The following is a 123,887-nucleotide window of genomic DNA, read 5'->3' as shown; positions in this document are numbered from 1 at the left end:
CTTAGACTAATGCGCCAAACAGCGTCACCATCAGCGACTCGTAAGGCACCCCATTGCCCCTTGTCAATCACATTCCTTTAAGGTGCCATATCTCGACGAGCCGGCCAGTGTTCCTTCAATGGTAGCAAATCAACCTGAGCATTGTACCCATGTCCTCACATAAAACACCCCCTCCTTCCCCCCTCAAGCCCCCTGCTACCCTAAGCATCCTGCCATCAGGTTTCCCTGGCAACTGTTGCCGCTGCGACAGCCCTTATCACAGTGTCTTGATTTGGGTTTCGAATGCTAAATAGATGGTAGCAGACGGTATAGAATTTCATCCATCTTAAAAGATTTTTTGCCCTTTCTGCCAGGACATTCACATCATAATGCTTCTCATTAATGTATTTGATTTGTTTACACCAGCAACTATATTTCTTTCACTTTATGTTACTGAAACATGCAATTTACATGCCTCCATCTCCTATGCATTTAATTTGCATAGGCCCCACACCGCTGCTAAATGCATTTATGCACCCTACACTTGTGATTAACACTCATACCCTGCATCAGTCATTAACATATTCCTTTCCCAGCACAGGGGATCCATATTCCCCTCACAAGTTATTTACATATTCATTTGCCTCTGTGTGTGCAAATAACAGAGAAATTATCATGTGGGCATGCTTGTGGGTATGAGTGTGGTGTGTGTGTGTCAGTTTTGTGTATATCAGCGGTTGAAAGCAAGGACTGTTAAAAAAGCTATTTACCCCTTATTCCTCAGATACTGCGTGCCCTGCCTATTGCCTCTAGTAGCTCATCACTTTGGAAAGCATTGTGTAGCCCCTATAGCTCCTGTGAAGTGGCACAAACCAGACGCCATGTTATTGAGGCTCGGTGTTAGAGAGAGCAGTGGTTGAGCTGGAGACACACAGTCACAGTGCTGCAGTGTCTGAGTCACAGAGCACTGAACACACTCCCAACACTCTAATGGAAATGCTGTGTTTACTGTGCAGGAAGGGACCCTTTCAGGAAATAGGTACCAAAAAAAATTTAGAAAAAAAAAACAAAAACAGAATATGTGTATGTGTGTGTGGAAGTGTTCAGGCATAATTTGGGGTGTGGGGCTCCAGATTCTAAAATGCCTGGTATGCTGTTGTATAAGAAATGAGGACATTTGAAGTGGTATGCCATTCATGACAGTAGATGGTATACCACTGTTGATGCAATACTGTTCTATGTGTATGCGTGTGTTCAGGTGGGCTTATGATAGCTAGGTTGTGTAAGGAGGGGAAGAGGGAGGAGGGGCGGTCAGACCTCCATTTTAAATCCCTAGTTTAAACCAGCTCTGTCTGTCTCCTTCTGCTTCAGGCTACTTTTATGATCCTCTCACTGACACTTAAAGTAAAAACAGGAATTTTTTCACTTAAGCAGCTCCCCCTTCTCTCTCTGCATATTAGGATAAACTCAACTTATGAAAGCCCTGTTTAATCAGGCCTCCCCCTTTTTAGCAGAACATTAGCAGCTTCCTTTAGCTCTTTGTCAACCTGCCACAACAAGTTGAGGGTCAAGGGTCTAGTCTAGTGGTAGCTTTTGTTTTTCTCTCATCTTTAGCCAGCTAATCAAGGTTCCCATTTTGGGTTGTGCCATTTGTTTTTATTGTTTTGCCCTGGCTCCGCTAATATGCAAGTAACACCTGTTGTTGAAGCTTAAGTGATTTTTAATGTGCGTTTTCAGTGGCTGTATTTATGGTTAATCGCCTTGACAGTGATGTGACTTTTAGTCATAATCTTAACGATGCACATGAAGTGATTTGGGGGCTGCTCTCTTGTGGTGGGTGAGGCTTGTGTAATCATAGATATGAGGCTTTCCAGGTTCAATCCTGCTCATTGTGGCCAGCCAACCCAGTCTCCCAGAAACTATGCTCCTATATAACTAATTCACAAATCCAATTATGTTTTGTTATAAATACAATGCTGTCTGCATTACATTTTTCTATAAACATAATCAGTGCCTTGATTTTGTTGGAAGGAAATATAATTTCTCATTGCTATTGCTCAATAGATGGCTGAGCTGCTAGATAAACAAAATTTGTGACTTTTCCACCAGAGTCTGATGTTGCGTCCTGCATCTTATAGGTGTTTAGGCTTAGGCAATAACAGTATTTTAGTTATTATAGAAGATCATGGTTTGGTATGTTAAAAATTTACATCGCTAGATTTTTTAATTACATCTTTATCTTTTGCATATTCACCCAACCCCAGGTATCTTTCCCTAATGTAACTAAATCTTCTCAGTTCGTGTCCTGATCCCAAAAGCATACTATTAACACAACCAGCAAATACTTTAAATCAAGGCTGTGGATCTTTTGGTGCAAAACAAAGGATCTATGTTGTCAATTTCAATATATGTTCATGGTGAACATTTTGCCACTTGGAAATTATGTCAATTAGCATAATTTAAGTATTTTGTTGAAATAAAATATATTGTTTGCAACATTGTATTTGTAACAAAATGTATTTGCAGGTGCTATTTTGTTATGTTCAGCAGTGTTAGACACCGTGGCCACGCTCGTGTCAGTCCCTGAGGGCAGCGTTGCACACATGTTAACCTCAGTACTACAAGCCCACTGTGAGCTCCACACTACTTAATTTCTTCTCTGTCATCCCCTTTAAAAATAGCAATGAAATGACAGCAGAGCCCGATGCATTATTGATACACATGGTGTCAATGATGCATGTGCTTAGACACGAATGTTAATTTTCACCCCCATTCAGAGGCCAAAAGCATCAAACAGCTGAAACGTATCTGCATGGGTACTACTATTATTTTCATGCAGCCATCAGGAGAGACTGGAGAACAACACGTGGATGTGGAGGCTTGTCTCCTCACATGATGGCTGCTGAGATTCTGTTAAGTGCAGAAGTGTTTTGTGTGCCACTGTGTCACAGAGCCACCCCCCCCAACCCCCCCTCTCTCTTTGCTTTGCTGTGCTTCAGCTGTGGGATGTTTGGCTGTCAGGGACTGGTTTCATCACCATCACACTGGTGTACGGCCGATTTGATGGCACCAGTTTTTAGATGCCTGGGTCATTCTGTTCAGACACGTCATGAAAAAATCAAAGTTTTTTTTTTCCCCCCTTTTTTTTCTTTGCGATGTTACTTTGGCTCGAGCTTGAGATGAGATGTGCACAGACGTTTGTGTGTGTCATCACTGTGAAAACCCTGCCCTGCAGCCATTTATCAAACCTGACCACATGCACAAGCTTCTGCACATGTAAAAATCACCCTCACACACACACCGTCACCACCACACACACAAATGCACACACTCACTGACACTGACTGACTGAGTGATTTATTGATTGAGGTCAGGCTTTCTTAAACAATTTGCAGTTGAGTGCAATGGAGGTTAACGCAAACCTCTCAACCACAGCCATTGTGCTTCAGTTCATGCATGTGTGCTTTATATCCTGTGAAGGTGTCCTTAATTTGAGAATTGCTGGAACATTAGCACATAGCGTAATATCCTTGTTGCCTTGGAAACTGTGCTGTTGGTCACAAGATGTCCGTTTTGGTAGTCTTGTGAGCTTTAAAATATGTGGACAAGGGGACTTGTCATTGTGTGAGGGCTGTGACGTGATGGCGATGAGTGGTGTCTCATCCCAGATGACTATCTCCTCTGTATCACTCTGCTGTGGGTCAGCAGTCCTGTGAGCCGCAGTTCAGAAGAAATCTCAGAAAAATCCACAGTCACTGTAACAGTAAAATGGGACATGCTCACAGCCCATGTAATTGTAATGTACCAATTAATGAGAACGGTAAAGCCAGAGCAATGCTTAACACAGAGCTTCTCATGAAAGGATTATAAAGGAATATGTCAGTGCTGTCATGTGAATACCTCACTTCAGTTTTGAACATCTTTCTAAGCTCTACAGCCCTTTGTGAAACCCTTTCAAATCTCTTTGGAGTAAACTAAAATAAACATGGCATGGCAGGTTCAAAAGAAGACTGTTTTTCTTAGATCCTGAAAAGCTGACATTTTGGGCAATGCAAGGTTTCCAACAAGCAGAGGCCATTTTGCACTTTCAAAATACCGACTTGTGTTTTGAGAGCAGACCAGGATGTTGCAGCTTGTGTTGGGATTTGGGAAAGCTTTGGAGCATTCTGGAGTAACTTTATGTCCTGGTGTGCTGTGGGAAATTCCCCTTTTATGGTTTTGTATATTGTGTGCAGACTCAGATGCTTGTATTGGAATGTCCTGAACCATCCTTAACTATTAAAGGATGTGCTGACCCAGCAGCTGTGTTACTCTCAGAGGAGAGGCTCACAGTTAAGTTTCCAAACACACATTCCCTCCCATCCACAGAAGCCCAGCTCCCCAGATTTACTGTTTATGGGCACCTTGGCTCGGCATCATAATCATGCTCTGCTGTGTCTGATGTTTGTTTGAAGCTGGGTGGGGGCCATAAAGTACATAGCAATCCTTTGAAGTGTAAATTCAGGTCTGGTTCAAGCAATATGGAGGGCAGTGATGAGATAGTGACAGCCATATGGATATAAGCTGGTGTTTTGATAATGGAGCCGTCTAACCCTGAAGGTGACAAAGGCTCCGAAGGATGTACAGTAAGGTCAAACGCAGAACCAACATCAACAGCAAAGGTCAGCGGTCGCCTGTTTCCACAGAGGTGAAGCTGGAGCAGAAATCAGCCGTGACCCAAATAAGCTCCCCTCTCTGAGCTTTGAGTCAAGCCCGCCACAGTGAAAGAACCTTTAAAAAGCAAAAAACAGTTGTAAACAGTCATCAATATGAAATAAACTTTTACTGGAGATATTGATTTTCCTTTACCCTTTTTTTCTCCACCTCCACATGTCAGCCAGTGAGGCATGCTGCTTTTCTCATTGGTGCTGATTTATTTATCCAGTCTGGCTCTTAGTACCCTCTTTTCATGTCTGCTCTCATTTCTGCTCACAGTCTTTGTGACACCAACCTCACAAGTTATATTTTTACCCCTGATGCTCACGATTGGCTGCGAGCGACACGGAGCAGGCAGGATGGCGGCCTCCGTTGTTCTCATGCTGTAGTGTTTCCGTACAGCCCATCTTGACTGTGCCACGTTACAAGGCTCAGCCAGCAATGGAGCCCACTTACCACACACAACAGCCTCTGTCGCCTCGGGCCTCCCCACCCTCTGAGCCCAAAGGAAATAGAGTGACAAGGGAGGACAGGGCAGACAGAAATAGAGAAAGAGAAAAGGAGAGTTAGATTGAAAAGAGATGAGGATGACAGGAGGAATAAAGGGTGACACTGGGAGACATCCTGTCACTCTATATTCCCATCTATGTAAGTTTTAGTGTACATGTGTGAGCATTTTTACATGTGTGTAAAATGACATACACGCACAGAGGCCCTTTGTGTTTCATGTGTGTGCTTGTGCACTGTCTGCATGTGTGGCATAAGTATGCATATTTATGCATACATCCAAGTGGGTTGTGTGCGGACTTTTGTGCACTCCAGTGCGCACGGTATCCATGTTTGTGTATCTGTGTGCGGCAGAGATAAAGACATGAAGAAGGAAGGGCCGCTGTGGTGCTTATATGTCACCCAGCGCCGGAGGGAAAATGACTCTTCTCTGTCCCCGACCCAGGGGAAGCAGAGGAGGAGCACGGCTGACTTCTCCTGCTTCTCTGCCTTTTTTTTTCACCCTCTCCTTCAGAAATGTAGCTAAAGCCTCAGTCACAGCCTCTCCTCTCTGAGTCACACACACATACAAACATACACAAACACACACATATTCTTGTATACTTGCTCACGGGAGTACGTCTCGCATTATCCCCCTTTTCCTCCTCTCGTGCTTCTCATCCCCTTAACCCTCCTGTTCCCCTCCTCCGCTCTTCTCTATCTACCTCATGCTTCCTGTGTCACCCCTCCCACTGCCATTTTTCACTCCCCTGCAGCTAGATGTCAACTTGTGATTCTGTATTAACCCCTTGAGCCACACAAACACATACATACACATACACACTCTCCCACGCTCCCCAGTTAGCCCCTCCACCACTCCAATCCTCTCTCAGGAAAATGGAAAACAAACCCAACAACAAACTAAAGCTCCTCAAATTTCCTTCCCTCTGTTCAATTAAACATGGCCTCCATCTGCTTCTTTGTTTCACTACGGCTTTTCTTCTGCAATATTGACTATGGTTGTTCTTGTGATTGTTTCTTAAGACTGTGTTTTAACCTGTTATAACCACAGTTGTGCATATTAACACTGGAGGAACATGTCAGGGGTGTGTGTGTGTGTGTGTGTGCGTGTGTGCGTGTTAGTGTTGCAGAGAGTGTGTGTATGCATGGAGGAGGGTGGATTTGTTCTGCTTCAAGGTTCTGTGCCAAATCTTTTTCAGAACATTCAATCTCTGTTCATGTGCCATACTGAGAAATTTATGAAATAAAAATAACGTTTTTGCACAAAATACAAAGTGAGATTGTGGTGCTTATTTATGACTGTAGCTCTATTAACTTAAAACAGAAAACAAGTGGAAGACTACACGTGTCAAATTGGTAGAGCACAACAGCAACAAACAGTGTTCATGTGCCGGTTACTTTTCCTGTAAGTCTGTGTGAACGAATTTATCTGAATTCCTAATATTTATTTTCTTCTGTGTCACTGTGAGAGACTCCTCATCTTTCCTTCATTTCAGCCGACATGAGTTTTTCTCAGCATGCCTCAGCTGTGTTATACAGTGTGTTAGATTGTGTGTATTTGGAAGGTATTGTGTCAGTGCGTTAAAGCTGATTTGACACTGACGCTGTGGACCGACTGGCTGCAGGGTATGTATCGTGACCTGAATGGCTGCCCTATGCCTGCACCCCCACCACGTCTGCCTGTATGTGTGTGTCACTGTGTTCATGTGGGCGCATCCGTCTGTGTGTAAACGTACAGTATGTGTGCGACGCGTGAGATGTTTAGCCTGCGGCGGACACTTAGCTCACACAGGCTGGGGGTTTGCCAAGAGGTCAGCTTCTGAATTCTTCTGACTCAGGGTTGCAGTTATTGGTGTATCGTGTTTGTGCACAGCGATAGGTGGTGCATGATTGATTTTCTAGGATGAGTTAACATTCTTAATGGTCATATTCATTTGAGACATTAATAGGTTTGTTAAACTATATGAACATCACAGCCCTATAGTTTACCGCCTGTTGCGTGTTAAAGTGCCTTTCTAAATACCTCTAAACATTTCTGCATACTTGCTCACAGCTGTGCACAACAACTTTACTGTAATTGAGCCTTTGCCCTGACAAGCAGGCCACAGTGTCCTTATTGGTACAATGTAAAGTATTATAAACGTCTAGGCCTAAGTTGTGTTCAATAATATAATCAAGAATGAAACATAATCAATGATGCTCAACCAGAGCTGCAGACCTGTGACTCAGTCCATTTAGACGCAAGTACAGTGAAAAGAAAAAAAAAACAGAGTTTCAGAAAATCTAGATTTACATTTAGAAGAGTCGACCTCTTAAAATGTGTGTGGACTCAAGTCAGATATTCATATGAGTCTTTAGAATATGTGAAAAATAAAAATAAAATAAGGCAATCCTTGCAAGGTGTCATATTGTGAATGCTGAAATATGATATTTATATAGTGAAAAGTCTAAACAGCTTTTAAAAAGGATTACTTCACTTTCAGAAATTATACAATATGTTTAAATTGTTGATGTATTAAGCAGTGTGTGTTTTATCTGTTTTTTAAATTCAGTTTTGTATTACACATATAATTGATTCATTTACTACGTGAATTCGACTATTGCCCTTTAAAGAGCTTTTCCATCTAACCCAGGAAGCATGCATTTTTCTTTTTAAAGCTGGTAATCTAGCAACTTAGCTTTTTCCCCACCAAATTCTGTAATCAGATTGTTGTAATCCAGTTACACATGTATTACTCCTCCAGCCTGTGCGTGGGTGTGTGCATGAGAAACAGCAGCAAAAATAAAAAAAATAATAAATAAAAGAGAGACAGAGAAAGAACAAAACAAAACTGCTAACAAAAATTGCCCTGTTTTGCATGATGGCTGCAGAACAGTCCATATAAAAGCATGGAGGCTTGAAATGCAGGAATATCAAGTGTAATTTGTACTATAATTTTAAAAAAAGTCTCACATATTTTCTGTATGGTTGCATGCATTTCAGTGCATGGTAGAGGGTTATCTCTAAGTTGAAATACAAGTTCTATTTGTAAGGGAGTCATGCGTTAGAAAGTCAAAATGCTGATGCGACACTACATCCCTTCGCATATATGCTATCCAGGGTGCAGTCCATGGTCGCACTGAATAGATTATGGAAAACCACCTAGCAATTCTCATTTTCGCCCTACCAACACTAGTATGTACATGACTCAAAGGGTTGTGCAGCAAGCACATATTTAAGATCGGAGTAGACTGCATGAACCCCAAGGCAATTTATATGTGACAAAACAGTGGAGTTAAACCATGAAACTCAATCAGAAGGCTGTGTTTCTCTCATACCTCTAGCTTAGTCAAACTACTTGAGATTGAAGGTGTAGGGAAATGCTTGGAAAAATAACAGCTCATAAAAATATAAAGATTGAGACATGAGAATGAAATGTAAGGGGGGGGTTGTGATGAGCTGCAGACAAGTTTTTTTTTTGTTTGTGTGCGTGTGTGTGTGTGGGGTGGGGGTGGGGGGGGTTGCTTCCCCTTTTCATGAAAAGGCCAATTCTTGCAGTTGGCTGGAATCTAAGTGATTTCTCCCCTGCTTCTCCCCTTCTGGGACCTGTCGCATGCCACTCTCCTCCTCTCTGCCATTTGTCTCTGGTTTTCTGCTTTGGCGCTCCCGCTGCGTTGGCGATGTCATCGTCAGTATGGTGATCTTGGAGGTGAGCTGAGCTACGGTGCGGCTACGTCTGGAGGTCAAGGCTAACATTAGTCCTGGATATGAAGGTCAGAGCCGGAAAAACGTGCCTCTGTCTTCCTTAATTCAGTCTTGCGTGATGAACGGTCCATGTCACCCTTCTGCAGCCCCCACCCCACTCTTTCCCCACATCACCACTCTCCTGCTCTGCAATGATACAGTTGTAAAGTGTAACCTTGGAGACAGGGGCTAATCATCCATCCCATAGCCACCCTTTCAATCCTTCTCCTTCCACATCATCACCTTGCTGTCTCTTTAGACCTCTCCTCCTTGCCTTCACCTCCTACCTTCTCTCTGCTTCTCACTGCAACAGGCTATTTGTGTACTTTCATGGGGTTTACAGTATTTTCTTAATTATCTGCCTACCACTTTACCCCACCCCTATCCACTTCTCTCTTTGTTTGTCCTGTGGAAGGACGTTTGTTTTCCTGTGGGGGTAGAGGGGAATCGACATCGAGAGATGAGTTATTGATTAGAAAGCAGGTTGCAGGGGAGAGGTAATGCGACTCAGAGAGCAAGAGAGAGAGAGCGAGAGAGAGCGAGAGAGAGAGAGAGAGAGAGTGAAGACAGGATGACACCTTCAACCTATGACACATACTGCATATTGTTTCAAACTCAGCATACCCACACATGCCAACGTGCAACCTGGCATGTACATGTTTTTACATAAACATACAAATAAAGGTGGCAATTTATCACAGTTGTATGTATTAAAATGTGAGTGACACTATATACTGACATACATATTCACGGTTACATAACTGCATTAGCCTCATAGCATAATTGCTTAAGTCATGTTTTTGGCCAAATTGTAATATCTGCATAACTTTACTCTCCTAACACAGCTTCTTTATTTTATGCAGATATCACAATTTGGCCAAAAATATGACTTTGACAATTATGCTATGAGGCTAATGATATGTAAGTAGCATTTGGGCGTTTCATTAGTTATAATAAAGCACTTACTAGCGCCTTATTCTAAGAGAACATGTTAGACAACTACTACAGTCTCTCAATAACCTCCTAATTAGTGGTTATTGATGATAAATAAGGTTGTTTTCGTACATCTAATATATTTTGCTCAGAACTACCACCCTAAAAAAGCTTAGACTGAGCAAACCTTATTAAGATCAGAATTTGTGTTCAACAGTGTCCTTACTTACTTTGACTAAGTAGTAATTAGGAGGTTACTAAGGGAAAACGGTTAGTTATTGGCCTATTAGTTGTAGAATATTGTGATGCATTAACAGGCATCAGAAGGCTTCATAATAACTAATAAAGAGACAGCGCTTTTAATATGTATGTTCTAATCAGAATATGTGTACCTTAATATAAAATGTTACCAAATCTTTACATCTTTAAGTCTCTATAAATTTATAACTAGTGGTTATAAATTATGTGATTGTGCTGATTGGATGTCAGCTCTTAAAATGAAGCTAGCTTTTTGGAATACCGCTAACTGGGCTTTCTATGATTGTTTATTGGATTTGGCAACCTGGAAATAATGGCAGCTGTTGTGTAAATTTTGGCAAATTTCACTTAAACTATTCCCCAGAGCCTTTTGTGAATAGATTAGAGTAGACAAATGGGCCCTGCAGATGCTTAGTCTAGTTTTGTTTTAGATGTGCAATGCATGTTCAGGATCATGTTCATGTGCTCAGCAGTAGAGATGCGAGTAGACCTGTAATTTGGTGCTCAACTGGAAGTCAAAATCCAGTGCTTCTGACTATCATCATCATATAAACCTCTTTCCATAATTTTGTCCGACTTGTAGCTGCCAGACTCAATCTATTTGCAGTAGATTTTTTCCGCACGAAAACCTTGCCGTGAAAATGGAGGTCACAACATTCTGAATGACTTAACACAGGCTGCACATGTTGGTGAAATTCAAAACAAAATTCTACATTTCAATACCTTAATGCCAATGCAAAGGAAATTAAATTTCTCTCTGACGGTGAGACGCTTTAACACACGATTCTATAAATAAAACCACACATACTTTGAGCCGCATCACATGCAAGGACAGATATGACACAAGCAGATTTATAATTTGACAGAGCAGAGAATATGTTTTCCACAGAACAGGTTAAAAAAAAATCCTGCAAAAAGCACAAGATGTAATTTATACCCTGGGACACTATTTCATGCACAGTTATCCATGAAGAGATGTCTTTTTTCCCTCGGAGCAAGCATATGTTCTGTCAGACACCGGTGGAGGCATCAACGTAACACCAGTCCACCAGCCAACATGTGTGAGAGTGTGCAGTAAAAACAGCTCTTTAAGTGGGTGCCAAAGCCTCTTCTGTGTTGCACAGTTTTGCACCATGTTGACTTGTGATATGATGCTATCACAGTCTCCAGTCTGGACCCAGTAATGGGCTCACGTCCATGCATCAGTTTCCATCGTCAAATCCTGACATCCGACAGGACTCTGACAAAGGAGATGAGAGTGTTTTAGCTGGTTGGATTGCAGGCTGTTATCGTGGATAATTATCTCTGATATTCAGCATTCCAGACTAGAGCTGAACAACCGGGAGACAATCTCTACAAACAAACACGATGCGATTATGAATGCATTACCATCCAACAGACAGGCAATCAACACGCAATAAGTTGTCACACCACCCTGCAGAATTAAGAGTCCTCTCAGGTTTCTTACACATTGAAGATGATTGACATGCAAACAGCAGCTGCTTAGATGGAGTGCAGTCCGTCCCGCCTCACCCCTCCCTACCTCAGCCCCAACATGCTTTCAGTCTGTCTATTGGTTACATAAAGGTGCTGTGTTTTTCTGAATTGACTAGAGGGTGCACATCAAAACTCAACTGTGCATCTAGAGTGGGGGAGGTGCATTTTGTAACCGTAACCCATTTCAGAATAATGGGAAACATAATTTACAGTTACTAATCTCAGTGTTGGTGATAATAAATGGAGTATCTCTCTTTCTCATAAAAAGCTTGCACATGGAAATTGAGTGCGTCACTGTCATTGTGTCTAAGTTCCATTCAATTAAAACATTGACCATTGTTACCCTGCATGCCGAAGGTGAACAGGGTGTAATTTCAGTGCAAAAATTAATAATATGATACCCTGGAAATCCTTAATTGGTTAGGCTATGAATTAATGAAATAGAGAGTACGCACTATTTAGCCTGGCAAAGTTACACAGTTAATACAAACATTTTTTCCTGTGACCAAGTTAAAAACATTTCAGTTTTTTTGACAAGACTTTCATTACACTGTAAAAAATGACTGTAGAATTAACACCAAAAAGTTGTAAAATTGCAGCATAAAAAACTGTAAGTGACAATACAATGCAAAGTTGTTTATTTGAAAAGATTTTTGTGTTAACAATTGAATCAAATATAGCTGTAGTTTTTACAGAAAGAGTATGTGAACAAAACCAGATTGGTATGTAGAAATGATGCATTTCTATTGTTTTTAGAAAATAAAACTGTAAATTGAAATACAGTGTGGTGCTGTTTAAACTGCAAGACCATAATGTTGAAATAATGGCTTATTTACTTATATATATATATATATATATATATATATATATATATATATATATATATATATATATATATATATATATATATTTATAAAAAAGTAAACATTTAACAATGTAACATTTTAAATTTGTAAATGAATGGGTTGGTAGAGTTGGTAGAGCAGCTCGTCCAATAACCAAAGGGTTGGTGGTTCGAATCCTGGCTCTGACTGTCCATGTGACAATGTGTACATGGAAGACACTGAACCCTAAACTGGTCCCAGTTGGACCTGGTGGATTTGGAAAGAGCTTTGGACACTGTGAAGGTGGAGAAAATGTGCTAAATAAGTGCAGTCCATTTTCCAGTTAAATCTACAGGTTTAAAACGTTAAATCTACATGTTACGCCGTAAATATGTTTACAGTTGGATGTGTTTTTACAGAATTGTTCTGGAAACCACAGCTGCCAGTTTTTTCCTGTAAAAACAACAAGATTTTTTTTTACAGTGTATGAAACTGGAACTATACAGGAACACGGAGACTCAGTGAGCTTTTTTTTGTAAGATATAGCAAGCTGTTCATTTTAATGACTTCAAGGTCTTTTTTAAGTGACCTACAGTTCGGCATTACTCTTGAACTCCCTGGGCTTGACTTTCTGGCGTTTTGAGCCGCTGACTCTGCTCTGCTGTGCACTTCTTTGAATACAGGTCAGATAGACAGTTTAACTTTGCGTTTACTGTTGATATCTGTTAAAATGGTGAATGTGAAGCATTTGTGTTCATGTGGCTTTGTAACGGTTAACACCTGGAACATACCGCTGACCTCACCTGTGCTGGCCATTGTATCACTTGGCGATTTTTACTTCGATGCCCACAGGCTGTGTGAGGCAGCACAGGCACCGCTGCTGCAGCACTCATCTAGAGAACAGGACAGATGCCTATTTTTCACGCTTGAGGTAAGCAGCTAATGGAAAAAACAGACAGAGAAAGGATCTGTTGATAGTCAAATTAACATCATATCATCAGAATTTTACTTAACTGACATTTGTCACTATAATTTTAGTGTCTGGACTATATCTGAATGAAAGTCATGAAAACAATTCTGTGTTCACTCTCTCACTTTGAGCAAATATGTGACTGATTGAGCCCTTCACTTTTCTTATAAAGTAAATTAAAAATGGGATGAAATCACACTGATGACCAAGGACAAAGGGAAACTCCACGTGTAAAGTATGATTGACAGTAACCGTTGCACCATGTAACTTGGTACTAAGGTGGACGCACAAGCAGCACCTATAGTGCAATGAGGTAGACGTCACATAGGTGAGGTAGACACTCCACAAACTTCTGCCAGTCTGAGGGGTGTGCATCCCTCCAAACAATCTAATCAGTGCACATTGCTCTAAGCAACCTAAGTCTGCCATGAGTGGCTACAACCAGACCACGTAAAGGTGGGTGACCATATTGTCGAAAGATAATACACTGCAGTGCTGCAAATTAAACAATATTGTCGTTATGAAATCAAAAAGGCTAACATTCCTGTTAATAAATGTTGACCACAATCAGTCCTGAGTATTGAACAGTGGTTTACATTAAATGTGTGTTTAGTTGAATTCTTAAGTTTAATCACATATTAGTTAGTATTAGTATTAGTCAGTATTCATTAGGATTCCTTTGTGTCAATTGAGTTCTTAGGATAGGTCACTTCTTGCCCAGATAGCAAAATTATTATGGCTTAAATCTGGCCCAAAACTGGCATGCCATTTTGGCAAAGTTCTGGGCGGATGTATGGGCCCTAAATGGCCCAAAATAGGCAAGCCAAAATCAAACCAGAAGGAAACCAAAATTCACCCAAAACTAATTGTGGACTTCCAAAATATAGCCATAATTGTCCCAGAAAAGCCCCAAATCCCCATAATCCAGCCAAAAAGTAACCAAAACTGACCCAAAGAGAGGCCAAAAGGAGGTCAAAATTCACCCAAAATTTGTGTTGTTCATGCTTTTAAAACAAAGTGGGTTTTCTTCTGGGTAGAAATTCCTGCTCATTGTGCAGTGTTTTGGCTTTACAGAAATATGCCAAAACACAACCAAAACGCATCCATATATGGAATGAGATGTTGCCGCTCTTTAGTCAATCTTCTTGCTTGCCATAAACATGCCATACCTTCCTTATACTTGATCCCGCTCTTTGCCCAGTCTTTTGGTTAAGCAGACATATGCCAGAACTCAGACATATACTGCTGGTGCCTCCATATCTATTATGGAAAACCTTAGCCATACCACAGTTAAGCCTGAAGGTTTTCATAATGCCAAAAGAAAGCCAAAAATTCCAAATGTATGCCATAATACTGCCAAAATATTTGCTATCTGGGTGGTCACATACTAAACTGACAGATTCATGATCCAAGGACTTAGGTTTTTACCTTAGGCACACTTTTAAATACACATGCTCACAGACGATCATAAACAACAACAGATAAGAGGTAATATGGGGTTTTACATGGAGGTATCACGTCTGCCTGACTTTAGAGTCAGATGACGCCAGTCCACTTTCTGTGTCCCAGCTCACCTAGCACAAGGGGGTCAGCCCATAGTTTGAAGATCAGCTTACAAGGATTATAAAAGTGATGTCCATTGGAATGTCTGGATCCATTTCCCTGCCTGGGGTGTGGATCCTCAGCTGAGTTATACTTTGTTTGTGATCAGATCAAGTCAGAAATAAATGTATAAAAATGAGACCAAAAAGAATCCGGACTTATTCTTGGAGCTTCCAACAAAAGAACACGTTAACAGTTTTTAGGACTTTTCAGTTTTTTCCACCTAATTTAAAACAATTGTTAGAAATGTGGAAAAACTACTCAAATTATATACCGAGTGACATTGGTCTGATGAAGACATTAACATAGTTTCATTACTCATTACGTTTTACCAGAATAAACACTAAGCTGTGACCTATTTCATTTCGAGATGAACTTTCCCAACTCTATGCGCATGCAGCCTTTGCACATGTAAATTTCTACTGCTGCCACCAATCCCTCCCTTCCTTATGCTGCAGCACTAAATGATTCAAGTAGTCGCAGTAATGACTTGAGGCGAGGAGGGCAATGGTTGAGGTGAATCTCTCTCTCTCTCGCTCTCTCTCTCTCTCTCCCTTTCTAAGTCTCATCAGCACCATCAATCCATCGATTATCTACAGAGGAGCACTGACAGGCAGCAGCCACTGCGGTCCTGCAGGATTGGCTTGTGTGCGTGTGTTGGCGTGCAAGTGCGAACAACAGATAGGGACAGCAGACACGGGGGCAGAGCCTGCAGTCGAGCACACCTATGAGAGAGACTGCGAGAACCTTATTTACTCTACTACCTGGTTTATTAAGTCAACCCCCTCAGTCAGGCTCCGATGCAGCTGCCTGCCCGCCTGCCCCCTCAACTCAGTTGCGTCCTCCGCTGCTGCTGTCGCTGTGTGCTAAGTTGTCAGGCTTTAGCATCATTTGTGCCCTGCAGTTGAACACTACAATAAAAACACCTACTTGTGAACATGACCATGCAGCAGCACACCACCTCTAAGCCACATTGTGCGCTCCGGACCTGTTTGCGCATGGACCCGTGGTGCCTAATGAGACAACATTATTTATAGTCCTGTGTGACAGCAGTGGCCTCACCATTAGACTGATAATGAGTCACTGGGATATTGATGGATGCTTGTCTATATTGGTATTCTCCAAGGAACCGGTGCCACTTCTCTGGGTTGCCGTGGATACCAACGTTGCCTGCTAAATGACCCAATAATAATAATGATAACAATGACAGCACTATGTCGAGATTGAGTTTTAAAACCACAGGGAGAAGGATGCAGGCCAGAGAGAGAGAGAGAGAGTAATGAGGATGGTACGGGAGTGATACAAATGAAAAGAGGGAAGTAAATGTGAAGGTGGGGGGCGAGGGTGAGGGTGGAGTGGGGAGGGGGTTGTCAGCAGTTTAGTTTGGGTGGAGGGTGTGGAGGGGGAAAACACACAATCGATGATCAGTGAAGTAGCATTAGCATTGTTCACACATCCCCAGCCTCCTTACCCCCCCCAACCCCTCCACCCAAACATCCCCACCTCCACACCACCCCTTCCTCTTGCGGCCTCTCATTCTTTCTTGCTGCAGCGTTGCCATGGCGACCAAGAAATGTGGGAATACCTCTGTCCTTCAGAGAGAGAGAGAGTAAAAGAGAAGGAAGAGATGGAATAAGACAAAAGGGCACAAGTGAGGAAGGAAGAAAGGAAGAGAGAAAGAAAGGATAGAAGGAAGAATGGCAAAAGTGGGGGACAAGATGCAGGGGGAGAAAAGGTGTAGGGGAGCAGACGTAGCTCACTGGCTGAGCACACATTAAAAGCCTTGTTTAGCCCTTGAAGGAGCAGCTAAAGTATGAAACATGGTGATCTTACACACTCGTGTACACACATAAACAAATGTGCGTCAGAGTCGGCACCTGCTAATGCATTCAGCTCCCTTCGCTTGCTCCACTTCCATGAAAGAGAGTTAGTGGAAAGTGTTTTGACTGGGTTTGTGTGCACGAAAACACACACGGACATTGTAACTCACGCTCTTGTCTCCCATTCTTTCTAACACACACACACAGTCATGATTATGGTCATCCACATGTTAATCAGTTACTTGCCAGGCTCCAATGTATTTACCTGCTCTGTGTGTTGTGAGGCCATGGTTACTATGACAACCCATCCTGACTGAAAAAGTCTCAGCGCCTTTTGCTTTCCATTGCGTAGCATGTTTCCCTCACCTTGTTTACCTTAAATTTTTGCCCATTCAAGTGCATTAGCACAGCTAGAGGAGTAGCCACCCCCTCTCCCCCTCTCCCCCTCACTTCCTCCCCACTCCCCCACTCTGATGCTGCTCCTGTCGTGCCTTTCTCCCGCATTGCTCTCACCTTCCTGCCAACCTGCTGCAAAGATCCTCCTCAAATTCATTTTATTGGCAGCTAGCATTTCCATGGAAACATCTCGAAACCATGGCAACTATTTGAACAGAGCCAAACGCTTTCAGAACTGCTGCACTCATCCCCTTGCTCTACCTCTTTTCTCCCTCTCCCTCATGCTATCTTTATTCTCTCCTTTTTCTCCTCTTAAGCGTAGACCATATTGTCCCTGTCAATCTGCATACATGTGTACCTATGAAGGTCTTAAACTATGTGATAGGGTCAATAGCAAACTTTTTATACAATCGAACTCGCTGTGTCTATACTTCATTGCACACATGCATGGATTTGAGCTATGATAGGTTTTAGCCATCTGGTTGTGTGATCCGATTGTCTTCGACACATGCATGTGTGTGTTTCTGTGCATGTCTGCATCCTCTGCTTGCACACTCTCTGCAAGAACTAAACATGATTATGGATGAGTGCCTAATGCATAAGCCTCCTCTCCTACTCCACTACTTACCTTGAGCTTGTCCTCTCAAGTGTTTCAGCATCATGCTTGTCTGTCACACTGCTGCCTCCTCCCCCGGGCTGCAACCTGATGATGTGAACTGGAGTAAGACTGAACTGCATGGGTGATCAGTCACAGCAGCTCACTCCTGGCAAGATTTGGAACAGCTACAGATACAGTGGTGGATTTCACAAACTTGCAGCCAGATGACCTCCAAAAATGTAAAACTAGGCTTTATTTTACAGCCTCATTTGGTAAAGTCTGTTCCAAAATCTTGGAAACTCTATGGAATTGCACCCAAGTTTTGAAAGGTGTTGTGAAATATGTTTACATTTGTAAAATAAATTATATAAACAAGATTTATGAATCTGCCAGTGCAATGTACTAAGTCAGGACAAGTCAACCGCATGTAATTATTCATTTCATTCATTTATCTTCATTTTACTGTAGCCTGCTTGTAGCTTGTAGCTTTACTTGAACTACATTTTTTTAAATAGAATAGAATAGAATAGAATTATAAGAGACAACTCTCTGGTGGTGCGTAGTGCAAAAGTTTAAAGAAGAAAAGAAGTGTAGATATATATACAGTATAAAAACAGGCATGTCACCAACCAAGAAAACAGTAGAGCTAAGTATATATTGCACTGTGACCCTGGCTGAACACTATGACATATATTAAATATATGTCCTTTGTGAGGCATTGTCATTGCAGTGTGTTCAGTACACTATGAGTACCTCTGGGCATTGTTGAGTATTTAACTACTGAAACTACAAGCAATTTGGGTACATAAAAAAGAAGTTTTCCTTATTATTTTATTGCTATTACTTACTATTTCTAGCTTTGCTGCTGTGATTGAACCTCTTTAAATAGGTGTATCCCCATTTTCTTCCAGCCTGATGTCTGTGGAGGCTTGCCCAGGCATATAGTGTAATAGTCAGCCATCACCACACACATGACCTTTGTGTAGTGCATGTGCAAAAGGGCAGGCGTTACTCAGTGCTCACACAGTGACAACTTAATCGGAAATAAACCTCCTGAATCTGAGCCTGAGGGAGAAGCACTTTGGCCATGTTAACCAACCATGTGACAAAACATACATTTCTATCTCTGGGCTGTGTGAGAATAAATTCCTTTCACACAGTAAAGAGGTCAAGCTCAAACATAAGAACACACATAAACATGAATGTGTTTGTAAAGTTAGCCACACTGAATAATGCTTCTCAACAAGTAACTGAATTTGGTAAATATTAACATAATTGAGTGGCATTTTCTGTTGGCATGTGATTTTGCCGCGTTATATTTTATTCATATCACACCATGTTTACAAAGTAGTCTGAACTACATTTTCTAAGTGGTGTTAACTAAAGTAGATTTCTCCATAGGATATTTTTTTCTTCCAAGCAGTTGGCAGGATGCAATGCTTCCTGACACTGGCTATATTAATTTCATATGGATTATCTTATATGATTCATGGATAGTTCGTCAAAACCTACTGGCTACTGCTGTTTAGCAAACTTTGCATTATTTTAAAACCTAGAGACGTACCATGCATCATATATTTTCCAAAAGAAACTGCATTCATTATGTTGTTGAGAGATTAAATTTCAAACTGAGAGGCACATAAAGATTATCATGGACTATCAGTTCAAACAAATTTACAGCCTCATTTGCCAGCTCAGATGAGGTAGAAGTCGATATGTTGGCTAAGAACATAGATGGTATAGACCTCATAAAAATTCACTGTAGCATTGTATCTAATTATGCGGCTTCAATTTCCAAAAGTGAAAGTTTGCATTTACCAGAAGGAATCACAGCTTGACTGCTTGACTGGACGCTGTGTCTACAGTGAGCTGGATGAGACTTATCATCAGAAAGCTATTAAAAGTTGTTTATTTTCATGAGGTAGATATCAGAGTAGTTGCGTTAACACGAGAGCTTTGGATGTGACAGTACCGTCTGAAAAAGAGATGTGAAAAAACACAAGTACAACGGTGCTTTGTGTTACTTTTCTTGTGTGCCAAAGAGAGAAGAGAAGAGAAAAAAAAGTGCCTTAACTGTGAAATTTAATCTGTCCTATTTTAGATCCATCAGTAATAATTGATATCTCGCCACAGCTCTGATGTGTCAGCAGGCTTTGATTTTATCTAAAAGATCTAATTGTAAGACTGTGGTCATACAAGCTCAGGAAAACTAATAACATCACTCTCAACATGAAACTGGGCAGATAAAATAATTTCCATCCTTAATGATAAAGGACGAAGTGCAGATATGTGGAGTCATTTCTGCATCTTTTTAGTGATAAGCTGCCCTTATTGTCCTCTTCAAAGAAAAGCTTGAAAAATATATAAAGCATTAATCACCACTGAGCTTGAATCATGAAAATCTTCGTCTCGTGTTTAGCTTGTCTTTTTTCACCTTTCCTTTTTTTATGTGCCATAGCTTGTCTTCTGCTTGTGATTTTTCCAACCTCAGATTCCTTAATGTAAGGCATTTCATTTTTCTTTAGCAAGTAAAGTGGAATTAGTGTAATTGTTTTAATGAAAAGACCTCAAGGCATTTTTTTTTCTTTCTCCTGTAATAGCAGATGAGTCCCTCTCACCTAAAGCGCAAGGCTGTCTCCAAAATAAGAGAAGAAGCAGAAAAGAAAAATCACAGTAACAGCAGAAAAATAGGAAATAGAAGGGAGGAGAGCAACAAAAACAATACCCTAAAATAATAATAGTATTACTAAACATATTGCAGATGAAAGCAGCAGCCTTATACACAAGTCTATTCCCCAAAGACCTGCTCAGGATTTGCTCAGTGGGGAAAAAAAACAATTACAGTACCATGAAATGAATAAAAGGTATATTCAGTTATCTGAGTCCTTTGAAGATGAGTGAGAACGAGTAAGCAAATCTAATTCAACAGCAAGGGTCTCCTGCTGCAGCAGAGTCTATAAGGGAGGTGGTGGCGGGGTGGGGTGGGGTGGGGTGGGGGGACTCCTAAAGTGCAGAGATTAGTTGGTGGTACTGCTGGTTTCTCTTTTTTCTCCAGGGAGTGTGGGTGTATATGTGTGTGTTTGCGTGGATGGGGTCATAGCATGCAGCGATCTGGTCTGTGACAAACTGTAGAGATAAACTTCAACAGTTACAGGATTCCTGGGCGTTAATGATGAGGAGCCAGCTGAGGTGAGGACATTATGATCAAACACATGCAGAGAGAACAAAATGAACACATTCAGGGGGTTGGCAAAATAACCGAAAGCACCTAACAATATGTGAATATCAAGCAGCTAATAAGGAGGACAACCAAACAGCTAAGAACGCACAAATCCAGCCACCCCTTGTGTGCTTTCATGCTGTTCCTGCTCTGTGTCAGCTGAGATGTTAGATTTTCTTTCAAGAGGAAAAGCCTTTATTTCTATGTGGGATGACAAAGGTAAAGTTCTTGTAATAATGGCCCTGTAACAGCAGTAATAGTAGTAATTTTGTTGTTGTTCATGAATTCCCGTTCAGAATTTGCTATTTCCCATAGAAACAAGAGTCCTCTGGAAAAAAACAATAATCAACTCCCTTTTTAGCAAGAGCTGATTTGAATTATTTTGTGAGAGACCTCCAGCTTGTCCTCTCTGAACTCCATCAATGAAGTGGGTGGTGTTAGTTCTACAGTAAGACAAGGTACCCCTGTTGTCATGGGAAAGAATCAGAGTCTAAAACAAAGGTTCTGAGCTTTTATGGACTGAAATCCAACCCAAGATAAATTTCCAAAGATAGAAATGTGTCTATGATGTGCAATAACAATATGCATTTCAGTACATTTACCAAGTGCAGGCATGTATTTAGATAATGGGTGCATCTATGAAACTGGTCCTAAAAACGGGACATGGGGGCTAAAAATTCAAACCAGATGTAGACTAATGTTATGAAGCAAGTTTGGAAGCACTTAGGGTCTATTTTAAAAATAAATACTTGCTGAGATAAGAGAGGAATTATTTTTCAGATAAAACATATTTTTATGTTATTTTATATTATATTTAATACAAAAATCTGCATGTAACACGGTCAAAAGGACACAAAAATTACACACTACTATTTTTTTTTTAAATATCTCCTTATTCTCTCACAGGTACATTTTGGGAATTGAACTAATTACGTAAGGCAGAGTGTTTCACAAAAATGGCCACTGTTGCAAAATCATTTGCAATTTCTATGCATTTAAATGGGCAGGTTCTGCATGTAATGCAAGTGGACACGATGGGTTACATACAAAACCTGGAATGAGACTGGGATTCATGAAAAACCCACGTCTGGAGTGGAAAAAATGCTAGGATCATCAAATTTAACATAGTGTCTTTATTTATAGCACTATATAAGACCATTTCAAGTGATGTTTTCAAAATAAAACGCACTGACACCTAGGTAGTTTTTCATGTCCCAATTTTGGTCCTGTTTTTGGCTCAAATATTTTATTAAAAATTCATTAATATTGGGACAGCTCAGAGCAAGAGTATAATTTGCATTCATCTGAGGTCATTATTCGGTACATCCTGGGGGGAAATATGTCTAAATTGCTCTTTTATTATTGGGCCTAAAAAGCTGGTACCAAAATGTACCCAGTTTCATAGAAGCACCCATGTACAGTTGTGTGTATACAGCAGCATCTTGTGTGTCGTAGGTAAATTATGATTGAGCAGTGTTTGTACCTGAGGCTGCATCTGCCATTTGAAATGGCCTCATAATCCTTGGCTGTTACATGACAGTGCAGATCAGTCTTCAAACACAATATCAGTATGTGACTGACAGTAGTTAATATTACAGATCCAGTTGATGAGACACCGGACCAGACTTAGACCTAACCCTTCTGCTTTAACCAGGATTCTTCTGGATTTACCGCTGTCCTCACATTTAGATATTTTCTTTAAAAACTCATATATTTTTACTTTTCAAAGTACACATTGATCTTGGATGGTCACTGGGCCTCTTTGATGTGTTTCCCCTTGTGATAAATCAAGCGGCAGCATAAAGAACACTATGACGTCTAGTGACAAGATGTTATTTCAGGAAGGACACTTAAGTTGGATCTAACCATGGAATGACTTACATTTGTGTTTGGTGGTGACTCTGGAATATCTGAGATCACAAACACCCCTAGAGATTCACAAGTCTGAATTAATATATCATATTTGTATTTTAACAAAAACACCCACAGTATATGCACAAGAATATTTTTTGCTTAATTCAGGATGATATTGGGGAGGTGGAGAAGATGACTTTTCATTGATGCGTTGGCCAATGTGAAGGGGAGAGCAGGACACACTGGAAGAATGGATGCATTTGTGAAGCACAGATTTGGACAGGCAGATGTTTTAGGGGCTTGCGACCAGTTCTGACCTCTGTTCCTTTCTGATCAACGACAAAGCTCAATATCAGGCAGGACATTCACATTTTTATATTATGATTTATATGGAAAGGTGTACATTTGTATTTGGCAGTGACTCAGACAGTTCCTGAGATCTCACAGAACCCACAAACACGTGCTCCTGAGCAGATGAACAATGGAAATATCCCATATGTTCTATGAGACTATGTGTGATGACATGTGTGTCAGATTCCCCTTGAATTCATACAAATGCACTTGACCCACTGTCAAGATGCAGAAACATCAGCTGTCATCAGAAGGTTGCATGCAAACAGAACATCTGGCTAGGTGCTGTAGTGACTTAATACAAAGGTAATATATTATGTCCAATGACCAGCCACACAGCGACTGGCTGACTGGTGACTGTCCCATTCCCCTTGAATTAACTCAAGCATGCATGACCTTCTCTATCGAGGGAAATAGACTCATCTTCCTGAGAATAAAAATTAATTTGCTCTGGCAGATCAGTCTGGCGCTGCTCTCATTCAAACTGAGTTGCACTGAACATGGAATTGAGTAGAGCCAATCACAAGCATTGATCTGTTATGGGGCGGGTCACATTTGGTTTCATACGATGACAGGCTGCCACCTGTTGCTCTGACTGGCTGTAGGGCCATCCTATACATAGAAACCAAAATGAACAGAGAGGGCACAGACTAATTCTTATTTAAGAATTATTTTGGCAATGCCAGGGTGAACCTTCTCAGTCATGTGCAAGAAATCAATGCTGCTGAATGCAAGTAAAAAAAAAAAAACATCTTCCCAAGTCTCCACTATTGGATAAAAATAGGTGTGTGATTAGCTCTGACCTCTGCACGTACCTGAACTGTTGTGAAGCTGAAGTCAACCAAATATACATAGAAATAGCAATAAAATAAGAAGAAAAACAAGAATGGCAGCGTGTGAATTGAAGTATGGGTAAATGTTCTAATCCTTAAACTGAATGTAGAAACTAGTAGGCACAATCCTTGTTGCTCTTGGATTAAGTGATATAAATCCATATCAGTTTTAGGATATACTTGCATGTAATAGGTGTTTTGAAATCCCATTGTTGATAAGTCAGGATTGGCCTTCCCTCTGATTCAGAAGATCATTAGAAGTCAATAAGTTTTTGCTGGAGGAGTGAATTGAGATCTTTCTTTCTTTTTTACTGTGTAGTATTCATCCTGTTATTGGTTATGATAACTCTTTGTCTTTATCAGTGCTGTTTATCAGTGGTTTGACATATGTTTTTATGATTTTTTTTTGACTGTTGTTCCTTTCTCACTACGCAGATGGATTTTACATACACAATCTGGGGCATTTGTGTGCCAACACATTAAACACCCACACACATATGCATGTGTATGTACCCACACATGTTACTAATTCCAACCTTCTGGTGATTATATTAATTCCACACAACGGTATTCTCACCACCACATGGCAACATAAAACTTTACACATTCCTACACCCAACCCTATCACTGAGGGGACAGCTCTTATTTTCCCAGCAGCCTTTCTCAGTCTTATTTTGTGATATGCAGTTTTGACAAAAATCTAATTCAGCAGCAATTTCATTAAAGTGAGGGCAATCAGTGTAGTGGGCATGGCTTTAGGAGCCATCTTTAGACTGTACTTGGGAAATAGTAAGTTGTATCACAGTGGAACAGGCATGTTTTTATTGTAGTAGAAACTGGACTTTGACAGTATCATTTTCATGGAGTGTTTAATTTGGTAACCTTGTCTACTTAGTTCCTCACCTCCAACAGTGTTATAAACACTGCACAAGTTTGCAGCCAACTGAAGAAATTCTTGTGTCTAAAACTGTTCCAAATAATTCACTGCAAAATGGAGCATAAGATCAACAGGATGTTGGTGTAGCATCAGTAATGATAGTCTACTCCTCATAGAATTGGACAAATTCTGAGGAAAATGGATGATTATAATTTTAATAATCTAAATATTTTAATAGCCCAGTCTATGTTCAAGCAATTTATTCTTGACTTAAAAACCTAAAAACTTTGCTGATGCTCACCATTCCAGTGTAAATTTGAGACCTACTCAACGCTTTATGAGTCATTTTTGGTGAGTTTTCTTCAGCTGTCTTTTTCAGTCAGCCACATGCAGTCATGAAGTTGTCATTATTGTGAAATGTGAGGGCAGCTCTCTCCTTTAACGCCTCCACCCCCCAGATACATTGTGCTCATTATATGGGTTGTGAGTTCAGGGAGGGTTTCGGCTCTTTAATCAATGAAAACGATGACACAGGGCATAAGTCACACTGGTATTCAATACAGCATGCCATGGCAACAATAAAAAAAAACACTACATGATGAAGACAAAGTCTGTGTGGGTATGTGCGGTGTGAACTCTAACATACAGGAGTCTGAATATAGGCTGAAATAGGTGGAAAGCCATAACCTGCATTGCAAATAAAACAGGTGGATGGTCCTATATATAATATGTGTGTGTTCTCCCTCTGTTTCATTTAGTTCTTATACTGTAATTACACGGATGAGACTCACTGCAGGGCTCTTTCCCTTCAGTGCCATTCCTCTCTCTCTTTCTCTCTCTCTCTATATCTTCCCCTCTCACTCAAAGTCTGTGATTTCATGTATAATTACTTGCATAATTATAGTTCCCTCCATCCTACTGTTTCGGGAGGTCTGTTTCTGTCTCTCTGGTATCTCTTGTCTCCTTTTTTCCAGAACACACACATTCATATACACAGACACGCTCGTACTTACAGCTTCTTCCTCTCCTCGCCTAGTGGTAAGACTTGTCTTGTCACTCTCTTTTGTCTCTCGTTCATCTGAGGCAGGCCTGTTCTAATATTGGAATGACAGCAGAGCAGATACAGTGTGCATGAAGAGGATGCTGGTTTACTTCTGGGCTGCCATTGCTTCCTCATTAATTATTCATTCAGGCATCACAAACTTAAAGAGCCTTAAGGTGTGTCACAGAGAACGAGGGGAAAACAAAATGCTCTATTATTATTATTTTAATTTTTTTTTTTTTTTTCAAACTTACAACTTAAATCTTCTGGCTGTTATGTGTGAAAAGGGGAAACATTCACAAACAACAACAGCGGCGCTGCAAACCTGCACCTTCTCATGTTTCAAAAGTTTCTTAAGGCTTGTGGATGATGCCAGTAGATACAATTAGTTTGATTGCTTAGCAACTGAACATCACTTTTGAGACAGAGAGCAGAGGGTAAAGCTCAGGTGGAGAATCGAGGTTACACGCTGTTTTTTTTTTGTTTTTTTTTTTCTGAAGATTCTGTTTTTTTCCCAAAACTTCCATGCAAAGTAGCATGCGGTGTATCTTCAGTGCTGCTTTCATGTGTCAATCAGGAGACTAACACACCATGTTGTGTCTCAGGTTAACTGACAATAAGATTATATCAACACCACACACATAATCCACAACCACACATACACACTTGCAGAGTCATTTACTGCTCGACAGGGTTCAAAATTTAAGCTTTGTGCTGCACTGCAGGTCTACTGTGCAACCAATCGTGGCCTACTTTCAGGTAACTGGAGGATTTTCCCTGCTTTATCTGGGCATTTGTGCTCTCACACCATTTCATACTTGTCTCTAAATACATGCTGCTATGTAAAGGAAGCAATGCAATCTATTGTACCTAGAAGTGCAGAATGTTTCAGGGTGAGCAGGGTGAGTGCCAAAAGTTTGGATTAGGCTGGCATCTGTTCCAAGTCTCCAAGTTTTGTAGCTTGTGTCGGTGATGCATGAGTATTGTAATACTTCTTAATAACCTGCCACTTTTGACTACACTGCAGACCCTAATGATGGTCACTTTTGGTCTTTGTCACTGTGCTCTTACCCCCTCTGCTGGAGAGACATGAGACCAGGACCTGATGCAGTCGGTGGTGGGACAGGCCAGGAGAGAAAAGCACCTTCACCTTTCCACTGTGGTGTGATGGATTTACTGTGACCACCAACCAACTCACCTTTGCTTTAAAAACCCTCCTCCCATATTTTTCTTTTGTCTGATGATCTGATGAAGTTAAAGGTGCATGTTAGGGTGTCCAAGGGTCACTTGGGACATCGGTCTGGGTTGTATCGGTGAGCCTTTCATTTGGTTTGCGAGGCAAGCCGTGGCGGCCTCTCCCTGCAGAGACTGTGCTGTGTTTGTTTTGCGGGTGTGTAAATTAGCGGTAATTCGTTTGCTCAGTAATGACGTGGGAGAGCTAATTAGGGCAGTGTTGATGGGTGCATTAATTAGTCTCTAGTGTGTGATGCTAATGAGACCCTGATTCGGAGTGTGTGTTTGTGTTTGCATGTGCATGAGTGTAAGCCATGTATCTGTAGAGGCCCACCACCATAGGTCACGCCATGAGGAGTGTAGTATGAGAGCATGTGGGAGTGGGTGTGTCTGGGAGAAAACACGTGTGTCATCCATCGTATGTGAGTACGCAGTAGGTCCGTATCTGTGCATAAGAATCCCTTTTATCCTGGTGGGTCCAGTCATGCCTGGCTGAACAGTGATCCCTCCATTCAACCATCACTGCCAGCGGGACCGTGCTCGCACATCTCACACCTAACACCACAGGCAGAGGTGTGCAGCCAGTCTGTCACACTGTGGTGCTTTCACTGCTACAGCTGCATATCACAATCATAAATTCATCCCAACCTATAAAAACATCACAGACATAAACAGACAACACAGGGAGCCGTAATGAATGAAAGGCTGTTTTATAAGTGTGTTCAGTGACAGGTCCACTTCACAGATAAGAAGGATCCATCTGCTGTGGTCACAATGGGGCAGTGTTACTACGCTATTCTGTGGCTTCTCTCAGTCAGGATTTGACAAGTTGGCGGCTAGCTGCGAGAATTTATGGCATATTACTTATGTGGCATTCGTCATAGCAGCGGTGAAAGGCAAGCATGCAGGAGGACTGGCTTTAGAGCCTCACCAGTGATCTATTCTAATCATATTTATTCATGACTATTCCGTTATACATAATCCATTACTATTCCTGTTGAACAGTATCCTCTGCTGTTTTCACGCTGTCACTCATTTCTTCTCTGCTTTCTCTTGTACAACTAGGAAAAAAAAAAAAAAACAGAGAAATTTAAATCAGCATGAGAGCCCAGTAGATCATCCTGTTTAAAGAAACTATATCACTTGGAGTCAAATGTGGCTCAGAAACTTTCGCTGACAAATACAGTGAGGTGATTTATATTTAGCGCAGGCAGTGAGAGTCTTCACTTAAGTTTCACACCAAGAGATCAGTCAAACGGGTATAAGGAGATGGAGATTTGTCGTGCTGAGCTTTATTGAAGTCTGTCAGAGAACAACTTGGCCTGACCTAGGCTGCACCCTCACTCACTGCTTTGGAGCTATTGGTGTTATGGCAGTGGTTTCCAACCTTTTTTGGCTCGTGACCCCATTTTAACATCACAAATTTCTGGCGACCCCACACATTCAAAACAGATACCTTTTTTTTTTGCTAAAATTAATTTGTTTTTGATCATCTAATAGTTTGCTATACTATGTTACAAATAAATGTTAATTTTAGGCAACATTTAGTCTATATAATGTATATTATTATGGATGGAGGCAGTAAAGCCAGGTGTAGATTACTGCACAAAGTGAGAATTTAATTTTCCTTGGTCAGGATATGTAGAGTCAGTCCAGCTTGGATTTACAAGGCTGACATTTAATGCTGAACAAACAGTAACTCAAACTATGAATAATGAAAGAGCTGCAGCGTCTGAAACCGACCACAATGAACATTTGACAGATAAACAGAACCACAGTGCTGCAGTTTCAGACTCACAGTTTGTCTTTTATATATTGTGATTGTCTCTCTCAACTCACCATATATTTATTTATTAGTAAGTTTTTTTTTTATTCTTTTTTTTTATTTTTATCAATCACTAGAAATTTCAGGCGACCCCATTTGAATTCCAGGCGACCCCACATGGGGTCCCGACCCCAAGGTTGAAAAACACTGTGTTATGGGAATCCAGAATCAGGCTGCAAACATACCTCGAACCTCCAGCTTGCACTCCACCTCATCCTGCCCCAGATCATTGATAGCCCTGCAGGTGTATCTGCCCCCATCGAACAAGCCCGGCTTCCGGATGTTAAGGGTCAACACTCCCTGGTTGTTCTGCATCAGGAATTTGGGGTCTTCACCAATGATCATATTGTTCTTCATCCAAATGATCTTCGGCTAATGAGTAAGAAGCAAAATTAAATGGGATGCAAGAGATAGGTGGAGGAGGGAACATATAAACCGAGTGAGGGAGGAGAAGAGGAGAGCAGAGGGAGGAGGCATGGGAGAAGGAGGTAAATTTAGGTCAACACTTTGGCTTGACAAATTTTTACACATTTGGTAGAATAAGTAAAAAAAAAAAAAAAAAAAAAAAAAAAAAAAACCTGTTCAAAAATATTTCTGCTCCACCTCTTGTTCTAGCATCAGACATAAAAATACACTCGTGGTGCACAGGCATCAAAATCTTCTCTGACTGTTCTACACTCGCTGTTTGACATTCAGACTTGTACACTCGCTCTAAAAAGCACAAAACAAAAACATCATACCTTTCTTCTTAGCTATCAGGGCAAACACAGGGAAAGTGTCTGCATCACAGGCAGAGCTATAGTACTGGTTCCACATAAAAACGTACATTAGTGATTTTAGTGATGAGACATATATTCACATATTTATACATAGCCCGGCCTAAAAAACAAGTCCCTACCAGGATTCAACTGAGCTAACAGTGAAGAGGTTTCCGTTGGATAATTATTGCAGTGATCAATATGTTTCGACTGGAAATAAGTTCTTAAACCTTAACTGATGCATTGAGTTACTTCTCATTTATTAAACATCCATCGGTCTTGAAAGAGCATAAAGACTGAAGTGTGTTTCAGTGGAAAAAGGTCATGTGGTCTGATGGTTTCAGACTGGCCCTGTTCCAGATCCACACAGATTGGGCACCACAGAAGCCAGACCTTAATCCAAATGAGATTTTTTGAGATGTGACGAAGAAGACTTTAAGTAATGGTCTGACTCTCCCATCATCAATACAATCTTGGGCAAAAAGTATGGAAATAAATAAATAAATGTTTTAGCATTGAATTATAAAGCTGTGTATTTTATGACTTTTTACCTGTATCTATTCTTGTAACGCCAAACGAATCATATTTAATACATGAGATTTGAAGCCCTCTACATGGCCAGAGTGATAATTTCTTTCTTGAAAAACCTGATGTATACAATTAGATACATGCAATACACAGATAATCCACCAGGGGGAGGCATTTGTTCACCAGAGGCCTTTCCAGTGACACTACAAGACTGTCACTAATGAGGAAGGAGGCAGAACTTTATTTAGAAATTTAGAAAAGGAATTACCAATTTGTTTGACATGTTTGTGTCATATTATACTTTTGTTTGTTCAAAAATAATAATATTTGAGCACTGAGACCTAATGTATCAAATATGATACAAAATTGAAACTCATACATGGAAACTGATATTTGAAAAAAAAATTGGGGGTTGTTCAGAAGGACCAATGAAGGCTCCACTTTCAAAGAACTGGAATTTTCTGTCAATGATTTAATGGTTCAGGCTTTACAGGGTTAAATTTCTTCATATTTATGGGTCAAGAAATTCATGAGAAAACAGCAAAACAATCTCAAATTATAGGAGATCTTATATTTTCTATTTATCCTTTAAAACATGACAGAGCCACTGCAATATTATTAAACAAATGAGTATCTCTTTGATTAAGAAAGAGAAAGAATTAAGAATGAAACAACTCTGCTTGGTCTAATAAAAAAAATATATCTTAATGGTGGAGTAAGCTATTTTCGGTGCTTCTATGAAACTGATCCCTAAAAACAGGACATGGGGGCTAAAAATTCAAACTAGATGTAAACTAATGTTATGAAGCAAGTTTGGAAGCACTTTGGGTCTATTTTAAAAATAAATATTTAATGAGATAAAAGAGAAACCATTTTTCAGATGAAACGTATTTTTATTTTATTTTTTTTTATATTATTTTTTTAAAATACAAAAATCCGCATGTAACATGGTAAAAAGGACACAAAAATTACGTGCTACTATTTTTTGGAATATCTTTTTATCCTCTCAAAGGTACATTTTGGGAATCAAACTAATTATACAAGGCAGAGTGTTTCACAAAAATGACCGCTGTTACAAAATCAGTCATGATTTATTTGTGTTTAAATGGGCAGGTTCCATGTGTAACGTGAGTGGATGATGGGTTACACGCGGAACCTGGAATGAGACTGACATTCATGAAAACCCACATGTCTGGATAAGAAAAGCCATAAGGATCATTGAATTTAACACAGTGTCTTTATTAGTAGTCTATATAAGACCATTTCAAGCCATGTTTTCAGATCTAATTCACTGACACTTAGGTAGCTTTTCATGTCACAATTTTGGTCCTATTTTTGGCCCCAATATTTCACTAAAAATTCATTAATTTTGGGATGGTTCAGAACAAGAGTATAATTGTTTTTGCATTTATCTGAGGTCATCATTAGGTACATCCTGGAGGGAAATATGTCTAAATTTCTCTTTTATTATTGGGTCTAAAAAGCTGGTACCAGTGCCAGGTACCAAAGTGTACCCAGTTTCATAGAAGCACCCAAATACCTTTTGTTTCAACTCTGCTAACCTCTCTGTAAATGCTCCAAATGCTCTTTAATCCAAATATCAACAATCTTCTTTTAGAGTCATTTGGAGTTACTTCTCTCAGTTTTTTATTTCCCAGTCCTGACCAAAGTCAAACATCTTGTCTTTTAGTTCATGGACCAACAACCCCACAAATGTAAATGAAATCTAAGTATGTTTTCAGATATATTGATGAGTAAAGGAAGGAAAAAATAGACAAAAATGAGGAATGAAAAGACAATCCCTGAGGTAGAGAGATCCAAATACTGATATGGTAAAAAAAAAAATCATAAAACATCTAAACTATTGCACTTGATGAACATTAAATACCTTAGGATATCCACGGACGGCACAGCTGATTGCAGCAGCGTAACCCGCCACCACACTCCTGTCCACCAGAGGCGCTGTGAATTTGGGGGAACAGTTCATGTCTTTCTCTTTGTAGGGCGCAGGGTTGTAAGCCAAACCTTGACAGAAGGAAAGTTCATTAATTCAACTCACATATTAGAATTTGGCTTGTTTTTGGCACAAAGGATTGCCATGGGATTGTGTTTTCAGGAAACATAATCCACTGAAACACTTAATTGAGAGACTTTAGAAAAGCACGCTTTGGGATTTTTGGAGCGTCTTCAATTCTCAGCACATCTTTAAATAGTAAGCTGTAATTTTTGCAAATCACTTTTGTCTCATTAGGAGAGCAGGTGGGTATTATGATCAATAATTTTATAGGCCAGACTGCTGCATTCGACACAAAAGAAACTGGTTGGTTAGCAGCCAAATATGTGGTAGAGTAAACAAACACAACACCACAAAAACAGTAACAGCATTTGGCTGGTGGCAGGTGTTAATTTCCCAGCCTAGTTGTTTTAATAAACAGTGGGCAGTATTAAATAATTTAAAAAATATTATTTAACACTCTTTCTGTTTAGCATAATCGGTGTGAATTAATTTTCCTTTAATTATGTTACATTAAGTATTTCTGAAGGGCTATTGTGTTCTACAGTTACAAAATTGTATTACAGTTATTGCACCAGAGTATTTGGTCATTGTTTGCATCTGCAATCCTAATTCCCATTAATATACTTTCCTCTTTTTAGCAGAGCTCGCTTTGCAGTATATACCATGATGCTCTATTTATGTTTTAACTGATAACAATATAGCCTCCAGCTCAGCATGCATTAGATGTTCCTTGGCATCAAAAGTAATACTATCACATTACAGTCTGTGGTGCTCTGCGGGGACTTCATTACCTGTTTTGATAATGACTGCTGTGTTCTTGCTGATGCCAGCATCGTTGCTGAGGCCACAGATGTTTTCGCTAAATACTCTAAAGGAATACTCGTTTCCCATGACCAGGTCAGACACAGTGCAGCTGGGCCTGCGGTTGTGTTCATAGACCGTGAACCACTCCTGATGCGAGAGAGACAGAGAAAAGCACAAGTTCAAAACAGACTCAGACAGACAAATTAAAGGAAAAACTAGGTGACAATGCTCCCATCTATAGGACACGAGGGGTCACTGAATGCATTGATGATGGGAGTCGTGTGTTCTGCCTTTTACGGCTACCAGGCCTTAACGCGAGTGCATTTTGGATCATTATTTCAGACAGCGCTCACTTAATGTTGTATAAAGTAGTGGAAAGTCCCACTTGAGTAGAAGTTCAGGTACCCTACCAAACAATTACTTTTGGTAGAAGTTCAAGTCACCATCTGAAATGATACTCAAGTTAAAGTCTTTAAGTATCTAGTATTTACTGGACTTAAAGGTGGGGTAGGAGATCTTAGAAAAACGGTTCGAGCAAGCTGCATTTTGAAAATAGTCAATTCAAAAGTCCAACCCCCTTTCTTCAGACATCCCACGAAGCCACACCTCCAGAGTACTGGCACGCACAGTGCTTGTTCCTGAGGGTTCACGAGCGCTGAACAGCAACAATTTGCTCCGGCTCCGGCCTCTGAGAATGCACAATTCTTGCACAAAGAAGGGTATGCGCAGAGGGGGGAGGGGGGAGTTTGATAGACATATCACCATTTGATTGGATGCTTAACCCTTTCATGCACGAATTATGAGAACCTTAATCAAGATTTTTTTTCCCTGAGTGTTTTCATTTCTCTTTAATCATGAAAAAAACAATGTGATTGAAAATTTTCTTATGAAAAATAAATTAAAATAAATTTTTAAAAAAATTAAAGAATGTTAAAAAAAAATACATTTAAAAACCAAAAAATAATAATAATCGAAAAAAAAAATTCTCCTGAACCTATTTTTCATGAAGTTGTAAAAATGTCCTTTCAGCTGGACACCATGCGTTTAATTTTTGAAGTGAAGAAACATGTATTTACTGATAAATTACGTGAAAACTATAACTATTACGCTCAGAGGAGATCTGCACAATGTTACCAATTGATGTCAGAAAAGATGTAATGTAATGTGTGAAAACTTTAATAAAGATATGTACAAAAAAACTAAACAACAAAATCCATGAATATACAAGAGAACAGCTGTAGAACAGCTGTCCACTGGAGTGACCAGCATGCATGAAAGGGTTAAAATGGTTTGATGGTGTTTTTTCAGTCCTGTCTGTTCCACAGGTGACTACATTTTGTAATTTTTGTGTTAGAGCATTTAATTAATTGGTTGTAATTGGGGTGTGAAGGGGATTTTAAGCAATATAGTATAAAACGCTCCAGGGAAACATCTCGCACCCCACCTTTAAGTATGTCAAGTAATCTACAATTAAATGTAATCAAGTAATGAAAACAAAAGTCCATCAAATCCATCCAAGTCAAATGTGAATGCGCAACGTGAATTTGTTAGAAAATTTCATAAACAAGCACCAACAGGAAAGCAGATGTGGACATGGCAGAAGAAGTTTCAAGAGGAGGGCTGTTTGTGTCGGAAAAAAGAACTCCACTACTGACTTGATGTGTGCCGCGTCACAAGCAGCGCACACATTGAACATTTGTAATAACTTTGGAACATTATAAAATTATAATCCCCCAGAATTTTTTGTTTGAAATTTGTAGAATAAAACCTTTTATGTCCAAAATAAATCCTATTAAGTATCATTTCTCCTGACAATGTAGTCACTCTGATATGGACATCTCAAATGACGACAATTTTTTTGGGACACCCTGTACTTTGAACTGCCAGATATTATCAATCAATCAATCCATCCATCCATCCATCCATCCATCCATCCATCCATCCATCCATCCATCCACTACAGTTTACAGAATAGTAGAATCAGTTCCATAATTATAAAAATGAACTTTGACTGGAGAGACAAAATACCCTCTTCACAGCCGCTGTTACTTCAGATTTGCAGACCTTCAACAAGGCTGCCCTGTTCACACCTCCATGCATGCAGTACCTTGGTCTTCTTGTCAGCCTTCTGAATGGTGTATCCGATTATCTCGCAGTTTCCATCATCTTTGGGCGGCTTCCACTCCAGCGCAGCGTTAAAGCCCCAGACGTCTGTGACTGTGACAGCAATAGGAGGACCAGGCATGTCTATCAGAGGAGACAGAGTCAGTACGGAGTTAGAGGATTTCTCCCGGAATGTGGGGCAAGGAAAGCTTATTAGATAGTAATGAGCAGGAAAGGAAATACAGCACCTCAAAGTTATTACAGTTTTGAAATGTTGAATGTTTTAGTTAAGTTTTATAAATACAGTTTTACTTTCTTTTTACCTCCGCCAAGGAGCTTATGTTTTTGTCGCCGTTGGTTTGTCTCTTTGTCTGTCTGTTTGTGTGCAGAATAGCTCAAACAGTTATAGACGGATTTGGATGAAAATTTCAGGAAATGTTGATACTGGCACAAGGAACAATGATTAAATTTTGGTGGTGATCGGGGGTATGGGGAGGTGGGGGGGCCACGGGGGCCCTCTGATCAGCCTTGGCAGAGGTCTGCGCTCTTCGAGTGTTTCTAGTTATTTTTAATTTAGGGATTTTCAGTGTGATTATTTTCAGGTGTTATAAAGGAAGCTTTCATTTATAGAAGAATGCACGGCATCAAATATGATCTCTAAAGAAATCACTGTTTATTAAAGGTCCCATAATGTGCAGGGTATTTTTTGTATTCTTTTGCACCCTAAGAATAACATTTGTTTAGTTCAAAACAAAACTAAACACAAAAAAACTAATATAAACACATTGCCTATTTTATTTAGTTTTGTTTTCATTTTTCTTCCAGTCAGAAATAATTTTTCACTGCTAGTTTCACTTTTACTCCTAGTGTTTTATTAGCTATATAACCCTGAGTAAGGGAGAGCAGTGAAAAAAAACAAAAAAAAACAGTACATTGCATTATCTCCTCCAGCATTTGTAGATATGTAGACATGCTGGAAGAGGCAGAGAGAAAAAAGAAAAAAAGAGATTGATAAACAGATATGGAGCTGGGGATTCCCGAGGAGAGAGAGAGAAATCAACACTTGCGGTGATAGAGATTTGGCAAAGATTGACAGATTAACAGAGCAAAAGACAAAGGTTCAATGAAAAGCAGTGATAGCAGCATACATTATGAGAAAAACGGTTTTGGCATAGAACTGACAAACTGAGAAATAGTGTGCTTTGCCTGCCTGGATTACAGAGCAGAAGAATGCACTGTGTTTATCATCGATCCTTCTGTGTGGCCTGTGCTACACAGAGTGCAGTACAGAAATATTGTACCACATAGTAATGTATTTGTCATTAATCTTGTTCTGTGCGCTCTCCTCTGTGGAATACAGTACAAACAGTGAGCAGAGCTACTGTTTCTGCCTGTTAATCCTTCCTGTTCTGTCTCGTCCTGAAACAGTATGGTGACAGATCAGCTGAGGAGGGCTGATCAGAGGAGCTGCAGCCTCTCATTAGCTCAACTTTCTCAGCGGAGGAAGTGACAGAATAGCCCTCAAAATCCAAGCTTAATCCCAGTGTACATACAAATAATCCCAGCAGAGCCCTGCCAAATAATCCACCCAGCCCCCTGACCCAGAGAGACGAGCTGTAAGATGAGGAATGAGCTGGCGGCCACAGTGGCACTGCAGGAGCCAGGATTATATGAGAGAGAGGAATCAGTGCTTTGATGATTTCCCACTTTGAGTCACAGATCCCTACAAGTATGAAATTAGGAATTATCATCAAATTTCTGAAAACATCTGTGACATGTCACAGATTTGGGCTCAAACCGTCATCCCCTTCCAAACAGGTTATTAACCATCTACCTTATGAAGTATGAAGCCTGCACAGCGCTGTAATCTTAATGAGGGAACATGCAACAGAGGTGCTCACACACTCCTACATGAGTCGTGGTACTGACCGACAATTTGGATCTCTATGTCAGCGCTGTCCGACATGTTCTCAATCTGAACGTGAAGTGTGTACTTTCCAGAGTGGGCTCTCTCTGCAGAGCGGATGAAGAGGATGGAGTCCACCTCACTGGTACGAGTTCCCACTGTTTTGTCATCCAGGGGAACACCATCTTTAAACCAGGTCACAATAGGACGAGGCTTCCCCTGCAGGTACAGAGATGGCAAGAAATTACAATAAAAAAAAGAATATTTCCTAAAAACCTTTTTCCTAAAAATCAGCTCCGCTGCTGTGACCACGCAGCCAAAATAGCTAGAGTGCAAACCACATGGGTACACATGCCCTGAACTGAGTCCTCAATTTAATTCCTGGCCGGTCATTTCCTGCTTGTCATTCTTTAACCTCATTTCCCATTTGTCTTCACTGTGACTGTCAAATAAAAGCAAAAAATACCAGCCAAATAAATAAATCATAAACTGTTATTTAAGTTTTAATTACCAGGGATTACAAGGAAGGGCCTGTGCAATTTAATCATAAGAGCAACAGATGAGCTATTAGGCCCCACCAAGGTTCTAATAGTTTTAGATTTTTCATTATAGTTTAGTTTTATTTAGTTTTGACTTTTTTTTCTCTAATTCAGTTCATTTTAATTTGTTTTTAGAGCAGGTTTGCTAGTTTTTATTAGTTTTCATTTTTTTCTAAATGCTTAGTTTTAGTTTAGTTTCAGGTTTTTTTAAATATCTTTTCCCTTCTTCTCTGTCGTCGTATTCAAATAAATCCCAGACAGGACTCTGCTGCTTTCTCCCAACTTTAGTCTCCATGTTTCCAGGTAGAGTGGGGACCAGAAGACGACTGGAAACCACAAGTGACGGACCGTTAAATATCATATGGTGCCACCAGCTAAAATTGCTTGAGGGAAATAAATTGCTTTCGTATCAATCCGACATTGACAAAGATGAAAACGAAGGGAATTTTATCCATAATTTTTTTATCTGTTTTAGTTAGTTTTGTAAACACACAATACAGTTTCAGTTAGTTATCGTTTTTTGTTCTTTAAATTATAGTTTTTATTTATTTCAGTTAATGAATATGTTTTTTTTCAATTCTAGTTTTTGTCATTTCGTTAGTTTTTGTAATAACCTTGGACCCCACCCAGTATGGTCAAACTGCCTAAGACAAAACTAAGAAATGATGCAGCAGGTTGTTGAAAATACCTCATATGCAGATATCAGCAATCATTGGAGTACAGGGTGTCCCAAAAAATTTGACATCATTTCATCACCGAATAATTTGTTTAAAATTTGTTATTGCTCAAAAAAGTGTCGTCATTTTTATTGTTCTGCTTTTAGGAATAAACATGCCGTTTACTGCAACAGAAAAGGCGTTCTGTTTATTGAAATACACCCAAACTCAGTTAAATGTGAATGTGCAACGTGAAATTGTTAGAAAATTTTATAAACAAGCACCAACAGGAAAGCAGATTTGGACATGGCATAAGAAGTTTTGAGAGGAATTCTGTTTGTGTTGGAAAAAAGGACTCCACTACTGACTTGATGTGTGCCGCGTCACAAGCGGCGCACACATTGAACATTTGTAATAACTTTGGAACATTATAAAATTACCATCCCCCAGAATTTTTCGTTTGAAATTTGTAGAATAAAACCTTTTATGTCCAAAATAAATCCTATTAAGTATCATTTCTCCTGACAATGTAGTCACTCTGATATGGACATCTCAAATGACGACAATTTTTTTGGGACACCCTGTACTTTGAACCACCAGATATTATCAATCAATCAATCAATCAATCAATCAATCAATCAATCAATCAATCAGTTTTTATTTATTTATTTATTTTTAAATTTTATCGTGTTTGTGTTTATTTGTTTGCTTTTTAGTGTGGACCATGAGTCTGTGATAAAGCCTATCTATCTATCTATCTATCTATCTATCTATCTATCTATCTATCTATCTATCTATCTATCTATCTATCTATCTATCTATCTATCTATCTATCTATCTATCTATCTATCTATCTATCTATCTATCTATCTATCTATCTATCTAATCAACCACTCCATCCATCCATCAAATGTTATTTAAATAACATAAGAAAGTTACCTGATGACACTTTACATTTAGAGTTGGTCAAACCACACTCTTATCATATATAGGCAAATCTGATATTTTCTTAATAACTTATAAATATGTTAAATATGAATTTATTTGACATTTATGTTTCATATTGCTTAAACTGCATGGTAACCATTTGAAATTCCCTTTTTTGTGTTTAGAACTGATATGTTGAAGTAATAATTTAGCAAATATCAATCAGTTTACATCTAAATACCAACACATTTTATGTACTCGTGTGGGAGTTTTTTTTTTTTTTTTTTTTAGAACGTTAGCTGGAAAGAACAGGGCCGCTGGATAAAAAAACATCTTGAGAATGTATCTAATGTGCTTGGCTGTAAATGTTTTTGGGCTCCCCTATCTGTGCATTAGTTACATCACATATTCCATCTGTGTAAAAACAGCCATTCAAACAAACTTTGTCCAGATCTTGGATGAGATGACAGAACTGTGCATGCTCTTCTCTCCCACGAGAACATCATGTAGCCACATCCTCTGTCTCAGAACAGGCTTTTCATCTCCTTCTTCAAAAGCAAGTACAGCTATGGTTCACTTTTAACTTGTCTATTTGTATTTATAACAGCTGCTTCCCCTTTGCTTCTTCTGGTTAACTCCTCTTCACCAATGCCATGAATGCAAGCTGCTGTCAAATGCTGTAACGCTCTACGTTCCCTTTGAGATCTTACTGTCTCGGTTACTAGCAAAGTTTACTGATCTTATTTGCATTTCAGGAGAAGAAAGACTGTAGCCACAGGAATATTTTAAGCATTTATTTGGTTACTTTCACTAACTGACACACAGTTGACCCCTTTGATTTTATGTAGGCCATGGGGTGGATTTTTGTTTGTAGGCTTTTTTCCAAACTCTGCTGCTTTGCAACTGTCTCTTTTTAACTTTTAAAAGCTTTAGAGTCCGATACTGCTGTGAATACCAGGTTAATGTAAGTGCAACATAGTACTCTTTAAGCACCTTGTGTTGTCAGAGATGCTGAACTGATTCTTCTATGCTCAACCCAGGGCTTTGCCAGACATGGACTAACCTGGAAGGGAATGACCAAGTTCACCTTCTCGCCCACAAGACTGATTAGTTTGGTTCTCAGATGCCGAGGCAGGCGGATCTTTGGATTCTCTGAGAGGTGCACACACAGGAGACAGAGATAGAACAGATCAGTAGCCTTTGTGGAAGAGTGGGTGGTGTGGGGGAGTGTGCATATATTAATTGTACAGCATGTACAGTCAGTACATTACGTGAACGTTTTTGTGTTACATGAATTGAATGTACATTATATGAACATTTTTGTATGTGTACACAACTTAGAAAATGAACACAGTATGTACCAGAAAGGTAAATTATAAGGTCATGACGATACAGCAGGGAATTTCTCCGTATTAAATGCTTGTGGTTCAGGTTTACAGTGATTTTAGAAGCAGGCTTCGTAATAAGATGCTATTCTGTGTATCTACTAGTAATGTCCTTATACCTAACATCCCACTGGGCTTCACCCATAAAGACCGAGTGGGACTTTTGTGGTCGTTCCCAAATTAATATTTTTCCCTATTTAACTTTTCTTAAGGGATTTATCACCATTGGAAGGAATGGTACTTTGTATTTTGTGAATTTTCAGTAAAAATCAAGTATTTTGTTATATTTAATTTACTGATCATGTAGATGTTTATAAAAGCTCAAATTAAAATTGAAAGTTATTATATCAGAAACTGAGAAATCTGAAGAAAAACTGACTTTTTCAGCAAAACACACCATTAACTGAACATAAAATACGTGTCTCCATCCACTGTCATTGATCCAACTCTATGGGTTTTACTGGAAAATCATGTTGTAGAAGATGAAGGTGTTTCCACGGTAACTACAGAGTCTCTGAACATTCAAATGGGTCGTATCTGATGACCACGAAAAGATTTTACATCAGTTATTTATATGCGTTGATAGGATTAATGGATCTACAGTTATTATACGATGTAGATCAGGGCTGTCAAACTCATTTTAGTTCAGTTCCACATTCAGCTAAATTAGATCTGAAATAGGCCGAACTGGTAAAATAATAACATAATAATATATAAATAATGTCAACTCCAAACTTTTCTCTATGTTTTAGAGTAAAAAAAAAAAAGTAAAATTAAACAATGAAAATGTTTACAACTACAAACCATCCTTTCAAACAATGTGAATAACATGAACAAACTGAAACAATAAGTGTAATTTTAACAATATTCTGCTTCAGTTTATCATTTACACATGTACATTATAACTTACAGATCACAGTGGATCTACAACCACACAAAACATTCAGTAACAGGCAGAATATTGTTAAAATTGCACTTGCTTCTCTTAAAACATTTCAGGTTGTTCATATTTGTTCAGGTTATTCACATTTTTTGTGAAACTCTACTTTGTTTTAGTGTAAATATATGAAAATATTTACATTTACTAAGAGAAAAAAAATTGGAGTGGTGAGTTTTTATAAATTATTATAATAGTATTTGACTGATCTGACCCATTTGAGATTGAACTGGTCTGAATGTGGAACCTGAACTAAAAGGATTGTTAATATGTAAGTGTAATTTTGGCATTTCACAAATTCATCCCAGGGGCCGGCCTGGACCCTTTGGTGGGCCAGATTTGGCCCCCGGGCCGCATGTTTGACGCCTGTGATTTAGATCATCGACAGTGGATGTTTGGGTCTTTATGGGTTAAATATTTGGATCAGATTAATGTGTTTATCACTGTATTAACATCTCTACTCAATATGTATCTTTAACCCTTTCATGCATGAATTATGAGAACCTTAATTGAGATTTTTTTCTTGAGTGTTTTTATTCCTGTTTAGGCATAAAAAAAAACAATGCAATTGATTTTTTTTTTTTTTTTTTTCAAATGAACTGGTTTTTCATGGAGTTACAAAAACATCCACTCAGCTGGACACCATACATTTAATTTTCGAAGCAAAGAAACATGTATTTAAAGCCCATCATAAGATAGTCATATACAGTGTGAAAACTATTCATTCATTCATATACATGAAAGAGTTAATGTATAAAATGACACAGAACAATGGTAAAATACGTCTCTTACCCATGATCTCTCTGATAGTGACGCCCTGTGCGAGCGTGGCGGGGGGGCTGCGTCCAGCCATGTTGACGCACACAACTCTGAACAGCATCTTCTCCCCTGCAGGGAGCTCCTTCACCCTGAACTGGTTCTTTTCCACAGGTTGCTGATTAGCCTGCACCCACTGATCACCTGAGGAATGAATGGAGACCATGTAGCCCAGCATGGGACGATAGACAGAGAGAGAAGGAGCAAGCAGGGAAAATGATCAGCAAACCAGAAACAATGCAAACATCTCAACATAATGGCTATAATAACAACTGATAGATCCTTAATTATAGATCACTGATTAACTCCTTGTAAGACCAACATTTTCGCTGTGAGAGTTTTTCCTAAAAGTAGGTATCATGCTGGTACACTGCAAAAATCAAAATCTTACCAAGTGTATTTTTTTCATTTCTCTTATCTATTCTTCTGTATTTTTATTTATGTATTTATTTATTTATTTAGTTTTTTTTTTATTTATTTATTTATTTATTTTTTACAGTTGTTCTATGTCTTTTAATTTATTCTTGTATATTACTCTGTTATTTTGGTTTTTAAGTAAAGTCTTTACAGAGCACTTTTCACAGAGTCACAAAGTGCTTTACAGTGCAAAATACAAATAAACAGTACAAATAAAATACAATTAAAATACCAGTAAAACACAATGTAATACAATTAAAAAAAAAAAAAAAAAAAAAAACACTGTTAAAATATGATAAATACATAAAACTTACTTACTTTCTAACTTGACTTATTTTTCTGTACAGCACTTTGGTCCACTGTGGTTGTTTTAAAGTGCTTTACAAATAAAGTTGGATTGGATTGGATTTCTCATCAACATATCTCATCATTTTAAGAAATCTTACCAAGATCATTTTCACTTGTTCCATTGGCAGATTTTTTGCTTTGAATTAAGCAAAAAAATCTTGAAGAAAAAAAAAATAAAAATCTGCCAATGGAACAAGTGAAATTTCTTGAAATAAGATTTTCCAGATCTATTGTATAAAAATAAGTTCTCATATCACACTTACAAGTTACTCTTTACTCTTTAAGTGTCATGAGATATTTTGACTAGAAATGAGAAAAATACATGTGGTAAGACTTTGATTTTTCCAGTGTATTCCCTCCCAGAGTGTACATGCTTCTTCTCATATCCTTATCTTGTAGCTAAAAAGACAATTCATGGCTTTTCTTTCACAAAAGAGGAAAAAAAACCTAGTGTGAGTGACTGTTCCCATAATGGTAATACTTACATCCTTAGGACACATGGGGTCACTAAATGGTTTCATGAGTATAAAAAATGATATGAGTCAGAGGAGTGAAAGAGTCATTATTCATCAAGCCTCAAGTAAGTCTCACATCTGAGCCACGGAGTCTCACGTCAAGCTGCAAGTCACGGTTATTAAATTGTAAACAAGTAACTGTGCATGCTCAAATCAAATACTGTAGAGTACAACAAACTGCCTTTTATTGTGCTTACTGGGTATTTTATTATATTGTGCCTTTATCATTTGCAAACACACACATATAAACATTGAATGAAGTAATACACTGCTGATTCTGCAAATGACTTAGAACTGTCCTCTTTGAGCCATATGTTTTGGATGTAATTATCACTTTTTTAATTGATAACAGCGGTCTTTAAAATAAAAAATGAAAATGCAGAGTAACATCATGAATTTCTGCAACAAAGTAGATGTGCACTGATAAAAGCCGTTTTCCTTTTGCACTAACTGAATCTGCACCTAGCTGCTGATTCATAGTACATCCATGAACAGGAAAATTATTATTATTATTGTTGTTATTATTATTATTATTATTATTATTATTATTATTATTATTATTATTATTATTATTTTAATATGTTAACTTTTTTTTTCCCTTTATGTTTCTTTTGCAGATGAACAAAGAAATAACATTACCCCAGTCTTGGCAGAAAAGTATACATCCACACTTTAGAAAATATATACTTAAAAATAATTACCATAAAATTGAAGATTTTCTAGGTAAATAGGAATAGTAATAAAATAAATAAATGAAATAGAATAAAATAACAATTATAAAATTATAAAATCAGACCATAGTAGTGTAAAACTGTCGCACAGAATAAGAAATCAAGTCATACAAAGATGTGGTTTTTCAAGAAACCCATATATGGACCCCATAAACAGGCAAAATTCGTATCCTCCTTTTTAACAATATATGTTAGCTTTTCCAAAACAAGACGAATACTAACTAATAAATGATTAAATTTTGGTGGTGATTAGGGGGGGGACTGATCTGCCTTGGAGCAGGTCTGCGCTCTCTGAGTACCTTTTTAGTATTTTGATGTTTCTGCCAACAGAAAGTACATATTGCGTGTTATTTTTTTTTTTCCTTATTTTATTTTTTTTCAAAATACAACTTGGTGAAATTACTTCAGTGTGTATATAAGTCCTTTTTGAACATTTTGAGCACATGTCAACAATACCGTACATACAATACACAATAATGATAACTGTGATAATTTTGGTCACAATAACAGTGATATGAAATTTTCATATTGTTACATCTCTACACTGTTTTTTTTTTCCTTTAACCCTTTCATGCACGAATTATGAGAACCTTAATCAAAATTTTTTCCCGAGTGTTTTTATTCCTCTTTACGCATGAAAAAACACAATGCGATTGAACAATTTCTTCTGAAAAATAAATACAAAGTAAATAAATAAAATAAAAATAATTCAAAAAAATTCAAAAATACATAAAAAATAATAATAATGAAAAACAAAAATTCTTATGAACCTATTTTTCATTAAGTTGCAAAACTGTCCACTCTGCTGGACACCATAATTTTTGACGCACAGAAACATGTATTTACTGATAAACTGTGTGAAAACTATGGGGAGGGCTTGTGCTTCTGGGGTTTATGCTCAGGAGAGATCTACATAATGTTACCAATTCATGTCAGAAAAGATATGTAGTGTCTTAAAACTTTAATAAAGATATGTGTAAAAAAAAAAAAAAAAAAAAAAAGAAAACAACGAAAAGAACAACAACAAAATCCATGAATATACAAGAGAACAGCTATAGAATAGCTGTCCACTGTAGTGACCAGTATGCATGAAAGGGTTAATTAGCTTATGTATATAGTATAAACAAACAGAGACTGCCTTTTTATGACTGTATATACATTTTCACATACTTACTTCCTTCTTTGCAGTACTCAATGATGTACCCATCGATGCCACCGGCTCCAATTTTCTCTGGAGGACGCCACTTGAGCGCACAGGTAGTGTCTGTCACATCATCCACCGTGAGACAAGTGGGCTCACTGGTGGGGGCTGAGAGAGACATGAGCTAATTAATACGTTAATACCCAGTGTAAATGGGATGGGAGGCAGGTTAAGCTGCCTCAAAATGAGCGTCGTGTGAAAAGCCTCTGTTAATTAACCATTCTGCTGATGACAAATGGCAACGCACCAATGGGCATGAAGGGCTTTGAGTTTCCACTGGGCTGAGAGATGCCAATGCTGTTAACGGCAAACACTCTCATCTCATAAAGTACACCTTCAATCATCTTCTTAGCTTCATATGTGGTGGACTCATAAACATCAAAGTTGAGCTTGGTCCATCTGGACGAGCCAACCTTCTTCCTCTCCATCAGATAGCCTGACGGAAACAGAATGGAAATAATGCGAAGACGTTAAAAATGTGATTCGGATGAGAGTTTGTAAACAGTGCGATGTGATAAACAGTGAAATTTTCAACTGCTGTTTCCTCCAGGGAGGCAGGCATCAGATGCAGGAGTACCTTTAACAGGAACTCCGCCGTCAAATGAAGGGGCGTCCCATGTGACTGTGGCGTTGTCCTCGCCAACTGATGTGCATTTGACATTCTCAGGAGGGTCGGGCACATCTGGAGAGGCAGGTTACAGTTGGAAATTGAAAAGAAAAAAAGATGCGAGAGATGTGAGAAGGTATTTGTGCATAGGTTGAGGATGTGTTGTTGTCGGCAGCAAAACAGATGTAGATACAGATGTATGTTTCAGATGTTTTTTTTTTTTTTTTTTTTCCATAGTTTATCTGGTTTGACAGCGCTTCCCCTTTGCTGTTTATGGTTAACCCAGTGGTTTCCACCCTTTTTTGGCTCCTGACCCCATTTTAACATCACAAATTTCTGGCGACCCCAGACATTCAAAACGGAGACAATTTTATTTGCTAAAATTAATTTTAATGTAAACTTTTATTAGTAAATTTTAATTTTTTCAACATTTTTTTATCCATTACTAGAAATTTCAGGCGATCCCATTTGAATTCCAGGCGACCCTAAGGTTGAAAAACACTGCATTAACTGCTCCCAGTCCCCTTTTTAAGTTGTGTGGTACAGTCTGTTCTTTCTCCAACTGATAAAATCTTGCACCACAAACATCTGACACCAGTGTTCAAAGGGTTAAACTGAAATGAGGAGGAAAGAGGGTCTTATTTAGAGGCTCACCTGGAGTGTATATCCACCAGCTGCACCAAAGTTTGCACTGTAACAGGCGACCCCATTTGAATTCCAGGTGACCCCACGACGGGTCCCGACCCCAAGGTTGAAAAACCCTGCATTAACCTCTCTTCACCAGTGTCATGAATGCAAGCTGCTGTTAAATGCTGTAATGCTCTGTGTTCCCTTTGAGATCTTATAAAGTTTACTGACATTATTTGCATCTCAGGGGAAGAGATATTATAGCCACAGGAATATTTTAAGCATTTATTTGGTCACTTTTACTTCTTTACGGGTTTGATTAAATTCACATCAAGCTCAAGCACAGATATTTATATTTATAGACATAAAATTGTTTTTCTTCTTCTTTACTGCCAACCAACTTTGCAGTCGAAGCAAAAAAGTAATTCTGAGGCAAGGATGGTAAACTTAAGGGACTGCATTCAAAGTGGTCAGGCATATCTGGATCACTTACATATTGATAGCAGTGATTTACATTAAATATTGATGATTACAATAGATAATTTATGGTATGTTGTATGTTTAGTGGTGTGTAAATTGGATGATGTGTATGTGCATGAATGTATGTATGACTGCAACCCTGTCTAAAGCTTGTTCATTTTACTTCTGCCAGTCTAGATTTAAAAAAAACAAAACAAAACAAAAAAACAAGTAATGCAAGTAAAACTATCATAGTGCCAACCACTTGTATATCTTTTGGACATGTGTAAAAATGCAAATGTTTTGGAACCGTGTTGTTCAGACAATGGAGGTCATTTTGAATTGTAAAATTCCATTGGACCCCCAGACTCTCTACCTGGGTCTAATACCTGATGGCGTAATTAAAAGAGAAGATGCTTACTTATTTAAAATATTAATTCTTGTCTGCACAAGGAATTGGTTAAAAAGTGACTCTCTTCGACCACAGCAATGGCTGGACATTATAGAGGAAATATATACTATGGAAAATTAACATTTCAGCTGAGGATTAAGGTGGGAACTTTTAAGCAAAGATGGGAGAAATGGACCAGATTCAAGGACACTAGTTCTTGGTACCAGATCTGATCTGGAAAAGCAGACGAGTGCATAAGGAACAGCATCCCCCCCTTGTTGCATTGTTGTTTTTTTTTTGTTTTTTTTTTTTGTTACTGCACTATAAAAGTTAAAAATTAAAATACAAGGTAAAAAAAAAAACTATCATGGCAAGTATCACTATCAAAAATTGGCAGCAAAATGTAGGTTATAGACTGTTAATTTATGAAAAATACGTCAGTGTGGCCTATTTTTGCTCATTCTGTGGCAGTGGTTTATGACCAAACTGCGGCACAAGATCGCCTAGTTCTCTGTCAGCCAGAAAAAGTGGAATCAGAATAATAAAGGAGAAGGAAATTAGCCGTGGAAAAGACATGAAGCATGAGAATCCACTGACCCACAATCTTGACAAAGAGCTCAGCCTTGTCCTCTCCAGCAGGATTGGTCACAGTGATTGTGTAGGGGCCCTCATCTGATCTCTCTGCACCTTCAAGAACAAGGCTGCACAGGGTCTTCCTCATATCCACACGGACCCTTCCTTCAGTCGCAGACAGTACCTACCAGAGAGTGTGGGACAGAGCAGGAGAGTCAAACACAACAAAAGACATTGTTAAGACAATAGCGTTGCATGATGACTGCACCGCTGTCAGCAGGTGATTCAACCTTCCCACTCTGGTTCATGTTTCATTCTTTTGTATTCTACAGTCAGGTTTCTACGCTTGATGCACAAAGGCAAAAAAAAATCTGATTTGTGTGAGTTTGTATGAGGTAAATGGTGAGAATCCTCTCTTTTCTCCCTCACATTGTCTTCTTTCATCCAGCACACAGTGGGGGCCGGTTCTCCTGTGATCTCCACGTCAAGGCGAACTTTGTTTCCAGCCACCACAATAATGGTGTTCTTATTGCCGAGGCTCGTGTCCAGGTGGATTTTAGGAGGATCTTTCATCAACAAAATGGGAAAAAGTGTGCATTAAGGTTAGAAAAATAACATTTTTAATGTACACTCTTTGAAGGTCTGGTAGATAACAATATGTGATGATAGAAAACATCTTAAATGTGATCATTTTTATGCAGGTGTCATATTTATCAGGGTTGAATCGTTCACTGAGTGTTAAAGATAAGCATTCCTATTGGGTACCTTGTCAAAGCCTTTACCTTACATCACCTTTTTTATTTTGTTATGTTGCTCCAAATTCATACAGTACATTTTCAAAGAAAGAGAACACATGTCAATATCTGAGTTCATGATCTGACCCCAAACTAAAGGAAGCTGGTTTTTAAAGAGCTGTGGCCTTCTGGTAATGTGTGTTAGTTCACAGTCAAATTAGATTACAGGTTCAATAACGCAGTTTTAGAAAATTCTTATTATTTTTTTATCCGAGTAAACAGGCTAAAAATAGGGGATAGACGAGTTTGCCCCTCATTTTTTTGTTTTCAGTGTGTCATATCAGCATCTCAAATGTAACAGTGATTACATTTTTATATCTTTTACTTCATCCTCCTTTTTAATATCAAGTACATCTTGAACTAAGAGGGGTGACATTTATAGCTGAAGACCTGCATCATACCATCCCACTGGAAAAAGAGTTAAAATAGCAGATACACACAGTGTTTCCATCACTGCTGACCAGAGGAAGTGTATTCATTATTGAAAATATATTCAGTCACTTCTTACTGCAAACTGACATCACTGTTTAGAATATGATTTCTTATAGTTTTTACAGATTGACAGTTTTCCTGCCTGACTATTGCATAATGTTAAAAAAATCCTCATTGTCTTGCTGATATCCAATTTCAGGTAAGTTTTGGGCATATATAAGTTTCCAAACACTGTCATAAAATTCATTGGGAAATGCAGGATAATAAGCAATGTATTACAGTAAGACAATAAAAACAGATTCTACAAAAACTCTCACTTACCTTGTCGGGGAACATAGTCAATCTTGATTTCTGAGGGGAAAAAAAACATAAATCAGATGTGTTGAAGTTTTGACTAGATGACTTTATATTAAATAGCAACATTCTTCATATTTTTTGGTTTGAGTGTTACCCTTACCCAAGAAATTGAGTTTTGCTGAGATAGACAATGCATGGCCATCAGGAACAAAAGAATAATCTCCAGCATCCCCAGGCTTCACGTCATCAATCGTCAACTTGTGAATCCTGGGGACATGTTACCAGATGTTACCAAGGAGACAACACTCGTTGTGACCCATAATTATGCAAAAATTGTTGCCCTAGCAACGTACTCTATGAGGCAATATCACAGAGCGAGAAACATACTAAATGGTTTTCACCTTGTGTGACCGCTGTCGCCTTGGCATATCTCCTGCCGTAGGCGCCTCTGATGGAGGGATTACAGAGAGAAACCCCAGACCCCCAGGGCATTTATGTGTGTACGTGTGTGTTAAGATGTTAGAGCTCTACAGATTGCAGCCTATCCAAAAAGTGGGTCAAACAACTGACAAAACCCTTTGGTAATAGTTTGCCAAGCCCTGCAGCAGACAGTTCTCATTGTGAGAGCTATATGATTTTGTGAATCTGCACGTGTGTGTGTGTTTGTGTGTGTACCTGTGCAAGATGGTTGGGATGGAGAACTCACACAACAGCTTTCTGACAATAATACCTCACCAGTCTCACATAATACCTTCCAATGTGCGTCATTTTTATGCGATCGCTGGCCTGGACCTCTACACCATCCTTAAACCATTTCCCCGTCACTTTTTCATCAGACACTTCACACTTGAATACAGCCTGTTCAGCAGCCTTCAGCGTCAGGTCAGCTATGCTCTGCAGAACCTCCAGCTCCTTTTCTGAGGTAAAGAGATCAGCATGCACCGGTTCAGGGGAGGATTTTTTCTTTTCATTTGATTTCAACATAGATATGTTTACGATATACATTTACATGGACAATACAGTCTGCTTTAAGGAGTGTCGCATTGCCAATGAACTTCATAACTCCAGTATAAATTAGAAATACACTGGTATAGTATCAAGCATGCAAAGCTAGAGGAACTGCACTGTATTCATTTTTAGGTTGGTTGCACCAGATATTAAACTATTCACTGCAATATTTTTCTTTTTTTTTTTTTTTTGAAAACAGTCTTCCTTTTTCTACATGGGACAAATACAGCCAAGAAATACAGTCAAGAAAGAGAGTGAAGATAGCACAAAACAAAAGATCTTCAACCATGAAAGATACAATAAGTTGCAAGATACCTAAAAGAGAGATTACTTCTGTCAGTGGATGTGATGAACATATTAAATGTACAGAGCAGTCCCCGCAAGTTTAACATCATTAACCTCTTAATTCTTTGTTGAAAACTGTTTTCTAGGAATCTTTTTCTATTTACATATTAATAATTTGCATTTTGTCAAATGACCAAAAATGCAAAGCTTCTAGTTAAAAAGGAGAGTACAGATAAGCAGTCAAAATATAATAAGAAATTAGCTGTTCTTTGTGGTAATTAATTTCAACTATTCATAATTTGGACATGGAATGATATATTCATTGTAGAGATACCAGATTTTGGTGATATTGCACAGCCTTATGAATAACAGTTAGAATAACACACACTGAACCAGTACAATAATGATATGTTCCATGATGATGTCATGGTGCACTTTATGTAGGCAGTTTATTTACCAATTACGCTGCAGTATCATGTTTACATGAACCTGGGGTGATGCAATTATGACAGGACTGTCCATTTAGTTGCACTATGCACAGCCTCCATCTGAGGATGAAGGACAGACATTTTCATTCACACCCTAATCAATTAAGCAGTCCCGTCTGGCTCATAAGTCTGCAACAACTGAGACATCCTGATTTCAGGAGGGTAAGCCGAGACCCAATCATCAATTTTGGAGGTGTAAAAGAAAATTACTGTGACAAATCATGTGATGAACTACTGAAACAAGGGATTAATAAAGTAATATTAATTATGACATGAGTGATGACTAATTTATTGCTTTTTATGCTTGTCAGAATGAAAAACATCATCATGAGCTGATGTGTGAATTTTATTTAAATTTGTAACGGAGGAGCAATGAAATATGAATATACTTGTTTGTAACCTTTAAATAACAGCTGATGGTCTGTGAGTTACTGCCCGTGCTGTTAGTATTAAATGTCCTGGCATGGGAGCGTTGGGATCTATTCACACTTGAAATCACTTTTGATTGCATTTTTCAGGTTCGTTTCCAAGTTTTGCAGTTTATCTATGATGGCTGCTTCCTCAAAAAGCACACATCAAACATGGAGCTAACGCAAAGTTTTTAATTGAATAACTGAACGCTGATATGAGTAGACACGTTACCTTCAACCTCCAGCTCTGCCTTGGACTCTCCACCCGTGGTAAAAGCGTAGTACATTCCAACATCCTCCTTGGTGGCTTCATTAATGATCAACATGTGTTTTTTCCCGTCCTTTTTGAACCTGTACTTTGAACCCGCCGTATCTCTGTTAATCTCAACTCCATCCTTCATCCTAAAAAACACATACACGCAGAGTCTGTAACCCTTTCATGTATTAATTGTGAAAACCCTTGTCAAGATTTTTTTCTTCAGTGTTTTTATTCCTCCTTAGGCATGAAAAAAACAATGCAATCCAGTTTTTTTTTCTGTGGAATTACAAAAATACCCATGCATTTAATTTTTGAAGTAAAGAAACACGTGTTTAAAACCCAATATCAGAGAGGGATATGAAAACAATGAAATAAAAAACATGTTTAATGCTGCAAATCTGATGTCTTCTCACATTTTATCATATTCTAATGCTATTAATTCCTCACTTCATCGAAATAATGTGCAAAAAAAAAACCTTCTTGTCTAACAAATAACAACTGATTTACACTCAAACATGTGAGTGCAGATCAGGTTCATCAAGAACAGCAAAGTTACAGTGATGGTATGAATGTCAGGATACGAGATGATGCGTAAGTGTCCACTGTGTTGGCTGATATGGAGCTAAAACAACTAAACCCATGAATATACAAGAGAACAGCTGGAGAATAACTGTCCACTGGAGTGACTTATGCATGAAAGGGTTAATGACACTTTAACAGACATATATGTAATGTTCAACATGTTTAACACAGCATTGCAAGGCTTATTTCTCAGAAAATTCTGTCATAAAATGTTGATAAATGTTGACAAATTTAGACAGAGATATTATAAGATATAGTATGTGCTGATGGAAATATGACCTCATGACAGATCCACTGATTATTTCACACCTCCAGTGGAATATCCACTCACCATTTGACATTCGCTCCCTCCTCTGACACTTCCACCTCAAAATCAACCCTCTCACCCACCACAGTGTGAACGTCATCCAGCAGCTTGGTGATGGTGACCGGGGGCTCTGGAAACAAAGAAATCTCTGAGTCAAACCATATTAGAAATAACACAAGGTTATGTGTCATTAAAAACCAGTACTATTGTATTCTCTAAACCAGCTACTGTTCACTATGCATTTTTTAATAACTGGACTGATACCAATTGTGAGCATCAGTGGAGGAGAAAAGGGTATTTATGGGCCCACTTGTGCATATTCCACATATCGCTAACCTCATAGCATAATTGCCCAAGTCATATACACTATTTGGACGTGTTAAATTCAGGTGTTTCTTTTCTAACAGGGGTCTGGGATACAAAACAATAATGACAAATGACATAATATAGTTTTATATTGGGATAAATATCATCACATTGGTTAGTTTTGTTTAAATTGTTATCTTTGCTTCCAAAACACCTCAGAGATGGTTTTTACTGAATTCAGCATGTCCCAATACTTTTGTCCACGTAGTGACTGTGTTTTAGGAACATGTAGATTTTCTCAAGAGATATTTGCCTGAAACTTTTTTTTTTTTCACAACTATGGTTTTAAATGTTCCACCTCTTAACTTTTAACATATTTTTTGTGCTCTGACTGTCAATAATAATTTTCTACCACAACTAACATCTACTTTCTTCACATGTCACTGAGGTAGAAAAATCTCCCATTAAACTTTAAGGAAATACTGATGTTTTGTTAACTATATGGACAAAAATATAGGGACACATCATGTCTACAGCTGTAAGATGTCCTGTTCATGTTGATATGAGGTAAAAACATCAATATTAATAACACTGGGTTACAAAAAAATGTTTTTTTGCAAGTTGTCTAGGTTTTTTCAACTGAATTAGGACCATTTTGCACCGCTAAATCCAAAAATGACATCTGTTTTTCTCAATCAGGTCAGGTTTTTTTTTTGCTAATTTGATTTGGAAAAATTTGATCTTCTCACAAAATTGATTACATTTTTGTGACTTTATCAGGTGATTTTTTTATATAGTTCTCACCCAAAATAGGTTTTAAGAGAAAAAAAAAATCATTTGATCACTTGATTCCTGTTAGGTACAATGGTGTATTCACCGCAGATGTAGCAGAATACATCAGGCTTATTTTTGCAAGATCTTCTAGTCGAAGCCATTTCATTCACCTGTAATATTAAAAAAAACATTAATCATAAATTGGCAAAAGTCAAATCTTCAGAACTCGTTTATTGCAAGAAATATGAAAGAATTTTGTATCATATGATGTGAAAATGCCCATAAATGTAAGCAAAAATGTTCAAAAGCCAATATGTAGCATAGTTCAGAAAGTTGACCTGATTGAGCAAAATTAATGTGATTTTTGGATTCAGCACCAAAATGATCCTAAATCAGCTCAAAAAACTGAAACAATACATTTGGTGTTGACCAGTGTAATCAATATGATATTCATCACAATATAAAACTATAGTGTGACATTTGTCATTATTGTTTTGTATCCCAGACCCCTGTTAGAAAAGAAACACCTACAGGGTGGGGAAGCAAAATTTACAATATTTTGAGGCAGGGATTGAAAGACAGTGTATGATCAATCAGTTTATTGAAAGTCATGAGAATTTAAATCTTCAAATCATATTTTACTGCATTTCTAACGCTCTTGTTGTCTACCTCAAGTTCAATTGCCATTTTTCTCATGGATTTGGTTGGATCCTTTGGGATTTTGGATTTGAGAGCTTTAATAAAAGCTTTGGTACGTTTTTTGTTGCTTCCTCCACTTCCAGACTTTCTGGTAATAGTTTTGCTCATAGTCATTCTCTTCTTTCCATTATAAACAGTCTTTATGGACACTCCAACTATTTTTGAAATCTCCTTTGGTGTGACGAGTGCATTCAGCAAATCACACATTCTTTGACGTTTGCTTTCCTGATTACTCGTATGGGCAAACGTTTCTGAAAAGGTATGGATAATAGTGTTAGGTATGATTATGACATCAGTATATGTTTGGTTTCAAAACAATTGACGTAGTGCCTGCTGAGAAAAAACAACTAAATGTTCATTGTAAATTTTGCTTCCCCACCCTGTAAATTCAACATGTCCCAATACTTTTGTCCATATAGTGTATGACTTAGGTAATTATGCTGTGAGGCTAACGATGTGTTTCATGTGTCAAACCCCAGTTCTAAAATCAAATTTAACTTCTGTGACGTAAACATCAGATACAGTTTATTATTTATTTTTTCATGCACTTTACGTCTCTTTTGCACTTCGTGGATGGGTTGCATGGTGGCATGTGCATTAGTTCAGTCCGTAAGTAGAAAATACTACTTAATAGATGAGAAAACTCTCCTCTCTGTTTGAGTAACAGTACGATATACTCCTGGAGTCCATATCATTGCCACAAAATACACCCCTCTTGAAAAGGTGGAAGGTACTTCAAGTCTCTTGAGGTGATGGGAGTCACATTGTGTAACCGCATGGCGAGATGCTTGATGCTCTGCTAGGTTCGGGCTATTTGTCATCGTCAGCATCCAGTCCCCCTACGGACGTCTCAATTCTCTTCAACCTCTGCTGGCGAGCCCACAAACTCCCTGAACTATAGTCACAGCACCACAGAAACATGTGCAATTTGACTGCAGGCCTCAGAAAAGTTTTGTAAAATCAGCTTGATGTACTCAATGGAATGCATGGTTTGTCTATAGAAAAATGCAAGAATTACATTTCCCTCAGGAGTACATGAGACCAGACAAGATAAAAAGCAGCCGTCTGACACTAAAGCAGCACAGTAGGAAAGAAGAAGGCAATGTTTACCTCTGACTGTTATCGAGGCTCGTTAATTTTCTATTATGAATTATGTCGTCATTAATGGAACCTTTCTTGGAAAATATTACTTTTTGCTTGAACACAACAATAACTACTCAATCATAGCACCAACTATTTGTCTTCAGATTACCGTGTGTGGTGTTTTAGCTCTGGTTTGTGATAATCTACCTATTCATTATGGTAACTTCTATCATTCTAATATACAGGCTAAGTTCTTGACATGTTCTATATCAACTTATTCATTACTTAAGGCAGGACTCTCAAACTCATTTTCTTTCAGGGGCCCCATCCAGTCCGATTTGATCTCCAATGGGCCGGACCAGTAAAATAATAACAGAATAACTTATAAATAATGACAACTCCAAATTTTTGTCTTTGTTTCAATGCAAAAAACCCCCATTAATTTATGAAAATACTTACTTTTATAAACTCTTCAAACAAAAAAAGATGTGAATAACCTCATAAAACTGAAATTTCTTAAGAAAAATAAGTGTAATTTTAACAATATTATTCCTCAACTTATCATTTATACATGTGCATTATGGAACCGAACTACAAAGACACTAAACACTGAATAACAGGCAGAGAATTGTTAAAATTGTGCTTAATTTTGTTTAGACATTTCAGGTTGTTCATATTTGGTCAGGTTATTCATGTTGTATTATTACGGGGTAGTTTGTAAATGTAGATATATTTTCATAATTTAATGATTTTTTTGCACTAAAACAAAGACAAAAATTGGAAGTTGTCATTATTTATAGACATAATGTAATATTTTTTTCCACATCAAACCGAGAAGAAAATATGGAGTCATTATACTCTGTAGGTTATTATGCTGTTATTTTACTTGAGATCATGTTGCTCTGTATGTGGAACCTGAACTAACTAATTTGACAGCCTTGACTGTGGAATTTTTGCACTTTGTAAATTCATCCCACGGGCCAGATTGGAATCTTTGGCGGGCCGCATTTTGGCCCCTGGCCACATGTTTGAGACCCCTGATTCAAGATACTAAAACAAAATATACAATTACAAAGGGAACATAATCTTTACATTAATCTATATCTCAAGTTACTTCTTATTTCAAATGGTGAATACTCAGGATATTGCATATGATACTAGTTGACACGTCATATTTACCCTTGAATCACTTAATGCGACACTAAAAAAGCCCAAGTGTCAAGTATTTTATTTATGTCTTGCTTAAACTGCTGTGACTTCTAGTTATGGCTAGCTGTCATTTACTGAGCTTCCTGTTGCATTTGCTAATGTCAAGATAAATCAGCAGCAACCTGCATTGATGTTGACATTGTAGACAACTTACATCAAACTTTTATAGCTGTATATGTATAGAGTATAACCTTGTTTTTACTTTTAGCCCCCCCACCCCACTCCCTACCCCTCAAGGAGCCATCACTCTTTGATCAGGCTGCATTTGTAAATAAGAATCTGTTCTTAATTCCTTGCCTGGGTAAATAAAGATTTCATAAAATAAATAAAACAGCTAAAAACACAAAAATTCAAGTTAACACACACAGACACAGAGTATAATATAATATAATATAATATAATATAATATAATATAATATAATATAATATAATATAATATAATATAATATAATATAATATAATATAATTCTGGTCTAAGCTATCCCATGGATGGGTAATTCATACTTACTGAGTCATTGCTTTAAACAGTAACAGCTGAATATCGGCGCAAAATATAAAAATACCATGAATATTAATATAAATATTTAATTTGAAGAATATTCTAATTGGCCATCAAAAGCTATACAAATCAGTCAGACTGTAATAAATATGACAGCACATTAATACATACAGCACAAAGACAATGATACATGAGAATAAACAAAACATAAAAATTTCACTCTCGACGTTCCCATTAAAAATGACTGAGGAGACAACAGAGCGCAGCATGCTACGGTGTGGCACAAAAGCACTGAAATAAACAAATGACAAACACAGACACAAGGAGGGAACAGAGCTGTCAAGCCTCTCAACGCTCGAATGACAGCATTTGCCTAATCGAGCAGAAAAAAAAACCTCTTCCTCCTGAAAGAAGGATTCCTCTAAAGACAGTGACTCATATACCTTTGACAAAAACCTCCGTGAAGCACTTCTCCTCCCCAACCACGCACTCATATGCTGCGTCATCCGACAGGTTGCACTTGTTGATAGTGAGTGACCGCTTGTTGCCCACGCTTTCAAACACATACCTGGACACACAGGAACGATGGGGGAAGATTACACAAGGAGGATAAAGCACAAAACCAGAGAAAAAGACACGGACACAAAGAAAGAAAGAATGATGATTAACTGCTTTCAGCAAATCCATCCACAATCAGCTGCAGAAGGCTTTAAGGCAAAGGAGTGATTCACAGTTACAGACCGAAACAAGAATCCTCAAACTATATTATAGTGATGTGTACATGCACACATTCAGCTTAAACGCTTCCACGCACATCCTGTCTTCCTGCGGTGCAGAGGTTGCTGTACTAACATGATGACAAATGTGTAGTACTGCTACAGTGTCGTCACACAGGATGAAAGGAAACCATTCCCATAGTAACAGTGAGCAAGCCTACACATCACAGGAGAAAAGGTGATAACTGCCATTAATCATCAGTCTAATCTGAATACTGAATGAACAGCTATAGCTGAGGCAGAATTATGTGTGTGGGAGTACAGCACGCCGTCAACATTCAACATTAAAAGTACACTTCTTGGTTCATAATTTTATTCTGAGAGGTGACTGATGTATCTTTGCATGATTTAGAGCAGTGGATTCCAACCGTTTTTGCCTCCTGACCCCATTTTAACATCACAAATTTCTGCTGACCCCACACATTCAAAACAGAGACATTTTTTTCTGGCTAAAATTAATTTGTTTTTGATCATGTAATAGTTTGCTATACTATGTTGCAAATAAATGTTAATTGTAGGTGACATTTAGTCCATATAATGTATATTATTGTGGACAGAGGCAGTAAATCCAGGTGTAGATTACTGCACAAAGGGAGAATTTTATTTTCTTTGGTCAGGATATGTACAGTCACTCCAGCTTGGATTTACAAGGAGGACAATTAATACTGAACAAACAAGAACTGAAACTATGAATTATGAAAGAGCTGCAGCATCTGAAACTGACCACAATGAACATTTGACACAGAAACAGAACCACAGTGCTGCAGTTTCTTCTAATAATATCCTTCTATATAATATCCTTCTAATCCTAATCCTAATATCCTTCTAATAATTATTCTGGTCCGTTTTAAGTTACTGCTCCTTTGATGAGATTATAGAGCAAATAAACATGTGCAATTTGCACTTGTTTTGCATTAGAGTTTCTAGAGTTTTAAGTGTTTCTTTACATTTAGCTCAGATTGGTCGATACTGAAAAAAAATTTGTCTTTAATGAACAAAAGTGTATACAAAGAGCTCTAATCACAGGCCAATTTTAAAACTGCTACAATATCTCACATCTATAAAAATAGTTAATAAACTGAAATATCCATGAAAATAGGCTCCAGACATTAATGTAATTCAGGTACATCTGAGACGTGCTTGATTAATCTCTGACTTTTTACATGATGTGTGTATGAAGATTTTGCACCTGATACCATTAACATTGATTCAGTATCATTTAAGTATCACAGACAAGGTTTGGTGACAGCAAAACACTGCAACAACAGTGAGTTTGTGAGTAGTTAACACCAGTATTCTGTAGCTGTTAGTTGCACCAGCTTACAGTGCATGTGTAGATTGGGGACTTTGTAATAAAAGTCTTAGAATTCTCTGATTTACATTTGTTCAAATGACACAGGAGCAACACCGGTGTTACCTGCTTTGCAGAACAGTTTGCACTGAATTCTAATGTTTGTGTGTTCTCTGTGAATTGCACAATATGTTTTTGTGTCATTTGCACATGTTTTGTGCCCATAAAGTCTAATCATTAAGCCCTCAGACTTAGCTGATGTCCGTGGTAAGTGACTGAGTGTATACAACTGCAAGAGCTACAATAGTGGGAATAGAGCAGTGTTTTTCAACCTTGGGGTTGGGACACCACATGGGATCACCTGGAATTCAAATGGGGTCACCTGAAATTTGTAGTAATTGATAAAAAATCACACAAACAAAAAACTTACTAATAAAAAATATATGATGAATTGAGAGAGACAATCACATACATAAAAGACATGACAAACTGAAGCTAAATCTGCAGCACTGTGGTTCTGTTTATCTGTCAAATGTTCATTGTGGTCGGTTTCAGATGCTGCAGCTCTTTCATAATTCATAGTTTCAGTTCTTGTTTGTTCAGTATTAATTGTCCTCCTTGTAAATCACAGCTGGACTGACTGTACATATCCTGACCAAGGAAAATCAAATTCTCCCTTTATGCAGTAATCTACCCCTGGCTTTTCTGCCTCTGTCCACAATAATATACATTATATAGACTAAATGTCCTCTAAAATTAATGTTTATTTGCAACATAGTATAGCAAACTATAACATGATCAAAAACAAATTAATTTTAGCAACAAAAAAAAAAAGTCTGTTTTGAATGTATGGGATCGCCAGAAATTTGTGATGTTAAAATGGGGTCAAGCACCAAAAAAGGTTGGGAACCACTGGTATAGAGTATCCCTTTGTGACATATTACATTATCTGAAAGGTTCAGTGAGTGTTTAGTGATATCTAGTGGTGAAGTGGCAGATTGCACCGCTTTGCCCTCACCTTACATTACCTACAGTGGCCACAAAAAATGCATCGGTCCCTTATTGGAGGCATAGTGCTTGTTTTTTCCATTCCAGGCTTTTGAGTGTCTGTCTATGTCTGTACTCAAACAGTAGATGATAGTAATGTACATTAGCAGTTGAATGTGTCCATTCAGACAGCTGAAGAAACATGGCAGTGTCAAAGGTTAACTGACTTTATCATCCCTGCGGGAAAATTTGGTCTCTGCATTTTACCCGTGCTAATACTCCGACAGTACCTAGAATTAGTGTTAGTGATTAACATATTAGGAGCAGTGAGCGGCCTCAGGGACCAACTCCACATTTTCATCAGTACTTTGGTCAAGGGCACTGACAGGAATTAACCTGCCTATGACTGTTTTTGATAGTGGGGGAAACAGGAAGACCCAGAGGAAAACCCTGCAGTGGGGCCCTGGTCTAACTGGGGATAAACACACAACCTTCTGGCTGTGAGGTGAAAGTGTTAAGTATGTGACCATGCCACCCCATGTAACTCTATAAACGGCACCCCACTCACACTGTGGATACAAATGACTTATTCTAATGTAAAGTTTCATGATTTCAGGTGATCATGCACTAACCTTTAACACTGAACCTTCACTGAAAAGACATGTCTGTCACTTTCTTCATGGTCAGGGCACTTAGTCATATAATTTTAGTCATTTTTGTTAAAAAAAAAAAAAAAAAAATCATTTCTTGCACTGTTGGTAGGTTGCTCTTTCAGTGCTAGTTTATTTCTACTGTTTTCTTCTTTTTTCTCTCTTCTGAGCACGCCCTGGTAACCCCATATCTGACATCACAACGCTGTTTGAGTAATTCTCTCAGGCAGGTTCTCAAACGTATGGAACGTGTGCATAAATCTGACTGCTGCTCTGATCCTCTGTTAAGGCCCTTCTAATGGTTCCTAATTCACACCTTGTAACTAAACAGGGCCTTCACTGCCTGGGCCCCTCAGCTGTGGAATTCCCTGCCAAAGGGTCTCGGGCTGCCAAACTCAATATCTTCTTTCAAGTCTCTTCTAAAAAACTCCATTTTGTCAGATGGTATTTTCCTAGCTGTTTCAATTTTTTATTGTTTTATGTTTCATCTGATGCTGAGCATGCATTTATCTTAAAATGTGTTTTATATTGTAAAAAACTTTATAACTTTGCTTCAAAAAGTGCTATAAATAAAGTCAACTGATATTATTATAGGGATATGACAGTAGGATAGCCTAAGACCCTCACAAACTAAGCCGAATAATCTATTAGTGCCACCTTCATAAGCTATGGCAACTCATAAACAGAATTCCAGTTGCTTTTTTCTCCTCTTTTTTGAAGGTTTTCAGTCGATGTGTACAGTCTGAATCCAATCCAGAATGCAACTCTGGGCAACAGAAACATCCTCCACAACACCATAAAAAGCATTGTGGTGTCAGAAATCAGTATTTTAATCAAAGTATTAGAAACCAGTATTTTAATCAAAAGTATTCATTTTATATTCAAAAGTATTCATTTGCATGCCATAAGTTAAATTTCACTGTAATGCGATGGTTGTGACAGAGTAGTTGTCTCTTTTTCCTGGGAGACTCACAAAAGAACGAACACGTGTAGCCATCGAAAGAACGTGAATTTATGCAAAGTTACAAAACGGGGCGGGCAGAAAGAACATGTGAGCTCATGGAAGTTTCGGAAAACGTGGTGTACAAAAGAAGTACACGTGAGTGGAAATTTTGGACGTTCTGGGAAGTACCTAACATTTTCCAAGAAAAAGTTACATGTTTATATATGGTAATCAAATACTGGGAATTAGTTGCATATGTATATGTTTTGACCAATCCTGACAGACACCAAAAAAACCTCACCCTATCGGAGACGAGCTAAAAAGGGGGGTTTCTGACGTGACTAGATTAATGTTCAAAATATGATAAAAAATGGGTATGGTTTGTACCTAAACTCAACCTACTTTTGATGATATAAAAGTGGTCTCCTAGAGCGAAAAAGTCAGTTGTTTCTGCAGATGTCAACTCAGTGTTTATTTTGTGTATGAATAAACACTTTTTGCGGCTCCAATTCTGCTCAGTCTCTGAGTTTGTCTTTGGCTCTGTGTGACTGTTACTCAACGAAGCTCCACTATATAGATGGGAGTACAGAGACATAAATACAACCGGGGAACACCGTCAAAGAGACCAGAGATGTCTCCCACTTGCGGTCGTAAATTTTACATGACAGCATATTTCTCTGTTTGGTCAATATCTTCACCTGTTTTGCGTATGAATATATTGTGCTTAGTGTATTGCATATATAATAGAGGAGTCTATCGTGCTAGTTATAGCTAATGCTATGTTTGTCTTTGTTAACAGGCATATATGTGGGAAATTCACACTCTGTTCCACTCTCTCTACAAGTAACTGTCTTAATCAAAGACAGGATGAGGATTGCCTTACTTGATATGAACAGGGTGAAATTACTCAAAATGGCAGATGGTGGAGCCATTGAAAAAATATCACTCACAACAGCTGTACCCTCTTCAATAAAACACCACAAGAAGCCTTTGATGGAGAAGGAGAAAAGAGCAAAGAGGAGAGTGATACAGCCACTGGAGACAGCTCTACAACTGAAAGAAGGTCACAACTAACATTTACGGCACATCATTTTAGTGAGATACAGAAGGCACAACCTGTTTTGTTAATTAACTCTTTGTAGACATGTGCAAAAACTGCCTCTTTAACTCGAGCTTCTGTGTTCAAGGCACGGATTTGTTAATACGTCATATACTTTTACCTTTAATTAGCTTTACATTACATTAATGCATTTGGCAGATGCTTTTTTCCAAAGCGACTTACAGGGGAAAAAACCAAAAATGAAAGAAAAATAAAAGAATAGATTAAAAACATAAAACAGCTGCACAGTTAAAACACTGTCATACAAAAAAATAAAAAGCAAAATAACCCAACATCTTTGGGATGGGTGATATGGTACCTCCCTAAACTGAAGACAAAATATATTTATCAGCCCCTGGTGGCTGCCTAAAAGTAGGGATGCACCGATACCACTTTTTTCCAGACGAGTACAAGTACAAGTACTTACATTTGAGTACTTGCCGATACCTACTACTGATATGTGTACTTAATAATATCATTCCAGTTCTTAGTTACTTTTGAAAATGTGCTTTATTGTCGATGTCATTAGTCTAACTGGAACAAAGTGCTGCTACTGACATTTAATGTGTTGGAATGAGTGTTTCTCAATTAATCCACCAGGGGGCGCCGTTCGTAATTAACTATACTGGACAAATACCACGAAGAAAAGTGAAATTTTTTTCGAAGAATTAGGAGAAAGTCAATAATAATAAATATGGAGACGACAGAGGTAGCACTAATGTGGATACTAATGTTGATATTGATACTGATGAGGGTATTTGTCCTAAATCTGTCAGCAGTTTTTCTCTAACTCACAGTCGCTCTTTGAACAGATCCGCTACCTCCACGGTTCGCGGTGGTATTGTCCATCTGGGCACGCATCCGGGAGCACCTGGAAAATGGATGGAATGTACGCAGAGGACAGACAGAACACTCCATCCGTATCTGTCTGTGTCTTTAACATTATTTCTGTCACTGTCATTTATTTTGAAAAACCTCCACACTGCTGACATTACTCCCCCACCGCATTCCTGCTGCACTAAACTGCGAATGTCATGTTGTCGTAAATGGTTGTATCGGAGCACTTTTATGAGTCCAAGTACATACGTTGAGTATCGGACCCGATACCTGATACTGGTATCGGTATCGGTAATATGTGCATCCCTACCTAAAAGTAAAAACAACTTTGTCATAAAAGTGTTTAAGTAAATGAAAGTATGTGTTGAGGTGATGGGCCTTTTGGTGTTGGTAACATGTATCTCAGGAGACAAAAGATGAAGTCGAAAATCTTCAACTTTAGTATCTTAAGCTTGAATTGAGAAAGATCATTTATGTAAATGAAAGTATAATACAAAGGGAATCAAGAAATTATTTGGCTTCCACATTGCCTGCTGTCAAATTAATTCTGAAGAGAGGTTCCACTGGGCACACTAGGCCGCGACTTCCTCCCTATGGTAGAAACCTGTTGGACTGCTAACAAATTATTACAATACCTTACCTTCATGGTCCAGCACAAACACACACACACACACACTCACACACACACAAACACACTAAGAAGACTCCACAGCACTCCTCCTCAGTTGTAGTAATTGGCTCACTTGGCGGATGGTTTAATTTCCTGTCCGTTTTTCAGCCACTTGACCTGAACATCTGGGTCAGCAACTTCCACAGTAAGGGTGATCTTCTTGCCTTTTTCCACTGAATAGGCGTCATCCAGCTTCCTTAGGAAAGCTGACAAGAAAGTATCCCGTTAGTATTGTTCAACCACCGCTTTAATAGCCAAATAATCCATAAATGCCAACTAGAGGCAAGCATACGCTAACACACATTCCACCTGTCAACCCCGCAATATAACCTCTCCCACGAGGCCTTTAAACGCTGCTGGTATTTACAAGCTACGGCATTAGAGAGCTCTTGTTTCCTGCCTACTACCATCCTAGTGAAGTCTGCTTTTGCCTTGTTACCCCTCTCCTGTCTCTCTACTCTCATTCCTTACCATCAGTCTTCTCTGGCTCCGTCTTCTTCATCATCTTCAGCCTCTTCAGCATGCCTCTCAGGTCTGTGATACCATACTGAAAAGCAATCTTCTCATAGTCACAGGGTTTGGCTGCCTTCAGGATTTCCCAGACATCTACTTCTTCTTTAGGGATTTCCTGTTTCTTTTCCCTAAGTACAGCAGAATTTGGTTGTAAAACAAAACAAAAAAAAAAAAGTATTTGGGATGGTGGATGATGTCATGCATGATGTAGCTGTTACCTCTTCTTGAGCAGAGCACTGAAGTCGAGGTCACCAGCATCCTCACCTGCATCCCCCCTGAAAGTAAAAAAGAATATATATGGAGATTGGATTTGGAATCATAATCAACACCTGCTTTTTTACATAGTGAAAAAAGCGTACATTCCATAAGACAGGGGTATCAAACTCATTTTAGTTCAGGGGCCACATACAGCCTAATATGATATAAAGTTGGCTGGACCAGTAAAATACTATCATAATAACATACAAATAATGACAACTCCAAATTTTTCTGTTTGCAAATGCAAATATTTTCATGCATTTACACTAAAACAAAATACAATTTTGCAAAAAATGTGAATAATAGGATAAGAACTTAGAAATAATATCAACTCCAAAGTTTTCTCTATGTTTTTGAGTGAAAAAAGTAAAATTCTATAATTAAAATATTTACATCAATGAACCGTACTTGAATGTAACATGAACAAATATGAACAACCTGAAAATTCTTAAGAAAAATAAGTGTAATTTTAACAATATTACACCTCAGTTTATCATTTATACGTGTACATCACAACGTACAGATCACAGTGGATCTACAAATACACAAAACATTTAATAATAGGCAGAATATTGTTAAAATACTGCAAACTTCTCTTAAGACATTTCAGGTTGTTCATTTTTTTTTTTTTAAAAAGCCAGTCTGTAAATGTAAACATGTTTGTGTAATTTTACTTTTCTGACACTAAAAAATAAAGAAAAAATTAGCTTTTTTTTTTTTCATTATTTATAGGTTATTATGATAGTGTTTTACTGGCCTGACCCACTTTAGATGAAACATCCTTGATTGTTAATATCTTGGTGTAATTTTTGCATTTCACAAATTCATCCCAGGGGCCAGATTGGACCCTTTGGCGGGCTGGTTTTGACCCCCGGGCCTCATGTTTGACACCTGTGCCATAAGGCATCCCATTGTCCTCTGCATTACAGAGGCCTATAAATATGCACAGAAATTAATAAAAACACAGCTTGAGCCACTTCTCCTAAATTAGTGACTTCAGAGAAATCTTGCCCTTTTTTTCATCCAGTGATCTGAAAGATGTAAAAATAGGAAGAGTGACAACTTAGAGCAGAGCGCATGATGAGAACTACAAGTCAGCAAGCCCTAAATTCAAGTAACAACAAACAAAAACCAACAGATGAGCACACAGAAGCAGCAGTCGCAACAGAAATAAGCTGTAAGCAGGAAACCATTGTACATAAGCACAGGAATCAAAAGAAAAACTAAACACACAAGTATGAGAGGCACAAAGTAGACAGAAAACAGGCATTTGGAGAAACATTTTTGTCCTGAACAGTAATTATGTGTTAAAGGAGTAGCATAGTAGTGTGGCATTTTATTGGTCTCAATCTGTGGACAATAAAACCAGGGGTGCACAGAATGTTATCTGTGAGTGGAAAAGCTACCTTGGAAGTGTTAGCATTGTTCTGTGTTGAGCTGTCTTGCTCTTCAAATCCACTTTTGAGACTTTGGAAACAGTGGCAGTGCTGATCTTTTCATTTACCTGATCATTTTATAAGTCATTAGTGCGATGATTTTCAACCGTGGGGTCGCCTGAAATTCAAGTGGGGTCATCTGAAATTTCTAGTAACTGATAAAAAAAAAAAAAAACCCTTACTAATAAAAAATAAATGGTAATTTGATAGAGACAATCCCAATACATAAACAACATGACAAACTGTGAGTCTGAAACTGCAGCACTGTGGTTCTGTTTCTGTGTCAAATGTTCATTGTGGTCAGTTTCAGATGCTGCAGCTCTTTCATAATTCATATTTTGAGTTTTTGTTTGTTCAGTATTAATTGTCCTCCTTGTAAATCACAGCTGGACTGACTGGACAGATCCTGACCAAAGAAAATAAAATTCTCCCTTTGTGCAGTAATCTACACCTTCATTTACTGCCTCCGTTCATAATAATATACACTATGTAGACTAAATGTCATCTAAAATTAATGTTTATTTGCAACATAGTATAGCAAACTATTACATGATCAAAAACAAATTAATTTTAGCAAAAAAAAAGAAGTCTCCGTTTTGAATGTTTGGGGTCGCCAGAAATTTGTGATGTTAAAATGGGGTCACGAGCCAAAAAAGGTTGGGAACCACTGCATTAGTGAAAGTCATGGTAGAGGATCTTTAACTAACTTAACCTTCCTCTTGCGTTAGGGTCGGTACTGACCCATTTTAGGTTTTAAATGCATAAAAGAACCACTTTTTTTTTTTTTTTTTTTTTATTGCATCAAGGCTTTTTGTCTTTGTCAGGAACCTCTATTTCAACAACATAATAATAATAAAAATTAAAAAAAATCACTAAATTATGAAATGCTCTGGTTGAAATTATGACCTTTGTGTTGTTAGGGTTGGTTTTGACCCAGTTATAAAAAATATGATTATAAAGCAATAATTAGAGCCAAAAGTAAAATCGTAAGTGCACTGTCAGCCAACACACTGACAGCCAGCTCCACCACCAATCATGTGAGCTTTTGGGGATTCTCATAATGCCTTGTTATCCAGTATACCTGCACAAAAACAAAACAAGCACAGAAGGGTTTGTCATGTGAGGTCAGCTCAGTATAGAGTTGGTGACTGGCACAGTGCACATTGAGGGGTATACTGACAAAAAAAGGCCCAGAGGCCCACGCCAAAAATATTAAAACCAATATTTTCATGGCTAAGGAAGCCTAAGGTACCCAAGAGATGAGAAACCAACTGGATGATGGTTAATTATTTTTAGTATATTTTACAGCTGATTTAAGACATGGGTCAACACTGACCCATTAACATAACAGATGGTAACCAAAAGCTAACACAAGAGGAGGGTTAAGTATTGCATCTTTTTTTCCACAGCAGCAGTAAATTACATGGATCATATCTTTCAATACTGTCTACAAACAGCTAAAGCTCCATTTTGGTTATGTGCAGGTTTTCTATGTAAACTGAATGTAGAGGTGACTGTTTTTTTTATCCAACATCCTCTGATAATTCCACCACCAAAAAGAGCCCAAGATCTGAGACAGACCAGAGAAATTACTGGAAGTGTTGACCAGTCGAAGGAGCAGAGACACCCGACACTGTCCCTGTCTTCAAAGTCTCAAAAGTCAACTTGATGAGTGAGTACTGAGCAGTCACGAGTACATAGAGAAGGTCGAGAGGGCGCCCGTCACAGCCTTTACTTGTATTTGTGCATGCAAAGCATAAATTGTCCCTTGCTAAGATATGTTTCTACCTAAGACTGAGCTCTGTATTCACATCATGTGGTAAGAAGTAAAACGATTTTGTGTTTGCGGACTAATTAAATATGTGATGGGAAACTGCAATCAGAAAATGATAGCAATGTTGTTAAACTTGATGCTATATGGATGTCTGAGAAAGGATCATCATGGCAGATTCAAGTCAGAAAGTTTCAGGCAAATATCTCTTGAGAAAATCTACACTGAACAAAAATATAAACGCACCACTTTTGTTTTTGCTCCCATTTTTCATGAGCTGAACTCAAAGATCTAAAACTTTTTCTATGTACACAAAAGGCCTATTTCTCTCAAATATTGTTCATACATTTGTCTAAATCTGTGTTAGTGAGCACTTCTCCTTTGTCCTTTGCTGAGATAATCCATCCACCTCACAGGTGTGGCAGATCCAGATGCTGATTAGACAGCAGGATTATTGCACAGGTGTGACTTAGGCTGGCCACAATAAAAGGCCACTCTAAAATGTGCACTTTTACTGTATTGGGTGGTCCAGGGGGGTCAGAAAACCAGTCAGTATTTGGTGTGACCACCATTTTCCTCGCACAGTCTTCTTCATGAATTCTCTGAAACAGCTTTGGAGATGGCTTATGGCAGAGAAATGAACATTCAATTCACAGGCAAAAGCTCTGGTGGAGATTCCTGAAGTCAGCATGACCAGTGCATATTCCCTCAAAACTTGTGACATCTGTGGTATTGTGCTGTGTGATAAAACTGCACATTTTGGAGTAGCCTTTTATTTATGGCCAGCCTAAGGCACACCTGTGCAAAAATCCTGCTGTCTAATCAGCATCTTGATATGCCACACCTGTGAGGTGGATGGATTATCTCAGCAAGGAAGAAGTGTTCACCAACACAAATTTAGACAGATTTGTGAACAATATTTGTGAGAAATAAACCTTGTTTGTACACAGAAAAAGTTTTAGATCTTTGAGTTCAGCTCATGAAAAATGGGAGCAAAAACAAAAGTGGTGCGTTTATATTTTTGTTCAGTGTACATGTTCCTAAAGCACATTCACTATATGGACAAAAGTATTGGGACACCTTGAATTCAGTAAATACAATCTCAGAAATCTTTTGGAAGCAAAGATAACATTTTTAACAAAACTAACCAATGCAATGCAATGATATTTATTCCAATATAAAACTTTATTAGGACATTTGTCATTATTGTTTTGTGTCCCGGACCCCTGTTAGAAAAGAAAAACCTGAATTCAATGTGTCCAAATACTTTTGTCTATATAGTGTATGACTTGGGCAATTATGCTATGAGGCTAACAATATGTGAAATATGCAAAAGTGGGCCCATAAATACCCTTTTTCCTTCCACTAATGCTCACAGTTGGTATCACTCCAGTTATTAAGAAATGTATAGTGAAGCCAAGACCCCTGTTAGAAAAGAAACACCTTAATTCAATGTGTCCCAATACTTTTGTCCATCTAATGCAGGGGTGTCAAACTCATTTTAGTTCAGTTCCACATTCAGCTAAATTTGATCTGCAGTGGGCCGAACCAGTAAAATAATAACAGAATAATAAATAAATAATGTCTACTCCAAACTTTCCTCTATATTTTAGAGTGAAAAAAGTAAATTTACATTATGAAAAGGTTTGCATCTACAAACTATCCTCTCAATCAATGCGAATAACATGAACAAACTGAAAAAATAAGTGTAATTTTAACAATATTCTGCCTCAGTTTATCATTTACGCATGTACATTATAACTTACAGATCACTGTGGATCTACAAACACACAAAACATTTAATAACAGGCAGAATCTTGTTAAAATCGTACTTACTTCTCTTAAGACATTTTAGGTTGTTCATATTTGTTCAGGTTATTCACATTTTTTATGAAATTATACTTTGTTTTAGTGTAAAATAAGGAAAATATTTACATTTACAAACAGAAACATTTGAAGTTGACATTATTTATATGTTATTATGTTGGTATTTTACTGGTCTGACCCACTTCAGATTTAATTGGTCTGAATGTGGAACCTGAACTAAAAGGATTGTTCATATCTTCAGTGTAATTTTTGCATTTCACAATTTCATCCCAAGGGCCGGACTGGACCCTTTGGTGGCCGGATTTGGGCCCCGGGCCGCATATTTGACAACTGTGGTCTACACCTTGGACTTCTTAGGGGAACCCATATGCATTTATTTAGAACACATGGGTTCCCCTAATAAAACAGGAACCAAAAGTCCACCAAATATTCAATATATAATATACAATATCACTTTTTTAAAAATTAAACAATGAAAATGTTTACAACTACAAACTATCCTTTCAAAAGATGTGAATAACATGAACCAACTGAAACAATAAGTGTAATTTTAACAATATTCTGCTTCAATTTATCATTTCCACATGTACATTATAACTTACAGATCACAGTGGATCTACAACCACACAAAAGATTTAATAACAGGCAGAGTATTGTTAAAACTGTACTTACTTCTCTTAAAACATTTCAGGTTGTTCACATTTGTTTAGGTTATTCGCATTTTTTGTGAAATTCTACTTTGTTTTAGTGTAAATACATGAAAATATTTACATTTAGTAAGAGAAAAAAAATTGGAGTGGTGAGTTTTTATAAATTATTATGATAGTATTTTACTGGTCTGACCCATTTGAGATTGAACTGGTCTGAATGTGGAACCTGAACTAAAAGGATTGTTAATATCTTAGTGTAATTTTAGCATTTCACAAATTCATCCCAGGGGCTGGACTGGACCCTTTGGCGGGCCGGGTTTGGGCCCCGGTCCGCATGTTTGACACCTGTGGTCTAGTGTATTTCAAGGTGAAGTCCATGGTCTTCAGTCACCAGTAACCCTCTTGTATGGTGAACTCTGTGTGACACATTCCAATAAATATCTACAGGCTCAAGTGCTTGTTGTTTTCCATTGTGAATGGCTTTGGCATCTCCTTTACAATATGGAGCATGTTTTCCTGGCGTGGTTGAGCCTCAGTGAACCACTTGGGAACAAGATAAATGCCAATAAATTCAAACCCATTCCGAGTGATCGTGTTCGTCCTATGGATGAGCAGTTCATCCAAGGATAACATCCATCCATGTTATCCTTGCCATTCTGATGTCAGTAAATTCTCCCAGGGTGATAATGCCCTCATTCATGAAGCACACGTGATCTCCTAATGGTTGGGTGAGCATGAAACAATGTTAGCCCTGTGTTGTGACCACAACAGCCAGATCTCAAGCTGCTCAACAGCTTTGAAAGATTGTGGTTTACAGGATGTGGATGATATGTTTTTAAACCACATTTACTTGTGGTCCTGCCTCTTTCCTGCCTTCATCGTCATCCCTCACTTATCCATATAGTTATGATAGTGTTTATTATATAGTTCCATAGATGGTAGAGGTTTCTATTGTTTGTACTAACTGTTGTAATAGTAGTATATCCACTGGTAGTACTTATATTTGTAGTAGTAGTATATCCACTGGTAGTACTTATATTTGTAGTAGTAGTATATCCACTGTTAGTACTTGTATTTGTAGTAGTGGTATATCCACTGGTAGTACTTATATTTGTAGTAGTAGTATATCCACTGTTAGTACTTGTATTTGTTGTAGTGGTATGTCCACTGTTAGTACTTATATTTGTAATAGTAGTATATCCACTGTTAGTACTTGTATTTGTAGTAGTAGTATATCCACTGTTAGTACTTATATTTGTAATAGTAGTATATCCACTGTTAGTACTTGTATTTGTAGTAGTAGAATATCCACTGTTAGTACTTGTATTTGTAGTAGTAGTATATCCACTGTTAGTACTTGTATTTGTAGTAGTGGTATATCCACTGTTAGTACTTATATTTGTAATAGTAGTATATCCACTGTTAGTACTTATATTTGTAGTAGTAGTATATCCACTGTTAGTACTTATATTTGTAGTAGTAGTATATCCACTGTTAGTACTTGTATTTGTAGTAGTAGTATATCTACTGTTAGTACTTGTATTTGTAGTATATCTACTGTTAGTACTTGTATTTGTAATAGTAGTATATCCACTGTTAGTACTTGCATTTGTAGTAGTAGTATATCCACTGTTAGTACTAATATTTGTAGTAGTAGTATATCCACTGTTAGTACTTGTATTTGTAATAGTAGTATATCCACTGTTAGTACTTATATTTGTAGTAGTAGTATATCCACTGGTAGTACTTATATTTGTAGTAGTGGTATATCCACTGTTAGTACTTATATTTGTAATAGTATATATCCACTGTTAGTACTTATATTTGTAGTAGTAGTATATCCACTGTTAGTACTTGTATTTGTAGTAGTAGTATATCCACTGTTTGTACTTGTATTTGTAGTAGTAGTATATCCACTGTTAGTACTTATATTTGTAGTAGTAGTATATCCACTGTTAGTACTTATATTTGTAGTAGTAGTATATCCACTGTTAGTACTTATATTTGTAATAGTAGTATATCCACTGTTAGTACTTGTATTTGTAGTAGTAGTATATCCACTGTTAGTACTTGTATTTGTAGTAGTAGTATATCCACTGTTAGTACTTGTATTTGTAGTAGTAGTATATCCACTGTTAGTACTAGTATTTGTAGAAGTAGTAGTATATCCACTGTTAGTACTTGTATTTGTAGTAGTAGTATATCCACTGTTAGTACTAGTATTTGTAGTAGTAGTATATCTACTGTTAGTACTTTTATTTGTAGTAGTAGTATATCCACTGTTAGTACTAGTATTTGTAGTAGTAGTATATCCACTGTTAGTACTTGTATTTGTAGTAGTAGTATATCCACTGTTAGTACTTGTATTTGTAGTAGTAGTGTATCCACTGTTAGTACTTGTATTTGTAGTAGTAGTATATCCACTGTTAGTACTAGTATTTGTAGTAGTAGTATATCCACTGTTAGTACTTGTATTTGTAGTAGTAGTATATCCACTGTTAGTACTTATATTTGTAGTAGTAGTATATCCACTGTTAGTACTTGTATTTGTAGTAGTAATGTATCCACTGTTAGTACATGTATTTGTAGTAGTAGTGTATCCACTGTTAGTACTAGTATTTGTAGTAGTAGTGTATCCACTGTTAGTACTTGTATTTGTAGTAGTAGTATATCCACTGTTAGTACTAGTATTTGTAGTAGTAGTATATCTACTGTTAGTACTTTTATTTGTAGTAGTAGTATATCCACTGTTAGTACTAGTATTTGTAGTAGTAGTATATCCACTGTTAGTACTAGTATTTGTAGTAGTAGTATATCCACTGTTAGTACTTGTATTTGTAGTAGTAGTATATCCACTGTTAGTACATGTATTTGTAGTAGTAGTGTATCCACTGTTAGTACTAGTATTTGTAGTAGTAGTGTATCCACTGTTAGTACTTGTATTTGTAGTAGTAGTATATCCACTGTTAGTACTAGTATTTGTAGTAGTAGTATATCTACTGTTAGTACTTTTATTTGTAGTAGTAGTATATCCACTGTTAGTACTAGTATTTGTAGTAGTAGTATATCCACTGTTAGTACTTGTATTTGTAGTAGTAGTGTATCCACTGTTAGTACTTGTATTTGTAGTAGTAGTATATCCACTGTTAGTACTTATATTTGTAGTAGTAGTATATCCACTGTTAGTACTTGTATTTGTAGTAGTAGTATATCCACTGTTAGTACTTGTATTTGTAGTAGTAGTATATCCACTGTTAGTACTTGTATTTGTAGTAATAGTATATCCACTGTTAGTACTTGTATTTGTAGTAGTAGTATATCCACTGTTTGTACTTGTATTTTGTAGTAGTAGTGTATCCACTGTTAGTAATTGTATTTGTAGTAGTAGTATATCTACTGTTAGTACTTGTATTTGTAGTAGTAGTATATCTACTGTTAGTACTTGTATTTGTAATAGTAGTATATCCACTGTTAGTACTTGCATTTGTAATAGTAGTATATCCACTGTTAGTACTTGCATTTGTAGTAGTAGTATATCCACTGTTAGTACTAATATTTGTAGTAGTAGTATATCCACTGTTAGTACTTATATTTGTGGTAGTAGTATATCCACTGTTAGTACTTATATTTGTGGTAGTAGTATATCCACTGTTAGTACTTATATTTGTAGTAGTAGTATATCCACTGTTAGTACTTATATTTGTGGTAGTAGTATATCCACTGTTAGTACTTATATTTGTAGTAGTAGTATATCCACTGTTAGTACTTATATTTGTAAGTAGTAGTATATCCACTGTTAGTACTTATATTTGTAGTAGTAGTATATCCACTGTTAGTACTTATATTTGTAGTAGTAGTATATCCACTGTTAGTACTTGTATTTGTAGTAGTAGTATATCCACTGTTAGTACTTGTATTTGTAGTAGTAGTATATCCACTGTTAGTACTAGTATTTGTAGTAGTAGTATATCTACTGTTAGTACTTGTATTTGTAGTAGTAGTATATCCACTGTTAGTACTTGTATTTGTAGTAGTAGTATATCCACTGTTAGTACTTATATTTGTGGTAGTAGTATATCCACTGTTAGTACTTATATTTGTGGTAGTAGTATATCCACTGTTAGTACTTATATTTGTGGTAGTAGTATATCCACTGTTAGTACTTATATTTGTGGTAGTAGTATATCCACTGTTAGTACTTATATTGTAGTAGTAGTATATCCACTGTTAGTACTTATATTTGTGGTAGTAGTATATCCACTGTTAGTACTTATATTTGTGGTAGTAGTATATCCACTGTTAGTACTTATATTTGTAGTAGTAGTATATCCACTGTTAGTACTTATATTTGTAGTAGTAGTATATCCACTGTTAGTACTTATATTTGTAGTAGTAGTATATCCACTGTTAGTACTTATATTTGTAGTAGTAGTATATCCACTGTTAGTACTTATATTTGTAGTAGTAGTATATCCACTGTTAGTACTTATATTTGTAGTAGTAGTATATCCACTGTTAGTACTTATATTTGTGGTAGTAGTATATCCACTGTTAGTACTTATATTTGTAGTAGTAGTACTAACAGTCATGGTCCTCTGTACTGGTTTCTAGTACTTACACTACCTCCAGCTGATCTCCTTTTATCAGTTCTAGTTCAGTTTTCTGTGCATCAGTTCCATCCATGTGTCTCCCCTTACTCCCCCCTTCTCCCCCTCTCCCTCAGTCTCTCTCTGTCTCTTTTTCTCGTCCTTTACTCTCTCTCTTTAACCCCTCCTGGTCCTGTCACTCGTCCATCCTCCTCAGTCTGGCTCTGCTCCAGGTTTCTGCTGTTAAAGGTACTTTTTCCTTCCACTGTCTCCACTCTCTACTGTTTGCTCCTGGAGGATTCTGTTGGTTTCTGTAAATTGGCTTAAAGTCTGGTTTCAACCAACTCGATACGTAAAGCGTCATGAGATAACTTTTATTATGATTTGGCACTATATAAATAAAAATTGATTTGATTAGATTCAGTACGTTTTTTTTTTGTTTTTTTTTAGAAATTACATGAAAGCTCGATGATATGAAAAACTGTCGGTTGAACCATGTTTGGCTCAAGTGAAGTTACATGAAAATGGGGTCAATGGATTCCAGTGATGAACTCCCCTTCATGATGCTGGACTGAGCACTGAGACTCAACTTTCATATAAAAGAAAATGCAGATGAACTGTAGATGCATGAGGGAATATTAATACTTAGAAACTGGATTCCAGCTCTTCTGAATGTAAGTGACAGTAATGCATACAGATACTAATGTAAAGTGATGGGAAAAACAACTATAATAAATTCAGAGTTGTACATATTTATACTGAATGCAAACTTGGATGTGCAAATATTTAAGTCTGGAAACTAATGTCTGTAAGTGTAATTGTTTAACTATCAGTGACACCAATTTAAAAAATATCACAACACGACTGCTTCTACTTGCTTGCACACATGGCTCTGTAGTGTCGTATAATATGCATGCACATTAATATCATGAAACTCTGGTCCTCTTGATGTGAGAAACGCTCACAGACTGAACTCCAGTCAGTGAAGCGACAACATGGAGAAGGAAGAGCTGTCTGATCTGCCCGGGGCATGTGATGGGGCACTTGGACTTTTCCAGGCATTAAACACACATTGAAGCCTGGAATATGATCCCAAGATATAATGAATGAAATTAAGCCAATTGATATGTTTGAATCGAGCTCCTGTCAGATGTACTGAGACATTATTTCATAAAGTTGCAGTCTAAAAACACGCAGAATTCTCACTGGTTTGAACAGACGACACCACATCACCCCAGTCCTGGCTTCACTTCACTGGCTTCCTGTGCATTTTAGAAGTGATTTTAAGATTTTACTGATCACTTTTAAACCCGAATGGGCCTGGCCCCTAGCAATACAGGGTGGGGAAGCAAAATGTACAATATTTTGAGGCAGGGATTGAAATACAGTGTATGACCAATTAGTTTATTGAAAGTCATGAGAATTTATTTGCCACGAGAAAATGTCCATAATAGAAAATGTTTTTATTCTCTGTGTCCTCCTTCTTTCTCAATAACTGCCTTCACACGCTTCCTGAAACTTGCACAAATGTTCCTCAAATATTGGGGTGACAACTTCTCCCATTCTTCTTTAATAGTATCTTCCAGACTTTCTGGTAATAGTTTTGCTCATAGTCATTCTCTTCTTTCCATTATAAACAGTCTTTATGGACACTCCAACTATTTTGGAAATCTCCTTTGGTGTGACGAGTGCATTCAGCAAATCACACACTCTTTGACGTTTGCTTTCCTGATTACTCATATGGGCAAAAGTTTCTGAAAAGGTATGGATAATAGTGTTAGGTATGATTATGACATCAGTATATGTTTGGGTTCAAAACAACTGACGTAGTGTCTGCTGAGAAAAAACTACTAAATGTTCATTGTAAATTTTGCTTCCCCACCCTGTACAACGGACATGCTAGTCAATTATGAGCCAGTACGCAGCCTTAGATCCTCAGGCGGAGGGCTCCTGGCTGTTCCAAGGTTGAGGTTTAATTCGAAAGGTGACCGCACCTTCTCCATCAGGGCCCCTCAACTTTGGAACGGCCTCCCTGAGGAGATAAGGCTGCGGAATCAGTGTCATTTTTTAAATCACTTCTTAAAACGTATTTTTACAGACTTGCCTTTATGTGATGTTGTCTCTTTTTAATGTTTTTAATGTTGAATATTTAATTTTACCCTGTTTTGGTTATTCATTTATATTGACATACATGATGCTGTTTTATTCCATTCCTTCATTTTGCTTTGATCTGACAGCATCGTGTTCTGTTATTTTTGCCCTCTCCACTACAATGCATTCAAAGTTAGTCATGTTTTCGTGTTTACTGTACTTATCTCTTTTATTGTGTTGTTTTGTTTTCTGTTTTTCTTCTCAATTTTTAAAGGTGCTATATAAATAAAGTTGTTATTATTATTACACTGGGTTACAAAAAAATGTTTTTTGCAAGTTGTCTAGGTTTTTTCAACTGAATTCGGACCATTTTGCATCGCTAAATCCAAAAATGACATCTGTTTTTCTCAATCAGGTCAGGTTTTTTTTGCTAATTTGATTTGGAAAAATTTGATCTTCTCACAAAATTGGTTACATTTTTGTGGCTTTATCAGTTGATTTTTTTATATAGTTCTCACCCAAAATAGGTTTTAAGAGAAAAAAAAATCATTTTCTAACAGGATTCCTGTTAGGTACAATGGTGTATTCAGCGCAGATGTAGCAGAATACGTCAGGCTTATTTTTGCAAGATCTTCTAGTCGAAGCCATTTCATTCACCTGTAATATTAAAAAAAACATTAATCATAAATTGGCAAAAGTAAAATCTTCAGAACTCGTTTATTGCGAGAAATATGAAAGAAGTTTGTATCATATGATGTGAAAATGCCCATAAATGTAAGCAAAAATGTTAAAAAGCTAATATGTAGCATAGTTCAGAAAGTTGACCTGATTGAGCAAAATTAATGTGATTTTTGGATTCAACACACCAAAATGATCCTAAATCAGCTCAAAAAACTGAAACAATAAATTTGTTGTTGACCAGTGTTATTATTATTATTATTATTATTATTATTATTATTATTATTATTATTATTATTATTCTCCATTGTGCAGATTGAGCTTTATGACCTCCACAGAACAAGATGCTGAACACACTCATCTATTTTGTCTCCAGCAACATATTTGAGTTTTAACAAACTTTTCACTTTTCATTCATCACACTAACCTCTCTGCCTTGCCCTCCCCCTCCTTCAATTTCTAAATAAACACACTATCATCCTGTCTAAGCCACAATATGATGCTGTCTTTTTTCATGTTGTGTTTCTTATCTTACCTGTGACTTTCTGCCTGAGCTCTAATGAGGGAAGGAAATTATATTTTTAAACACAGATTGCAAATATGGCGAGTCAAGGTGTCGTTGTGCTGTCGGCTGATTTACGATCACACAGCACGCATACAGTACGCGAGCTGAGAACAAGTCGAAAAACTTTAAAAGGGACAGACTCACTGAAATGATACACTTCACATGAGCAGAAGCAAAGATAGAAATAGACAGTGAGGGAAACAGATAGCCTACATATAAATAAGTAAAAAAAAAACAACAACAACACAACCATCCCTTCAGAGACCGCCACTGAGACATGCAATGAAATATATGAGGTGCAAAACCATGAGGGACACCAGGTGTAGATGTGACAGAGAGAAAGAGATGGCAAAGAGGCTGACTCGTGCAAAGCCAGCTACAACTGAGGTTTTAGACAGACACATGGGCAGAGACACCGGTTGAGACTGACAGATGCCCAGAGGCAGTGATCTACAGAGGAGCATATGGGAGACAGTGTGACGGGTGACATGTTGAGTAGACCCTCGCCGACACTGACACTCACGATCGCTTAAACGCCTCCAAGATGTTGGCCTGCTGCTCCTCTTGTACAGCTGAAAGCAGACAGAAGGAGTAAGACTGGTGAGAGCATGGCTAGGTTAATTCATTACACAGCAGGCTTGAGCAGCACAGGAATAATGGACTGATGACCTCGCTAGGCCACTAAATGATAAGACCTAATGTGCATTACACTCACTGAGTTATTGGCTGACAAAGCCAGTTACAAAGTAATGGTGGATCCACCGAATGGAAGATGACAATAATGTGATTAAGTGTCCGTCTCTAGACCTACCCTGCACGGAGATATCGAATGTGCAGCTGTCGCACTTGTCTTTGGAGGTGACCTCGCAGCGGTAGCCACCTGCGTCTCCATCCACCACTTTAATGATGCTCATCTCGTAAGTGTAGATCTGACAGAGAGAGGGGATGATACGCTAGGAATACACACAATTAAATCACCTGCATACACACACACACACACACAAATGCATGCACTGATATGCAGTACGTGCCCTCAAACACGCACCCAGTGAAAGTTTGACCAGGAGCAGTTGTCTGAAGGCAAACTATCTGCTGATTCTGACCAGAAGCTAAAGCTGAGGGGCCTTCACTGAGCTCCTGAAGGTTCATCCATTGGTTGTTTCTTTTTTTTTTCTCTCTCTTTTTAACCTGTCCTGTCCAGCATCATAACAGCAGAATGGTGGTCTGGCTGCCTTTTTGTGCTGAACAAATTTGCTTTGCCAAGGGAAACTTCATAAAGGAAACTTCACCTCCTGTCCTAGCACTTTCAGACATTCCATTTTAACCCTTTCATGCACAGTGGTCACTACAGTGGACAGTTATTCTACAGCTGTTCTCTTGTATATTCAAGGGTTTCGTTGTTTTAGTTCCATATCAGCTGACACAGTGGACCCTCATGCATCATCCCACCATACTCTGCAATTCATACCATTACTGCAACTTTGCTGTTCTTGATAAACCTGATCTGCACTAACATATTTGAGTATAACTCAATTGCTTGTTACTGTTATTAGACTGTACTGAACAGGTTTCAACAGATTTTTTTTTTTACATATTACCTCCATGAAGTGAGGAATGATAAGTATTAGAGTATGTTAAAATGTGAGAAAACATCAGATTAGCAGCATTAAAAATGTTTTTATTTCATAGTTGTCACACAGTATATCAGCGAATACATGTTTCTTGGCTTCAAAAATTAAACGCATGGTGTCCATCTGAGTGGACATTTTTGCAACTCCATTAAAAATAGGTTCATAAGAAAATTTTCAATCGCATTGTTTGTTTTTTTTTCATGCCTAAAGAGGACTGAAAACACTCAGGAAAAACATCTTGATTAAAGTTTTCATAATTCATGCATGAAAGGGTTAAATGTATTAATAAGGTGTTAAGGGTTAGTATTTTGTTGATTCTCTAGTGTGCTGTCATTTGTGATTCTGTTGTATTTTTGTAGTTTTTTCTGTTCTCTTCTGTGTGTGGGTGTGTTCTCTTTCCCTCCAAACAGATAGCAGTTGATTGAGGATGAGCTGCAGGAGTGGTGTTGGTGTGCTGGCTGCTTCTGATTGGTGCCTCACAGATGAACTGGGAAATTTAAAGCCAGATCTTCCTTCCTCCCAGGAGACTCCTCTCATTCCATCCCCCCCTCTGTGCAGACCAACCTTTTGTAAATTTTGTTAGAACTTTGTGAAATCAGCTATAGAAGGAGGGGATCTTTCTCTTTAAGTTTTTTGTTAGGTAAGACTGATGGATTTTGGTTTCCTTGGTTTGTGTTTGTAGATTATTATGATTCCCTACCTGATTTAATTTTTCTTTTTTTGTATATAAATATTTCATATTGCAGTGACGTGGTTGCTGGTCATTTGTTTAATTTGCTCTTGTTTGTTAAGGGACATGGAGGGAGGGGAGTCTCACACCATGTTGCGTCTCGGCAACCCCCGGACGGAGCGTAACAAAGGTTTTCCCAGGATCATTACAGGTTTTCCCAGGATCATCTCTGGACCTGCTGCTGTGGTCCTGCCTCTCTCCTGCCTTCATCCTCAACTGCATCCATGTGTCTCCCCCTACTTCCCCCCTTCTCCCCCTCTCCCCCAGTCTTTATCTCTATCTCTTTTTCTCTTCCTTTACTCTCTCTCTTTAACCCCAACTGGTCCTGTCACTCGTCCATCCTTCAGGAGTCTGGCTCTGCTCCAGGTTTCTGCTGTTAAAGGGAAGTTTTTCCTTCCACTGTCACCAGTCACAAGTGTTTGCTCCTGGAGGATTCTGTTGGGTTTCTGTAAGTTGGCTTCGAGTCTGGTTTGGACCAACTCTATATGTAAAGTGTCATGAGAGAACTTTTGTTATAATTTGGCACTATATAAATAAAATTTGATTGATTGATTTGATTGGTTTTCCCCTGTAAGTCGCTTTGGAAAACAGCGTCTGCCAAATGCATAAATGTAAATGTAAAGTACATGAGGCTCCCCTTGATATTCTACTGTCTTTATTTTGAGTTTTGTTGAACCACATTTCAATGCCGGACCTGACCTGAAGGAACAGGGGGAAGGAGAAGAAAGAGTGAAGGGGGGAGAAAAAGGAAGAGAAAGATGGCAAAGACCCTCACAAAACTATATAGGTTGTTTCCGATCTATGAGGCTCTTCTTGGGTTGGTTCCATCGTACCTATCTACTCTTCTTCAATGAACCAATAGCCATTATGCCCTGTAGACATGTGATATTTACTGGTTCCCAGGATCTGAACTGAAATGGGGGGGGCGAGTCTTCAGTTTTGCCTGGAACACTCTTCAGTTAGAGCTGAAAATACCAGAACTTATCTCACTACAAGCTTTTCACACCATTTTACTGTCTAGAGAGTGAGGATCCTTTGGACAGTGCCTATGTTTTTTAAATTGTTTGGTGACCCCGATCAGATCTTGCGCTTGAGAAAAAATGCTGGTGACCTAAACTACATTGCACTTTAAAAATCTTATTATTTTGTGTTATAACTAAATTATTGCTTTTTTTTTTCGATTGTTATCACCAATATTTAAACCTATTTTTCATTATGGTATGGTTTGTGCTGCTTGACCTCTTGGCCAGGTCGCAATTGTAAAACAAATCTCTGTCTCAATGAAATTTTATCTGGTTCAGTAAAGGTTAAATAAACAACAACAACAACAACAAAAAGTAGATACTACAGTGGCCAAATCTGTACATCCACCTCATAATCTACCTACATGATGAACCTCATTACACAATTTTTATTTTTATTTATTTATTAATTAGGGACACTGCATATTAATGAACATCTACAACAACTGCAGCTGTAAATATGCCAGACTGTAGTAGCAGTGCTAATTTCCATCTGTAATGTACATCTGTATGCACTACAGTCATTCTCTCGCTCAAGAAATATAAGCATCAACCAAAAGCAAACACCTAAATAAATGTGTGTGCTGCGGGGCAGAAGAGTGACTACAAATCTAAGTATAAAACTGATAGACTGGTACAATTTGCCATTGTACAATACGCTAATATGCTGGTAGCACCCAGAAAATAAATGATTTTACATAGATTCTTCAGTACAAATACATTGTGCTGCTTGTAGTTGTTTATGATGATCTTGTGAGCCTGGTGATCATATAAATATGTAACATGGTGACTGATCATGTCTTTAAAAAGTTTTTAATCTGAATGAGAATGTTTCCTGGTTGAAAACAGGATATATAATTTTTCTGCCTATTGCATTGCATTATATTACAGGAAGTAAAATGAGGTACACTACTACATCAATTAGCAAAATAAAAAATGACAAAACAGCAGTTTAATAAAATGTGAATGTGAATACCCCCCTGACTCCAATTCACCTACTCACAAACTTATATTTGGAACTATTTATAAAACCGTCTAATTTGCACCTTATAAAAAACTGTATTTGCACTACAATAATTTATATATATACATAAACATATATTTTTACAGACTATATTCCTGTACATATCCACTCACTGTATAAATACTTCAATTTGCACTTTCTGTACATATTACAATGTAAAAACCCACTGTAAATAATATATACATATATTTTTAACAGACCGGACCTACACACCCACTCACTGTATAAACACTCCAGTTGCACTCTGTACATATTACTTTGTAAATCCACTGTAAATCTCAACCCATTGTTGTCTCTGTCTCTAGTGGACTGTTTGTCTATATTGTCTATATTGTGTCCAGGTCCACATGTTGTTCTGGATTCATGTCGGAACTGTATGTCGTGAGCAATGTAAAAACCGAAGCCAAATTCCTTGTATGAGTTCACATACCTGGCCAATAAAGCTGATTCTGATTCTGATGTTGGTAAATTATCACATTGTTTATCAAATCACTTAGAAATTGTCAAATTTTTAAAAAGCTTTACAATTAATGCACTTGTTTACCTTGGTGTTTCTGTCATAGGTTTCTTTAAACTGCATGTGTTTCCCTGCTTTGCTCGCCAGATCCAACCATTTCCCCTTCAGCCATTTCATAGCCGGCTTCCTTGTCAGACTTGAGGAGTCGACTTTAGCCACAAACGTGATGTCCTTGCCTGCAATGAACAAAGATGAGACACAACTAATTAAATAAAATAGATTACGCTTTCATATTCCAGCTGGAAATTGGCATGATCATGCATTTAATTTTGGATGTTGTTCAGGATTTTTATGGCAATGGTCATTTTGGACCTTTTGTTGCTGTGACACTTTCTGGCTTCAGCACGAACAGGCCACCGAGCTCCGACATCTGAGAATCCTCCCCAGGCACATGTTCTGTGATGGGTGTTGAATAGAGGGATCACAGAAGACAAATTAAAACAGGAAAACATGATATGGGTGTCATACAAAATGGGTGTGAAAAGGCTGAAGACACAACATGGAGAAGGTTGACGACAACAGGAGAAGGACCAAGCAAACCTCCAAATCAGCTGTCCTTTAATCTTTTTACAGCGAAGCAGTGCTTTGCTGATCATTTGAAAAGCTAATTTGGTCTAATTCAATGATAAATATTGAAAACCCTTAAGCAGACATTTCTATCTTTTAAGCTCTAAGGGATCAGATATTTATGTACAGTAATTCATACTGAGCAACAGTCTTTTCATGAAGCAAAAACAATTCAGCATGTTTGCACATTGCCTTTGCATAAGTCATTTGGGACCCTCTGACAAATGACAGGCGACCAAGAAGCCCCCTAGAAGTGAATGTCCCTAGGGAATAAAAAAAACTCCTCAGATCACCTTTGAAGACATCACATTAGGGTTGACTCTCTGCAATCTTCTGCCACCCTGACAGAACATAAGCTGAAGCTGTGTACTCTTATCTCGGCAATAAAAAATGAGCAGCTCTTTTATCTGTTCCCTTGTTTCTTTTGCAAGTAAATTGATGTAACCTCTGTAAGGTGTTTGCTTGTCAGTTGATATGCTTTACAGAGATGCTAACATATTCATTTCTCTTACCATCAGGAGGCAACTCTGCGTCGAAGGGGGAAAAAAAAAAAAAAAAGAAAGAGAGCAGGGAACACATCAGTCTGTACAGTATCTGCTCTGTGCTGCTGAACACAAGCGTTAATTGGCCCAATGATAATCTTGACTTCAGGTGAGGAACACTCACACGTTAAATCAATGTACTCTCACACTCCAAAAAACACATCTTTCTTTCTGTAACTCTAATTAACAAATCCTCTTTACATCACACAACTGTTAATGAGTTATGTCTTCGGCAATCAAGTTCAAAAAATGTGCTGAAGTCAGGAGGTTGTTAACTGAACTTAATGTACATAAATGGTTTCTCTTGTCTTACTTTCTGGGATTTTCACAGGAAAAGAACAGTTATGGACAAACAGTCGGTAAAGATAAAGGTACAACCAATCAAGCAGAGTGAGTAGGACCCATGAGAGACAAGACAAGTTGCTGAGAGAATGGATCTAGGGTCACGTGTCAAAATAGGTCATGCGCTTCCATAAATTCAGAGAGCCACACTGTCGGCGCCTCTTCCTCTCTCTCTCTGCTTTTATGGGCTCAGTTAATTTGATCTTTTAATCAAAAGTGCCCCTGAGGACAGATCCAAGTTCAGATGTTCGGGATGATTTAAAAGGTTTCACTTAGAATGCTAAGTGGGTAAATCCGATCCTGGAATAGCACCCGGGGGACATTTTTGAATGTTTACACACTTATACGGTTACGCTGGACACTTGCTGCGTTTGAGATGAGGGTTTCCAAGTCAGATTACTCTCATGCACTCTCCTTGGATTTGAGAAGTGAGGTTTTGGATTTTGGGTAATGAACCTAATGACTGAAATGCTTCATCAGCAGACCCTATTTATATTTTGGATGGACAGTTTTAACAGGTCACATCAAAAAACTTCAGCCCAGACAGGATGTTAGGATATTAAAACTGTAAAAATAGCAACACCTACATCTATTCCATCTGTAACGCAAGATATATAGTGCTATAATTTCACCATGTTTCATCACTTCAGCACCAGACTTAAACACTCAGTCTCAAATTTCTTCAATCTGTTTATGCAGATAAATATATAACACCTGTGAAATAATGAAGAAATCCATTATGGGCATTTATGTCAATGAAAAAAACAAAAAACAAAACAAAACATTGCCATATAATGTATGTATAACGTAATGTTGACAGGTCGTACAAGCACACACACTTTTGATATATACCCAGCACAATACCAACAGGATATATCACTTTTTACAAAGCAGATCCATTCATTTAAGAAAAGTTCATTTTCACGCTTAAAAACATTCCCAAAATTTCACTTGGATGCTTTGGCGGAAGCAGTCTGCCCACTATACTTCAACTCACTTTGAAATCACATTCTGAATTTAAGACACTGTCATACACTTTTATATTTATTCATTTATTTTTTTTTTATATGTAGTTCCTTTTCTTATTTTACTGTCAACTCTTTTAATCTGACACTTTATCTGATGTATTTGCTGTGACTGGAGTTGCTTTTAAGAACTGTCTTTGCATAGTTTTCATCCTTCCTCCTTTATCTATCGGTTGTGAGACACTTTGTCACCTTTGTTTGCTACATAAATAAAGTTATTGCTGGGATTATTATTAAACTCAGTGTCTTCAAGGGGTATAACACCGCTGTTACATATCTGCAAAAATCGTCATCGTAATAAAACTGAATGAAAAAACTAGTGACCCTAAGCCATCACCAGAGCAATCCCAGGCTTCAGAGAGGAATATTTTCAACTGGTTACCCTCTGTGACAGATACTCGAGTACATAAATGCACAAGATGGAAAATACGAAACAAGCAGGGAAAACAGAAAGCACAAGCAGGCTGGGGAATAGTGTATTGTGTCTTCTTACCATCCCTAGGCTCATTGTTCACTGAATGAAAAGAAACAGTTGATATAGTAGAGTGAGATAGTCGTGAAGACAATGAAGGGTTAAAACACTTCCCTCAGCGCTGCTTTTGTCTTCTAAGACTGCAGAGATGTGTGTGTGCATGGTAATGAATGAAAAATCTGTTCAACAAAGATCAGATTAAAGACAATGTATAAGCCTATTCACAGATGCAGCTATAATATTTCCAGACAGGCTGGGACTGCATGTAAACACACACACACACACACACACACACACACACTGATGACACAGCAAAGCGCTTACCTACAGCAACCTGGGCATCTGTTAATGAAGAATAAGCGCAGGTTAAGCACATGAACTGGACCAAATGAGTGTTAATGCAGATATAATCACATGGAAGCCTTTCATACATATGCATAATGTGCATAAACACATAATAATAGAGAGCCATACTCCGGCTGTAGCTGCAGTAATTGTGCTGTCCTGCTTAGATTGAAATTTATGACTTTTATTTAGGAGATGAGTAAAGCCATTATCTATGTAGCCAGGTCAGTGCTTACCCTCCACAGCAGGCGGAATCTCTGCCAACAAAAATGACATTAGAATTTAAAGGGAAACTGCAGGCATTTTGAAAAGCTTTTAAGTGATGAGCGTAACGACACACCTGATATAAATAATAACGCTAATTATGTGCTTTTCCTGATGAGATTGTTTATTTAGATTTTTGCTTACACTGTCCGTTTTCTATTGCGCTGTTGTAAAATGTACATGTTTTCACAGCATTGGAAAAAGATTCTAATCAGATCTCATATCTAAGCGAATATACCAGTAGTACATAAGTAAATTTTATTATTATTATTATTATTATTTATTTTATATTGCGTATTTATAGTACTAAATACTTTCTTCCAAGTAAAAGTCCTGCTTCCATATCTTACATAAAGGGGTGATGTTTTGCTTTTTTTCAATGGAATTATGCGTTATAAAACATTTCCCTGTGGTCTTCATGAACTGTAAATGCTATGCTTGGGTCTGAATTCTTCATTAATTAAACTCTATCATAAAATTATTTTAGTGAACAGGGGTGCAGGAATAATTTATTATTGGTGACACATTTAGGTCTGAGGATCCTCATCCAAAAATATTTCTTTTTAATTTGGTATGTTTTTACAAATTAGTTTGTGTCATTTCTTCATGGTGGAAATGTTTTGTGAAACAAAGGCTTATTTTTTTGTTTTTTCAGTTTAATCCCCTTCCTGACAAACATTCATAATGTCTCTGTATAATCCTCACAAATTACTGTTAAAAACACTGCACACCATAGATTTTAAATGAAAATGTATTTTGTGATAAAATTACATCACAGTATAGTAAAAATTTTGTGTGATGTTATAATTCTCACCACCTCCTACTTGTGAGGATAAAGACAAAAAGTAATATTGTATATTATATATTGAATATTTGGTGGGCTTTTGGTTCCTGTTTTATTAGAGGAACCCATGTGTTCTAAATAAATGCATATGGGTTCCCCTGAGAAGTCCAAGGTGTTGACCACAGGCGTCAAACATGCAGCCCGGGGGCCAAATCCGGCCCGCCAAAGGGTCCAGTCCGGCCCCTGGGATGAATTTGTGAAATGCAAAAATTACATTGAAGATATTAGCAATCCTTTTAGTTCAGGTTCCACATTCAGACCAATTCAATCTCAAATGGGCAGGACCAGTCAAATACTATCATAATAACATTTAAATAATGACAACTCCAAATTTTTCTCTTTAAATATTTTCATGTATTTACACCAAAAAAAAGTATAATTTTGCAAAAAATGTGAATAACCTGAACAAATGTGAACAACCTGAAATGTCTTAAGAGAAGTAAGTACAATTTTAACAATTTTCTGCCTGTTATTAAATGTTTTGTGTGTTTGTAGATCCACTGTGATCTGTAAGTTATAATGTACATGTGTAAATGATAAACTGAGGCAGAATATTGTTAAAATTACACTTATTTTTTCAGTTTGTTCATGTTATTCACATCTTTTGAAAGAATAGTTTGTAGATGGAAACCTTTTCATAATGTAAATTTAATTTTTTCACTCTAAAACATAGAGGAAAGTTTGGAGTTGACATTATTTCTGTATTATTATGTTATTATTTTACTGGTTTGGCACACTGCAGATCAAATTTAGCTGAATATGGAACTGAACTAAAATGAGTTTGACACTTCTGGTGTAGATTAACGTTACGTCCACACTACTACGTACATTTTTATGATGTGGATTTGTCCATAACATTGACTGCTATCTGCTGCAGGTCATAAACTAACATACACCTGGATTAGATGTTTCAGGTGCAGGTTTTGCAACAATAACAGCATTTGCATGTCGGCAAGAACAACAAATGTTGAAAGAAATATCACTTTAGTTAAATATCTGCATTAGTGTGGACAGGGCATAAAACCCAAAGGCTGTGAAGACTTCAAAAATCAGTTTGGCCTCCAGACTTTGGAAGAGCTTCAAAACAGTAGGTCAGTCGGTTAAGTTGTTGTTGTTTTAACCCATAAAGACCCAAACAGCCACCGGCAACACAAACCATCTACTGATCTAAACTGTTTAAATCCTGTTGATCCACTAATCCTATCAATACATGTAAATAATTGGAGTAAAATGCAGTTTGTCGTCTTTTCACGGTCGTCAGATATGACCCATTTGGATGTTCAGAGGCTCTGTAGTTACCATGGAAACACTGGCATCTTCTACAACATGGATTCACCAGTAAAAATCTGGATGGAAAAAGCTGGATCAATGACAGTGGATGAACACACAGTTAGCAATATCTTTGCTGAAAAAGTTCTGTTTTTTTTTTTTTCATTTTTCTCTGTCTTGATATAATTAACTTTGAATTTATTCAAAGATTTAATGAACATCCACACGATTTGTGAATTAAACACAGGGAAATATATGATTTACACCTAAAAATACAAATACAGAGGATAGTATTATAAAAAGAAATTGGTGACAAATCAGTTAAGAAAGGTAGAAATAGAAGAAAATTCATTCAGGAACTGACACAAAAGAAGCACTGGGTCTTTATGGGTTAAAGTTGCTTTTTAAAAACTCACCAAAATCCAGTCCTATCTGTCATATACTGTACCTCTGAAAATGCACTTGTCTCTCAGTATACTTATTGTGTTTTGTTGTATGTACATCAAGGTTCTAATAGTTTTGGATTTTTCATTCTAGTTTAGTTTTATTTAGTTTTGACTTTTTTTTCTCTAATTCAGTTCATTTTAATTTGTTTTTAGAGCAGGTTTACTAGTTTTTATTAATTTTTTGTTATTTTCTAAATGCTTAGTTTTAGTTTAGTTTTAGTTTAGTTGTAGTTCAGTGGTCTCTTTTCTCTTCTTCTCTGTGGTCGTATTCAAATCAATCCCAGACAGGACTCTGCTGCTTTAGTCTCCATGTTTCCAGGTAGAGTGGGGACCAGAAGACGACTGGAAACCACAAGTGAACACAAGTGATGGACCCTTAAATATCATATGATGTCGCTAGCTAAAGTAGCTGGAGTGAAATAAATCGATTTCATATCAATCAGACATTAACAAAAACGAAAACAGAGGGAATTTTATCCATAATTTTTATCCGTTTTAGGTAGTTTTGCAAACACACAATACAGTTTCAGTTAGTTATCGTTTTTTCTTTTAATAATAGTTTTTATTTATTTCAGTTAACGAAAATGTTTTTACAATTCTAGTTTTTGTCATTTCATTAGTTTTCGTTAACAATAATAACCTTGATGTACATACTGTTGTTGTTGCGTAACCCTTGAAATCTATGAGTGACTTAACTACATTCCACCACTTCTTCACAGGCCCAGAACCTGATATGACAGCGAACAGTTTCAGTCATGCTGTGTTTTCATAATCTTCTCAGCAGAAATTAGTTTTCAAAGACAAGACAAAGAGTGCAAACTGTGGTGTTGGAAAAACGATATGTATCGCTGCTCTTTTCAACTGTGAGTGCTCATTAATTGGTGGGACATCATGCTGCTGCCAGAGACGGTGTTCTGGCTTTATCAGTCTGTTTTGGTCTACTTATTTTTGGAATGGTAACATTTTGGTCTAATTATCCTCTGGTCTATGTAGAGTGGGCCTCACCATCCCTTTTCAGATCAGGTCTCCTCCTATTTTTTTTTTTTTTCTTTGTTTCTCTTTTAACCCTCCGGTACCCCCTCCAGAAAGGCCCTTACTAAGCACCAAGTGTGCCATTTTGGCACACTTGTGGAATAATGTCAAAAAAAATTTCATACAGTTTGTTTTTAATTCTTTTACACTTTTTTCTATTTCATCAACTTGAGCCATCAATAAAAATCAATAATTGTCACATTTTTTAACCCTTTAAATGCCGTGTTTGTAATGTAAACAAACCACTTTTTTGGATGCAAAAAACACAAAAGATTAATTTTTTTCAGTATACTATATAAAAAGTGGATCACATATTATTTGATTTTTGCAGCCTGGCATATGTCAATGATTAACAGTGACATTTGTTAATTTGCATTATTATTTTTGGTGCAAGGTCAAATGTTAAAAAATACTAGCATCTGTCACCAAGTGTGCCAAAATGGCACACCTATAAATCAAACTGTGAAATATTATATATTGATTTATTTTTCTGTTCTAATTTGATTTTATTTTTGTGAATCAAGGTCAGTCCTAATCATACAGATTAAATGGAAGAAACAGTGCGTTTTAGGCACACTTGGCAGACAGATGCTAGTCTTGTAATTTTCTTTTGTTTACAATGTGCACATTTTAGTTGGTGGCCAGAATTTTAAAGATCGTGCAGAAATGAATAACTTTTGATTTCTAACCTTGTTTAAATTATGAAAAATAATATGAAGTTTTTTAAAATGAAGCGCAAAGTGTGCCTAAAAGGTGCACCCGGATACCAGAGGGTTAAACCAATTAATGGTTGCCTGGTTGGAATAGCTTTTTCACCATTCCTTTACTAATGTATAGCTGTCATGAAACAAAGGGTAAGTATTAGAAATGGGTCTCTTCCTCCAAACACTGAAAAATTAGGGTGGCCATGTTCCCCTTTAACAACAGCAAGTGAGCAAAAAGGAGTTGCAGCATTTGTGTAACTCACTGCTCCACCTCGTCATTGCACCTGCAGACGCACACATGCATTTAATCACCCTGAGCGAACCACACAAATTTTACGTAATAATTCATCTGAAATGACAGCGATGGCACATATATGCTGAAATATAAGCACACAAAAACACAAGTACACACAGTTTTGCTCATATCCTCTGTTAAAGTTTGATCCATAATGTAAGATGACATTTAATCCAACAATGTGAACTGCAAGTGTACACATTCATAAACACTGAATAAAAAAAAGTGTGTTTTACTCTCAGGGGAGTCCATTCTCATAAGATATTGTACTGAATGTTATAAATTGCAAAAATCACCTCCTCACAGACATATGCATGAATGTAGTGTATTAAGACCACGCTATGTGGCAGTGCAGTATTTGTTTTACCTGTTTTATGTAATGTATCTTTTCAGAGTTCATACATCTGACATGTACTCTGCTGTAGGCTTCCACACCCACACACAACCATTCCACACATATAGCTGAATACATTACCCTCAACTATGGATTGGACTTGAAAGGTCAGGATTTTTAGGCACACAGTGAACTAAAATGAGAGAAACAATCTGCTGTTCTCAATCTATCTCAGAATGCTTTCTTACACATACAAAACAGTACGAAAAGTACATTGTATGAAATATGTATTGCCTGCTAGATAGGCAGACCCCACAAACATATAACTACAATCTAGGGCACAACAAATTACTGCTGAAACTGTCATACATTTCACTATCTGTTCTATGCCAGGCATTATGTTAAAAAAATGAGGGTTTGGATAGTTTTGAGGTTTATTTTCTGATATCCAAAAAATTTGCATACACTTGAAGTCACGCCATAGCACAATCATTGAGAAATGTGTGTAATCACACCACTGCACATGCACAGAAATGGTACCATTACACTTATTTTATTATCAGACATATCCACACTCTTCACACATTCTATTCATATCAATTGCAGTTTTTATAAAAAACAAACAAACTCCAAATCAGTATTACATAAATAACCCAAAGGAGGTAATAAATTTACATATTTCACAAAATCTGCATGTTTACCACTCACTAGGTCTCTCAACTCTAGTACTTAATTCTTGGGAATCCTTAAATATAGGAAAATCTGTGACCTTTATATCACAATATCAGTAACATTTCTTCCAGACAACAATTTATACTACAACAAATCTGACTTATTTTTTTCAGTTTTTGGCATACTAAGTTATCCTTTTCTTTTATAAATAAATCTAATTGTAATTTGTTTACAGATGCTTTCACTGGCGCTTTGCTGTAGTCAGCACATCTATCATTTAAATGAGTAATGATAACACTGCTAATGAGACACTTTTACATATAACGGTAATAGTAGCTGAAGGACAAATGTGAAAGATTAATTTCTGTGTACGTACGGATGCATTTACCGAATTAAGTCTACCCGAGCTAAAATAGAAAAGCCACATAGACATAGAGACACGTACACACACAGTGCAAACATATACGTATGCATACTTGAAGTGTGAAGCACACCCATAAATTAAACACCTTCTATTTTGCTCCAAACACCTAATTTGATTATCATCCTCTGTACTTAAAATAAACTCATACCACATTCTCAGTTCTAATAAAAGAATCCTGTGCTATGTGTGTGCATGTGTGTGCGCGTGTGTGTGTGTGTGCGTGTGTGTGTGTGTGTGTGTGTGTGTGTGTGTGTGTGTGTGTGTGTGTGTGTGTGTGTGTGTGTGTGTAATGCATCTAGCAGCTTAAGGATCATGCATCTGCACACCCAGTCCCATCACCACAGAAGTAGACAACTTCTGTGTTTGTTCGTTCAACTGTTGTATTTCTTACCCTCCTCTTCTTCTGGATCCTCTGAATGAGGGGAAATGCACAGTGTGAGGATGAGGGTGATGAAGATTACAGTGATGATGATGAGGAGGATGATGAGGAGGATGATGATACAGACAGTTATATGAGCCACACAAACAAACACAAAATACAGTGTTTTTCTTACCCTTTTTGTCTGAAAAGGTGGAAAAAAAGACTGTGTTAGAAAATTAAATAATTCTTATGAGAAGCTTATACTTGAGTATTTAACTTTCACTGATTGTAGTTTAACTGTATAATAGATGATTACTGTATCCGTAACTCAAAAATAAATTGGATTTGTGGAGCACAGCTTGTGGGCTCAGATCAGATGTCATGAAAGCACTTACCAGCAGGGGCTGCTGCTGCCTTATCGCCCTGGGCTTCTGCAATTAAGCAACAATTATGTAAATTAATTTGAACATCCTCGTTATTTCATATCATACAACACCAGCAGCAAAGCGTTTGGAGAGCCACAGCTTTAGAAGCTGAATCTCAGTAAACTGTTCTAAGAGCCACATCTTGTGATGTGAATCCTCAGGAGACAACACCTAATATTAATTTCTATATGCTGAGGGCACTTGTTCATAGCTTTGTTTATCTCTGCTGCTATCAAGTCATTTTATATGTGTGCCTTTTGCTGTACAATCTGCACACAAATCCCTTCAGTGAATTTAAGACGCAACACAGCTGATGCACATTTTACATCTTTGTCAATATATGTCAGACACATTTACAAATATTCAAAATACAAGAAAAAATATATATGTAAATAAACAGTTTCATATAAATAACATAAATACACATTCCCAAGTGCTTGCACTGGGAAACTACATTCAAGCAAATGCTTTGTGCAATTCGTCTTGATTTCCGTGGGGTTTGCCTTCGGCAAAAGAAGAAATATTGGATTTCAGCGGGGGAATACTGCATGATACAAATGAGGCATGGTTTACAGAAACAGTGAGGCTGAGATAAATATAAGTAAATTTTTCAGAGATGATAATGAATAATTGGGCTTAAAAAATTCTGAAAGGGTCGGCCTCAAGACAAAAATGCTTTTGATAGGATAAGTACATCAAAGTTCCAGGATCCCAGATCTAGGTTACTTTAGAAGCTCAAGGGTATCTAATGAGATAGCAGATTAGGCTGGAGTTTCTATCTGCCAAACTAAAGCACAGCCACGCAATAATTTAACTTTGGCAGCATTCACATTGAAGCCATCTATTTCAATAATTTTACAGGTCTGTGCCCCCATTAGACCCCCTGTTTAAATGTTGAAAAGATTTCAGTGTCTTACTGTGCCAGGAGGGTAGTGATGAGGCAGTGGAGTGTATTAAAGAGCCCAGCCACAGAAATGAATGAGGACATCATTTTGACAGCTATCATTTCCCCAGACCACCAACAACAGGCCACAACTGGCACTTTAGAGCAAGTGTCTCATGAGTCTACTCGACAGTGGGTCTAAGATATCAAGGCTTGGCCTTGTCACTCTGCTTGTGCTGAGGGTTGGCACACTATGTCTGGCATACTGGTGGGGGGCAACGCTTCTATTTTGGATAAGGTTTGTTTTTCAGGCAGGAATCTGTTAATGCCTCTCTCAGCACTCCAATCCAAGAGGGGATCCATGACGCACCAGGCAGTAAAAACTTTCTTTAGGCCAGATTTCTGCTGAAGCATTCATCCCACACATCTAAATCAGACAAAAGTCTCAAAGTTTCTGTTACTGAGTAATGGAGACCTTGAGACTTTTTTCCATCAATCTATCACTGTGATTTCATCTTGTTTTAGAAAAAGTTAAAGTACCATTGACATAAAATGACACAGTTTAAAAGAGGGTTTTATTAAGGTTTTATTAAGCAATGCTATGTCAGGCAGACAAGTAGTGTCAAATAAATGTCACATGGCACCGCAGAAACAGTATCCTGATGGTTTCACATGTGTTCGATTGTATAGCCAATAACCTTCATATTCTAAAAGTGTGCATGTTTTTGTGTGTGTATGAGTTTCACATCCAAAAAAAGTACAATGAGAGGGAAGTTTTCATCTGCTGTAATGCTAATAAATGCTTTCAAATCCCCAGTATGACAAGCAAGTAAGATAAAATCATGCTCATTGGTCAATATTATTTCTCAAACTCGTTGAGACATGTTGAGACAAATCTGTGTGAGACACTTTAGAAGGTGTAAGGACAGTTTGTGCTGTATCACTGAGCACATTTTATTTCATTTTCTTTTACAGATGACTGACCAGCCTTTACTCCTGACCTGTACTGTCACAGTATAAAATCAGCATCGATACAGAAAGAGAGACTAGATGAATACGACTTTTGTTTAATGATGACACAGGATTTTATTCTGTGACAATGAAGCTAACTTAGAGGCAAAAGATCCACTAATTGCATGGATACATGGTCACAGCTTTATTCATTTTCTGATCATGGAGCAGTTCCAAGTTTCAGATCGATACAAATCCCCCGATGAGAGTTTACATTCACTGCTTTGGACCTGAGGAAAGGTATATGACATTTTAACAAACCTTAACCACACTGATTGAACCTGTCATTTTGGTTGAGGAAAACCTGACGCAAACTATTTCTGTTGTATTAAAAATGAGTGTAAGCTCTGCAAAAGCATCATAAATAAAACTAATATTTATGGTTACAAGCTAACCTGGAAAAACACCTTGAGGAACCGGAGGAGATTAGACTTGCTAATTTCTCTGAGGTGGTAAAAAATAGCCTAATTTAAATTCAACCTGACAACCTCTTTTTTTTTGACATCATGCTTTGAATACTGTATATGATGACACAACATCATGGGTGAGCTATAATAAACAAAAGATCTTTTTACCCTGTCTCACTACAAAGAAGCAAGACAGTGAGATTCTCTGCAATCACTGTGCATTTTTCTTTGTTACTTTCTAGCAACATTTTGTGCGCTGTAAATTGAGTTTCTGTGAAAATATTTGCAACCGTCAAGGTCATAGCTATCACCTCTATGGATGATTATGCAGCCATTTTATACATGTTATCAGGATTATTCTTTCATATCTAATTTATAGCCATTTTACTGCTAAGTATTGCCTATTTTTTCCATTTAGGTTGCTTAAAGTTTGAGATTGGATATGTGGGAAGAGCTTTAGGTTTTTTGTGTATGTCCCTAGTGAAAGATTTTATGCAAACGACCAAAGAGAGAAAATGCAAATGATTATTCAACATCAAAAATACCACACAGAGAAAATATTTAAGGCTGTTCAAGGAGCATTTTGTGTCAGCAGCACCAAGTGCCAGTGAGAGGTAAGTGTTCAAAAAAAAAAAAAAAAAAGCATTTGAATACCCAGAAATAGTAAGCAAAGGGTGAGAAGTGATGTAGGAATGCATAGAGAGCGCTTATATGCACAAAAGGTAGGTGAACAGACAAAAGAGGGAAGAAGTCAAACAGTGGTGAGTCCTTGTTTCACTGCACAAAACACTTGCTCTGCGTGTTCTACAACATTTGTAAAGAGACTGTCCTCCTGTAGAAAATCTTAACCGAACTGAGTCTTAATCACAGCATTACCGCTACATAAATACCGTATTTTTACTAATGGGTGAGGTCAAGGGTGTCACAGATGGACAACCCACTACTTTTGGATTTATAACTTTGGAACCTGACAAGTTTAAGACAAATATTCCACAAAATTGTAAAGGTCTAAATGCCATCTTAAACATATTCAAAGGGCAAAAGATAGTTCCAAATATTTTTAAATGAAAAATATCAAAAATAGGACCAATGGCCCTGTAGTTTACCAGCCAAATTAAAAGCTTTGGGAAATGTTTCCAGATGCCATTTATTATCACCCAGTTCTGCAGATTTATTCTATTGCAGAAACAGCCCAAGTTGAAAGCATGGACGATCGGGATTTATTCTTTGATAGACCTGGCTTTGATTAAACAAGTGTTTCACACATATTATTCTGGAAACAATGTGCATACAATAATGGCTTGATTGACTTACCATAGGTCCACTTTGGTCATAAATTGTAGTGAAATGTGTTGGCAATATATATCTCAAAGTATGTAACCATCAAATAACAATGGAAGGACTTTAAGGATCTATATGTTTATGTTTATGCATTTGGCAGATGCTTTTTTCCAAAGCGACTTACAGGGGAAAACCAATCAAATCACTCAATCAATCAAATTTTGTTTATATAGCGCCAGATCACAACAAAAAAGTTATCTCATGACACTTTATATATAGAGTTGGTCAAAACCAGACTCTAAGCCAATTTACAGAAACACAACAGAATCCTCCAGGAGCAAACACTTGTGACTGGTGACAGTGGCCATGATCGGGTGACAGAGGAAACGTGATCTGTGAAGGTCAACTGATTATCAATCATGACTCCCAAGTTTGGTGCTACATTGGTAGGAGCCAGAGATAAGGAGTCAGTACTGATGGAGATGTCCAGCTGTATGGTTGGCTTAGCTGGGAAGACCAGCAGTTCAGTTTTGGACAGGTTCAGCTGAAGGTGATGGGCTTTCATCCATGCAGATATGTCAGAGAGACAGTCTGAGATTCACACTGAGACTGTGGAATCATCAGGTGGGAATGCCAGATAGAGCTGGGTATCATCAGCATAGCAGTGATATGAGAAGCTGTGTGAGTGGATGATCTGACCCAGTGAGGTGGTGTATATGGCAAAAAGGATATGTATATAAAGGATATATAAAGGATAGGATAAAGGATATATGCAGCAAAGGGTGCCTGAATGCCTTTGGAATGAAAATATGGTATTTCAAGATGGGTCATCTATCATGGTATTTAGGGGGGGGCTGTGTGGTCCAGAGGGTTAGGTGATGGACAGACATACCACAGGCTATTCGATCCACTTCCTATCTCTTATAATGGGGAAATTTTTCAAAGTCGCACCAAATCCAGATTCAGATCCAGATCCAAATAAATTCACCAACTTTTGTTGACATCTTCATAAAGAAGCTGTATACCAAGTTTGAAGTCAATCAGAATTGTAGTTTCGGAGAAGAAGACGATTGAAAGTTTTGTAACGGACGACAGATGACAACAGACGATGACAGACGATGACAGACGACGACAGACGACGATAGACGCCGCCACCGCCAGATGCTGCATGACGACAATAGCTTACAGCCTATCGGCCGGTAAGCTAAAAACTACTGTGTCACAGATGGACCAAAAAAATCACAGTCTATTTTTTGCAAGAATTACAAAGTTCTCACAAGTGAAGTTCCTATGGCATTTTCATTCTAAAATGTATTTAGTGTATACCTTAAATCCTCTAATTTACAACCTAATAATTGGTTAGAGGAAAAAAATATGTGACTATACTTAAATAGCAAGAGTTTTGACAAATGGCATTGTCACGGACGGACATCAAAAGTAAAGATCAAATTAAACCTTTTTTATTTCAATTATCAATATCATATACATTTTTTTTTTTACAATATTTACAACATACAAATAATATTAACATTATATTCACATGTATTTTGCATAGATACCTGCATTTATCAATTTCAAACAATGTGTGTTTAGAATGTGACATAAATAATATAATAATCAAATATCAATGTATTTGGAATAAATTTAGTTTATTTATTAGAGTTTATAAAATGAACCCAGAATGACGGTACAAAACTGTGTCACTTTCCAAACATTCACTCATAAAACTCCTCCAATTTTTTTCCAGGTTTTTTTCCACACATTTTCCTGAAATATAATAATATATATAGACAATATAATCACCTTTAACCTTCAACAACTCAAACAGGTGCACCCAAAAGCATCTATTGAATAACTTCTCAACCACTAATCCTATCAATGCATTTAAACAGTTCAGTTAAAATGCAGTTTCTCAGCTTTTTATTGTAAATAGATCTGACCCATGAGGCTCCACAGTGAACACAGAAACATCATCATCCTCTGCAACACTGATTCACCAATAAAAACCAACATAGTTTGAGAAATGACCATGGCTGTGGACCATTTTGCTTTAAAAAAAAAAAACTTTTTCTTCAGTTTTCCCTGCTTTGATATAATAACTTCTGTATTTACTCCAAGCTTTTAACAACATCTACATGATCAGTAAATTGAATATTGGAAAATACCTAGTTTTCACTGAAAAATGCAAAATTCAGAGGATAACGTTATAATAAATGGTGATAAGTCACTTAGCGAAGGCCACAAAAATAGGTGTAGGTCTTTACACAGTTAATGGATCATGTTCATACAAAATGGCCGATATGTTGAGAAACTGTGGGAATCAGACTTAATATGTCTGACGCATGACCGGTGAACAGTGTCGAGGGTCGATTTGAGTCTCCAGACGATGTAAGTCGTGCATGCATAGAAGCATTTATCTCTGTACACCATCTTTTACGACTCGCTACGGCAACCTCGCTAGGACAAACGACTGGCTACAGCAGACTGGAGCCGGAGTACCCGGAGAGAACCCATGCAAACATGGGGAGAACATGCAAACCCCACACAGAAAGGTTCCTGGTGTTAGAACTGAACTCAGGACCTTCTTGCTGTGAGGCGACAATGCCAACAACTGCCCCCCATGTGCCGCCCTAACAAGATATATTCCCTCATTTGGTGTTTTGATGATGATGATTAGAGATGGGAATCATTAAGAATTTAACGATTCCGATTCCATTATCGATTTTGCTTATCAATCCAATTCCTTATCGATTCTCTTATTGATTCTTATTGGGTGAGGGAATAAAAGAGTACAAGCAGGTGTGCTTGCATGAACTGTCTTTTATATTTCCATCTGCACAGAAAATAGAACATATACAGTATGTACAAATAATAATAGCAGATGATGCCAGGCCCAGTTTGGGGGTGTGTGTGCAGTGAAAGTGAAACTAAAGACTCTTTATTAATTCCTCTATTGCCGCATGTGCACTACGTTGAACCAGTTCGACTCGGCTCGGCTCCCGTTGTTGTGCACCTCATTTCCTTTCCCCTACCTTCGGAAACTTGTATTTGGGTACGACGTTTGTTGCCCGCACCGGAACTGGAACTGGGCCCAGTGTTCACTCTGTTGCTACATTCACAAGCGCCGTTAAGTAGTGAATCAAATACGTGACATTCCTGTAAATGATTCACATGCTGTGGACAAATGTTTGAGCAGATTGGAGGGATTCCACCCTTTGGAAGACATGGAAGCTTTGACAGTGTTCCAGTGGACCTGGTGTGGTCTGTTTAGACCGTTTCTGCCTCAACATCATTTTGGCTACGTTCTGACCAAAACAATGCAGCGTACGCGTGATGTCATCACGCATACGCAACAAAGGTGGAATCGATAAGCAGAATCATTAAGCAGGCAGGCAAACGATTCCATGGAATCGAGCTACTGGGATCCGGTTCTCAAAAAGTACCAGTTCTCGATTCCCATCCCTAATGATGATGATGATGATGATGATGATGATGATGGTGAAGGTATTTGGGTGGGCTGAGAGATCTTGTGAGTGTGAAGGCCAGAGCATATGAATTACATCATTTTCCCTTTTCCCCTTGTGGATGGGGACATCTTGAGACCACTCTCATTAGATCTTTTTTTTAATTTGTCACCCATCTGTAAGTTTTTTTTTTTTTTTTAGAAATGGTTGAGTACTTAAAGTTTCTCTGTTAATTTGAGCAGATAGGCCAAATCTACAGGATCTCAATTAGTGCTAGTGTGAAGTTCCACTTTGCTGTACCTCTTGATTTTTGGACTGATAACAGCATTTTTTTCCCTCACTATATCTTGCCTAGTGCAGCTTTTTAAAGAAGTTTTTTGCTCTAATTATCCATATGTGACCTATTTCTCCTTCAGGCCACTTTGTAGGGTTTGCTGTCAACTCTTCTGTGTCCCAGGCCTGTCCATCCTCCAATCACAACCGCGATAACTGAGACCCTTAAACGTTCCACAGTGAGGGTAATGTGCAGCTGACGTGTGGATCTATTGCCACACTCATTACTGTCCACGCTTCATCGCCGTCGTCTCTGGCCTAGATAATTCCACTCTACAGCCGTCTGTTTCCCTGTCTTCCAGGTATCTGTTAAATGGATAATGTCTCTTGCAGTCTCTATTCTCTCTATCTTTTTACTTAATGCAAATCCCTACTCTCAGCACTTTTTCGTCCCACCATTTCTTTGTCCTACTTTAATCTGATTCTGCTTTCCTCTGAAGAAAAAAAAAAAAAGACAGAGTTGAGCGGGATGGAGAGCAAAGAGGCGAAAACTAAAACGGGGGAGAGAGAAGAAGAATGAGAGGGTTCAATGCAGGTCAAGGATGGCATGAAGCCTTGCTTTAAGAGCCTGAGGATTGGGTTCTTCAGTGGGGGAGATGAGATCCACACCGTTTATATTTAACAAATATCACATGAGGTGGTTGTTGAAAGATGTTATTTACTCAGTTTTCGCTGACTCTGCTACTGTCAATACTACCCTGTAAATACACACATTACTCAGCGGATTACTATTTGTATCATTAATCACAGACGGCATTTTATTTCCAAAAGCTTATCACCTGCATCTTTTTCGCATCACATGACTTCACTAATACCATGAAATACGCATGTGACCATAAACTGATTACATGATCATGACTGTGTGAATGAAATATTATCTTAAATGAGACATAAAGGGAATTCTTATGGGTTACAAAGGTATTCATTGGCTTTTAAATTTAATATGCAGCGCAGTAACTGTGCCTGGGGCTTTTATTCTGATCAGAAATAGCAAAAGATGTATGCATTATTTTATTCAAGGCTCTTATAGGCACTTACATTCTAAACATTCACTAAACGGCAAATAAAGCTCTATATATAATTCACTGGATTACAAGTTTATGCATATTTAATTCACAGTTTCACGCTCTGAAACAGTCATGACATATATGAAGTAAAACTAGGCCTATATTTTCTTAACCTGCAGTTGGCATTGTCAGATTTCTCCAACTCCATATTTTCCATTCCTTAATGACATTTTTTGGTGTTATAATGATTGACAGATTGTATTTTACATGTAAGGTCACTAAACAAAGATTCCTGCTAATGTTTTTCAGGTTCATCACATCAGATCCTGCAAAATATCACAACGAGCACAGAAAGAGATCAATGTGGACCATATCAATCAAAAATATGGAAATTTATGTGATCAGTGATTCAAAATTTCATCTGTCACTCATCTTACTTGGATTTATTCCTTTATATTTTTCATCTTTTACTTTTTTTTCTTTTTGTTTCTTTTGTGCAATGACCCAGATCAACATAGTTTCAGTACTGAGCATGAAATTAATAAAAAGCACAGAGAATTTGTAGCTTGTAATAATTAACACTGACCACAGAAGTAAAGGAAAAAACACAATAATTTGCAATTAACAGCTACAGCTCTGGTTTGGATTTTTTGCCAACCTCTAAGATTTCTTGTAGATTATTTTTATTTTAATATCTTGATTTTCTCTTAGTCTGTAATATGTTGCAGGGTTGACAGCCCTCCAGCCCTTCAAAATTTAGGAATATAAAGTAATATTTCATATTTGCCATTCAAATGACTGCTGAGTTACTCTGCTACTGTCTTGTGTTTGGAGTTGTCTGACAGAGGCTGTGAGGCTAAACTGTCCATAAATTTGCAGACAATTTCAAGGCTAAATGGGTGCCTCTATGAAACGGGTTTATTTTGGTACCAGCTTTTTTAGATCCAACAATACAAGAGAAATGTTGACATGGTTCCCCCCAGGATGTGCCCAATGATGACCTCAGAAAAATGCAAAAAAAATTATACTCTTGCTCTGAGCCATCCCAAAATTAATACATTTTTATAAAATATTGGAGCCAAAAATTGGACCAAAATTGGGACATGAAAAGCTACCTAGGTGTCAGTGCATTTAATCTCAAAAACATCACTTGAAATGGTCTTATATAGTGTTACAGAGACACTGTGTTAGATTTGACAATCCTAGTGGTTTTTCTAATCCAGACATGCAGGTTTTTCATGAATCTCAGTGTCATTCCAGGTTTCGTGTGTAACCCATCGTGTCCACTTGCATTACACGTTACACCTGCCCATTTAAACACATATAAATCGGGAGTGATTTTGCAACAGCTGTCATTTTTGTGAAACACTCTGCCTCGCATAATTAGTTCGATTCCCAAAATGTACCTGTGAGAGAATAAAAAGATATTTTGAAAAAAAGTAGCGTGTAATTTTTGTGTCCTTTTTACCGTGTTACATGCAGTTTTTTGTATAAAAGTAATATAAAAATGTGTTTTATCTGAAAAATAGTTTCTCTTTTATCTCAGTAAATATTTATTTTTAAAATAGACCCAAAGTGCTTCCAAACTTACTTCATAACATTAATCTACATCTGGTTGGAATTTTTAGCCCCTCTGTTCTGTTTTTAGGGACCAGTTTCATAGAAGCGCCCAAATAAATAAATAGAAAAATAGACAAAGAGCTAAATAAAATGATTAAATCTATTGAAGTAGACTGGATCTTTTCAGATCCTATAAAAAATGAAAAAGGAGTAACGATCATTCATTCATTCGTTTTATGAGCCATTTATTTCTCAAGAGGATAATCTATCACAACTACCATCGGGTGAGGGTGTGTTACATCCTGGATGCTTTGCTAGTTCATCACAGGGCTGACATAAAGTGCATAAACATTTGGGCTGTTTGAGTGGGAATAGTGCCTGGTTTATTATAACAATTAAATGGGTACGGTTTAACTTCATTAAAGTGTTTTCTCTTGTTCCAATTATCCATGGTGGATATTTTTCCTAACTACAGAGGGTTTTTCTCCACCCTGTAAAATCTACAAAACCAGACAATTAAAAGTGTTGATAAGCTCACACCTACAAGGCGTCTAAAAACCTATATATAGCCTACATATATGCATACATATACAAGACTAATTCATAAATTAATATGGCAGATCATATTACAGAGGGAACAATCCTTTTAAAACCTGAAAAACAATGAGCAGATTTACAATACTGTGCTCATCCTCCACAAGCTGCCTCTCTCTCGTTCTCTCTATCTTGCTCACTCGCTCGCTCTTCCTGATTTGCGTTTGAAGGGTAACCTCTGTGGAATGCGCTTCGTTAATCTCGCTTGACATTTCCCTGTCTTCCTTTGCTGCGTACGTCTCCTGCTTGTTCAGTCGGTTAAGCCAAAGGAGTCAGGCCAAGCTAAACATTTGAGCATTGAAATATTTCTTTCTTTATGCTCAACAAAGCTAGAAAAGGGCACCAATTCCTCATATGTATTTGCCTGAATCTATGTTTTGATGCCACTTACAGAGGAGCTCCCTCCTTAAACTCTCATGCATCTAATGCTGCTGCAGAGGAATGCACTTCATATGTGGTTTTGTCTCTGTTTTAGCCTGATGTCGGAGCACTGCTGAATATATTAAGTCACTTAAGCGTGTCTACAACCGTAAGCTATGGCAACAGCAGACGTGTTAACTAGAGGCTGGGGCCAACGTGGCCTTCTCTCTGGCTGAGCAGAGCGCCAATGGCTGGTAACATATTCCCACTGCTCATACTTTGTTAATGCTGCCTGGTGCCCTCTTACACAGCACCCCGTTGCACCCTTCCACATTAGACATACAAGTCAAACAGTCACAGGTGAACTCTCATGCTCATGTTTCCCTGTGTTCTTCTTGCTGTGTAGCTGAATCTATACCGATCCAGCAAGTAGCGTGTTACCGTTTTAGTAGCTTCTTGAATTGAACCTCGGGGTTCAGAGCCAAGATAAGCTCAATCTTAAATTGCTCACAACATTCCTGAAACGCAATATTAACTTCAGATCCCTAAAACTTTGTCAGCAGATGGAGAGTCAGAATTAGACTCATCTAAAGTCAGTCAAAAGTAAGAATCTGTTTTAACCAGATAAGAAAGTAACATCTGCACATCCTCGCTGATCACACAACATCAGTCAGAAACCACCTTACATATGAATGCTTCTTCATCATCATAATCATAATCATAATAAAAGTTTACTCTTTGCAGAATAACTTTTGGAAGGCTGTTTTCAACATAGTTCCATAACTAATCTGAGAATCTTGGAATTGACACTGGGCTCCTGTGTTTTTTCCTAAAGCAAAACTAACAGCATATGAAGTCTACAGACACACAGTCAAAAGCCCTTTGTATTTGTTCATTTAAAAATAAATGCAATGAAAACTAAAAGTCTTTGGCTCCACCCACTGCATCAATCAGATTACTTCTGCCTTCAGCACACAGCTCTGCTTCTGATGTTTTTAGTAACAAGTGTAAAACAGCTATCCACTCTAAATTATACGCATATTTGCCACTGCAATTCAACAGGAAATCCCCTCAATGCCTTAGAAGCACCTTAATCCCACTTTAAAAGCAACTCATTCCATTATTATACCCAAAGATCACACACAAGCGAGCTACTGCAACTGTACTTAAACCGTGTGATGCTGTAACCAAGATGTGTTTTTGTATTTACATAATACTCGAATGTGTATCAAAATGTGGAACGTTGGCAGGAGAGTATAAAAGAAGATTAATATTCAAACGATCTATTTATAAAACTGAGGATGAGTATCAATGGTATTATTGGTACTTGGCTGGCATCCACGCTGGGGGCAGAGCGCGACTGAGTTTCACCATTTATGTTGAGGATGGAGAGTGATGCTGTCGGCAGAATCAGGGAACACTTAAGCCTCTGCTCTCCCTATCACTCAATCATTTGCCAAGTTAATTTGACAGTGTTGATGATCTGACTTGCAGCTGCATCGTGTACTAATACAGCGTCACGCCTGTAGGAGGAGAAGGTATGGGAATTAAACCTAGAATGACGATAAAATATTTACTCTACACGCAGATAGAGGACACAGACACATTTCTGATTACTGTAATTCCACTGACAGTCGTCATATTAACTTACAGTGAAATCTATTTTAAGAGAATTATAAATCAGGTTACCTCAGACTTATATTTTATGTATTTTTGTTGAAATGTTCATGGATTTCTTCACTCTGCACATTTGCACTTCATCTTAACCTGTTAAAGAATCTGTCAGGACACTGTTATGTTGTTTTATTCTACTAATAGGAGATCTTTGCTCTAGCACCAAATTTAATATCCTCTGATGCATGGGTGTAGGCCTGGGAGATTGACAAATGATTCAAATTTGAGGCAAATCGGTGTTCGTATGTCCAAGCAGAACAAATTTTTGTAAAAGTAAATCTGTAGGGAGCGCTATAGAGGCAAAAGTCAGTTTCTTCCATTGAATGGGTGTAGGCCTGGGAGATGTCCACTGAGTCAAATTTGAACCAAATCTGTGATCGTATGTCTGAACTGAAGCAATTTTCATAAAAAAAACATTTGGAGGGGGCGCTATAGTGTGAAGTTTCAATTTCTTTCATACATGGGTGTAGGCCTGGGAGATTGACATCTGAGTCAAATTTGAGCCAAATCGGTGTTCATACTTCTGAGCTGAAGCAAATTTTGTATTGGTACATTTTTGAAAAAACTTTGCAAAGTTTGCAACCTCGTCATACAAAAACGGTGATACCGATCCCAAAAATTTGGCTAAGTTTTGATGCCCCACTTCTCTAGATAATGTACTCTGATTTTGAGCTCATTCAGCCAAACGCCCAAGGAGGAGATACTTAAAATACAAAGTCAGCGAAAACACTGACTCTGCACATTCACTCTGCACATTTGCACTTGATCTTAACCTATTGAAGAATCTGTCACGACACTGTTATGTTGTTTTATTCTATTAATAGGAGATCTTTGCTCTAGCACCAAATTTAATATCCTCTGATGCATGGGTGTAGGCCTGGGAGATTGACAAATGATTCAAATTTGAGGCAAATCGGTGTTCGTATGTCCGAACAGAAAAATTATTGTAAGTAAATCTGTAGGGAGCGCTATAGAGGCAAAAGTCAGTTTCTTCCATTGAATGGGTATAGGCCTGGGAGATGTCCACTGAGTCAAATTTGAACCAAATCTGTGATCGTATGTCTGAACTGAAGCAATTTTCATTAAAAAAAACATTTGGAGGGGGCGCTATAGTGTGAAGTTTCAATTTCTTTCATACATGGGTGTAGGCCTGGGAGATTGACATCTGAGTCAAATTTGAGCCAAATCGGTGTTCATACTTCTGAGCTGAAGCAAATTTTGTATTGGTACATTTTTGAAAAAACTTTGCAAAGTTTGCAACCTCGTCATATAAAAACGGTGATACCGATCCCAAAAATTTGGCTAAATTTTGATGCCCCACTTCTCTAGATAATGTACTCTGATTTTGAGCTCATTCAGCCAAACGCCCAAGGAGGAGATACTTAAAATACAAAGTCAGCGAAAACACTGACTCTGCACATTCACTCTGCACATTTGCACTTGATCTTAACCTATTGAAGAATCTGTCACGACACTGTTATGTTGTTTTATTCTATTAATAGGAGATCACAATGTTAAATGACTTGACCAGGAATGGTTGCGGTGATGTGTTTGTAAATTTGGATGACCTATATTTTTGTTTTTGGCTGTGGAGCTACAGCCAGAGAGAGAAGAAGTCTGGGTCTAATGTCAGAGTAAAATAAGTTCAGAGATTTATTTGTTTTGTAGTAAACACTGGCTGAAAATGTTACAAAAAATATATAGGTTAATGCTAAATTGAACTGTTTAAGCACATAGAAATGTAAATACAGATTATAATTAAATATACTGACTACTGACTGACATTCACCTGGTTTTTGGTCGAAATGCTCCCCGTAGGTCATAGACTGGCAGGAGTTTGCATTTTGGCTGTAACCATGTTGGCTTTTTTTTTGGGGGGGGGGGGGGGGGGGGGGGGGCTGCAGAAGCTGTCTTCAGTGGGTCATGGGTGAGCTAACGCTAAATGCTATCCAACTAACTGTAAAAAAAGTAGTGGTGAACTTCATCAAGTGTAACCTATTAAACAAAAAGGACAGAGTTTACTTTAAAGTGAAATGCTGCTGCAAAATGGACAGTCTATCCTTGATATGTTGGGGTGCCGATAAGGGAGGGGGGGGGGCGGTAAACATGACAAATTGGGGCCCATAGAGCAGTGGAGGGGGCCCATTGAATATAGAAGTTGTGAAAGAGCTGTAGAAGTAGGGAGGTGAACGCTGAAATCATGTTAAGTTTTGTTTTCACGCTATGATAAGATAAGTGACGGTGTTCATGAACCGCACCCCAACACATGTAACACCCCCCATCCCCCCGGTAAGAAGATACTCAATTTCTGTAGGGTCCACAACGACTATGTTTTCATGGGGCCCATAATTGGTAGCGGCATCCTTGTTGATATGTATAGTAATTTTGTGTTTTGTGCATAGACAGAATTTTGTCTGATATGTGTAGGATTTTTGAGTTACTTATGGGATCTGACGTAGGAATTTAGGGTAAACTGAAGGATGGGGTAAGGGGGCAGGAGATTATAAATTAAACTTCATCCCGCTCCTTTTTGAATGTTGGATTTTCTTTTATATAATCCTTTTGTTATTCAGTTTTAATGCAAATTTTTAAATAAATAACTAAACAAAACAAACAAAACTACAGTAAAACTTGCAAGAAAAAGTCTGTTTTATTAAGAAAGAAAAACAAATAAACTCCAGAAGTGTGCCACAGTATAGGCGAGTGCGCAGTCAGACCTGTCGACTTCAGTGGCTGCACGTTCTTTTAGATTAGATTAGATTAGATTCCATTCTTCCACACTGATTATATTTTGGAGCTGAGGTCCTTGCCCCTTCCTTCTCTCAAGCGATTGCATCTGGGCTAAGTTACTACAAATAACTTTGTTGTTGTCGTTAACTTGCAGAAACAGAAAAAAATATTTGTGCAAATCAAGAAAAAAAAATTACTACAGGGTCAAAACACGGTATTTGAAATTTCTCGGACAGGACATTTTAGAGATAATTTGACAGATTAGTGTTGCTAAATGACCCACATTTTTACTTTTAAGTTCATTTTTGCTTTAGTGGGACCATAAGGGATTATCCAAAACGAGGAGCTACTTTATATTAAAATAAATGTTGGAATGGCAATCAATTAAAGTTCGCTCTCTGACGGGACATTATGTTTTGACCCTTCAGCATTATTTAACTACTGCAAGAAACTGCACTTTCTTTTTTGTCAGTAACCATCTTAGACAAGTAGACAGCTAAGGAGGATGTTTAGCAGCTGTGAACTCAACAAAAACGTCCAGTTTAGACGGTTTTAAGTGAGTCTACACAGCTTCAGGTGAATGTGAGAACACTGTCCACTAGATGGCTAACATACGTTTAACTGTTACTTCTATTCAGCAGCTAGGCTACATTGCTTAGTTTCCATTCCCCAGAATTCCAAGCCACTTGTTTTTTTTGTTTTTTTTTCATGAATTCTAAATCTAATTTCATATTCTTGGCAGTTTATTTCATCACTGAAAACTGAGCGTGCGGTTAATAACATTTTCATTCTCTCTGTGACAAACTCTGAACCTTTATTTATTGAGGCCTTACATGGACATGGAAAGTAATTGTCAGAAACCTGTATGTGAATCTGTTGAAGTGCTTTGGATCATCTATTCAACAATACAAAAGCATTTTCACCTAGCTCTGTTTTATTAGTCAAGTCAATAATTGGTTCGTCTAAGGAACCCCCCCTTCAATAACAAGAGCCACAAAAAATGAACCGCTCTTCCAGGACGGGCAAATGCAATATGATGCAATAGGATTTGGGTGCAAAAATAATCCATGGAATAAATACATAACAATCTATGTATTTATATTCCACAAAGTAAAGGATTAACAATTACGTTTCTAGCCTGTTTATTAAATATTAAAAGTGCTGAAAAACCTTTGTGATTTCATACATTAAACCTGTTGGAATTTAGGACTGAGATAAGTCCAGGGGTCTCAAACATGCGTCCCAGGGGCCAAATGTGTCCCCCCAAAAGGTTCCAATCCGACCCCTGGGATGAATTTGCAAAGTGTAAACATTCCACAGTCAAGGCTGTGGAACTCATTTTAGTGTCGGTTCCACATACAGACCAATATGATCTACAGTCAAATAATAACAGCAGAATAACTGACAAAAAAAGAAAGACTCCAGATTTTCTTCTCGGTTTGATGTGAAAAAAATAATATTACATTATGTCTATAAATAATGACAACTTCAAATTTTTGTCTTTGTTTTAATGCAAAAAATATCATTAAATTATGAAAATATTTACATTTACAAACTATCCTGTACCAATAAAATGTGAATAACCTGAACAAATATGAACAACCTGAAATGTCTAAAGAAAATTCTGCACAATTTGAACTCTTTTCTGCCTGTTCCTCAGTGTTTAGTGTCTTTGTAGATCTGATCCATAATGCACATGTAGAAAGGACCAGTTGAGACAGAATATTGTTAAAATTGCACTTAATTTTCTTAAGAAATTTCAGTTTTTTCAGGTTATTCACATCTTTTTTTGTTTGGATAGTTTATAAAAGTAAGTATTGCCATAATTTAATGGGTTTTTTTTGCACTAAAACAAAGACAAAAATTTGCAGTTGTCATTATTTACAGGTTATTCTGTTATTATTTTACTGGTTCGGCCCACTGGAGATCAAATGGGGCTGAATGTGGAACCTGAAAGAACATGAGTTTGAGAGCCCTGGATTAGACGCACAAGCCTTTGAAGGGAAATGTGGGATGAGATGGTGCAACACAGGTTTATAGGTGTGATGATAAGAATTATGGCTTGTTTGGATTCCACTTGTAATGTCCTTCTCCCCCTCCTCTTCCTCATCTCTCATCTCCTGTGCAACACAAGAGGATGAAGATTTATGGATGACCAAGGGTGGAGAAAGCGGAGGATTTGGTAATAAGGTTGGAAGAGGAATAAAAAGGGATGCAAAACTGAAGATTAGATTTTATGGCATCGCTGTAAACTTTCCTGACGATTTGAATGAATCGTTATTATGTGAATAAAGCAGGCTCAACATAAGAAAACAATTGCTAAATGCAACTCTAATTTAGGGATGAGGAATCTGTGGTGTTCAGTAAACAAAGGCGGCTTTAAATACCGTATTAAGCTGTCATCCACTTCAGCTTTCTATTCATTTCCTTTTGTCTTCCAGCTCGCATCAACACAGCCTGCACTCCAAATAGGCCAAGGCCCCTCGCAAATCACAGAGGAGGCTTTAAGAATAAGGGATAAATTCTGGTGTGGATCCACTACACAGCGCACTATTCTGGCTGTGATTAGAGAGTCTTTGTTAATGATATAGTAGGGCTCAGTTAACTTTTCACGCTCTCTTTGTAGGAACCCGTGGCGCAGTCGCTTGACTCTGCATCTGTCGGCAATCCATCACGCTCAGGGTGCATACCTGTGGGAACTTGATGATAGCCTTGGTATGAGGTAATGCTACACTAGACCGGTTGTGAGACGTGTGGTCGTAGGGTTAAGGGGTGGGGGATGACATGATGTTGTCCCTCTTATACCTCGAGGTCTATGAGGGTGACAGAAGGTTTTAGCCTTCTGCTAAACAGCTGCTTTCCTCTAAAAACAAAGGAGTGAAACCTCGTAGATGCCCAGTATCCTGAGGTAAGCCAGTTTCCGGGACAAATGTTCCTACTGGACATTTCGGTAAACCACAAGCACGTACAATGTCAGCGTTTGAGAAATTAAAATAGATTTAATTTTATATCAGCGTTTATACACTGTAAGTCACAGGTGTCAAACATGTGGTCCGGGGGCCAAATCCGGCCTGCCAAAGGGTCCAGTCCGGCCCTTGGGATGAATTTGCGAAATGCAAAAATTACACTAAGATATGAACAATCCTTTTAGTTCAGGTTCCACATTCAGACCAATTCAATCTGAAGTGGGTCAAACCAGTAAAATACTATCACAATAACATACAAATAATGACAACTCCACATTTTTCTCTTTGTAAATGTAAATATTTTCATGTATTTACACTAAAACAAAGTATAATTTCGCCAAAAAAAAATGTGAATCACCTGAACAAATAGGAACAACCTGAAATGCCTTAAGAGAAGTAAGTATAATTTTAACAAGATTCTCCCTGTTACTAAATGTTTTGTGTATTTGTAGATCCAGTGTGATCTGTAAGTTTTAATGTACATGTGGAAATGATAAACTGAGACAGAATATTGTTAAAATTACACGTATTGTTTCAGTTTGTTCATGTTATTCACATCTTTTGAAAGGACAGTCTGCAGATGTAAACCTGTTCATAAGGTAAATGTACTTTTTTTACTCTAAAACATAGAAAAAAGTTTAGACTTGACATTATTTATATATTAATATGTTATTATTTCACTGGTTCAGCCCACTGCAGATCAAATTTAGCTGAATGTGGAACTGAACTAAAATGAGTTTGACAGCCCTGCTGTAAGTCTACTTCCATACCCTGTAACATGTGCAATATCTGTCTAATGTTTAAAGCCTTCTAAATTATTTTATCCTTTCACTCTATTTATCCTACAGTATTTAAATTCCCATGTCATTTGCACTTTTCCAATTCCATTTGCACTGCTGTCAAAATATTTTGCACTACCAAATCTATATATCTTTTTTACAAATATTCCTAGTTACACCTCTATCTTTTATTTTTCATAATGTAAACAGTGTGCCTTCTATTGTCTTTTGTTGTGCCTTGTAATTTCTTGCAGTTGGAGAGCTCTACCTCAATTTCGTTGTACGTGTACAATGAGAGATTCTGATTCTGATTCTGATGTTACAGTGATGAGGTTTTTTTTTTTTGCCTGTCTTTAATTATCACAAAGTGGTTGCAGTGATTGGTGAACTCACAAAATCAATGATTCATGTTGCTGATACAGACGTGCACTTCCCAGCTCCAGCAGGTTTATGATTCAGGATTAAAGGTACTTGTTAGATCTTTGGAGTCCCCCTGAATTATCCTAAGTTCACCACACAGAAACTAAATGTGTTAGCATTTGCTTCTTTGATTGCCCGTAGATGCATCCTCCTACACTGGAAGTCTCCTAAACGTCCAGCAGAACATGCCTGGATAACGGACGTAATGTCTTTCTTGAAACTGGAAAAGATCAAGTTCAAATTCAGGATCAACTGAGAAATTTTACATTTCATGGAAGCCTTTCCTCTCTTATCTTGATAAAACATCTATAGAAAACCTAACAGAACAGAATAGCTATAACACTCGTAATTAAGTGAATGTGGACCAATGTAGGTTGGGGGGTGGTATTACTTTTCTCCCTTTTTAAAGTTTTTATTTGTTGTTAGTTGTTTTTTGTTTTTGTTTTTGTGGAAAACTGGAAAATTGGACATATGCTTGTACCTGCATGGAGAGGATGTGTGTCCTGAAAATGTGTCCAAATAAAAAGATTTTTTTTTTTAAAAAAAGTGCTTGTTAGGGTCCAGAAATGGTTGTGGTTTGGTTTAAACATTACATGTTTGTCATCATGTCCTTGCATTTTTTTTTTGTATTCAATTACACCTACATAGCTTTCTGTAAAACCTAATCAAGAGCTGCCAGTGTCTAATAAAATTATCATGTTAAATATTACAAATAAATGTAATTTCTGAGAGAAGCAGCTATAAACATTTAAACACTTGGAGGAATCTAAGTGCAGAAATGGGACATGATATTCATATTCATGTATCATCAATGAGTAATCACTCGAAAATAAGAATTAGGTATCGTACACTGATCTGATTAAGTCTACAGAGGGAACAGGTCCTCTTTGTATCCACCATGTTGTGCTGCTTATTAGTTCATATCCCTTTGACTAAAACTCCGAAACAAACTTGCTGAACATAAATTGAACAACAGCTTTTTTTTTTTTTTTTTTTTTTTTTTTTTTACCTTTTTTTGAACCTTTTTTGGCCAGGAAGTCCCATTTAAATTAGGAATCTCTTTTGCAAGGGAGACCAGGCCAAGGTATCAGCCATACAAAGTCCAAACAACATAAAACACATACATGAAACACAATGAACAATAAAACACAATAACATCTGTTCAACCATAATGGCATCAAGAAAGACAGAGACATTCCTCCTTTACTGCATTCTCCATGACACTTTTAAAATCATTAACAGAAATGAATGTCTGTAGTTTTACAGTTTTTTGAAGATTATTCCACGACCATGGTGCATGGTAGGAAAATGCTGTTTTTCCAAAGTCTGTCAGAACTCAGGAACAGTCAAAAGCAACCACTTAGAGGAACGTAGATGAAACGACTAGAGCGAACAGAAAGAAGAGTTCTGAGATATTTTGGGAGTTTACCCAGCAGAGCTTCAAAGATGAACATAACCCAGTGTTTTTGTCTGCGGAGGGTTAATGATGTCCAGCCCATTAAGTCAGAGAGAATGCAGTAGTGAGTGAGAGATTTTGCATTCGAAATAAAATGTAAAGAAGCATTATATACTGAACTGAGGATCCTTAAAGAGGAGGTAGCTGCATGTCTGTACAGCAGATTACCATATTTCAATTAGCAGTATTTAGCAACTTCACCACTAGATGCCACTGCTGGTTACACAGTAAACCACAGAGAACACTGCAGTGAACACACAAAAATATTTTACAACATAATGTTGGTCCAAAGTGTTGACATTACCCATATCTGTGAGAACCAAGGTTATTATCGTTAACAAAAACTAACGAAACGACAAAAACTAGAATTGAAAAAACATTTTTGTTAACTGAAATAAATAAAAACTATGATTAAAAGAGAAAAAAAACGATAACTAACTGAAACTGTATTGTGTGTTTACAAAACTAACTAAAACTTATAAAAATTATGGATAAAATTCCCTTCGTTTTTGTTTTTGTCAATGTCAGATTGATATGAAATCAGTTTATTTCGCTCTAGCAATTTTAGCTAGAGGCACCATATGATATTTAAGGGTCCGTCACTTGTGTTCACTTGTGGTTTCCAGTCGTCTTCTGGTCCCCACTCTACCTGGAAACATGGAGACTAAAGTTGGGAGAAAGCAGCAGAGTCCTGTCTGGGATTTATTTGAATACGACGACAGAGAAGAAGAGAAAAGAGATGACTAAACTAAAATTAAAACTAAAACTAAGCATTTAGAAAATAACGAAAACTAATAAAAACTAGCAAACCGCTCTAAAAACAAATTAAAACGAACTGAATTAGAGAAAAAAAAGTCAAAACTAAATAAAACTAAACTAGAATGAAAAATCCAACACTATTAGAACCTTGGTGAGAACATGTTATTCTGGTGACCGCGCTGGCTGAGTTAAAGGAAGGCAGTGTGACTAAAGATGCTTGCTTCTGACAGGACTAGCGGTAATTAAAACTTGTGTTGTTATTTCTGCACATTCAGGAATGGAGCAGCGACAGCAAACTGACACCCTTACACCTTGTACCTATTAGCATCAAAACCTGCGCATAAGGTCTAATTACTTTGTACGTGGCTTCACTGCTTCATCAGACAAAAGAAGTGAACAATACTGTGCTGCTGTGGGAGAGGAGAATCCTGCTAGGCTGTTTATTTTTTTTTAATAAATGTAGGTTAAATAGGGGTTAACCAAATGGGCACACCCCTCCCCTTCCAAAGGCGTTTTCCCCTTCAAGGATTGCCGAGGCGACAGCCGCCTTTCCTGTACTTGAGGCCTATTCCTGTGGCTGTTTATTGGGATGCGTGCTTCTTCCTGATCCACTCAGCTTCTTGTATCCCTGGTGGCCTTAACGGCGAAGAGCAAGACGCCACCAGGGGAGTCACATGAGCTGCAGCCAGCTGAGCGACAGGGGCAGAGGGGCTCCAAAGCTGAGAAAGTGTTATGAAGTTCAAGAGTCGGGCAACAATTTGGAATGGGTGGAAACGCCAGAACAAGAGCAGCCGGAGAGAAGGTAGTAATGCGGTGTTGGGAATTCGATACGTGTGATGTCAGATCACTAGATTGGCCACACATTAGTACGATAAAATGAAATGCAGGGATGGAATTACTTCAGGACGAAGAATAGAAAGGGACAGAGCTCTAAGAATTACATTGAAATTCTGTGAAATGATTCAACTTACAAAAGTTTTTATCACATCTAAGCAGCTATTAAGTAAATAAACACTTAAAACTTGAAAACAAATTCATGTTTTTTTCCAGTTCGTTGTGAAAAAGTTTGTTAAGGAGAAGAAATGATTAAATGTTTGTCCACTTCAGAGCAAATGTTCAGTTTAGTTTAGTTTAGTTTAGTTTATTTCGAATATGTAACAAAACAAAGTAATTCTACTTAGTCTTTACAAATGAAACAGATTATCCTCCTCAGACTCAGCTATGGGTTTTCTGTCCACATTTTTGGACAAGAGTTTCACAACTTTATACAAGAAAAAAAAAAAAAAAAAGAAAGAAAACTGTCCACCACAAAGGAAATTCCATAAAACTTTTAAAAACTGCATCTGAAAAAACTGTTGCATCATGAAGTTTCCAATATAGGCACTGATTTAATAAAAAACAAAAAAAGGTGGTACTTTGCTGACATTTCCTGGGTCTTAGGAGGTTATATGAAGTATAATGTAATTGTAAAATGTAATTATTCGACTAAAATCCCAACAAATGGGAGTTAGTGACTTCTTTCACGTCATAACAGGAGAATGGCAACAATTTGGAAGTGATGTGGTGTTAGGAATAGAATACATGTGGTTTCAGGTCACTGGATTGGACGCATATTAGTGCAATAAAATGAAATGCAGGGATGGAATTACTTCATGATGAAGAATAGAAAGGGACAGAGCTCTAAGAATTACATTGAAATTCTATGAAATGATTCAACTTACAAAAGGTTTTATCACGTCTCAGCAGCTATTAAGTAAATAAACACTTAAAACTTGAAAACACATTCACAGTCTTTTCCAGTTCGTTGTGAAAAAGTTTAAGGAGAAGAAATGATTAAATGTTTGTCCACTTCATAGCAAATGTTTAATTTAGTTTAGTTCACTTAAATATGCAACAAAACAAAATAATCCTACTTAGTCTTTACAAATGAAACAGATGATATGAAGTATAATGTAATCGTAAAATGTAATTATTTGACTAAAATCCCAACAAATGGGAGTTAGTGACTTCTTTCACGTCATAACAGGAGAATGGCAACAATTTGGAAGTGATGTGGTGTTAGGAATAGAATACATGTGGTTTCAGGTCACTGGATTGGACGCGTATTAGTGCAATAAAATGAAATGCAGGGATGGAATTACTTCATGATGAAGAATAGAAAGGGACAGAGCTCTAAGAATTACATTGAAATTCTATGAAATGATTCAACTTACAAAAGGTTTTATCACGTCTCAGCAGCTATTAAGTAAATAAACACTTAAAACTTGAAAACACATTCACAGTCTTTTCCAGTTTGTTGTGAAAAAGTTTGTTAAGGAGAAGAAATGATTAAATGTTTGTCCACTTCATAGCAAATGTTTAATTTAGTTTAGTTCAGTTCACTTCAAATATGCAACAAAACAAAGTAATCCTACATAGTCTTTACAAATGAAACAGATGATATGAAGTATAATGTAATCGTAAAATGTAATTATTTGACTAAAATCCCAACAAATGGGAGTTAGTGACTTCTTTCACGTCATAACAGGAGAATGGCAACAATTTGGAAGTGATGTGGTGTTAGGAATAGAATACATGTGGTTTCAGGTCACTGGATTGGACGCATATGGTTAATATAAAATAAGATGCAACTACTAACTTACAATGTGTTTCATCAGTGCACATCAATTCGAATGTGTCTCCGCAATTAAAATAATAAGGATGTTTATCTCTTACAAAACGTGTTTGCAATTTTTCCACTGAAGGAGTTCTTTAAATTTACAAGCCTGAGAGCAACAAACGGATGACTAAAATCCACAATAAATGGGAGTTTGGACTTTTTCTACACAATAACAGTGATGTGGTGAGCTTCCTGCAGACTGGCGAGGAGAGATGGATGCCGGCAGAAGAGACAGCGTAACAGAATGAGGGAGGCAATCAGGGTCAGATAGATTAGGTGTCTGAGGTATAGAGATACGACATAAGGTAGTTACACCTGACTTGGCAGAGGTTCCTCTAACAAATCATCCTGCTCATCTGTTCGCTTTTATCTGCTTTCCTTATCCTATCCTTCTTTCCTCCTTTCTTCATGCATGCAGCTCCCGGCTGATTTACAGTGCTGCACAGGCTCCGGTGACAAAGACAGTTGAGGCGCGGTTCAGATGCTTGTGCTTGATAGAAACATATAAACATGTACTACCCGGTGTACAGTTTAATGTCACCTATTACAATGCTGTTTCTGTGGTCGGTTAATGTTTCGGTGCTGATATTATTAAATGTAATGTAGGAAGGTTAAGCTTCACTGCCGGCATCCCATAGTGCTGTGAAAAAGAGCTTGCTGTAAGTGAATTACATCATCCAAAATGAATAGAATAGTGTCATCATTTTAGTCTGAAATAAAGAGAACGCGACATTATTATAGCTTTGAAGACCAGATTTTTTCTACATTAGGGTTCGATGGGTTGATTCTGAAAAGCATGCAGACACACATATACTGACTTTTGCCCTCTCCATCTTTTCTCAGCTTAATGAACCTGTAATTCCAAAGAGGATTCACTCTGACACACATTAGTCCCTTTAAAAGCCTTAAATCTGTTATCATTACCACCAATATTCCACCGCTTTGGTCTAATTTTATCATCATTATTGCACACATTTATGGAAAAAAAAAAAAAAAAAAAAAAAACATATATATATATATATAAATATATATATATATATATATATATATATATATATATATATATATATATATATATATATATATATATATATATGTATATATTAACTCGAAAAGTAATTGCATTTTATTTTTACTTTAAACGATTGCAGATATTAGATGGTAGGGCTAAAGCTGAATCACTGCCGCACATAGGTGAGGTTATAAAAACATAATAAATATGTTCCTACTCATTTAAATCTAAAATTCTTACCAAACACATTACCATTATGATCATATCCTGATATTTCTCTCCCATCACAATTTTGGACAACATAATGAGCATTTACTGGTAAAATCTTAATCAATATTCCAGTCCACATTTTATCTGTTGCATTTTTTGTGACAAATAAACTGCTTTTTATCTGTATAGAAGCTGTGATGCAGAGCTCCAATTGCTATATTACACAAAACTATGTAATACTGTTCCCCCATCCTCTCAACAATGATTTGTCTGCTTCCAGTTGTGTTTTTGATTAGTGAAATTCTGACATAATTCTACAAGTTGGACCACCTTACCTGGGTTCTGGGGCTCAGGCATGTCTTTGTCTGTCTACAATGATTCCTAGGAGTGTCTTCCTCCCTCCTTGTCTGTGGATCTGCCTGCCTGCATCTCCTCCTTCATCCCTTTTTATCACTTCAACACCCCCCCCCCCCTCAAGTAACCACACACTCAATTTTACTGCCAGTCACTTCAGAACCCCCACTCTCCCACCCTTCGAAAAGAGTAGAAGGAACAGGGAAGGAAAATAGAGATAGTCACTTGAAACCTTGGCAGGACCTGAACATCTTTGAGGAGCAGAAGGAAGACACCATGAGGGGTAAAAGCATTTCACAGCCATAACGACGACTCCAACCCATGGGAAAACCTGCCAACTGATTAACTCATTAGGCCCTGACGCCAGAACACTAACAAACTGACTGATGCTAATCACCGCAGATGGACTAACTGGTCGAATGAGGCGGCTCATGGATACAGTTCATGTTAAACATGGAGAGAAAACACCTAATTTGTTCAGTAGCAAAACATGCATCTGAAATGTAAACAGGATCATAGCAGGAACCAGTCGCTCCTGAAGGCTCTGACAATCCCATTTATTCTCCAGTAGCTGTGGCTGTCAGCAGGGTATATATTGTATGACTGGAAATTCTCACGTAGGGATGTGACAAACAAGGTCAAAGACAGCAGAACAAGGTCCCTGACCTCATGAGTTACTTCCCAAGCAAACACAGACACGACTGTGTGCATTCACTCTCCATATTTACCATCGATATTACATGAACGGAAACTATGCCTTAGAAAAAAGATGGATTTAATTGCAGGCAGGAACCTGATATTCTAATTACACTGGGTTACAAAAACATGTTTTTTGCAAGTTGTCTCAGTTTTTTCAACTGAATTAGGACCATTTTGCACCGCTAAATCCAAAAATGACATCTGTTTTTCTCAATCAGGTCAGGTTTTTTTGCTAATTTGTTTTGGAAAAATTTGATCTTCACACAAAATATAATAATTAATACCAAAATCAGATTGGTAAGTACACTTTATGAAACTTGCGACTTGATTCCTGTTAGGTACAATGGTGTATTCACCGCAGATGTAGCAGAATACGTCAGGCTTATTTTTGCAAGATCTTCTAGTCGAAGCCATTTCATTCACCTGTAATATTAAAAAAAACATTAATCATAAATTGGCAAAAGTCAAATCTTCAGAACTCGTTTATTGCAAGAAATATGAAAGAATTTTGTATCATATGATGTGAAAATGCCCATAAATGTAAGCAAAAATGTTCAAAAGCCAATATGTAGCATAGTTCAGAAAGTTGACCTGATTGAGCAAAATTAATGTGATTTTTGGATTCAGCACCAAAATGATCCTAAATCAGCTCAAAAAACTGAAACAATAAATCTGTTGTTGACCAGTGTTATCAATGTCACATAGTACATTTGAAACAGCTTTTTATTTTCTTTTAGTTATATAAGTGTCAAAAGACTCATCCGTTTTTAAATTGTGCTCATTTTCTTAGATGCCCAAACTGCCATAACCTTGGCTAAACCAATACTATAGATTTTAATTTGAATGAAAGAACTTATGTCGAAAAGAGAAACAGAGATTGAAGAAAAGCTATTTAAGGCGAGTGCAACTTGATATTCAGATGTTCAAGGAGAACAAAATACCCTCAAGGAAGATCATGAAGGGCTGTTTGAATAGGACATAAAAGGTCCTTGAGTGTGTTCGGCATATAGTAATGTATATTTGAACTTCAACATGATGCAACTTACGTCAAAGCAAATAGTCTTTAAAGAATCCTTCTGATAACATTCATCGGTGCTGATTTATACTGTGATTACACGGTGTCTGTTGGATTAAAATATACCATGAATATATTGTGGATTTAAATTGGATCTAGGAGCCTAACTATAGGTGTCCTACATGATCCAGTGATCTGCTGCAGAGGATGACACCTGAGGTATTTAACACTTGCATTAGTTAAGCCTCGCTGAAGTACACATTAAGCTAACTGAAGCAGGTCCTCTCCACCTTCACAGCAGCTTTTCCATGACACATAGCCACCATTTCTGGGATTTAAGATGTTACTTTGTATTCTGGTGTCACAACTGAATATCCTAAAACCTTGGGATTAAACATAGGTGTGTGTCAAAAGAGATTTTTGTAGAAAAATGTATCAACTCAAGCAATAACAATCACCTCTCAATCAGCTCTTCTAACCCACTAGAACAGGGGTGTCAAACTCATTTTATTTCAGGGGCCACATTCAGCCCAATTCAATCTCAAGTGGGCCAAACCATTAAAAAAAATAGCATAAAACCTATAAATAATGACAATTCCAAATTTTTCAGTGCAAAAAATTTTGGAATTTTGAAAATGTTTACACTTTACAAATTATCCAAAACAAAAAAGATGTAAATAATCTAAGAAAACAGAAATTTCTGAAGAAAAATAAGCACAATTTTATCAATATTCTGCCTAAACTTATGATTTACACATGTGCATTACAGATCAGATCTACCAAGGCACAAAACATTTGTTAAAATTGCACTTATTTTTCTTTAGATATTTCAGGTTCTTCATATTTGTTCCGTTTATTGACATTTTATTGTTAAAGGATATCAGAATTTAATGTTCTTTACAATAAATCAAAGAGGGAAAAAAAATGGTGTTGCTATTATTTATAGGCATAATGTCTTTTTTTTTTTTCACATTAAAGAAGAAAATTGTTAGTAGTAATTAGTAATTAGAGTAATTATTTATAGGTTATTATGCTGTTATTTTTGAGTTTGATGCCCTTGACTTAATATCTTCAGGGTCATTTTTGCACTTTGCAAAGTCATCCCACGAGCCAGATTGGAAGTTTTGGCGGGCCGGTTTTGGCCCCCGGGCCGCATGTTTGACACCTGTGCACTAGAAGTTCGCATTGGTGTATTTACCCACAGAGACACTGCCTTCCACTTGTATTATCGTCTTGTCTGGCTGCAGTCGGGACATTATGGGCGTCCACTTTTGGCAGTGAGTTTGTTCCTCCATCCATTTGCAGCATCATGCAGGGTGCAGGGGCAGGACTAGTCTTTTTTCCATAGTCCCCAAGTGCAGTAGGTCAGTCTGTCTATGAGATTAAACAGAAATAATGACACAAACACCACACAGAACAACACAAACAAACCAAGAAAACAGGAGGAGGTGTCGTTATGTTAAAAAAATTCTCTCTCTCCTCATCCTAGTTCATTTAAACAGTGACTCTCTCCTCCTCAAGCTCTGAGCAGAGGAGGTGTGAAGTTGGAACTGTTGTTTTCCAACAACATGCAAAGAATATTAAAGGTTAACTCATTTTTTCTATCCCTATAGAGATTCAGTCT

The 123,887-nt window shown here is 37.6% G+C and overlaps 1 protein-coding gene and 2 long non-coding RNA genes across 6 annotated transcripts; 2 read left to right on the top strand and 1 right to left on the bottom strand.

Moving 5' to 3' along the window:
• Positions 1–20,852: 20,852 nt before the first annotated feature.
• On the top strand, positions 20,853–34,905 carry LOC115424778 (uncharacterized). Its single transcript, XR_003936136.1, has 3 exons — positions 20,853–20,867; positions 26,879–26,882; positions 34,786–34,905. It is a non-coding gene; the product is annotated as an uncharacterized LOC115424778 (long non-coding RNA).
• Positions 27,908–120,613, bottom strand: mybpc2a (myosin binding protein Ca). Of its 4 annotated transcripts, XM_030142201.1 has the most exons (31): positions 120,531–120,613; positions 94,601–94,636; positions 94,399–94,407; positions 94,236–94,256; positions 85,347–85,361; positions 84,580–84,663; positions 84,295–84,443; positions 80,155–80,272; positions 79,867–79,915; positions 65,700–65,756; positions 65,440–65,609; positions 65,042–65,174; positions 58,159–58,283; positions 53,170–53,275; positions 52,230–52,399; positions 50,558–50,723; positions 49,967–50,073; positions 49,831–49,860; positions 48,713–48,849; positions 48,308–48,467; positions 46,204–46,308; positions 45,874–46,062; positions 45,600–45,734; positions 42,391–42,558; positions 40,340–40,428; positions 37,178–37,373; positions 35,253–35,392; positions 33,133–33,292; positions 32,213–32,349; positions 29,224–29,410; positions 27,908–28,274 (listed from the first exon to the last, which is right to left on the bottom strand). In XM_030142201.1, exons 1-31 carry the CDS (start codon positions 120,550–120,552, stop codon positions 28,246–28,248), a joined length of 3,399 nt encoding a protein of 1,132 aa, XP_029998061.1. In that variant the 5' UTR covers positions 120,553–120,613; the 3' UTR covers positions 27,908–28,245. The 4 variants fall into 4 exon arrangements, with proteins under 4 accessions (XP_029998061.1, XP_029998062.1, XP_029998063.1 ...); XM_030142202.1 differs by lacking the exon at positions 85,347–85,361; XM_030142203.1 differs by lacking the exons at positions 85,347–85,361; positions 94,236–94,256.
• LOC115424777 (uncharacterized) lies at positions 76,455–102,312 on the top strand. The gene is made up of 3 exons (XR_003936135.1): positions 76,455–76,683; positions 85,353–85,485; positions 102,093–102,312. It is a non-coding gene; the product is annotated as an uncharacterized LOC115424777 (long non-coding RNA).
• Positions 120,614–123,887: the final 3,274 nt, after the last annotated feature.

Source organism: Sphaeramia orbicularis, chromosome 8 (genome assembly GCF_902148855.1).
Source record: "Sphaeramia orbicularis chromosome 8, fSphaOr1.1, whole genome shotgun sequence".
Taxonomy (NCBI): domain Eukaryota; kingdom Metazoa; phylum Chordata; class Actinopteri; order Kurtiformes; family Apogonidae; genus Sphaeramia; species Sphaeramia orbicularis.
The sequence above is the reverse complement of the archived record's forward strand: the minus strand, read 5'-3'. Positions and strand labels throughout refer to the sequence as shown.

Coding starts and splice junctions, on each gene's coding strand:
- mybpc2a (XM_030142201.1), bottom strand. CDS start 120,552: ATGCCTGAGCCCCAGAACCCAG. Junction 65,757..79,866: donor TTGGAGGCGTTTAAGCGATC/GTGAGTGTCAGT, acceptor TTTTACTTTCAG/GGGGGATGCAGGTGAGGATG. Junction 33,293..35,252: donor AGGCTGACAAGAAGACCAAG/GTACTGCATGCA, acceptor CTCTCGCATCAG/GAGTGGTTCACGGTCTATGA.